General features: G+C 49.6%; 5 protein-coding genes and 2 long non-coding RNA genes across 10 annotated transcripts; 3 read left to right on the top strand and 4 right to left on the bottom strand.

Annotated features, from left to right (window-relative positions):
* Positions 1 to 67,721: 67,721 nt before the first annotated feature.
* On the bottom strand, positions 67,722 to 77,317 carry BIRC5 (baculoviral IAP repeat containing 5). The gene is made up of 4 exons (XM_077166113.1): positions 77,129 to 77,317; positions 76,835 to 76,944; positions 75,602 to 75,719; positions 67,722 to 69,274 (listed from the first exon to the last, which is right to left on the bottom strand). Exons 1-4 carry the CDS (start codon positions 77,237 to 77,239, stop codon positions 69,185 to 69,187), a joined length of 429 nt encoding a protein of 142 aa, XP_077022228.1. The 5' UTR covers positions 77,240 to 77,317; the 3' UTR covers positions 67,722 to 69,184.
* Positions 77,318 to 77,356: 39 nt separating this feature from the next.
* LOC143688308 (uncharacterized) lies at positions 77,357 to 112,209 on the top strand. Of its 3 annotated transcripts, none has more exons than XR_013177945.1 (3): positions 77,357 to 77,468; positions 87,906 to 88,019; positions 111,893 to 112,209. It is a non-coding gene; the product is annotated as an uncharacterized LOC143688308 (long non-coding RNA). The 3 variants fall into 3 exon arrangements; XR_013177943.1 differs by lacking the exon at positions 111,893 to 112,209 and adding an exon at positions 101,119 to 101,478; XR_013177944.1 differs by lacking the exon at positions 111,893 to 112,209 and adding an exon at positions 88,660 to 89,437.
* Positions 88,868 to 112,796, bottom strand: AFMID (arylformamidase). The gene is made up of 11 exons (XM_077166112.1): positions 112,665 to 112,796; positions 111,570 to 111,660; positions 92,577 to 92,681; positions 92,446 to 92,494; positions 91,437 to 91,522; positions 91,275 to 91,347; positions 90,971 to 91,068; positions 90,640 to 90,718; positions 90,390 to 90,531; positions 90,085 to 90,189; positions 88,868 to 89,322 (listed from the first exon to the last, which is right to left on the bottom strand). The coding sequence occupies exons 1-11, from the start codon at positions 112,722 to 112,724 to the stop codon at positions 89,290 to 89,292; spliced, it is 921 nt and encodes a 306-aa protein (XP_077022227.1). The 5' UTR covers positions 112,725 to 112,796; the 3' UTR covers positions 88,868 to 89,289.
* A 191-nt stretch (positions 112,797 to 112,987) lies between these two features.
* On the top strand, positions 112,988 to 124,685 carry TK1 (thymidine kinase 1). The gene is made up of 7 exons (XM_077166109.1): positions 112,988 to 113,141; positions 113,264 to 113,295; positions 114,271 to 114,381; positions 116,672 to 116,765; positions 123,172 to 123,261; positions 123,652 to 123,771; positions 123,867 to 124,685. Exons 1-7 carry the CDS (start codon positions 113,076 to 113,078, stop codon positions 124,056 to 124,058), a joined length of 705 nt encoding a protein of 234 aa, XP_077022224.1. The 5' UTR covers positions 112,988 to 113,075; the 3' UTR covers positions 124,059 to 124,685.
* A 1,100-nt stretch (positions 124,686 to 125,785) lies between these two features.
* SYNGR2 (synaptogyrin 2) lies at positions 125,786 to 129,562 on the bottom strand. The gene is made up of 4 exons (XM_077166110.1): positions 129,423 to 129,562; positions 127,486 to 127,723; positions 127,002 to 127,141; positions 125,786 to 126,912 (listed from the first exon to the last, which is right to left on the bottom strand). Exons 1-4 carry the CDS (start codon positions 129,519 to 129,521, stop codon positions 126,715 to 126,717), a joined length of 675 nt encoding a protein of 224 aa, XP_077022225.1. The 5' UTR covers positions 129,522 to 129,562; the 3' UTR covers positions 125,786 to 126,714.
* LOC143688306 (uncharacterized) lies at positions 127,946 to 135,864 on the top strand. Of its 2 annotated transcripts, none has more exons than XR_013177941.1 (7): positions 127,946 to 128,091; positions 130,033 to 130,125; positions 130,216 to 130,349; positions 131,398 to 131,745; positions 132,451 to 132,521; positions 134,621 to 134,816; positions 135,368 to 135,864. It is a non-coding gene; the product is annotated as an uncharacterized LOC143688306 (long non-coding RNA). The 2 variants fall into 2 exon arrangements; XR_013177942.1 differs by lacking the exon at positions 127,946 to 128,091 and adding an exon at positions 129,639 to 129,746.
* Positions 131,667 to 139,662, bottom strand: C6H17orf99 (chromosome 6 C17orf99 homolog). The gene is made up of 5 exons (XM_077166108.1): positions 139,451 to 139,662; positions 139,040 to 139,072; positions 133,334 to 133,633; positions 131,952 to 132,221; positions 131,667 to 131,767 (listed from the first exon to the last, which is right to left on the bottom strand). The coding sequence occupies exons 1-5, from the start codon at positions 139,623 to 139,625 to the stop codon at positions 131,667 to 131,669; spliced, it is 879 nt and encodes a 292-aa protein (XP_077022223.1). The 5' UTR covers positions 139,626 to 139,662.
* Positions 139,663 to 140,808: the final 1,146 nt, after the last annotated feature.

The following is a 140,808-nucleotide window of genomic DNA, read 5'->3' as shown; positions in this document are numbered from 1 at the left end:
TTCCAGTAGCCATGTTTCTTGAAAATGATTGTATGATGATATAGCTTTCACAGTGTGACTGTGTGATTGTGAAAACCTTGCGTCTGATGCCCCTTTTATCTACCTTGTCAACAGGCGAGTAGAACATATGGAATAAAAATAAATAATAGGGGGAACAAATGTTAAACTAAATTTAGTTTGAAATGCTAGTGATCAATGAAAGTGAGGGGTAAGGGGTATGGTATGTATAATCTTTTTTTTTCTCTGTTATCATTTTATTTCTTTTTCTGTTGTCTTTTTATTTCTTTTTCTGAATTGATACAAATGTTCTAAGAAATGATGAATATGCAACTATGTGATGATATTGAGAATTACTGATTATATATGTAGAACGGAATGATACATTAATGTTTTGGGTTGTTTGTTCTTAATTTTTTAAATAAATAAATAAATAAAATTAAAAAAAGAGTCACCAAAACAAAACAAAACAAAACAAAAAAATAAACATATATATATAAAAGACGTGCCATATCCTAACCCCCAGTAGCTGTGAATGGGACATTATTTGGAAATAGGGTCTTCGAAGTTGCAGTTGGTTAAAATGAGGTCAAAGCGGCCCGGGGTGGGCCTGAATCCAATGAGACCCGTGTCCTTTAAGAACAGAGAGATTTGGACAGACAGACACAGGGTCGAAGGCAATGTGACGACAGAGGCAGAGGCGTGGGTGACCTGTCTATAGGCAAGGACCGCCGGGGACGGCCGGCCCACCAGGAGAAGCAGGAAGGGGCCAGGAAGGACCCTCCCTAGGGCCCTCGGTGGGAGCGTGCCCCTGCTGATTTCCGGCCTGCAGACCCGTGAGAGAATGCACTTCTGTTGCTTAAGCTTCCCAGCCTGAGCTCCTTTGTTAGGGCAGCTCCAGGAAGCCGAGACAGTTATCAGAGTGCGCCAGCCCGCTGCAGCCGTTGTCTTTTCAAGTCGGTCATCCCACCCCCCCACCCCACCCCCATTTTACAGGCCATCGAGGCTCTGAAATGCTGAGTAACTTGCTCCCAGGGTGGCCGTGGACGAAGTCCACGTGACTTCAACCTTTTGAAGTCCGCTAGCCGGGCTCCCAGGCCCCTGAATGCCGACTGCCAGGCAGGCACCCTGACCCGCGGGGTCCCATCAGGGTACGAGCGGAGAGTCCGCTTTTTCCGAGAAGGATGTTTATGTGTTTACAGGCATTCTGTTATTATATTCATTATTTACGATCGGTTTTAGGGACATAAAACTGCAGCCGTACTGTTGAGAGTAAATTTTATTTCCGTGGCTTCAAAACACCAACCAACAAAAATAATAATCCCATTAGTAGCTGAATCTTGTCATAATTCTGTGCAATGTAAATTTTCCAGCAATAATAACTGCAAAATACCAAGAACCCTTCACAGCGGAATTATTGGGGATAAATGTTACTGCTGTTCCCCAAACCCAAAGAGTCATTCCATTCCTGGCTGCGAAAGGGATCTCATCAAATGTGCTACAACGGGAATCATAAAACGCCAAGATAATAATTGAAAACTGCAGTAATAGTACTGGGAATCCATTGTATGTCTCTGACGAAAACACAAATAAAACCAGCAACACCCTTTGTAGTTAAACTTTCAATCATCCCGCTGACAAGAAGTTTTCACTGATGCAAATGTAAAATTATAAAATGCAAAAAGAAGAAGTTATGTCAACCCCAGGAAAGATGGAATGATAAAATGCAAGTTCAGTTCTTACAGACGGTAGAGGAACTCAGCAGAGGGATGGGGTGAAGGTCTGCTGATAAAATAGTGGACGCTCAGTTAAATTTGAATTTCAGACAAACAACGAATACATTTTTTTAGTGTATTTTAGCTTATACTAAAAAACGTATTCACGATTTATTTGAAATTCAAATTCAACTCGACGTCCTGGTTTGTTGTTTGTCTTTTAATATTTTATTGGGAAATCGCACATATACAGCCCATACGTGGTGTATAATCAATGGCTCACAATCATCATCGCATAGTTGTGTAGTTGTCACCATGATCATTTTTAGAACATTTGCATCACTCCAGAAAATTCTAGATGCTGCTGGAGAGCCAAGGATGAGCTGCACGCCCCACGGGTATGAAGAACTGCTGGAGTAGGTTGGGAAAAAGGAGAGAGAATTAGGGGGGAAGATGGGGGGAGCAGGGGAGGGTGCATTGGTAGGCTCCAAGTTGGCCAGGCAGGGGCAACTGAGGGGCACTGAGGACAGGTTGCTCCATTCCTGGCCTTGGAAACCGCGTCCCCAAGGCAGCAAGGAGAGGTGAGGCTTAGCTTTGGTGCTAATCATTTCGGCTCCAGAGTAAGTGAGGATGATAAGAGGTGGGACCCGGAAAGGTGATCCGCCCCACTTCATTTAAGCATCATGATTGCCGTGGGGGGTGGGGGGGTCACCAATCCCCAGTTTACCAAAAAGCAGCAAAGCCCCGTTCTTTCCCTGGGCTTGCAGAGTCGGGGGGTAAACAGGTTACTCAGTGCTCCAGAGCCAGTCAACGCGGAGGCTATTACCTTCGGCCCCGCAGGCTTGCTAGGACTGAAAAGCTTTGTGGGGCGCCTGGCTTCTGAAGCAGCCTCTGAGTCCCTTCAAGATCAAGGGCTTGTTGCGCAGCCAAAGTTGCAGAATCTAGCGCAATTTACCAAGTCTGGTAGCAAAAGACTTTCAGCTGCTGTGAAAGTCCACCTCCAGAGGGCTCAGTTGTGCGCTGCCCCCACCTCCCGAAAACAGGTAAGAAAGGGAGGAAGTCAGGAGAGGTGACCTCCAGGGCTGCCCTCGATTGGGGAGTTCCCTGGAGCAGTCTCCAGTGGGGCTGGGCGTAGTCTGGGTAGCGGCTGTCGGCTGTACCCAGCACTCCATGGAGCTCTGCTCTGAAGGGCTCTCCCAGCTTCCAGGTCTGTGGGCCACAGGAAAACAGCCCCCATTCCCTCTTCCTCTCCCAGCCTCCCAGGGCCGCTTTCAGATGCACCTGTGAGCTCCCCGCATCTCCTTGAGTATTTATAGGTACCTGTGTCCCTAGACACACACATCTTGGTTTTTGCTTTTTTGCTTCTTCTTAACACAAATAAGATGGGAATATAATAGTATTCCAGAAAATACATCCTGATTCCAGTCACTTCTCAGGACCTCCACTGCCCCCACCCCCACCCCCGCCAGAGCCCCCTGGCATTTCCCGCCCATGATGGATGGAGCTGCTTTGTGGGTCTCTGTCCCCACAGTGCTCCCTCTCCAGGGCCTTCCTGCAACACCACAGGTCCCTTCTGGTCTGGCCCCTTGCCCCTGACCTCCCAACCTGCCTCTGACCTCTCTGGCCCCGGCCCCAGCCTCTTGCCCCCCCCCTCCCCCACTGTTCCTGGAACACACGTGGGGCAAGCATGCTCTCCAGACTTCTGCACTGGCTGCGCCCCAGGTTTCCAGCTGAGCTCCTCCCTCCCATCCTTAAATCTTGGTTCAAACCTCACCTCCACCAGAGCCCACCCTGACTACCCTAGTCCCTCCTGTAATCCACCCCAGTCCTAAGAACCTGCCTGTCCTTTTCCCTCTCAGTGCTCAGCACCTTCCAATGTGCTCTAAGCAGTACCGACTTCCCAGGTGCATTCCTCTGTCTTCCTGCCATAGTGCAAGCCCTTTGGTCAGACCGCCCTGACCCAGAGAGAGGAAGGAAGGCGCAGCATCCGGGGGCGGGGCAGGGGGTCTCCATCCCTGCCCATTCTGTGTCCAGAAGCTCCACCGGGTGGGTACCCCGGCCACTGGGAGTCCGGCCAGTGCTGGGTGGAGATGTTCCCTAAGGAGCCCCCAGGGGGGCCCCCTCCTTCCGTGCTGCACGGGGCCAGTCCTGTGCGGACCCAGGGACCATTCCCCTCTGCAGCCCACCCCCAGCGGGGCCCACAGCACGCAGTTCATAATGGGTACTCCAACAGTAAATATTTGCTGAACAAGCGAACTAATGAATGAGGGGAGGCGCACCCTGGCTTTGGCTCCAGCCATCTCTCAGCAGCCTGGTGTCTGTACGCATGGGTGCCCCTCATTCTTTATTCTGGATTGGGGCCCAGTGCAAGGGGGAGGGAGCATTTAATTGATCCATCCACCACTGGATGCCTGTGCCCATTGGGGTGAAATTCTCAGGAAGTAGCAACTGCCTGTGAACACTGGCCTGAGGGTAGAGGGCCACCATGGGTTTGGGAGGAGCAGGAGACCCCGGATTCTCAGCAGCCCCACTGGGCTGGGAAAAGAGGGGTACAAAGGGGATTGGTCCCTGGGTCCGCACGGGACTGGTCCCCCACAGCATGGAAGGAGGGGGCCCCCGGGGACTCCTTGGGGACCGCCTCCACCCAGCACTGGCCGGGCCATCTGGTGGAGCTTCTGGACACAGAGTGGGCAGGGATGGAGGCCCCCTGCCCCGCCCCCAGATGCTGCGCCTTCCTTCCTCTCTCTGGGTCAGGTGGGGCTGCCCTGCAGACCCCAGGCACCTGCCCAAACGCCCTCCCTGAGTGGGCCTGGGCTCAGGCCGCTCCTCCACTGTGAGCGGGGGCAGGGACAGGAGAAGAACACCACCCCACCCTCACCCCGTGAGGCCCTGGATGTGAGGAGACAGAGTGAGAGAGGTGGGGAGGGGGGGATGTCAGCTCAGAGCCCAGTGGGCAGCCCTGTCCTGCCCTCTGTCCCAAGCCCCGCGGGATAGGGGAGGTGCTGAGAGGAGGTGAGGGCAGGGCCCTGGGAACTTCCTCTTGGCGGGAGGACTCCCAAGGGACGCCCCACCCCACCCCGTGGGCAAAGCAGGGCCAGCACTGGCCATGCCCACTGGCCCCTCGGGGCCTCTCAGGCTGCGTGCTGAGCAGGTGTTGGCGCAGGAGGATGCCTGGGCTGGGGGCCAGACTGGAGCGGGGCTTGTGCCCTGGTGGCCGCCGGCTTCTCTTCCCAGCTGTCACTAAGAATGGCCCTGCACCTGGTCTACTTACCTGCCAGGCAGAGGTTAATGGAGGGGAGGGCAGGCCCAGGAGGAGGAGGTAGGACACATGGGGAGGGTAGCAGGCGGGTGGGAGAAAGCAAGGGGCTGGGCCCAGGGGACCCGCCTGGCTGCAGGTGCCAGGCAAGAGGAGAAGCTGGCACCACGGGGCGGCCATCTGCTGGGGGTTCCGCCCCCTTCCCACCCACGTTCTGTACTTACTGGAAACAAGGAAAGCCTCCTGGGGTCTCAGTGCAGCTGCCTGCTGGTAAGTCCCTTCCCCAGCGGCCCCTCACTGCTCCTGCAGCCCTGCCTGGGCCCAAGGGTGTGCGGTCTGTCTAAGGGCAGGCTGCTCAGGCCAAAGAGGAGGGGGACAACCAAAATCTTGTAGAGCCACCAAGCCCACTGGGGCTGGGGTGGCCTTGGACTGGGGAGAGGGGCTGCTTCCTTCTCCACCCTAGCTTCCCAGAAGGGAAGAAGCTCATCTATTTTAGATGCCTCAGCAGCCCTTTTGGGCAATCAGCTGCCCTTTTCCAAGAAGTCATCAGCCTCCAAGCCTCCAAATGCCCCATCCTGGGGAGAGGGCATGGATCTGAGGGTCTTTTCCCACCTCCCCCCACTCCCAGCGTTGTGCAGATCTGGAGTCCTCCTCCCCACCCACCTCTACCCCAAGGGAGAGGGCGGGCACTCCAAGGCAGTGACCTGGAGACGCCCGCCCAACCCTGGCAGAGCCCAAGTCCCCGTGCCCAGACCCTGAGCTGCAGTAGGCACCGCTCAGGCCTTGACCTGCCCTTGAGCCTCAAGGGTTTTGGGCAAGTCACTTGGTCCTCACCCCCACGTCTTCACCTGATGGTGGGCAGCGTGAAAGGTACCGTCTCATGGCGTTCCTGGGAGTTGAAACAGGGCATCAGGCCCGCAGCCTGGCGTCTAGGAGGCTTTAAGACATGTCAGCCAGAACAAGAGGCCAAACTCACATAGGGAGCTGGTGAGCTCTGCCACCAAGGGGCTGGGTCTGCTTGTCCAGGGCACCAGATTGGGCGAGGGATGGGCACAGATGCCCAGACAGTGAGGAGGGCTCCAAGGCCCACCCGGGGAGGGGGTGAAGCCAAACCCCTAGGCCTAGGGCCCAGTGCAGTGTGGCCTGTGGCTGGACAAAGGCGGTAGTTATTTTGCCCGATGTGCTCACATGACCAATTCCTGAGACACCGGGGTTTCAAAGAGAGAAAGAGTTTATTACCAGGCATGTCGCAGGAGATCAGATAGCTTATTGGCTCCCAAACTTGTCTCCCTGTACTGTAGTCACTCTGATGGTTTTATACGATTAAATGATGGGCAGATATTAGGATAATGAGCACAGTGGCCCCAGGTGATGTCATTAGAGGTGAGTTAATTATTGAGCCCGGGCAGATGGATGACACGCTTAGTCACAGAATGTATGTAAGAAAATGGTGGCATTAATACGATGATGGGTGATTTTTAGTGTTATAATGAGGTATTGGTGAGTTTAGGTTAAAGTCTAAGCTATTGTACATGTCAGGTGGGCCCACTTTGGTTCCATCTCACTTCGGTTATCAAGATAACTTTGGACTCAGGGTAGGTTAGTTCTGGGTTGACCCAACATCCTTCATTAATCAACATTAGGGCCTGATCACAAGACTTTAATGTTGAAAACCTTGATAATTGGGTACAAATGAGGGTCAGTCACAAGGTTTTTACAATTGCGAGGGTATGAGATAAAGGTAACATGATGATCAAGGCAACTTACATTTGACAATTTTAGGTATTTCTTTCTGGCTATTTTTTCCCCCTATTATTTATTTTTATTCCATATGTTCTACTCATCTGTTGACAAGGTGGGTAAAAGGAGCATCAGACACAAGGTTTTCACAATCACATTGTGAAAACTATATCATTATACAATCATCTTCAAGAAACATGGCTACTGGAACACAGCTCTACAGTTTCAGGCAGTTCCCTCCAGCCTCTTCACTACATCTTTTTATTTTTTATTTTTTTTTACATGGGTAGGCACCGGGAATCGAACCCCAGTCCTCTGGCACGGCAGGCGAGCATTCTTGCCTGCAGAGCCACCATGGCCCACCTTCTATTACATCTTGACTAACAAGGTGATATCTACTTAATGCGTAAGAATAACCTCCAGGATAACCTCTCGACTCTGTTTGGAATCTCTCAGCCATTGACCCTTTCATTTCACTCTTCCCCCTTTTGGTCGAGAAGGTTTTCTCAATCCCTTGATGCTGGGTCTCAGCTCATTCTAGGGTTTTTCTCAATCCCTTGATGCTGAGTCTCAGCTAATTCTAGGTTTTTTCTCAATCCCTTGATGCTGAGTCTTAGCTCATTCTAGGATTTCTGTCCCACATTGCCAGGAAGGTCCACACCCCTGGGAGTCATGTCCCACGAAGACAGGGGAAGGGTGGTGAGTTTGCCTGTTGTGTTGGCTGGAGAGAGAGCCCACATCTGAGCAACAAAAGAGGTTCTCTTGGGGATGACTCTTAGACCTAATTTAAAGTTCTTTCTGGCTATTTTAATACACTTGGAAAGTGTGCTGTTCATACTGATTTAACAATTGTAGTCATTTGTTCATTCCTAACTTCTCGGTTACAGCTCCACTGTCGTCAACCACAGCCAGCCAGGAAGGAAAAGGACTTGCAGGAGACATGCTAGAATCCTTGTTCCTGGGGAGAAGAGGGTGGGGACGGCAACTGAGCATCTGCTCCCCCAACACGGCGTGAGGCCGAGCCTGGGGTGGCACGGGGCAGGTGCTCAAGGAGCCTTTGTAGGCGGAACAATGGAACCAGAACACGAGAGAAAGTGGTTTTAGGAGCCAGCCTAGTCCTAGGCCCTTGCTTAAGAGTGAGGAACCAGAGTGGGGAGGAGGCGAGAGCTAACCCACGGTCCTGACCCTAGCCCGTCCTGCCCAAGCCCCCAGGTGGAAGCTGACGTCGGGCAGTAAAACAGGTCCACAGTGGGTGGCCTTGGGCAGCAAAATGTAGGAAATAAAAATAGATAGCACAGGGTGGTGTGACGGTGGCTCAGTGGCAGAGTTCTCGCCTGCCATGCCAGAGACCTGGGTTTGATTCCCGGTGCCTGCCCATGCAAATATATATATATATATATATATAGCACAGCACATTTGGACACATTCATAGTTTAGCTAAATAGGGGGTACGGTTGGAGCCCAGCGCCCAGAGCCAAAACCCCTGGGGGTCTCTTGAGGATATCAACAGCCAGAGGGAGGCAGATGCCCATAGGGACCTTGGGCACGCACAGCTGGCACCCCCACAGGCCTGCATCACTGCACTCGCTCATTCACTCATTCATCCATTCATTCATTCATCAGCAGCACCCGCAGCATTCCTGGACCCGCAGGGCACTGGACACCCTGAGGTGAGCCGACCCTGAGGTCAGCAGGTGGGGGTGGGGGGTGGGCCTGGGCGCCAATAGAGGGAAGCTGAGGAACAAAGCTCCACTCAGGGCAAGGCTGGCAGGTGGGGCTGGGATTGATGTTTAGGGAGAAGTTGGCACCGTCGCCCAGAGGTGTGTCAGCTGCATCAAGGGCAATGAGATGCCAGAAACAGGAGAACCTTCTGCTAGAACCTGGGCCCTCCCGCTGCTGGTCACAGAGTCAGCATGGGAAACAACGCCTTTCCCCCTCCTGCTGACCATGGGGGGGTCCCCTGGAACCTTGCGGCTTGGGGGCTGGCCGCAGGGGCAGGACAGCCCACAGTGTGTCCGCGTGATGGCAAGCCACGACTCACTCTCTGAGTACCTGTGTACTCCACTGCAAAATGGAACAGGAGGGTTCGGGCAGGGATTCGGAGAACTACTTACCCAGCACAGGGAAAATTCTTAAAACAGCAATGGAAGAGCGGGCCACGGTGGCTCAGCAGGCAAGAATACTCGCCTGCCATGCCAGAGGACCTGGGTTCGATTCCCGGTGCCTGCCCATGTTAAAAAGAAAATAGCAATGGAAGAAGGAAAAGAAGAGAAAAGAAAATAGTAAACGGCCATTACTGGAGAGGGGCCCAGGCGTCTGATCTTAGCGCCCAGAAAGAAAAGAAAAGGGAGGCAGGAAGGAAGGGATGGAAGCATGGAGGGAAGAAACATCCCACGGTGCCCTGTAGCCTAAGCCTTGCTCAACAGCCCCTCTCTGCCTCTGCTCCCCTCTCCAGCAGAGGCCCCCCCAGTGGCCATGGGGGGAGCTGGCCCCAGGCAGGGCCTCAGCCCTCCTCCTGAGTGGCCCCTCCCCCGAGAGAGCGGCTCACTTCTGTGGTTCCTCAGTTCAGACCTTGCCTCCTCAAAGTGATCCCCCTTCTCAGCCCCGGGATTTCTCCTTCCTCATTGTGGCCACAGAGTAACGCTCCCCCGTGTCCTAATCCCAGACCTGACGTGGCAAAAGGCCCCTTGCAGATGGGAATAGCGTGAAGGGCCTGAGCTGCGGAGATTGTTCTGGATAAATCTGGTGTGTCTGGTGTAATCACAAAAGTCCTTACAAAAGGGAGGCAGCAGAGTCAGGGAAGGTGTCCTGGGGATGGGGGCCGGGGTCAGAGAGAGACTGTAGATGCGGCGCTGGAGGCACAGCACCCCAGGCACTGCGGGTGTCCTCTGGAAGCTGGAAAAGGCGAGGGAGCACCTCCTCTCCTGGAGGCTCCAGAAGGAACGCAGACCTGACAACGCCTCCCCTTTAGCCCTGTGGGAGCCAGTTTGGACACCTGTGCTCCAGGGCTATAAGCTGGTGCACTTGTGTTGTGTTAAGTCACTGAGTTTGTGGAATTTGTTATTGCGGCAAGAGGAAACTGATACGGTGGTTATCCTCCCTGACCCTGGGATCCGAGTCTGTTCGTTTCTTGCCATCCCCACTTCCTCCCCCGGAATGCAAACTCTTGGGTACCCAGCCTCTGATTTGCTCACCGCTGCATCCCTGCCACACAGAACAGGGCCTGGAACCAAAAGGCACTTAATGAAGATTTGTGGATGAAGGAAAGGAGGAGGGAGCAGCCTGTGGGCCAGCCGGGGGGGTGCTGCTGGGTCTGCCCAAGGATGCCCATGGCTCATTCCAGGACCCACTGGGGATGCCAGTTTCACCCGAGAAAGTGGACGTGCTGCCGTCTCAGGCTGAGGCAGCCCGGAGAGCTTGCCGAAGGTCAAGGTCCCAAGGGCAAAGTCAATGGACTGGTCACAGCTGGGGTTAGGTACCCAGACCTCAGGGAGTGTTTCCAGGTGGAAAATTGGGGTCCCTCCAAGCTCTGTGGCAAGTCTGGGGGCGGCATCACCCCAATCTCTACCTCCGACTTCATGGGAGCCCCCCATCACTCTCTGTGTCTCAAATGTCCCTCTGTCTTTATCTTCTAAGGAACTTGCTCTGGGATTTAGGACATACCAGGTAACCCAGGATGCTCATTTTGAGTTCTGTGATTTAATGACATCCACAGTGACCCTGTTTCCAAAACACACCAGTGCCAGGTGCTGGGGGTCAGGACCTAGACATATCTTTGGGGGAGCACTATTTGACCCACTGCTCCGAGTAACTCTAGCCATGCCTGGCGCTATGGCAGCCTCCCGGAGGCCTCCCTTCACACATGTGACCGCAGACCCCTTCATCAAGGCTGCCCCCCACCAAGTCACGCCCGCAAACCCCACCTGACCCTGGGATCTCCACCTCTCCCTGGGTTTCCTGAGTCCGTGCAACTCGAAGCAGTGGGAGGTCATGACGCGGCTGAGAGCCCACCACGAGAACGTCCTGCCCAGCCTGTCATGGCTGCCTTCGCCATGTGCTGTCTGACCCCGCTACGGCCCCTGCAGACAATTCCTAATTTACTCCTCACCTGGCATCTCATGCTTAAGAGTCAAAGTGCCAGGTGGACGCATCCGATTGGCCAGACTTTGGTCACATGCTCACATACTAGCCATCAGAGCCCGGGGGCCAGGAGGGACCCTGCTCCTGCCACCACCACCCCTCCTCCCCCAAGCTAGGGACTCCTTCAAAGTGGAAAGGGTGAGCGCATCCCCGGAGACCGAAAGGACAGATGTCCACCACAGGCAGGGAAGGAGGAGGTTCCGAAGGCAGCCTTGGGGTGCTCGGCTCTACCCCTGCCCCCCACCTGACACCCAGCGCCAGGCTCCCCTCTCCTTTCACGTGCACGTGCCTGGGTTCAATGCACTTGGATTCCGCCGCCTGGAAAGAAGCCAGTTTTTCTCTCTCAGCTCTGATTCCAAATTTCTGGGGATGGGCAGCACCCTCGGGTGGGGTGCCCAGAAATCCTCAGCAACTCTGGAGTCCAACAGATGTGGATTCAAGCCCTGGCTGGCCATGATGCTCAGAAGCTTTGTGAGTTGGGGGACTTAGAGCCACAGAAAGTTATTCTCTCACCCCCAAAGCTACTAGGGGAGGGCCTGAACCACGGCCCTCTCCTGGCTGGCGGGTGGCTGGCCACCTTGGTGGCCCTTGGCTTCTAGATGCTTCTAGATGCACCATCCCACCTCTGCCTCCATTGTCTCCTGGCCTCCTCCCTGTTGTCTGTCTGGGTCTCTGTGTCTAAAGTTCCCTCCTCTTATAAGGACACTGGTCATTGGATTTAGGGTGTGTCCTTAACTAATTACACCTGCAAAGACTTCATTTCTTAATGTGGTGGTTTGGGGCTGTATGAACCCCATAAAAACATGTCCTTAATCCATCCCCATGGGTGTGAACCCATTGTAAGTTGGGCTTTTTTGTTTTTTATTTTTATCGACACATCTTCACACACAAACATTCCATACATGGTGTACAATCAATGGCCCACAATCTCACCACAGAATTGTGCATTCATCACCATGATCATTTTTTAGAACATTTGCATCACTCCAGAAAAAGAAAGAAAAAGAAAAAACTCGTACATACCATACCCCTTACCTCTCCCTCTCATTGACCACTAGCATTTCCATAAACCTGATTTATTTTACCCCTTATCCTCATTATGATTTATTTATTTTTATCCTTTCTTTTTTTTTTACTCTTCTGTCCATATGCTGGATAAACGGAGCATCAGACAGCAAGTTTTCACAATCATACAGTCACACTGTAAACCTTATATCTTTATACAACTGTCTTCAAGAATCAAGGCTACTGGAACACAGCTCAACTCAACAGTTTCGGTACTTCCCTCCAGCCATTCCAATACACCATAAACTAAAAATGGGATATCTATATAATGCATATGAATAATCTCCAGGATAACCTCTCGACTCTGTTTGCCTCAGCTATTGAGACTTCATTTTGTCTCATTCTCTCTTCCCCCTTTTGGACGAAAGATTTTCTCAATCCCTTGATGCTGGGTCTCAGCTCATGCTGGGAGTTCTGCTCCACACCGCCAGGGAGATTTACACCCCTGGGAGTCATGTCCCATGTAGTGGGGAGGGCAGTGAGTTTACCTGGTGAGTTGGCTTAGAGAGAGATGCCACATCTGAGCCACAAAAGAGGTTCTCTGGGGGTGACCCTTAGGCATAATTTTAAGTAGGCTTAGCCTGTCCTTTGCTGGAATAAGTTTCATAGGGGTGAACCCCAAGATCAAGGGGTTGGCTTATTGATTTGGTTGTCCTCATTGCATGCAAGAATATCAGAAATTCTACAAATGGGGAACTTGAATCTTTTCTCCTTTCTCCCCAGTCCCCCAAGAGGACTTCGCAAATACTTCTTTATTCACTGGCCAAATCACTCTGGGATATATCAGGGCATCACACTAACCTGGACAGACCAACAAAATCTCACTGCCTATTCAAGATTCCACCAAGGTACTTATGGTGTTCAACTAAGTTAAATTAGGTAATAAGCACTACCCAAAATATAAATTTTGCACCAAATAAACATTTCTCTCTTCAGTCTCATACAGAAGTTGCAGTTTTAAAATATGGACTCTATCATCCTCTACCCTGTATTCTGCTCTACCTTAGTCCTGTTGAGATCAGTTTCATTCATAGCTCTAGTCGAAGTCTGATCCCTTTTTCAACTTTTGAAACAGTTCCTACATATGGCAGCACTGACTTTCATAGTTTCAGAGTGCTCTCAGTCTCAGGTGTCACATAAAAACCTAAAGTTTCTGGCAATGACCAGGTTATAAACAAGTAGCTCAGTATCTCAGAATTTAGAAATAACAGTTACCACCCCTGAGCACATGTGGTAAGTCGGACCTTTTGATGAGGTTACTGCTGTTAAGGTGTGGCCCACCTCAATCAGAATGGGTCTCAATCCTCTTACTGGGGTCCTTTATAAAAAAACAAAATTCAGACAGACAAAGACAGAGAAAGCCACAGAAGCAAGAAGCTGAAATCAACGAAACCCAGAAGAGAAGTGAGACCAGCGGACACTGCCATGTGCCTTGCCAGGTGGCAGAGGAGCCAAGGATCACCAGCAGCCAGTCCTTGGAGAGAAAGCATTGTCTTCTGATGATGCCTTGATTTGGGCATTTTCCTGACCTCAAAACTGAGAGCGAATAAATTCCCATTGTTCAATCCAATCCATTTCATAGTATTTGCTTTAAGAAGCCAAGGAAACAAAAACAGTCATACACTGAGGTTCAGGATGGACCAGAATCTGGGGGGACGCTTTTCAATCCGGTTCAGTCTGTCATCATTCACTTGGACCAAGAGCAACAGTGGTCACCAAACCAGCTCCCTGCCTCAGTTTCCCCTGCCCAACAGCTACCAGAGCAGAGTCTCTAAACCCCAGGCCTCAGCGGGAGGCAGGGCACCCCCATACATTTATCTTCACTGGTACCCCAGCAGCCAGGAGGCAGCAGGCAGGGCCCCCACCTCTTACCCCCTCACATGAGGGTTGAGTTCTCCATGTTCATCCGAGTCACCTCCACATCTCCCCTTGGGACTTCTCCCTAGCTGGAGGCACCGTGCCTGCACCCTGCACATCAGAGACTGGCCCCACAGCCACACTAAATGGGCGTGTGAGCCCAGCTTTGCCACAGCTTCCCCGTCCATTCATTCACCATTCATTCAAGGCATCTTTATCTGTGCCAGACTGCTGAACTGGGGCTCTGCAGACGGCCCAGCCGGGCACAGGCCCAGGCCACTGCCTGCAAGGGATGTGCCTGGGGTGGCTGGGAGGACTAGTTAACCCATTAAAGTGCTTAAAGCAGGGCAGGGAGTGGAATCAATACTATAGAAACACTGGCTCTTTTTAATTACCAGCACCCACCCAGCAGTCCAGCACTGTCGTGCCAAGCAAATCATCCCTGTCCACACGAGTCCCACGTCCCCAGCCCCCTATTTCCCTTAGCCCACAGCGGCCTCTGTTTCCATGTCCGACTCCCGGATGGCAGGGACGCCATCTGTTTTCATCACTCCCTAGTGCCTGGCACGAGGACTGCTGGGACCCAGGAGCTGCCCTTCTCACAAGTGCTGGGGGTGGTGAAGGCAGGGGCCACCAAACCCAGGGCCAGCTCAGCAGGTACTCCAAATACCAGCGGGTCATGGGCCCTGGCTTCCAGCGTGCAGGGGAAAGGGTTCCCTACAGTAGGAGACACCCAGCCCCCACTCAGCTTCCTAGGAGGGGTCCCCACACTGCCTCTTGGGAGTAGAGCTGGGGCTGAGGGGCGCTGCCTCCCCCTCATACCAGAATCATGGCAGTAGTGCAACGAAACTGGGAGACTGGGGCTTGGCCCCCAGTGCCCCCCCTTGGCGGAGGAGAGGTGGGTCTCCGGGCTAAGGCTGAGCCCCTATTCTTGCTGAGGGAGCCCTGGGTGCAAATTAGATGTCTCTTCCTCGGCCCTAACCGGCAGGCGGGCCCCACACGGGCGGAAGAGCCTCCCCTTTTATCATCTGCAGCAAAGCATTTACAGTCAATAAACGGGCTAATTAATTCTCTTCAAAGACCTCTCAATTATTCATTCTGGGCTACAGAGAGAACAATTAGAGCATCACAGTGCCCGCCCGCCACAGAGGCTGGGCCTGGGTTGGCTGAACTGAGTCCCCGGGGCCCAGGTTCCCCAGGGGTCCCAAGGGGCCCCGCCCCTAACAGAGGCTGCGGCAGACCTGCGCCCCAGCCCCGGCATCCTCCTCTTCCTCAAACTTGCAAGGCATGCATTTCATTATCCCCACTTGGAGGCGGGGGAGAGGAAACTTGACCCCAGCAGCTCATTGACTTCTGAGGTTCAGCAGCCCGTCAGAGCTGAACTGTGGATACAAATCCGGCTGCAAACAGCCCCCACCCCACCCTGAGCTGCCAGGTGCGGGTAGCAGGGCTGCCACGGTCCTCCAAGAAGGAGGTTTGTGCTTAGGAGGGAGCGGAGGAGGAAGAAAGAGAGGTGCCCCAGCCAGCGGCTGAGGACTCGGGCTGAGCAACCTCCCTCCCTGCCTCCGCACCGGGTGAGGGTGGGGGCCCAGGGGGCCTCCCTAACGTTCCAAACGGAGAGACCCCAGAGAGGCTTCCCCGAGGTGGGGCCCTCTGCCCTTAGCGGGTGGGCTAGTCCCTGCAACTTCCCAGAGCTGCCCAAGTTGAAGGCCTGGAGGCCTGGAGGGAGAGGGCAGCAGGCCTGGCCCCTGGGCCCGCCTTCTCCTTTCCTGCCCGGAGCCCCCCAGGCGCTCTCACTCCCGTGACTCCCCCAAACAGCAGCTGCCGGTATCCACAGGGTTAACTCCCAGCCGCTCCCAGGCCGCCAGAGTGGGGGGTGGGGGGCCGGGGGCGTGCCTGTCGGGAAGTATGGATTTCTGCAGTGGTTTTACTGGAAAAGCTGTAGCTGAAGGTGGGGGGGGGTCACCATGGCAACTTCTGGCTGTGGGAACCAATTCCTCCAGGGGCCCAAGGGGGCCCGGCAGGCGGTTGCCACCCCAGGGACCACACGGCTGCCTCCCCGAGGTGCTCGCCGTCTCAGGGAGGCACAGAAACCCTCTCCAGCCAGGAATTACCGACCTCCCCTCCTCCCTGCGGCAGCGTCTCCCCGGGGCTGGGCCCCTGCCTCGGCGCCCCGCCCCCATTGGAGGAGCCCCCCCCCCCCCACAGCAGAGCTGTTAATCGATGCACCAATTACCCAGCGGACGCCCCGAAGCCCGCGGAATCTCCCTCCTGGAAACCGTTTACTTCAGGAGCGAGCCTGGACTCCGTGGCCTGGGGTGAAATTCAAGGCTTGCCAACCGGGATCCCGGGGGTGGGGGGTGGGGGTGGGGGCAACAGCTTGCCCCCACTCAGGAGGCCAAAGCGGCGAGTTCAAGGAACCCTTCCCAACCCCCAACACGCACGGCCCTGCCAGGGGAACCAGGGCCCCCGGAAGCCCGAGACCAGGTGGGGATGGGGGCGGGACGTAGCCCCGGTCCCGCCGCCCCGGAGGCCCGCGCGGCTGCTAGCGCGCCTCGTGCTGTCCCGGCGCTCCCTGCCCGCCCTCTGCCCCCGCGGGGTCCCCGGGCCCGACCTCCAGTCGGGGACCCTCTGCGGCTCCGCGTCCTGACCGCCCGATTCTGCCACCCAGGCCTCGGAAGGGCTACAGGGTGCAGGGCGCGCCGGGGGTCGGGCCGGGGGCGCGCGGGGCACACCGGAGCGGACCCCACCGGGGGCGCTCAGGTTCCCGCCGGGCCGCGCGAAGGTGCGGGGCCTGGCCTCCGAGCCCCCAGCCAATGCCACAGGGCGGGCGGGAGCGTGCGTGCGCGCTCCGGGCGCCCGGCGGCGGGGTGCGAGCGGGGATGCCCAGGGGGCGCTCCCGGGGCTCTCCCGGCGCGTTGCTTAAAAGGCCCGCGCGTGAGAGTCTACGCCGCGCGTGGCGTGGCGGTCCCCGAGGCTGCAAGCAGGGGCCAGCGGGGAAGGGGGTGGGAAGATGGGGGCGCCGCGCCCACTGCCCTCCCCTTGCTTTTCCTTGGGGCACTGCCAGGAATGACCACTCTCCTTGGAACCCATGTGGGCGCTAGTCCCTGCTCAGCTGGGGGGTCCTCAGACCTCAGTGTCCTCATCCGTAAAATGGGCTGGATAAGCCCACCCATATTTCCAGGTGATGCGATCACTAAATGAGATGCGTAATGCCTCGAGGGATTCCAAGTCCACAGCCTCCCCCGACACACACACACACACACACACACACACACACACTCTGAGGTGGGGGCTGCCCACCCAGGGAGAACTGAGTCGCCCCTACCGGCGGGGTCGGCGCAGGCCGGAGCCCAGAGGGTTAAGTAAACCTGCCCCAGGTGTTGGATGCCTCCGGCCTGCCCCTAGCTACCCTTTCCCAACACCCGTCGGTGTCTAAAGTGGTTAATCCCACCGTCGATAGGGGTCTTCTCTTGGCCACCGAACCCCGGCCCCTGTATGGATTTGGGGGACACTGCAGCTTTCTCGGCCTCCCCATTGCTGCCTCTGCGGACCTCCACCCACCCACCCCGCGCCCGCCCCCGGCTTTGCTGCTGCGCTCTGGATCTGCCGAATCCCGATGAAACATTTGGGGGAGATAAGTGCTGCGTATAAATAATTAAGACCACATGCATATTCGCCAACAAAAAAAAAAGTTTAAAACCCCCATTCCGGGAACAGCTGCCTGTGTGGGGCCAGGAGGGGCTGACGAGGCCCACCTCCACCCCGCCCCGCTCCTGGGGGAGGGGGCTCAGTGAGGGACTCCTCCCCCCCAGCAAGCCCGGCTCCCATCCCCCGGAGGGCTGTCTCCTTCCTTGGCCCTGGGTGGTTGCAGAGGCTGGGCTGATGAGAGTGGTCCTCACGCACGCCCAGAAACCAAGCAGAGATCTCCACCCCAATACCCAGCAGGGTTTGGGCACCCAGTATATTGTTCTGGACCCAATGTACCTTTACTGGATAAATTGATGAATGAATTAATCTATGAACTGTTGACCCATCCAGGTTCCAGGGAAGGAGCTGTCCTGAGTCCTGAGCTCTGCTTGAGGCCACACAGTCCTTGTCTCCCAACAGCCACAGGCAGAGACAACTTTTTGCCCCATGCAGCATGAGGGCCACGGGTGAGAAGGCTGAAAGGACTTCCCAAGGCAGCAGGGCCAGGGGTGGCAGAGTGGAACTGCCCTCTGCTCCCTCCTCCTCCACAGGGGGCAGCCCAGGATTGCTCTGGGCTAAGGGGAGGCTGCCCCCAATCCCTGTTTTAGGACCTGCTTGGGCTTCCCCTTATTATATCCCATAGCCTGGCTTTCCAGCTTCTTGTATTGGGCCATCCTATACACACAGGACTTGGCCCCCTCCAGGCCCTGGATGGAGCTGCCCCCCGGAGCCCACCCTTTCCCCCCCAATCATGGAAATCGCAGTCTTCTCCAGATTGTTCCTGTCTTCTGAAGGAAGCCCCCCACCTGCTCTCAGTTTTCCCTCCTCATTTTCTTGGGTCTTTCCTAAAGCCCTGTGCCAGGGGTCCCGAGAATGAAAGATGCAGGTCTTGCCCTCCAAGAGCCCACAGCCTCATGAGGGTCCCCAATGAGTGACCATGACAACACGGTGCTGCTCAGAGATGAGTTAACGGGGGTGGGGGGTGGAAAGGAGGGGAGCTTCCTAGTACAGGTTTGGGGAGGATCCAGGAAGGCTTCCTGGAGGAAGAGACAGAGTGAGCCCAGTCTCAAAGGCAGAGGGGATTTGCCCAGCTCAGGAGGAGGAAGGTTGCACGGGGCCTCCAGACGCCCCCAGCACTGCCTCTGCGGGCTCTCTACCCTGTGTGGGGCTCAGCCGGGGCGGGTCCTTCCCACATGTATCAGAAAGCTGCATGGGTCAGGACCTTTGAGGCACGGGTCCAGTCCTGGCCCTATTACTTTCCAGTAAGTTCCTCCACCTCCCTGAGCCTCTGTTTCCTCATCTGTAAAACGGGTGTCACGGTACTGCCCGTGGAGATTCTGGCAAGGAGCAGTCACAGGCTCACAGAGCTCCTGCCCTCTGGAGCCCTCCGGCAGGGGCAGGAGACGTAGCCACCACCCCAGCATCCAGCCCAGGCTGGCAAACCAACAGGTGTCAGGAGATGGTGGGTGGGTTGAAGACCTCAGCAGTTTCTTCCAGTATCTCCCAGCCTCGTGGCCTCTGCTCACCCAGGACTCTGTGAACGCATCTCACACCAGGGCCATCAGGGCTCGTCGTGTCACCAGGCCAGGGACTCGGGACAGCACAAGGTGCGTCCTGCCCTACCCTGGGGATGACAAATACTGTTTGTGGAATTACGCTCTCCAACGATGAGGCCAGGGTCCCCAAGCCCCTCCGAGCAGCTGCCAGTTCTGCACATTGTCCTCCCACTCCCAGGACCCAGTCATGGGCCGCCGCTCCCCTATGCCCCACAGCCAGGGCAGGCTCAGTCTTGTCACAGCCCCAGTGCGCCCAAGAGCCCAGCACGGAGAGGCCGAAGCTCCAGCTGCACCCACATCACCTCCGGTCCTCACACCCACCTGTGGGCCTCATCAAACCAGCTGGAGACTTCTGTGGGCAGCCAGCCCTCCTGCCCCTTGAACCTTGGACTTCCCTGCATCCGCCTCCTTGCCTGGGAACTCGGCAGGCAAGTGCAGCGGGTACGGAAATTACAGCCATGGCCCCTGGCAGCTGGCCGCGCCAGCACCTGGATTGTCATTTCTAGGTGATGAGCTCTGTGGCTGTGTGAATATGTTACTTGCATTATAAAATACTCAGAAAGGATAGACATTTTTAAAGATGCAATTTAAATTCTATGTCTAAAATTCTCCTCCCCATCCTGTGTAGCTTGCTTTGGAGACCAAAGTCGAGGGAGATCCCTTGAGTCCCCTACCCAGCTATGACAGCGACCATCTCCCAGCTTCAACTTCTGAGGGACGCCCCTGCCTTCACCCTTCCCCCCTGGCCCGGCCCCTCTGCTGAAGAGCGCTTTTCCTGTTCCCAGCCGTCCCTTTAGAGCCTGGGGGGCAGGCCAGGGGTTCCCAGCATGCTCCCTCACAGTGGGTCAACCCTCCGCAGTGCTACAGGGCTGGCGGGGGGCGGAAATTAGACCCACGTGCAGCACAGGGGACAGAAACAGGTCCCCTGGGGACAAAATAACAGAAGGATTGGGGGGTCTTATAAAATGAAACTTCCTCCAGGCTTAGGGACAAGGTGGCTGGAGCATGCAGTGTGGGCGAGGAGACGGACAGATGTTTTGGCGCCAGAGAAGCCTGGGCTCAAATCCCACATCTGAGGCAGTGGCTGACCTGGGAGTCTGCACCCAGAGCACACAGTAGGTGTGCAGTGCACATGCACAGAGACAAGGCAGGGCCCATCCCAGAGCACCAGCTGTCTGTCCCACCAGCTGTCTGTCCCTGACCCGGCCAGGCCAGGGCTCTTCTGGGGTGGTCTCCCACGGCCCTCTCAGGACGGACAAGGTAGGCAAGCCCTGGAATTCCAAGACAGAGCCCCTCCCCATCCTTGCCTCCCAGGGCTTGGGGCCAGGGGAGCCTCCAGGGCAAACAGACCTCAAAGCCCCCAACTCCTGTCCACTTGGGTCCTGCCCTATCCTCGCCCTCCAGAACCTTCCTTTTTGCCCTCCTCACAAAGGTTCTGGCCTGGTGGCTGCAGGAGGAGACATGGGGGAGGGTCTTGGGGGAGAGGAAGGGAGGGGCAAAGGGAGAAGCAGTGGTCGCCCGTGCTGGACCCTGAACCCCAGGGGGACAGAGCATGGGGTCTGCCAACCCTTGGGGCCTCCACACCTAGCACTTGATCAGCACCCATGGGGCTAGATCCGTCATCCCCAGAGGAGACCCCCATGCCCACTCTCTGACCCCTCTGTCCTCACTGCCCGGAGGGCCAAGGGGCCAGAGCAGAGGCCCCGGGAACAGGCGAGGGCCCAGCCGGCATGAAGCTGACCCTGCATCTCGGTCCCGGCCCAGTAACAGGAAGCGAGAGGCCGGTGCCGGTAAGCGAGATCCGGAAGATTAGAAGGCTCCTGCCTAATCAGAAGCCGCCTGAAGTTGGAGGACAAGTTACTGGAAGGAGGAGGAAGCTGCGGCAGTAAATAAAGCCAAACCCTGAACTCATGCCCCGTGCAAGCTGCCGGGGCCCCTTGGAGGGGGCAGGGGTGTGGTCTGCTGTCAGCAGGAGCTTGCAGGGCCCAAGGAAGGTGAGGGGTCCCTGGGGGTCTGTAGACGGCCCTTTGGACCCAGCTGGTGGGGCCCGTGCAAGGTGGGAGTTCTCCAGGCTTGGTAGAGGGTCCCTTGGGACCGGTCCCCACCCCCCATCCGGCACTGCTCATGCATACCACACCCTCATGCGGGCCCTGGGAGTGGGGACCCAGTCCTGGGCCCGCTCTGCTCCCCCACAGTTCTCCCTGCCCCCATCCCCAAAGCCTCTATTCCTGGAAGGCTGGCTGCTTCCCAGCAGAGTGGAGCAAGCCCTAAGGTTACCATCCCAGCAGATTTCCCAGGACAACCACCACTCCGGCTGCCCCACTGCCAGGCTTCCAGGGGCCCCGAGAGGCCGTTCAGGTCCTCAGCAACCTGAGCCCCCGCCCCCCAGACCCCCATGGCTGCTGCCTCTCTGGAAAGGGTCAGACCTTGGCCCGAGCACCTCCAGTCCCAGGAGGCTGAGCGCTCAGGCTTGCCCAGTCTGGAAGGGCCCTGAAGGGGCAGCGGGGGTTTATGGCCTGCCCCTCCCTAGGGTGGCCCTTTAGAGAGAGGAGGGCACTGCTGGGAAGAAGCAGCTGGTCCCAGCCCTGTGGGAGCGGGGCAGTGGGGTGGGGGTGGGGAGGAGCACTGTTTCTGCACCCCCAGGACTCAATCTTCACAAGCCTGCCAGGGGTCTGAGGCTCAGCGGGGTTCAAACTCTGGCCCGAGGGCACGCAGCTGGTGAGCGGCCCCAGCTCGGCCACTGAACGCCCCTGCTCACCCACGAGGAGCCACCTTTTACTCCCCCAGTCGCGATGGTGGCTCGGCTCCCCGCCCTCTCTCCTGCCTCTGAGACCCTCCCAGACGCACCTCACCTCCACTGCTCTTCCTCGGGGCAGGACATGCTTGTGCCCAGCTGGCCTGAGTCAGGGCACGGTGGCTGCCTCTGCAGGAACCCGGCCCGTGCAGCCCCCCAGCCCCTCGCTGAGCTAGGGGAGACACAGGGCGGGTGGCACACAGCTTTGGTGGCAGGGCTGTGACTTCTCTCTGAGATTCGGTTCCCACACCTCTCACAGGGGTATGACTGGGCTGTGGGGAAATGGTTATTCAACAAGTATCAACTTCAACATGAAAAGCAAAGCTTCAGAACATCAGGAGATAATGGAGGAGAATGTCTTCATGACCCTGAAGGAAGGAGCTCACAAGAAAGGGAGAAACAAAACCCAATAACTTGGAACTTTTAAGCTGTCAAAAATGCCATGAAAGCGAAAAGATAAGCCAAAGAAAGGGAAAGAAAATTTGCAACACATTTAACCAGTAAAGATTAGTATACAGCCTATATAAAGAATTCCAACAAATCAATGAGTAGAAGACAATCCAATAGAAAAAAAGGACAGAAAGACAAACAGGCTCTTCACAGAAAAGGAATTCAAGTGGCCAAAACATGAGAAGAGGTGCTCAACTTCATTAATTGGCCAAAAAAGTAGACTAAAATCATATTGAGATACCACCGCACACCCACCAGAATGGCTAAAATTTAGAAGTCTGATAATGCCAAGTGTTGGCAGGAGTGACAAGTGAGGGGAAGGCAAGAGTACACATCATTTCCCCCCCAGGGGGAAGCAGGTTGACATGATCTAATAAAGCCGGAGATAAGCACAGCCTGTGACTCACAGTGGCGCCCCCAGGTAGATGGTCTACAAAAACATGCACAGATGTTCCCCACGCTACATGAATAAATGACATTTGTACACATTAAATCTGAAAACAATCTAAATGTCTCTGAACGGGTAGAAAGAATAAAGAAACTATTCTCTAGGCATAGAGTGGAATACTACGTAGCTGTGCTAAAAAAAAAAATGATGAATCGTGCCGACGTTATGTCAACCCAAAGAAGCCAGACCTGAAAGAGTACCTACTGCTTGAGCCATGTTATCTAAAGTCCTTAAGGAAAGCAACACTAACGATTATTCAGGGATGCACATGTAGTGGCAAAACCACAAAGTAAAGCAAGTAATTACCATACAAGTCAGAGCAGCAGTAACTTCTGCCAGAGGGAGGGACTGTGGGTGGTAAAGAAGCCTCTGGAAGCCTCCTGATGTATTTCTTGATCTGAGTGGCAGTGACATGGGAGCTTGATATATATTCATTTGTAAAACTGTGCGACTATGTCTCATGCTCTTTTCTGTACATGGGTGACATCTCACAATTAAAAGAGGGGTGCAGCCAAGCATCCACAGCTGTGCCAGCCGTGAACAAATGTCACCCAGTCCTAGGCCCCTGGTGCTCACGGTTCACAAGCTAATGGAGCAAACGAAAGTTCCTGTCCTTCTCCAGAGCCTGAGCAGGCAGGGTCTCCCCAGCAACCATAACTCAAGCCCACCTGTAGAGCTGTCTGTGGAGCCCTCCAGGTGAGTTGTGGGGTACAGCCTGATCCTCTCTCCCTCTGCTCCCCGTTCTCTCCAGGCTTCCTACCCTCCCCACGGAAGGGTCCTGTTTGGATTTCCTGAGACACTGTTGAAGGCAAGCTCTCCAACCTAGTGTCAGACACATGGCCAGGTGGGATTCCCGAGTGGGGGGCTCCCTGCGGTGGAAGTCTAGGGACCTGGAAGACCCCCCTGTTTTCCCCTTTCCTCACCAACAGCCCACGTGGCCGGACATGGAGCAGCCCCCGCGGGGGAGGTGCAGGCCCACCGCTACGGGCCAGCCGGACCCTCTGTCTCAGCATTCTGTCCTCCCCGCCCCCCACCCCAGGCTGGGAACGGTGGTGCAAACAGCCTTCCCCTCGACTCCGGTTCTTGGGCCTGCGCCCAGGCCAGCGACCTATAGATCCTGCGGGCTCAGGGCCAAGGGGATGGGATGGAAAGGACATTTCCCCCTGTTTACTGGGACCCAGCGGGCTGCTATCTCTAGCTCCAATCTGCTGCCTCCCTTTATCTCAGCAGGGCCAGCCCCGGGTTCCCAGCAGTGAACCTCCCCACTGCTCACTTCCTGCCAGCAGCTCAGCGTTACAGGAATACGCACGCTGCACTCCTGCGTGTGAGTGTATGTGAGTGCATGTGGGTGTGTGCCCGAGCCCCGGAGCCTACCTCTGGAGTGGAGCCAGGGAGCCCGGGGGCGTCCCAGGAGGCAGCTGGCCCCAGAGACCATGCGTCTGCCCTCTCTCTCTCACTCACCTGGCAGCAGCTAATGTCCATCTCACTCAGGGTCCCATGGGCACTGAAGGAGATACACCACCTTCAGTGTCTGCAACCCCAACCCCTGCCCAGGGCTCCCAGTACCCCCCTCCACCCTTGTCCCCTTATTCTACGGTTCCGATGCCACTTCCTGCCACACATGACAGCGTCAGTGCCACCCAGGGCTCCCAGGGTCAGGGAAGGTCCCAGGTGACCCTTGCTCGTTCAGTCATTCGGCATATTGACTGAGCACTGAGTTTCGTGAAGCAGGCACCGGCCAGGCACGCCAGATGCCCCCAAGAAGGACAGTGCCTGCCTGGAGCAGCGGAAGGCAGGGAGGTCCGAGGGGCAAGCACAGGGACATGCCTGGGCAGCCGGAGACAACAGGGGCGATGGGTGCTCTAGGAGGACCCTCTCCTCTCGCCCTGGGGCTTGGGTAAGGAAGACTTCCTGGAGGAAGAGGCGTTTCAGCTGAGCCCCAGAGACTGAGAAGGTGGCAACCAGGAGAATGTGGCAATGGTCCTGGGGGCTCCAGGCAGAGCAGTTGGCCTGTGGCCTGTGCAAAGATCTGGGGGTGAGAGAGAGGTTGGCATATTGGGAATCTGAAACGATTTCACTTGGACTGGAGTGGGGTGCGGAGGTGACTGAGGGGTGGGGCCGGGGAGGCTATATCCCGTGCAGCCCTGGAAGCCCCACCTCAGAGGCTGGACTTGACCTTGTGGGGCGCAGGGCCAGGTGGGGGTGGGCTGTGTGGCTGCGGTGAGCAGGGGCCCATCATGGAAGCCGATCCCCTAGGAGGAGGGGGTGTCCAGGCAAGAGTGCAGGGCAGCCTGGCCAAGGGCAGAGAAGGGAGCAGGGCGTGTGGACGGGGCAAGCCTATGGCGAGGCAGGGGACTGGCCCCAAAGCCTCCAGTGATGGCAACAGGTGAGGGGGCTAGAATCTCCTTTTGAGAAGAATTACAGACAGGCCAGGGAGAGGAGGGAAGGGGGCGAGGGGGACAAGTACAGATTTCAGGCTTCTCACCCCAGCTTGGATGCTATGGCCTGTCCTCAATTAACCAACAGGGCCACTCCATCTCAGACGCAACCAGGGAAACACACACACACACACAGATATATACACATATGAGTGTGCACACGTACACACATGCACACACCACCAGACAACCTGGAGGCCAAGCCATGGTCTGCGTCCTCCCCCCGTGACAAGGCCCCAGAAACTTGCCTCACTGCCCCCAGGGGGTCCCATCTTTGCACCATGCCTGCCCACCCTTTCTGCTCCCTCTACTACACTCTGCCATCACTGCCGGTGCAGGAGGAAACAAGCAGCCACCTGGCAGAAGGAAGCTCTGCTCTGTCCCATCTTGCCCCAGGACAAGGCACCTCACTGGGGACACAGGCCTGCTCTGGGAGAGGACAGCCTGGCCTGGTGACAAGGCCGTGTTATTGCCCTCAAGTTCTCAGCCTCGGGTTATCCTAACCTCCCCACCTCCCCCCAAGGCTCTGGGAAGGTGATAGGGAGGCTGGGGGTGGGAGGGCTTTGCAAACTGACATGCCTGCAGGCAGATGCCACCCTGGGGCTCGCAGAGGGCTGGGAGGTGCCTGGGGTCCCACCCGTTTGACCCCTTTCTCCTGTAGCCTGGTCAGCTATGACTGCTACCCCCAACCCCTCGGCCTGTCAGCCCATCCCTCCCTTCCTTCCCAGAGGCCTCTGCTCCCCGCCCTCCACTTCCCAGCAGAAGGGCTGGAGCCAGGCACAAGATAAGGGTTGTTGTCCAAGGGCCCGGAATTCGGAGGAGACTGCGAGTCAGGGTCAGAAGGCCCCTGGGTGGGGGGACGGTCCAGTGAGTCCTTCCTTTAGGCGGGGGGCTTTGGGGCTGCGTAGACCTCTTACTTCCATGCTTTCAGGGTGCCCCCGCCAGGGGAAAGGGGGAGGGATGGGGTTCTCCAGGGAGGTCCTCCCACACGGGATGTAGCTGCGGTGTGATATCTCTGCCCCTGCGTACCTTTCCAGCCAGGCACCCCCTTCCTTGAACTCCCGCAATCCAAGAGCGCCCTCCCAGGTCGGCCACTCTGCCTGACACGTACCCCTCCAACCTTAGCCTGACGCTCGTCCCCTGGACCTTGGAACCTCTAACCTGGCTCATCTCAGAGCAGCCTGTATAGACTGCACTCATTGGCGACCCTCACGAGGCTGCGGCTCCTGAGGGCGAGACCTGTCTCTTTCATTCTTGGGATCCCTGGCACAGGCTTCAGGAAAGACCTGAAAAAATGAGGAGGGAAAACTGAGAGCAGAGGGGTGGAGGGGCTTCCTTCAGAGAGAAGACCGGGATTCCATGACTGGGGGAGAGCAGGTGGGCCAAGAAGGGCAGCTCCAGCCAACACCTGGGACGGGGAGGGGGCGGGGAGCACTGCGCCCCCCTGGTGTGTGCAGGACAGCCCAATAGGACAGAGGAGCTGGAGAGCCAGTCAGTGGGATGCAGCCAGGAGGTCCTGGAGGAGGGGGGCCGCCTTCTCTTAGCCCAGGAAAATCCTGGACCACCCCATGGGGGAGGAGGGAGCAGAGGGCAGTTCCACTCTGCCGCCCCTGGCCTTGCTGCCTTGGGAAGTCCTTCTAGCTACCTCACCCAAGGCCCTCATGCTGCATGGTGGAACAAGTATCTCTGCCTGTGACTGGTGGGGGATGAGAACTGTGTGGCCTCAGCCAGAGCTCAGAACTCAGGACAGCTTCTTCCCTGGGACCTGGATGGGTCATCAGTTCATAGGTTCATTCATTCATTCATTCATTAAATGACCTGGCCTGGCAGAGGGTGGGGAACCCTGCTCCGAGGGCAAGGTTGCATTTGCTCTTGCTTCCTTTCCATCCCTAGACCCAGCCTGGAGCTTGGCACGTGGCAGGGGCTTGGTGAGAGGTGGTAGAAGGGAGGCAGGTCCTCCTGGGCATGCCGTCCGGACCCTGAGGCCTCAGGTGAACCAAGACCCCTTTGGTGGGGCACCCCCCCCAAAGGAGAAAGACGGCATCAGCGGCCCCGCAGCAGCCACGTCCAAGTCAGGGTGCAGCTGATGTCAGCAGCACCAAGCCTGGGGGCCTCAGGGCTCCAGGCAGTGGCCAGTGACCGACGGTAACAGCAGGAATGAGAGAGGAAGCATTGTTCGCACTTACCAAGAGCTGGGCACTCATGTCAGCACGGTAACACCGTGTCACTGCCTTCTCACTAGAGCCCACTTTGCAGTGGAGGAAACTGAGGTACAGGTATGTTGGGTGCCTTGTTCAAGGCCACGCAGCTGTTAATTGGGGGACCCGAGCTTCCAGGCAGCTAGGCAGTGCACTTCACTACTGCCTTGCGCTGCAGCCGCCTGGGTGACCTCAAGGCTTGCAAACAGTAGGCACCCAACAAAGGTAAGGGATGGGAAGCCACTTTAAGGGGAAGTGCAGCCCAGAGGTCCAGGGCCCCACCATTTCTTCGCCCAGTGACCTTAGCAGGTCCATTGGCTTCTGCGCGCCTCGGTTTCCGCCTCCGAACAACGGGGTTGATGGTCCTTACGGGGTTTTTAGGAGCTTTAACTGAGTTTACATTTGTAACGTGCCTGGTACCCGGTGAGAGCCATATAAGCGTTTTCTCTAGAAAACTGGCCCGAGAGGGAAGCTCCAGGAGCCCGCCCCCGCTGGGCCTCGGTCTCCCCTCCTGTAGGAAGCGGGGATCCTCCCGCTCCGGTGTGCCCTCGCGATGAAGCCGAACTACAACTCCCAGCATGCCGCAGGGTCCTCTCTCGAAGGCTCGCGCGCGGGCAGAACTACAGCTCCCAGCATGCCGCGGGGTCCCCCGCCAGTCCGAGCTCCGCAGCCACCCAGGTCTGGGAAATCCCGCGGCTCCGACCCTAGCCCGGAAGGGGTCCGCAGCCCCGGCTGGCGTGCGGGGTCGGGAGTTGCCCCCGCCATGCTCCGCGGACTGGCACGAGCTGTGACCCAGAGGCACGGCGCTCCCGGGACGCGGGGGTTGGGGAACCCAAGTGGTGGACCTGCGCGGGGACACAGTGACCAGACCCGGGCCGGCCATGAGGCGCGCCACGGCCGAGGCGGCCGACTACGGCGAAGATCGCAGCATCCGTGGTGAGCCCGGCGCGCAGGCCCGGGCCGGGGTCGTCGATGCGACCCCAGAACGCTGTCCGTGGTGCTGGCGGGGAGGGGTGGCCCGGGAGGTGGGGCTGTGGCTAGGTTGGCATTTACTGGGCACCTGCTGCAGGCTGGGCATTGCACTCCGAACCTCACTCCTGTACACGTGGGACGACACCTGGGGCGGGGGCGCTGTCGGAAATGCAGATTCTCGGGCCCCACACCGGACCTGCTGAACCAGAATCCACATTTTAAAGGGATCACCTGGTGATTTGTGTGCACATTAAAGCGCCGATGAGATGGCTATTGTCATCCTATCTGACAGAGGAGGCCTGAGGTCCCAACCCCAGTAAATGGCAAAATCGAGATTTGAACCCAGGTCTCTTTCTAAAACCCACTACCATTCTCCTTCGCCCACTGCCTTCCCCGTGAAAACAAATGGAAAACGGATCTAGAAATGGGGTCTGGACAGGATGCATCATCCCAAGAATGGGTTCCAGGAACCTAGGGAGTATTTTCAAGATACAGCGAACCCCACTCTGGGTCGATGGCTGTCGTCATAGTGAATGTCTGGTATGTCTGGAGCATGTACAACAGCAGCTGGGCCAGGGACAAGCCATGGGGGTCTCCATCTGAGCCCGAGGGCCTGGGCCAGGGAGTGGCTGGGGCTGAGCATGCATCCCGAAGACGGGGGCCTGATGCATCAACAAGTCACCACCTGGGGATGCAGGGGTGGAAGCACTGGCCTTGACGTGAGAGGGGAGCGCTGTGAGAACTGAGAGGAGGGGCGCTATACGGGGGGCCCTCCTGAAGGTTGAGTGGATGTCTCCAGCCCAGGCAGGGAAGCTTTCAGGGAACCATGCAGGCTGTGGCTGGAATGTCAGGGCAGAGCGGGCCCCGAGTCACTGGGGGGGTGGGGATGGGGGCGGGGGACAGGAACCACTATGCTGACCTTGAATGCTAGGCTTAGGGCTTCAGACCTGATGCCACAGGCTGAGGGGAGCCACAGTGGGCTTTAAAGAGGAACTAGGATCCCCATTCCACTCTCCCTCGCCCCTCCTCCCCCTGTGCCCTCCTCCAGCCCACCAGTCTCCTCTGCAGTGTGGGAGAGGAAGCCAGCAGAGAAACCGCAGGGCCCCACCTGCAGGTGGCTGATGGGAAAGGAAGTGAGACAGGTGTGAGGCCTGGGTGGGACAGGGAGGGGTTCAAACCACAAGATCGCTCCACTACCCAGGAGGAGAGGGCACACAGAGGGCAGAAGGTGACCGAGGTGCCTCTTGTGCCCCCGCACAGCGAGCACTTGTGACTGTCAGTGCTACGCCGCTGGAGCCCCCACCCCCAACCCACCCCCCAACCCTGGCCCCTCCTCAGAGCTGCAGCAAAAGGCTGCAGAGCTGCTAGGGGCTGGGCGGACCCTGTGCCCGCCAACACCACGGCCAGCCTCATCTCTCGTGGGCTGGGGGCTGCGCGGGGCATGCCTTTCGGCCCCCCATCCTCTCTCCACACCTCTTCCTCTGTGCACGGGGTGCTGGGAGATTCGTGTTTAGCATCGACAGGATCCCAAAGTCCCTGGATTTTTGCTGGGTTCAGTCAGTGGGGAGCCCTGGCAAGAGATGGGGGACAAGGGTGAAGAGTGGGGTCAGTGTATCTACGTCCCCATGCCAGTTCCTTCTTTGAAGGGTCTCCCGAAGCCAGTGCAACCTTCTCCATATAGTGCTGTCACCCAGCTCCTCTCACCTTCCCAGTCTGGCAATTTCCTGCCCATCCCCTTGTAAAATGGTCTCTTTATTAGATTCCCCTTCCAGTCTCCCAGTTGGCATGTATCATCTGCTTCCTACAAGGGCTTGACCCACGCAGATGTCCTTGGCTACGTACTGACCAAGGGGCAGCATCTCGGTTGGCTTCTCTGTGCAGGAGAAGCTCTCCAGGCAGGGCCGCCAGGCACAGTTGTGCAGGATGTGACTGGTCCAACAATTCAAGGGCTGTCATTGTAGGTTGGTATACTTAGGGAGATGGTTTTCAGCAGATGGCAGTAAGATATCTTGAAGAGGTATTGTCTCCTAGGTAGCATGAAGGTACTTGTGACCCTGGGGCTCGGTCTGGCTGAGCCTGAGCAGGGCAGAGGGGACCCATTAGACCCAGTGCCAATTACTGTTCTACCCCCCCAATCTGTCTCAGTGATGTGTCACTGCCAGCATGGGGCTCCCAGCTCCTCCTTGGACAGGAGAGCCACCTCGATATCTATGAGCTCAGGTAAGGACAGAGCACCCCTGTCCTGGACCCTTGGCATCCTCTAGTAGCACAGCATGCTTGGCTCTTCTGCTGAGGACCTGCTTCCCAGGGCAATGGATTGGCCTGTGCAGAAGGAAGAAAAGGAAAGCCCCAGAGAAGCGGGAGGTGGGAAGGAGAGCGGGTTCCTAGACTTACCACCGGGGGGCAGCAGCAGCTTAGGCCAACCCGACCGACCCTGGGCAACCGCCTGGGCTGGTGCTCGGCGCCCTGCTGCCTTCTTGTGGGCACAGAGAGTACTTGACGCTGGAGAGAAAACCTGGGCAAAGTGGCCGGTGCCTTCCCAACTCTTGGTGTCCTTAGCCAGGATGTCTGTGTCCAGATTCAGAGAGCAAGGGAAAGACCAAAGCTGGGGAGGGCCAGGTGCAGGGCTGCCTGGAGGCCTCTCCTTATACCTGCAGATGGCTGGGGTATATGCCCACTCCCTCCCAGACCTGCACCAGGTGCGGCACCCTGCACCTGGCTGAGCTGGAGAGGACGGTCAGGTGGGGCCTCGGGAACCTGCCCCAGCCACTCTGTGAGCTCATTTGTCTGGAGAAGACCCACAGCAGCTCGGGGGGGCTGGGTCCTCCCCATCGACTACCTTTGCCAGGTGGTTTTGGCCCCACCACTGAGCCCCTGTCCTGGGTTTAGTGCCCCCTGGTACACACCATGGGACCCTGGCAGCAGCTGAACTGTTAGAGGAACAACATTCTGTGGCTTTGGGTTAAGGATGCAAAGCAAGCTATTGCCCCTCGTTAGGGTCCCTCGTCCTTGCACCTCGGAAGCAGCAGACGGGGAGGCCCCTTTCCCGGAAATGTGTGGCCAGGACTAGGCTATCCGGAACAAGCCCGGGTTGCCTTCACCCCAGTCTCCCCATCTAGTCCTCACCACTGAGAGCTGGGTGGGCCGTGAGGCATCTGGCTGGGCCGCTCGCCCACGTCCTCATGTTCCCGCCCCTAAGATGGGAGTAACGGCGTCTCCCGTGGGGCCCCTGTGAAGCTGCGTGCAATAAACATCTGTGCCCTCGGACCAGGCAGCAGTAAGCCCGCTGTGAGTGCTCGACACATGGGAGCTAAAGACTCATCACCGACCCCGTTTACAGAAGAGGACAGCGAGGCTCAGGCAGCCCCCGACGGCTCAAGCTCACAGCTGGCCAGAGCTGGTCACCATAACTGGTCTCTGGGCTCCAGGCACTGATGATTCCTCCCGGAACCTAAGCTCAGGGCTCTTCTGGAGACGCCATCCTGCCTCCCGCTCACCCTCCAGGCCGGCCCCTCAGACTTCACCCTGCGTCTGGCCCCCAGGTGCACCCCCTGACCTGGAACCACGGGGTCTGGGTCCACCAGGACGGGGCCGGCTGGTGAGCGTGGCTGTGGCTCTGCACGTGCCCCCCACCCACATCGTGGAGCCCTGTGACTCGTGTCTCTGTTTCTCCAGAGCGAGGGGGTCACCGGGCTGGCTTCCCAGAACTAGGCAGGCGGGACTGCCGCAGCAGGGCGGCACTGGCAGCCTGGGCCCCTGTACAGCAGCCATGGCCCGGGGCCTCCTTGCCCTCCTCTCCAGATGGGGCCATGTGGTCTGCCTTCCCTGTTCCCCATACCCCCCTATATACCTGACCCCAAGGTCAAGACTGTGCTCCCAAGTGGACAGGCAAGCAGAGCTCCTCCTTTTCTCCCAGGGCCTTGGGGAACCAGGGGAGTTCCTGGTTAGGAGGGGCCAGGAGAGGAGAAGCCAGGAACCGTTATTCTTTGCCGAATCCCGTGGAGAGGCCTCTAGCTGGGAAGTCTTCAGTTTACAGATGAGGTAACTGGAGCCCAGAGAGGCTAAGGGACCTGTCCATGGTCACTCAGCTAAAATGTAGCAGAGCCAAGTTGGGGAGACTCCACAAGCTGTGGCAGGATGACGGGCCTCTGCTCGCCCACTGCAGTGGGGCTGCCCCTCTGCCTTTTCCGGGTGGGCCTCCACTCCCCGGGGAACCTGTTGTCCCCTCTGCTCGGCTGACCGCAGCCCCGTGGAGACCAACATTGGTGCTCATGAGCGCATGCGGCTCTGCCCGAGGAGCTGTGCCCACACCTGTGCGCCGGGTGCGTGGACTAGGCGGCCCATTCCCACCAGCCGTGCGTGCTGCTGTTCCCCTGGACAGAGCGGGCAGTGGTGCTGGGTGGCACTGCAAGGTCTGCACACGGGACACCGAGCTGGCACTGAGGGAGTGGGGCCTCGTGCTGAGGCTGGGGGAGCCCCTGAGGACGGGAACCCAGGTCCCTGCGCCCTAGCCGGGATCCAGGCAGAATGGAGTTGCAACCACAGGACAGCCCCCTGCACCCCTCACCGCTGGTCTCCCCTTGGGCCTTTGCACCCTCATCTGTGCCGGGTCAGTAAATCCTCTGCCTCCTGAGTGCAGGGCAGGATGTCCCAGGACACAGAGGGAGTGGGACGCTGTCCCACCCCCCTGGCAGCAACCCAGGAGTGACCAGGGCAAGGCCTCTCTCCCCCACCGTGAGGACAAGGAAACTGCACTGCCGGCCATTTGCACAGGGCCATGCAGCCCAGGGCTTGGGGAGACAAGAGAACAGATAGGGAGAGGATATTAGGAAGGGACGTGGGGAATGGAGAGCACAGGGCTTTACTGTGTGGCAAACGGTTTAGACTTTGGCTTGCAGTCATCTAATACACATTTTCCCTTTTTTAAAAAAAAATGTTTCTGCTTATAAAATAATTTGTATTATTGTAGATAATTTCGGTTCACTTTTAGCATCTCTTGGGGGAAATTGGGCAGACCCAGTGGTTCAGAGCAACCTTCTTGCTGAGATCAACTAGAAAACTGGATGACGTGTGTTTTTTAAGAACTTGTATAAAGGTATTGGAGAGCCTTTGAGGCAGGAGTGAACTGTGAGGCCAAGATCTGGAATAAGAGAGAATTCCAGAGAGGTGAGCCTGGCATTTGGGGTCGCTTCTCCTCCAGGCATCTGCGGGATTCTCGAAGGCACTGCCAAGAGGCTGGGAAGCTGAGCTTCTGACAGACATGCAGGGATGAGGGGGCAGGAACTGAAGTTAGGGGTTTACCAGAGGGCCCTGGGCACCCCACCCAGCTTGGGTTGGGACCCTAAGAGCTACCCAATAGGAGTAAGAGAAACTGGGAATGTACCACATCTCATGAGAAGCAAAGCCCAGTTCTGAACCACCACGATGCCTGATTAAGGGGACTAGGGGCTGCGAGTGCCCTTGACTAGCTGCCCATCAGGAGCAAAAGTCAGTCCATTCTGGAGCAAGATGACACCATCCAGTGCCTCCAATTTCCTCTACAGTTTTGTGTTTTTTTTCAAATGTGATGTGTCCCTCCCACCCCCGCACACACACTGAATAAGAAACTACCAGGCATAGGATGGGATAAGATGTGACAAAAAAACAAGAGAAAAGGTAGACCCAAGAAATAGCCTCACCACCACCACCACACACCAGGTGTAATTAGAAACAGACCTTAAAATAAAATTTTCTGGGAATTACAAAATAAAATCAAGAAGTTTGACCAAGAACAGGAAACCATAAGAAGACCATATAGAAATTCTTGGACCGAAAATGTAATAACTGAAATTCAGAACCCAGTAGGTTTCCTAGCAGATGAGACACAGCCAAAGAGAGAATCTGTGAACCAGAAGATAAACCAGAAGAAAATATCCAGATTAAAAACCAAGTCACTTCATGTACTATGTGAGACCATAGGAAGAGATGTTTATTTTGTTCAAAAGTTAAATTTTCTGTAGCACATAATCTAACTTAACATGTCTGGCCAGTTCATTAAAACAACTGGCCTAGAATTGAGAATGAGATCTAATTCTGTATAGCCCTGATATCTTCCAGAGTATGCTGGGCAGACAATTAAAAGGTATTAGTAACGTCCCTTGAGGGACTGGAGAAAATATATAGAACTACTAAATTTCCCCAGCTGGGAAATTCCTGATACTGTCTCAAACATTAGGAACTCCCAAGTTAACAGGCTAAGCCCTCGATCTTGAGGCTCGTTCTTTTTTTTTTTTTTGTATGTTGTACAGCAAAGGTCACGTTTCATTTTTTTTTCCACGTGAGTATCCCATTATTGCAGCACCATTTGTTGAATTTTTGTTTCGTTGGTTTGTTTTTGTTTGGTTGTTTCTTGGGAAGAGCATGGGCTGGGAATTGAGCCTGGGTCTCCCGCATGGCAGGCGAGAATTCTACCACTGAACTACCCTTGCAACCCCAGGCTTCTTCTTATAAAACATTTCTGTAATAGGGAAAATAAGCCTACCTATAATTATGCTTAATAGTTACCTCCAGAGAACCTCTTTTGTAACTCGGGTGTGGTCTCTCTCTCTCTCTTTGAGCTCAAAATTGCAAGTAAACTCATTACCCTCCTCCCATCCCATGTGGGACATGACTTCCAGGGGTATAAGTCTCCCTGGCAATGTGGGACATGACTCCCAGGGATGAGCCTGGCCCTGGCATTGTGGGATCAACAATGCTTACCTGACCAAAAGGGGGGAAAGAAATGTTACAAAATAAAGTATCAGTGGCTAAAAGATTTCAAATAGAGTTGAGAGGCTATCCTGGAGGTTACCTTTATGCAAACTTCAGCTAGATATTGCAAATTGCCATGATGTGCCAAGCTCCAACAGACAGTATTCCCCCAAACCTAAAGAATATGCAGGGCTCTATCTGAGGCTCTATGAAAGGTTCATTCAATAAGTTTATTTTTCAGAAACTTAAAACTTCCAGATTGTTCTATGCCAGATAAATCCTGAAACCCAGAGGCACCAATCTCCCCGAGAACAACTGGTAATCCCTCCCCACCCCATAATGTCAACACCCTTTTTCAGCATGAAGAACTTAGAATGGTCATTGCCCAAATATCCCTGAAGAGTGGGAAAAGGATCAAATGAGAGGGAGGCGTTATAACAGAGAAAACAGGATTTAACCAATGATTGTGACTACTGAATCACCATAACTATATATCTTGTTAGTCTTAGTGTATTAGAACAGCTAGAAGGAAATTGTGGAACTGTAACCCATACCCCACTTTGAAATTTTCTCTATATCTACTTCTTAAACTGTACTTTGAAATTTATCATTTTATGCATATATATTTCACAATAAAAAATGTTAAAACATTTTTTAAACCAAGTCAAATGATCAATAAAATTTACAAGCCCCTGGTGAGACTGACTGAGAATGAAAGAGAGGAAGCACGGATAATTTGAGACAATTAAAAAAGAATAAAGAAGGGGGTGGGTGGGAACTGAGCGCGCACGGCAGGAGGGCGCGGGGCCTGGCGGGGGGGCGCGGGGGGCGGCTTCTGCAGCTTCCCGCAGAACGTCAGCGCCTCCAGCATCCCCAGCCTCATCAGCCCCCTGAGACTCTCGGTCGCCAATGCCACCGGGCGCATCGGGTCATCGCCGTGTCCCTGCTCACGCCGCGCAACCCCGTCACCGCCGCCAACGTCCTGGGCATACTGACCGCCATCCTGGGGTCTTCGCGTGCCCCAAGGCCAAGTAGGACGCCAGCCAGCAGGCCAAGAGGGGCAAGTGCGCCCCCGGAGCCGGCCCCGGTGGCCCCGCAACGGCGTCCCCTTCCCCCGCCAGGGAGCCGCCTGGCTGACCACTTCCAGCACAGCCGCCCAAGCGACCCCAGCCCCTACTCGCTGCACGGGGACGACGCGGAGAGCCAAGCCCCCGGCGGGACTCCCTGCCCCCCCGGCCAAACGCTGACAAACAGTGAGCGCCAAGCCTGGCCAGAGGCCCCGGCCTCGCGCGCGCCCTGGGGCGGCAGGAGGACTTGCCTGCGGTGGGGACAGCCGCGGGCTCCCGGCAGAGACCCGGGCTTTATGTAAAGCTCCTTCTTCCCCAAGCCTTGGTCTCATCTGAGGCTCTGGGGGAGGCTCAGCCAAGATTTGCCTTTCTGTGTGGAACGATCCCCCTCCCCCACCCCCGGGAGCTCCCAAGGAACATTCTAGACTTCCTGCAAAGACAGACCCCACAGATCCAGACCTTGGGGCTGCAGCAGAGGGGGCCTCGTGGGTGCCCAGGAGGGACAATCATTCCTAATCTTCCCTGCCCACCTAGCTGTGGGACCCACACTGGGCGGGGTGGGGGGTGGGGGTGGGGGGTGGCAGGGGCACTACAGGGTTTAGTGAAAGCACCTGTGGCCACAAACAGGGCCCCCGGTGATGGCATGGCCACCATGCAAACGTGAAAGACTGTCGGGTTCAGCAGCCTTCTGGAAGTCTGATTCTTTGAGATGCGGCTTGGAGGCAGCCTTGGCCCAGGCCCGGGGGCAGGGAAGTGGGCTCTGCCCTCCGCCCTGGCTTCCCACAGGAGGAGGTGGGACGGTCCTTCGGGGTGAGAGGAGGTGACTGCTGGGCCCTGGGGGGACACATCCCCAGGGCTGAGGCGGGGGGAGGGGGGGGTCCTGGTCCGGGCTTCAAGCCCAGTTTCTCCAGGCCTCCGGGTCTTCTCTGCACTCCTGCCATGATGCGCTGGGAGGTTTAGGGGGACGTACGGACTTCACGAGGATCGGGCATGTTTCTAGGGAATATTTTGGAGTCTGGGGAGCTTTCGTGTGTTGGTCCGGCTCACGGACGGAAAACCCTTTTGTTTTTCTACGTCAGCCAACCCGCCGGGCTCCTCCTGGAGATGCTGCATTTGGCTCTGCGGTAGGAGGCCGGGAACCGCTCCCAGGTCCTCTCCGGGGACCAGAGTCGTTGGAAATGGAAATAAATCCAGAAGATTATCTCGACATTTGTGTGTTAGGCCAGGCCACGGGGTTCTGATGGCAGCTCTGCCTTGAGGACCCAGGAGTTTTGTCCCGGCCGGCCGGGGCGGAAACCGGGTGGCCCCACGCTGCCGCTGGGTTGGTGGGTTTTGGCAGGATCCTGTGGCCTGGAAGCGACCACGCGGTGGATGACTCCTGTGCGCCGGGGCCCCGGCCGTGAAACGAGCGCCTTCGCTGCGGGGACTGCGGCCCGGCTTGTGGGGTCCTGGCGAGCATGAATTCTTTCTTTCATGCCTGCGAACGCTGGCGCTCGTGCGTGTGACTGTGATTTGCTCCGTCCCTGGCGACTGAGAAGTTGTCCCGTTCAGAGAGGAGGGAACACCGCTCCCGTGGGACTCCTCTTTCCAGTCTTGGGAATTTCATATTTGAACCGTTAGGTTTTCTTGGCCTCTGGATGGACTGCTCCGGTGGGTGCTAAGTAGCCCACTGCCGGCCTCAAGAGAGTCCCTCGGTCTGTCCACTCGCTGTCAACAGCCAGCGCCAAGTTTGGAGGCGATGCGCAGGGGAAATGGGGAGCGGCGCCGTGGAGGCTGTTATTCGCAGGGAGCCCTCGCCTGGAGCCGTCCCCCGAGGCAGCGGGGTCTGGGGCGTCTGCGGCTCAGGGTTTCTCCCGGTGGGTCACAGCCACGAGGACCATCAGGCCCTGCAGAGATTGAGTGGTTGCCTTAAACTTGTAGAAACTGACCCCTTGAGTGTGGAATTGAGTTCTGAGACGAATGCTGCCTCTCTGTCCAGGTGTAATGAAATTTGTCTATTCCTCTCTTTCCATTTCTAATGCTGGTTGTGCTGGTGAGAGGGAAATGACTGGGTTTATTATGATTTGCAAATTAATAAATGAATTCTACAACAAATTGTCGCGCTTTGCCTTGACATGTATCGCTGTTTTGTATATATGCTATTTTTCACAAGAAAAGAAAAAAAGTTGATTGTGATGATAAAAAATATATATTTCTTCTAGCTGCCAATGTTCTGGAGCAGCTAGAAGGGAAAATGCAATGGTCTGGTAGCCCATGACAACTCTGGGATCTGTCCTGTAACTACTTGTTGAAGAGTGCTTTGAAAATTATTGCTTTTTTTCTTTGCTTTGTGTATGTGTCACATTATACAATTAAAAAAATTTTTAAAGCAAATTAATAAATGAGATATTTAATTCCGTACATTAAAAGAAAGAAGAAAATTAAAATTGCCCACATTTTTGTCACCTAAGGATAACCACTATTAATATTTTTATATTAATGTTTCATTCTGAAGATGGATATCTATAACCAGAATTAGATCAATATTTTGTTTTGTTTTGTTTTTGCATGGGCAGGCACCAGGAATCGAACCCGGGTCTCCAACATGGCAAGTGAGAACTCTGCCTGCTGAGCGACTGTGGCCCATCCTATTTGTTTTTAAGAAGAGAGAGATGCAATCACAGTAGTACTTTAGAAAACCATTAGTGGGAATCCCAGGGAGGACTGTCTTTAGAAGTGTGCATTAGGTTCTTCAGGGAAACAGGGCTAATGGGACATGTGCATGTAAATATGAAATTTATTGCAGGAACTGGCTCACAGGACAGTGGGGACTGGTAAGTCTGAATTCCATAGGGCAGGTCACGAGGTGGGAACTCTGATGAAGGTTTTGATGAATTCCCCAGGAGAAGCTGGTTGACTGACGTAGAGGTAGAAATTCTTCCTTCTAACTGCTGAAATCATCAGTTCTCCCTTTAAGTCCTTCAACTGATTTGATGAAACTTCTCTCATTGCTTAAGGCCATCTCCTTTGTTGACTGTAGATGTCATCAGCCATGGATGCAATCAACTCACTAAAGATATAAATCCATGAAATATGGATTTATATATTTACAACTGCACACCATACCCTGGCCAAGTTGGCACATGGACTTAGCCGTTGGGAAAGGTAGAGGAGGGATTTCAGTTTGAGTGTCGGGTTTGAGACCTCAGGTGGAGCAGGCAGGAAGCTGGCAGAAATGCAACCTCAGGAGAAGGCCTGAGGAGGAGGCATGGCTATAGGAGACATCTGCCTGGCAGAAATCTTGGATGCAGTGGACTTGTGTGAAGGGAAAAGAAGAGGGGGCTATGGCAGGGACCCCCTCATCTCTTAGGAGTGTCTAGATCTGCACTCTAGGCAATGTAGCATTTGGGACTCCTTAGCATTCCAGAACATTCTCCTCTATTTGAGGACGTGATGACATTTCAGAAAATCAAAACAAATCCAGATGCTCCTTTTATCTACTTTATCAACAGATGAGGAGAACATATGGATTAAAAATAAAGAAATAATAGGGGGAACAAATGTTAAAACAAATTTAATAGATTTAAATGCTAATGATCAATGAAAGGGAGGGGTAAGGGGTAAGGTACATATGAATTTTTTCTGTTTCCTTTTTATTTCTTTTTCTGAATTGATGCATGCGCTGGTTTAAAATGATGTATGTATCCTAGAAAAGCCACGTTTTAATACTACTCTCATTTTGTAAAGGCAGCTGTTTCTTCTAATCCCTATTCAGTATTCTACACTTGAAACTATAATTAGATCATCTCCCTGGAGATGTGATTTAATTAAGAGTGGTTGTTAATCTGGATTAGGTAGACACGTGTCTCCACCCATTATGGTGGATCTTGATTAGTTTACTGGAATCCTATAAAAGAGGAAACATTTTGGAGAATGAAGGAGATTCAAAGAGAGCAGAGAATGCTGCAGCACCACCAAGCAGAGTCCTCCAGCCAGTGGCCTTTAGAGATGAGGAAGGAAAATGCCTCCTGGGGAGCTTCGTGAAACAGGAAGCCGGAGAGAAAGCTAGCAGATGATGCCGTGTTCACCGTGTGCCCTTCCAGCTGAGAGAGAAGCCCTGACTGTGTTCGCCATGTGCCTTCTCACTTGAGAGAGAGACCCTGAACTCCATCGGCCTTCTTGAACCAAGGTATCTTTCCCTGGATGCCTTAAATTGGACATTTCTATAGACTTGTTTTAATTGGGATATTTTCTTAGCCTTAGAACTGTAAACTTGTAACTTATTAAATTCCCCTTTTTAAAAGCCATTCCATTTCTTGTATAGTGCATTCTGGCAGCTAGCAAACTAGCACAATGCAAATGTTCTAAGAAATGATCATGATGATGAATTTACAACTATGTGATGATATTGTGAGTTATTGATTATATATCAAGAATGGAATGATCATATGGTAAGAATGTTTGTGTTTGTTTATTATGTTGAATAAAAAAAAAATCCAGCACAGAATCTTCAGACCAGGGCTTTATGTCAACCTTGTAACTCTGAGATTTCTGCACTCCTGTCTCAAGCAAGTTCCAGCAAATATGTATTATTGTATTATATTATATTAGCTATATATTATTATGTAAAAAATTATACCAAAATGTAGTGATTTAAAACAACACTAATCCTTTTTATTTCTCATCGTTTCTGTGGGTTAAGAATTAGGAAGTGGCAGAGCTGGCCAGGTGTGGCTTCCTGTCCCACATGAGTTTGCAGTTGAGATGCCAGCTAGGGCTATGGTTATCTGAATCGCCCACTTCTAAGTGGCTCAGTCACGTGGCTGGCAAGATGGTGCTGGCTGTTAGCAGAAGGGTTCCTGTCTACTGGGCCTCTTCACAGGGCTCCTTGGGGAGCCTTGCAACATGGCGGCCAACTCTCCCTAGAGCGAGCCCTCCAAGAGGCCGAGGCAGAAGCTGCTGTGCCTTTCATGACCTCGGCACACACATTCACTCCTCAGTTTTCTGTTGGACCCACAGGTCATCTTGTACACTGTGGATGACACAGGTCTAAATAAGAAGAGGTGAGGACCATTGGGCCATCTTGGAGGCTGGCCCCTACACCTAGAGCCATGAGAGGTCCCTGTCCTCAGAGCTCAGACCCCCTGGATGGGGCACTGATGGCATCAGAGGATAGGTAGCCAGGGCCCACCCACAGGATGGTGTAGATCAATGTGCCAGAGGGAGGAGGGAGAAGGGACCAGAGAGGGTGGGGAGGAGGATGGGGTGGGACTAGACCAACCCCGGGGGTAGAGCTTTGATGGGGCAAGAGGTAGAAGAAGAGCGTTCTCTGCTGAAGGAATCCACTCAGGGCTCACCATCTGGCTGCCGGGAATGGGGGCTTGCTCAAGCTGCTGCAGGTCAAGGACAGCGATTGTAAGGGTACAATGGGCAGCTCTAGGGAAGGCCAAGGACAGGAAGTTAGTACAGCAGGAGATCCAGGGATGGCAATTGAGAGTTAGAGATTGAGGCTTTGAGGTTTCCCCAGCCTTCTTCCTTTGGCTCCAGCCTCTCTTTCTCCTGATTGGCTTCTCTGCCTCTCTCCTGCCTCAGAGCATCTTCTGTGGCCCTGACAATCCATGGCCTGTCAGCTCAAGTACCTCACCTCACCTGACAGCTTCTCCCTGGGGCAGTTTGTCAATGTCCTGAATGAGCCCCTGGGCTGGCTAGTCAAGGGATGGTGTCTTTGGGACAGGTCTGCTCCACAGAAAGATAAGAGCCACATGCTCCCTGCCCCCTCCCTCAGGGAACCTGGCAATCTCAGCAGCCAGCCAGGGTGTCTCTTCCAGCATCCGATGCCCAGAGCCCAACCCACCTGCAGCCGGAGAGGCTAAATCTGCACCCCGCCAGGCCCCTAGCAAACGTGAAGGCAGCTGGGGAAACCTCAGCAAATGCTGTGGGGCCAAGAGGAGGGAGAAGTTACAGTCACACAAGGGCCTTGAAAGCTTCCCTCACAACCTGAAGCCCTGACTACCCACCTGGCCCCCCAGTGCCAATGCAGGGACCCCAGCTTCTTCCCACGACACTGCCTATATGGAAATAAAAAGTAGGCTTGTCCTCTGCGGTGTCTGGATGAATGCACACACACACTCACACGTGTGCACCTCCCACGCGTGTGCACACTCACACGCATGTACGCAGCCACACACTCACCTGGGTGCACACACACACGCACTCACACACACACGCATATGCACACATTCACACATGCAGATGCACAGAGCTGGTAACAGTGTTTGTCCTTGCACTGTTTGTAAGACCGGGACATTTATTACCTATCTTGACCAATATTAATAAGAACAAAAGGCTTACGTCCCACACAGCACAAACTGATTTAAGGACAAATCAGCACAATGTTTCCTATGTGGAATGAGTGCTGGATGTTCATTCATTCATTCATTCGCTCAACTAACTCCCTAGGAACCCCACAGAGGAGGGTGAGAGGCAGGGAGGAGGGCAGGAGGGAAGGATGGAGGAGGGAAGGAAGGAGGAGGGAGGTGGGCAGGAGGGAAGGATGGAGGAGGGAAGGAAGGAGGAGGGAGGAGGGCAGGAGGGAAGGAGGGAGGAGGGAAGGAAGGAGGAGGGAAGGAGGGAAGGAGGGAGGACTCACACAGCAGCCAGTTTAGGGCTAATCAGGATGGCAGCAAGAGCTGTGGTTTAATCTGGAGTCAATTTGATGAGAAGGCAAATCAATGAAACTGGGCTCGAATCGGGCAGGGAGTGGGGCACCGGCACCCCTGAGCTGGTGGCCCCTCTCTCCCACCTCCTCTGCCTCAGGAGCACTCAAGGAGCTGGTGCTCCAGACGCAGGAGGCTGGGGGTCCTGGGGATGCTGGCCACTTCCTGCTCCCCGCTCCATTGTCCCCGGCTCTCTCCAACTACCAGCCTGGGAACCCCACCCAGGGCTCACAGCCCCCCTCGTCCAGCCCCATGCCCCATCACACCCCACCTGTGTGGGCCCCCCACCCCTCCTGAAAGAGGCCTCAGAGGGTCCAGGAGAGCGCCCAGGGGAGAAGTAGGGGCAGCAGCCAGAGAGGGCTTGGGCCCAGGCTTGGGGGCTGTGGGAACTGACCCTGAGCATGGCTGGCCCTCTGTGGGTACCAGCAAACCTTGGATAGTTGAGGGTGCTGGGTGGAGACTGGGGGGAGCCTTGGCGAAAGGACAATGAAGGGGACCTAAAGATATGTTTCCCCCTGTCCTTGGGGGGCCTCGAAGTACCTGTCCTTGGGGTCAAGGGGGCTCCCCAGGCCTGCCTGTGGAGAGCGACATGCCACTCCACCTTGGCAGGAGGCCTGGCCCATGTTCGCCGAAGCAGGCTGGGATGCCCACCCCCCAACTCCCTCTGATGCTCCTGTTTCCATGGGAGCCCCTGGACCCTCCCAGGGGCCCCCTTTTCTCCCAGCACAGGCTTCTTGAAGCCCAGGGTGAGGGAAGCTTCTCTAGCTCCTCCCCACCCCACCCCCAGGCCACTCTGGGCAGCTGAGACGCACTCACCCACCACCCTGGTACTGGGGGCCTGTGGGAAATCATTTGGTGGCCCTCAGGAAGTTACACACAGAATTACCACATGAGCAGCCAATTCCGCTCTTAGATAAACGCCCCAAAGAAATGCAAGCAGGGACTTGGACAGATACTGCAGACCAACCCCCACAGCAGCATTTCCCACAACAGACAATAGATGAAAACCACACGCATGTCCATCAACAGATGAATTAAAACAAAACCTGCTCCATCCAGACAGTGGGACATTATTTTTATTTTCTTTATCTTTTTTTAAATTAATTTTTTAATTCTTTAAAAATATAACAACAAATACAAATATTCTTACCATATGATCATTCTGTTCTACATTTATAATCAGTAATTCACGATATCATCACATAATTGCATATTCATCATGATTATTTCTTAGAATATTTGCGTCAATTCAGAAAAGAAATAAAATGACAACAGAAAAAATTCATACATACCATACTCCTTACCCCTCCCTTTCATTGATCACTAGCATTTCAATTTACTAAATTTATTTTAACATTTGTTCCCCTTATTATTCATCTTTATTCCATATGTTTTACTCGTCTGTCCATAACGTAGATAAAAGGAGCATCAGACACAAGGTTTTCACAATCACACAGTCACATTGTGAAAGCTATATCATTGTTCAATCATCATCAAGAAACATGGAACACAGCTACTGGAACACAGCTCTACATTTTCAGACACTTCCCTCCAGCCTCTCTGTTACACCTTAAATAAAAAGGTGATATATATTTAATGCATAAGAATAACCTCCAGGATAACCTCCCAACTCTACTTGAAATCTCTCAGCCATTGACACTTTATATTGTCTCATTTCTCTCTTCCCCCTTTCGGTTGAGAGGTTTTTCTCAATCCCTTGATGCTGAGTCTTAGCTTATTCTAGGATTTCTGTCCCACATTGCAGGAAGGTCCACGCCCCTGGGTGTCATGAGTGGGACATCATTTAACCATAAAAAGAACGAGGCTCTGACACACGCTGCAACACGGATGACGCTGACAACGTCACAGTGAGTGAAATCAGCCAGGCACGAAAAGATAAACATTGTATGATTCCACTTATCTGAAATATCTAGAATAGGCAAATGCACAGAGACAGGAAGCAGATTAAAGGTGACCAGGGGCTGGGGGAGTGGGAGTGGGGAATGACTGCTTCACGGACCTGGAATGTCCGTCTGGAGTGGTGGAAAAGTCCCAGAAATAGCAGTGATGGCTGCACAGCCTTGCCTCTGAATGGTGCAGTCCACTTAAAAATCGTGAAAATGGTCATTTTTAAGTCAGGCATATTTTACCACAATAAAAAAAAAGGAAAAGAGCTATACATGTTGATGGTTTATTTGTTTCGCTTTTTTTGATGGATATAAATTGCAATATGGGACATTTTTGTGCTTTTAAAACAGTATCATAGGGTGGGTCATGGTGGCTCAGCAGGCAGAGTTCTCGCCTGCCAGGCCGGAGACCTGTGTTTGATACCTGGTGCTTGCCCATGCAAAAAAAAACAGTATTATAAGCTCTACCAAATACATTCTTATCATGTAAAATGATGTAAATATAAATGTAAAAAAAAAAGGCATATAAAAAATGACATCCTGACCAAAAAGAGGGAAAAGAAGTGTAACAGATAAGGTATCAGTGGCTGAGAGAGTTCAAATAGCGTTGAGAGGCTGCTCTGGAGGTCACTCTTATGCAAGCTTCAGTTAGACATTGCTACCTATAAAAATTTGTCAAACCCCAACCAAAACCACTCCTGTCAAACCTGAAGAACACCTCGGGCAATATATAAGATTCTACAAAGTTTCCGTGCACTAGGGTATCTTCCCAGAAACCTACAACCTCCAGTTAGGTCCCTAGACCAGATAAGTCCTGAAACCTAGAAGGCCCAGCCTCTCCAGAACATTAACTAGTTCCATCTCCCTACCCCATATTATCAACAGCCCCTTCCAACATGAATATGCTAGAATGGGCATAGCCCAAATACCCCTAAAGAGTGGGTGAAAGATGAAAGGTGATGGTGGAGGTATACAGAGAAGGTCGGGTTTAGCAAATGAGTATCATTGCTGAATTATTTTATTGATATTTCTTTTAGTCTCCAGTACCTTAGAGCAGCTAGAAGTAAAAACCTAAAACTGTGGAATTGTAACCCACACCAAACTCTGAAATCTGTTCTACAACTGATTGTTGTGATGTGCTTTGAAATGTATTACTTTTTTGCAAAAAAATATTTTTCACACAAAAAAAGTCTACTGTGATGATGAATGCACAGCTATATGATGGTACTGTGAAGCACTGATTGTACACTTTGGATGATTGCACGGTATGTGAATATATAATATATACCAATAAAAAAATGAAAAATTAAAAAGCCTAGCAGGCTGGACACCTGGGGCTGCCCTCCAGTCCCCTGTTCGGCACATAGTGCCCCCACGCCCCCCACGCAGTCGTCTGGGACCCCCACCCACAGGGCGGCCGGTGATGCAATCATAGGACCCCAAGCCTCCCCTCCCACCTTGAACCCTAAAGTACGCCTGGGACAGGCGGTGATACTGTCACAGATGGACCAGAGCCCTGAGTGTGGGGACAGCTGTGTTGAAAAGAAATTTCAATCAAATTGACTGTGAGCAAATGAGGTTTATTGCGGAGGAACTGTTTGTGAACAGGGAGTCTTGTCGCCAAAGAGATGAGCTCGCCATTTGGATTTTCAGTCCGTTTATATACACAGTTCACACAGGGGAGTCCCAAAAGAGAAATTGCCGTGATTGGTTGACATTTCTTAATCAGCAGAGGGTGGGCCTTCCAAACGTGGGGCTTTGCGTCAGATTGGTTTTAGGTTAGTGGGTTTTGGTTTATAGGTTAGTTTTAGGCTTAGTTAACCTTTTGTGGTTAGACATGATTCCACCAAAGTCAGCCCTTTCAGTAGTCAGCTGACCTGTCCTAAAATTGCCCTGCTCAGAAATTCCTCGTTTCTCGGAAAAGTTTCTGCATTGGGAGGGGGGCAATTTTCTTTAACAGTATCTGCTGCCTTCTGGTCACCTCCCCAGTGACATGAGGATATGGCCGGTTTAGAAGATCAGCGCTTATTGCCAGATATGCATCAGTCTGGTTTGCAGATTCCTTGGTTGCGCTGAGTTCGATGTTTTCTGACTTCTTTAGTTGAAGCTTTTTAGCTTTAAATTTTCCAGGAGAAGGATTGATGTTATCTAGGGAATTAGAATCTTTTCCAAGCGAAAATAGGCCCCCATCTAAGGAGCAGTTAGAGTTGCATTCTCATGGTCTTGAATTCTGGTTACATAGGCAGATTCTACTCGCTCCCGCATTTCCATTAAGATTAGCTGATGCTGTATAGCATATGAAGGTTTAATTAATTGGGCTACTGCATTAGAATGACAAAAAAAATGCAAGTAGAACATATATATATATATAATGTGGCTAATAAAATGAGTCCCCTATTATCTGGGTCCATGAAACCAGTCTCTCATTCTTGGAAATAGATCAGTCTAAGGAAATATGAGTTTCTCCCAAGGAGTGGAATGCCTTTAGCTGATTTTTACTTTGATCAATTTTTGCTTCTGTTACTCAGAGGAGTTTATGTAAAAGGAGTTTATTTTCATACGTTCAGGCACAGGTACCAATCACCTTGGGCTGCTGTCCATAGAGTCAAGCCTTCTCTGTCTAAAATTTAGACAGACTGTTCACTTCCGTCTGAAATCCTTGCATAGCGCCTAAGTGAGAACTGAAAGACCGTTCTACAGATCTGGGTATGTTTCTAATGGCTCTTTTGAGTCCAGACGAACCTAGACTAGAAAAACTGCCGCAATGAAGGAGTGGAAATTAGAAACTTGATCAATTAAAGGGTTAGAATTTCTTTTAACTCCATGAACAAAAGACCTTAGATTTAAAACTTGGCTAGTATTTAGGGTCTTTAAGAACTGGAGATTTAGAACCAATATCCGAATCTATAAGGTCCTTGCCAGTTGAGGGATGAAGTCTGGTAAAGTCTGTGTCCACTCTGAAAATATAATCCAGTATCTCTCAAGGATAAAGAGAAGTTTTTGTTGGAGTGAAAGTTAGGACAGATGAAAGAGTGGTTGTTTAAATTTGGTCAGGTCAAAGCATATTTTGCTGCATAAATGGTGGTACCTAAATTAAAGTTTGGGGTGAGGGGCTGTTAGAGGGATGCAGAGTTTTCCGTAATGTGGGATAGGAGCCAACAGATTGCAAAACCGGATATGGTGTGGTTTCTTGTAGCCATGTTTCCTAAGAAATTTCATTGTAGCCAAGCAGCCAGTTCACAACGACTGGTTTGGTTGGCTGTCCTAAAAATGTTCCATTAGTTTGTGTTTAATATTAGGTTCTTGGAAAGGAAAAGGGAAAAATGATTTATTGTTGCAAAAACCAAAGGAGTTCTCTAAATCTGAGATCCATGCATCAAAAGAAATCATTACCAAAAGGAATAATTTTCTGGTAGGAGTGAAAACAATTCTAATGTTTTTGTTTCAGTGGCATGATGAGAAATCTAACAATTGGAAAGATTGGCTGCTAAACTCAAGGAGTGCATAGGATGAATGGCCAAACTTGTGTGGAAGCAAAGGTAAGGGACAAAAGAATGATTTGGGGACCCTAAGAATGTGTAACACATATGTTTAAACCCAAAGGGAAGAAATCATATAATACACACAATAATAATGAGCTTGGGAGAGCTGCCTACTTTGTGAGGTCTTCAGTTTCCGGGACCAATTGGCCCTGATTCCTAGTTAAGTGTTTTTTTTTTTGTTTGTTTTTTTTTTATAATTACCATTTATGGTGATAAACACTAAGTTTTACTTACATCCCATGGAGATGTAAGTAAAAAAAAATGGGATTGTAAACAATTAATCAAAGCAGTACTTAATTTTTTTTTGGCTTTTAAAAGGGGGAATTTAATAAGTTGCTAGTTTACAGTTCTAAGACCAAGAAAATGTCCCAATTAAAACAAGTCTATACGGGCCGCGGTGGCTCAGCGGGCAAAGTGCTTGCCTGCTATGCCGAAGGACCTCGGTTCGATTCCCGGCCCCAGCCCATGTAACAAAAACAAAAAAACAAAATACAATAAAACAAGAAAATGTTTAAAGATGTTTCCCTTTAAAAAAAAAAAAAAAAAAAAAAAAAAACAAGTCTATAGAAATGTCTAATCAAAGGCATCCATGGAAAGACACCTTGGTTCAAGAAGGCCGACGAAGTTCAGGGTTTCTCTCTCAAGTGAGAAGGCACACAGTGAACATGATCAGGGTTTCTCTCTCATCTGGAACGGCATGTGATGAACTCGGCGTCATCTGCTAGCTTTCTCTCCTGGCTTCCTGTTTCATGAAGCTCCCTGGGAGGTGTTTTCCTTCTTCATCTCCAAAGGTTGCTGGCTGGTGGACTCTGCTTCTCGTGGCTATGTCATTCTGCTCTGCTCTCTCTGAATCTCTCATTCTCCAAAATGTTTCCTCTTTTATAGGACTCCAGAAACTTATCAAGACCCACCCAAACGGGTGGAGACATGTCATCACCTAATCCAGTTTAACAACCACTCTTGATTGAATCACATCTCCAGGGAGATGATCTGATTACAGTTTCAGACATACAATATTGAACAGGGATTAGAAGAAGCGGCTGCCTTTACAAAATAGGACTAGGATTAAAACATGGCTTTTCTAGGGTACATACATCATTTCAAACCAGCACAACTAGTGTGTTAGTTTGGGTTCTCCAAGAAGCAATGGTATTTATTTGGAGAAAATGCCTGTAGGGGGAAATGGGGAGGGAGCCAGAAGAGGCTGGGAGAACTATCTAACATTCATATAAGTCTGCCCTTGTGGAAGAGAGAAAAAGGAGCAAAGAAGGTTGAGGCAGAAAACCTTTAGACTGCTATACTGTGCTAAGGAAGTTTTAGTAAAGCTGATAGGGTGTTCTCAAGCCAGAGTTGCTGTCAGAAGAGTCTCCACTCCCAGTAAGGGTCTTGCCTTAGTATCCCTGTGCACAGTCATCGTCCTGTGGGAAGCAGGGCTTTGGCACAGAGGTGGTGATGGATTTAGAATACTGCAGTTGGACTCAATTATTTGCCCTGCACTTAAGGATGTGATAGGTGCATTTTCATGGCCACAGCTGGGCTGTCAGTTTTGTTCACTGATATACCCCAGTGCCTCAAAATTGCACTTGGTACGTCATGAGTACACACAAAAAAATTTTTGGAACGGGTTCCAAATGATTGTAGGAAAAGATTTTCTTAGGTTGTTTTGATTGCTTACACCTTAAGCCTGAGGGAAAACATTTTTAATACAGCAGAATTAGGTAGCAGTTATCTAAAGGACCTACCATTTTTCAAGGGCTGACTCTGTGCCAGGCTTTCCACATGCAGCTTCTCTATTAAATCTTCTCCACAGGTTATGAGGTTGTTTATTGTTTGAGTTTTATAAATGAGGAAAGAAACTAAGACTCACAGAGGTGAAAGATGCCAGCCCCAAAATATAGAGCTAGCAAGTGGCACAGCTGGGATCTGTTGACCTGATTTCAAAGGCATGCCATACCTCCCAGTGTATCCTTTCCTTGGTGATATTTTTCTGGACACTCTTCTGTGTTTTCTGGATTTGCTGCTAGTGGCCAAAACAAAGTTAAAGAAAAAACAAAAATGCATAAAAAGGGTTTAAGGGCTCAAAACTCATGTAACAGTAGAAGTGAATGGAGACAAAAATGTGACCCAGGGTGGGTGCCTGGATCCCTCTGGAATAATGCTTCATATTTAAAATAAGACTTATGATGTTAATTTATTTACTGCTCATACAGAAGCCTGTTTTTTCCCTTACCCTTGTATACTAAAGCAGTACTTAATCTGCAAGGCTGCTGTGCTTTTCATCTGGTACATATGCAGACCCCTACTGCACGCTGGTTAGTTTTAACCTAGTTTTAACCCATCTGTAGGGGTGGATGTCAAAATTCAGTCTCTTAAAGCCCTTTACCCCTTCCCCACTCTCCCCTACCCTCTTCTCCCCGCCTGGAATGTAAGTATGAGAGGTGCCAGAAGTCGTCTGGAGACCATGAGGAGACATTCACGGGATGAAGCCCTTCACGCTGAGAGTGGTGTAGAGGGAAGAAATCACCCGGGTCCCCGCAGCAGGACCGAGCTCTAGCCCAGTCCTGGGCTGCAGTTCCCAGACCATTTGTGAGGAGACAGACAGTGTAGGTAGAGCTCTGTTCAATGGGCTTCTATAATTGCAGCTGCATGGGACCCTAGCTAAAATGATGCATCCTTTTATAACCATCATAGAGAACACGTGAACTACCAAAATGATAGCCATAGACCCCTCTTGGGGAAACAGTCCTTCCTAGTGCTAAGATTTTAAGGTCACGTGACCTATGCATAGAGGGGAGTGGGAAAAGAATGCCCCCCATGGAAGCAGTGAGCGGCAATGGGAGATGTTTGTGATTACAAATATTAGAGCAAGATATTGCAGGAAAAGAGAATGATGGAGAAGAGTCTCGCAGTTAACACATAGTCCAGGAAATTTTCCCTTTGTCACCATAAAATCCTTCCCCTATAGTTCAGTCTGGGGTTTGGGACTGGACACCAAAGGATACTGCAAGGGGAAGGAATTCCATAGTCTGCCTGAGCCTTCAAGGACGCAGTACATTTGCAGTCTCAGCACAGGCTTGGTCTGTGCAATAGCAATAGGAATCACCAGATCCAGAAATTCTAGCTGGGGGAGTCTGTGTGTTGAATTTTTGGCATTCAAGGACAACTTTGAGCAATTTCAGAGTTCATGAACTTTCTGTAAATAGAATAGCTTGTGACTCTCCATCTAGAAACACAAACATACAAGAAATATTAAAAATTTTTCCCCTTTTAATCAAATTAATTTCTACCACTGTTGGATTACAGGGAAATTCGCTAACAGTCTGTGGTAGTTAGATTCAGTTGTCAACTTGGCCAGGTGAAGGCACCTAGTTCTATTGCTGTGGACATGAGCCAATGGTATGTGAACCTCATCTGTTGCTGATTACATCTGCAGTCGGCTAGGAGGCGTGCCTGCTGCAATGAATGATGTTTGATTTAATTGGCTGGTGCTAGCTCAATGTAGCACAGCCCAAGCAGCTCAACATATCTAATCTCAGCACTCCCAGCTCAGCCCAGGCCTTTGAAGATGCAGAAAGAAATCACCCCGGGGAAAGTTGTTGGAACCCAGAGGCCTGGAGAGAAGGCCAGCAGAGATCACCCTGTGCCTTTCCAAGTAAGAAAGAACCTCAGATGAAAGTTAGCTTCCTTTCCTCTGAAGAACTAACAAAATAAGTCCCCTTTTATTAAAAGCCAATCCGTCTCTGGTGTGTTGCATTCCAGCAGCTAGCAAACTAGAACACAGTCCTTTTTGCTTCTCCCCAGGACTGTTACAAAGGTCACAGAGGCATTAGGGTCACTCATATAGTCAATAGAAAATGGCCTGCAATGTGTCCCTTAGAATCAGAGGCTCTGCTAAAGGCACAGGGGTCTTTGCAGAATCAGCTTCTCTCCACTCATCATGGAGCCTTCTCCAGAAGGCATTAAGGGATTGAGAAAGCCTTCTTGGCCAAAAGGGGAAAGAGAGAAATGAGACCAAATAAAGTTTCAGCGGGCTGAGAGGATTTCAAGCAGAGTCAAGAGGTTATCCTGGAAGTTATTCTTATGCATTATATAAATATCCCTTTTTAGCTTATGGCATATGGGAGTGTCTGGAGGGAAATACCTGAAACTATTGAGTTGTGTTCCAGTAGTCTTGATTCTTGAAGACAATTGTATAATGATATAGCTTTTACAATGTGACTGTGTGATTGTGAAAACCTTGTGTCTGAGGTTCCTTTGATCCAGGGTATGGAGAGATGGGTAAAAAAATTGGATAAAAATAAATAATTAGGGGGAGAAGGGGTAAAATATATTGGGTAGATGGAGAACTAGTGGTCGATGAGAGGGAGGGGTAAGGGGGATGGGATGTATGATTTATTTCTTTTTTTCTGGAGTGATGCAAATGTTCTAAAAATGGTCATGGTAATGATTACACAACTATGTGATGATTTTGTGAACCACTGATTGTACACCATGTATGGAATGTTTGTGTGTGAAGATGTCAATAAAAATATATTTTTTTAAAAATTCACTCTTTTAGAAGGGTTCACTAAAGTTGGAAGATGTGAACCCAAGGATCAATGCCCTTTAATTTGGTTGGTGTATGAGGAGGACCCAGCACGGCCCCTTCCAACACTGTTCAAGGGCAGATTTCCTCTGGTGTCTTTTCCAACAAACCCAGTTTCCTGCCTTCAGAGTGTGAAGACATCTGTCATCAGGAGAACGGTCTCAAAATGTCTCTTGTGCCAGTTGGTACAAGAATATTTCATTAATCCTTTGCGATACTGAATTAAGGTAGACTGACTTAAAGCAGGTTGGTACAAGTGGCAGTGCTGAGTCACAGGTCATCCAGGAACAATTTCATAACAGCTCAAGGGGTGTGGGTATCTTGAGGGGGGTACCCGATAGCTAACAAGGGCAGGGGACGCACTCTTGGCCAAGGCAAATTTAGTGATTTGACCACTTTGGCTAATTTGAATTCCATTTGTTCTTTTGAACTTCCCTGATGATTGTGGGTGATAGAGGCAAGATAAATGTTGTTTATTTGATAACTTCAAAAGAGTTTTTTGCTCTTGTTTACAATTTTTTCAGTGAAATGTGCACTGCTATCACTGGAAATGTTTATAATTACTCCCCAACTGGGAATTATTTATTCAAACAGGTTTTTGGCTTGAATAAATAATTATTCAATTATTATTTATTTGGCTTCAGTCTTTCAACAGGAGAAAGGTTTTACCCAATCAGAAAGTAAACATACCATGACTAGTACAAAGGACACCCCATGTATGAAGGTGACTGGATAAAATCCATCTGCCAATGTTCAAAGGGGCTTTGAACACTGGAGAGGCACAACCAGGGAAGACCTTAAGAAGTTTTCCTGTCTTGTGACTTTGACAAGTATGGCACAATTTCCTTACCAGTGTCTAGACATGACCCAAATGAGTTTTTCCGCCCCATGGTGGGTAATAGCATATAAAGTTCAGAGAAGAGGAATTTTGAGGGATTCAGAAAGAACCAGGGAGCCATCTGAGCTCATCCAGAATCCATTTCCAGGGTTTATTTCACATCCCCCAAATCTCCAATCTTGTTTTCCAAATCTGAGGCCTCTAATTGGCCTTTAGGAAGTTCAAGAGGGGCTTTATTCAGTGTACATAAATATCCAAGGGAAAATTGATTTCTTAGCTGCAGTTTTAGCATTATGAGCAGCCAAAATATTTACTTGGCATTCAGGATCAATCTTAAAGGTATGAGCTTCAATTTTAATTCTAGCCAATTTTTTTTGTAGCATTAAAGCATTTAAAAGTTTAGCTACTTGTTAGGCAAGTAGGAAACTAAATATGGAGTTGCCTTATGACCCAGCAATACCACTACTCTGTATATACCCAGAAGAGCGGAAAGCAGGGACATGGACATCTGCACACCAATGTTCAAAGCAGGATTATTCACAGTGGCCAAAAGATGGAAACAGACCAAGTGCCCATCAACAGACAAGTGGATTAACAAAATGTGCTATATACATATGATAGAATATTATGCAGCAGTAAGATGAAATGACGTCCTGAAGCACATGACAAGATGGATGAGCCTTGAGGACATAATGCTGAGTGAAATAAGCCAGACACAAAAGGATAGTGTGTGACTCCATTTTTATGGCCATGGTAAAGGTAAAATCAGAGGCTTATAATATAGAATATGGGGATATATGGAACATATAGAAGAATAGAGATATATGGAAGCTAGAGATGGGTGAATGGTTAGCTAGTGAGGTTGAACTTAAATGTAAAGGAATAGATGGAAGTGAAGGTGGTTCGCTAAAGGATCTATAAGTAATATTACCGTCTGGAAGGTGAATGCGATCGAAAGGGGTTGTATAGACCTATGTGCCCCACTGAGTAACACTACAAAGATAAATAAGTTCTTGCATGAACCTACTTCATACTTACTTCAAAGGTATGAATCTTGTATAAAGAGTGCATAAGTTCGGCATACAGGGGAAAAACTGCTATTCATGCTAGGGGCTATGTTTAACAAGAAAACATCAACAGTACCACAGTAACACAGGAGTAAATAATGGGGGGAGGGACAAGAGTTAAGGGGAGGTTTAGAGTTTCTATTTGGTGAGGGTGTGTTTATTGGTTATCTGTCTCTTGGGAACAATGAAATTATCTAGAATTGAGCATATTGATGGACTGTTGACTTTGGACATTATATGTGACGCCTGATGAATGGAGGTGGCTGAAGGATGCACTGACTGAGAAGTAGATTGACAAATGATGATTTTTTTATACATATGATCAAATATTGTGCTGCTCCAAAAAGGAATGCAGTTGTGAGGCATGCAACATTGTGAATGAAACTGTGGGACATTTGGTGAGGCAAAATAAGCCAGAAACAAAAGAGCAATTATTGTGTGGTTTTATTTAGAAAATACTTATAAGAAACAGGGGCCTAGATTGTAAGCTCTTATAGCAATCACATTTAGTCTGGAGTGGTAATTGTTATTTCCGCATTTAGAGAGGCTGTTTTATATATGTATAACCTGGTATTTAGAGATAAGAATGAAGCCAACCAGGTCAGGATTAAGGTAATTCAGAATACAGGGGTAAGGAAGACATTGTCTGTATTTTAGAACCTCACCTACTCTTTCAGACAAAGGAAGAATGGCTTATTTTGTCCAGAACCTAAATTTTCGGTAGCACATAATCTCACTCAATCTGTCTGGACAGATCATTTAAACAATCCAAACACAGGGAACCCAGAATAAGAATGAGAGCCTTTAATCCTGTACAGCTTAATGTAACGCCTGGATACATCCCAGAGTATGTTAAGCAGATAATCAAAAAGTATTGGCAAAGTCCCTTGAGGGACGGAAGAAAAAATATGAAACTATAAATCTTTACCCCCGGAGAAACCCCTGATACTGCGTCAAACATTAGGGACACCCAAATCAATAGGCCAAGTCCTTGATCTAGAGGTTGCTCTCATGAAGCTTATGTATGCAGCAGAGAAACTTAGCCTACGGATAGGCATGCCTAAGAGTCACGTCTGGAGGACCTTTGTTGTTGCTCAGATGTGGACGCTCTCTCTCTCTAAGCCCAACTCTGCAAGTGAAACCATTACCCTCCCCGCTACGTGCGACATGACATCCAGGGGTGAAAATCTCCCTGGTGGGGTGGGAGATGACTCCCAGGAATGACCCTGGCCCTGGTACCATGGGATCAACAATGCCATCCTGACCAAAAGGGGGAAAAGAAGTATAACAAATAAGGTATCAGTGGTTGAGAGAGTTCAAATAGAGTCGAGAGGCTATTCTGGAGGTCACTCTTATGCAAGCTTTAGTTAGACATTGCTACCTACCACAACTTGCCAAACCCTAATCAAAATCATTCCTGCTGATCCCAAATAATACCTAGGGCATTATATAAGATTCGACAAAGTTTCCATGCACTACGGTTGCTTTCCAGAAACCTACAATCTCCAGATGGGTCCGTGGACAAGATAAGTCCTGAAATGCAGAGACGCCAGCCTCTCCAGAACATCAACTAGTTCCATCCCCCTATCCCACATTATTTACACAGAGCCCCTTCCAACATGAAAAAGCTAGAATGGGCATAAACCAAACACCCCTAAAGAGTGGGAGAAAGATGAAAGGTGATGGTGGAATATACAGAGACAGTAGGGTTTAGGAAAGGAGTATGATTGCTGAATCATTATACGGATATTTCTTTTAATCTCCAGTATCTTAGAGCTGCTAGAAGTAAAAACCCAAAATTGCGGAATTGTAACCTATATCAAACTCTGAAATCTATTCTACAACCAATTATTGTGATGTACTTTGAAATTTATTGCTTTTTTGTATACATGTTATTTTTCACAAAAAAGTCAATTGTGATGATAAATGCACAGCTATAAGATGATACTGTGAACCACTGACGGTACACTTTGGATGATTACATGGTGTGTGAATGTATAATATATACCAATAAAAAATAATTTTAAAAGTTTAGCTACTTGATATTTTTTATTTATTTTAATCTGCAGATTTTATTAAGATATATTCACATACCACATATTCCATCCGATTATACAATCGTCTCACAGTATCCGAACTTAGTTGTGCAATCATTAACACTCTCAATTTTAGAATTTTCATTGCTCCAAAGAGAAAAATAACAGATACACACACAAAAAAGAGAAAAACCAAAGCATCCCATATCCCTTAACTCCCTCCCCCCAGTTATTTACCCCTAGTATGGGTATGGTACTAGTAAAATATTATGTTAAATATAGACTATAGCATGCAATGGATTGTTTGAGTACTCTGAGGGAGAGGTGACTGAATCTGGGTGGGATTTAAAGTAGATAAAATTGCTCCTGTGTCAATCAAAAAGGAGCAAGGTTTCACCTTTATAGAAATTTGAACCTCATCTTTTAGGAGAGGAACTGAAAATGGGTTTTTCCTCAAAGCCCCATCAAATTTGTAAGCATAACAGTTTTGGGGGCCACTCAAGCTCCTTTGTTTCAGAAATGGGCAATCCTTTTCCCAATGCCTCTTCTGTTGCAACAGTGGCAAGTATTTTTATCAATTTGTGGAACCTTTTGGGATCAGCCCTGAGGTCTCCATGTCATAAGTTATTGCAATTGCTGAATTTTCAGGGCCATAAATTTTGAGTTAGCTTGGGAATTTCTCTGTTCTAGAGCTCTCTCTAAATGTTCAGCTAGATGCTGTAATTTTAACAAGGGGGCAACTTCCTGTTCTACCTTATGTTTACTTACTACATCTTCAATTTGTATTTTTAAGCCATTGACAAAATAGGCAGACACTGTCATTACCAGTGGTTTTGATTCTTAGAAGTTATCTGAAGGCTTCTGCAGTTTCACACCTTTTTGTTGTCTACAGGACTGGATAATAGTACAGTCAGTTTTTTATTGGGAAGGTTTCAAGAAAAGTGTCAACCAATGACTGCCTATTTTCCTAGCTCCTTAATGTCATTCTAAATTGCTGCCATACAGGCAGGATCTTTTCTTTTTTTTTTTTGTATGGGCAGGCTCCGGGAATTGAACCCAGGTCTCCAGATCTCCAGCTCAGCAGGCGAGAATTCTTGCCATTGAGCCACCGTTATACCACGTGAAGGCAGGATCTTTTAAGTCCCTTTCGGAATTTCATTCTTTTTCTTTTTTTTTTTTTTCAAGCCATCTCTTGGCATCTTCTGCTCCTACTAACATGTGTATTAACTGGTATAGATCAGGGAGACCTGGATCTTATGCTCCCAACAAGATTCCGAATTTTCCAGTGAACTTAACTTGGTCCTTTTTCTTGCTCAGAGTTTAGCATGGCTTCAAGGTCTAAATTCAGCTGTAGCGGGGACTCCAGGCTTAGCAGGTTTTTAAGGGGCATTGGGAAACTAGAAGATCAGGTAGAAAGGGTAACGGGGAAAAAAGGGTCTGAAGGTTCCACTGATGTAGCCACAGAGGGGAGCAGGAGGGGCCAAAGGAGAGGAGCTATTGTCAGTTAGTCCTTTGAAATTTTCATTTGCTTTATCCAATAAGTTTTTTTAAGGAAGCCAATTTGGAACTTTCATTTTAAAAGTTGGATGCTGCCTTAGGCCATGTCCTTTTGAGGAGTGAGGGAACCATTGTTTTCATATGCACCTCTTAAATGTGTTAGTTTATTCATATTAAAGGGACCTACAAGGGCCATTGCAATTCTAAATTGCCCTTAGTAAGTCCGTTCCATTTATGCAGAAAGTCACAGGTAGATTGACAGTGAGAAAACACAGAAGCTTAGCAAGAGTTTTTGCTGGGTGGTAAGGAAGTTTAGAGCAAGAAGAGTCCATTTCAAGTTAAACTGAATCTGGAATTGGGCCTCATAGGTTACACTGGGGCTCAGAAAAAAACGAAGGGTGACCTACCGGAAATGGCCAGGATCGTAATCTCAAAATCAAACACAAGTCAAGTTCAATGCCAAAACTAAAGTTAATCAATAAACCCAGACAGAGCTTCCCAACCAGAAAAAGGGTCCCTATGGTACCTCACTTCAATAAGACATGAAATGGGAAGGGTCCAAATTCGCTTTGGACCCCGGAAAACTGTAGAAAAGAAATTTCAATCAAATTCATTGTCGGCAAACGAAGTTTACTGAGAAGCAACAGTCTCCTCTCCAAAGAGATGAGCTCCTGGAATTAGATTTCTAGTTTACACACCCAGTTCACTTAGGGGATTCCCCAAACCTATCCTAGTGATCAGTTAATCAGCAAAAGGCCAGCCCCAAAAGAGGGGCTGTATGCCAGGTGGGTTGTCAAGCTGGTGGGTTTTGATTTACAGGTTAGCTTTAGGTTTACTTAATCTCTTGTGGTTATTCCAGCAAAAGCAGTCCTTTGAGGACCCAGCGGACTTTTTTTTAAAAAGGGCTTTCTCAGAAATTCCTAGTTTCTCCAGGAAGTTCTGGTTAAGTTTAAACCTGGGGGGCTAATTTTCTTTAATAGCTGACCAGCAGTCACAGCTGTAGCAGAGTAGGGGAACAGAGGAGGAAGCAGTGGGGGAGCCTCAGGCGGGGAAGCGAAGGAGTAGAGGAGTGAGAGGAACGGAAGGAACCTGGAAGCAGTGAATGGGGCGGTCTAGGGAGTCGGGAGGACAAGGGGGGCGGCGGGAGCCCTGGGGAGGCGGGGAGTGGAGGGAGCAGAGTCCTCAGGGAGCGCGGTGGGGATGGGGGACCAAGAGGAGCCGGGAGGTGATAAAGCGGGAGAAGAGCGGAGTGGAGAGTAGGATCCGGGAGAGGGCGGGACGGGAAAGTGGGGGGTAGGGAGAACCCGGGAATGGAGCGAGCTAGGGAGACGCGGGATCTGAGAATTGGGAAAGCAGAGGTGTTGGGAGCTGGGGGCGCCGGAGTGGAGCGGTCGAGCGGCCGGGATCTGGGGAATCGGCGGGGGATCTGGGGAATCGGCGGGGCGAGTGCGTGTGGCGCTTCGCCTGCTCCGGGAGAGTTTCTCCTTCTGCCCCCGGGGAGGCGCTCCGGTCCCGCACGGAAGTGAGACGAGCTCTCCGCGAACCTGTGCGGGCTCCGCGACATCAGCCCCGCCGGGCAGAAAGGGCGGCGCTAGCGCGCAGAGGAGCTTCCGGCGCCCTGCCTGCCTGCCTGTCCCCTCTCCGGAGTGTCGGCCCCTACCCGCGCCCCACAACTTCCCCGGCCCCCCCTACGCCCCCACCGGTGCTCTCACGCTTCCCAGGGCTCCCCGGTCCCGCCCCCGACCCAGCACCCGGTCCCCCTTTCCACCGCATCCAGATTGGTTCCAGCAAGAGGCAGCACCGCTAGCGGGGTAAGAGTGGGCACGTTATTCCCCAAAGTGGCGGCCCCTGGAGAGCCGGGTATCTTAGGGTCCACGTTAGCGATCGGCAGACCCCCTTGGGGAAGCCTGGGCTGGCGGTTCCGCCATTAGCTTTTCTCCTCCTTTTCCGTTCTCTTCTCCTTCTGGGAGGGGCAAAGGGAGAAGCAGTGGTCGCTGGTGCTGGACCCTGAACCCCAGGGAGACAGAGCATGGGGTCTGAAGAAATTATCACTGAAAATTTCCCAACTCTTATGAAAGACCTAAAATTACAGATCCAAGAAATGCAGCGCACCCCAAAGAGATTAGACCCAAATAGGCGTTCTCCAAGACACTTACTAGTTAGAATGTCAGAGGACAGAGAGAAAGAGAGGATCTTGAAAGCAGCAAGAGAAAAACAATCCATCACATACAAGGGAAACCCAATAAGACTATGTGTAGATTTCTCAGCAGAAACCATGGAAGCTAGAAGACAGTGGGATGATATATTTAAATTACTAAAAGAGAAAAACTGCCAACCAAGACTCCTATATCCAGCAAAATTGTCCTTCAAAAATGAGGGAGAAATTAAAACATTCTCAGACAAAAAGTCGCTGAGAGAATTTGTGACCAGGAGACCAGCTCTGCAAGAAATACTAAAGGGAGCACTAGAGTCAGATACGAAAAGACAGAAGAGAGAGGTATGGAGAAGAGTGTAGAAAGAAGGAAAGTCAGATATGATATATATAATACAAAAGGCAAAATGGTAGAGGAAAATATTATCCAAACAGTAATAACATTAAATGTTAATGGACTGAATTCCCCAATCAAAAGACATAGACTGGCAGAATGAATTAAAAAACAGGATCCTTCTATATGCTGTCTATAGGAAACACATCTTAGACCCAAAGATAAACATAGGTTGAAAGTGAAAGGTTGGGAAAAGATATTTCATGCAAATAACAACCAGAAAAGAGCAGGAGTGGCTATACTAATATCCAACAAATTAGACTTCAAATGTAAAACAGTTAAAAGAGACAAAGAAGGACACTATATACTAATAAAAGGAACAATTAAACAAGAACACATAACAATCATAAATATTTACACACCGAACCAGAATGCCCCAAAATACGTGAGGAATACACTGCAAACACTAAAATGGGAAATAGACACATATACCATAATAGTTGGAGACTTCAATTCACCACTCTCATCAATGGACAGAATATCTAGACAGAGGATCAATAAAGAAATAGAGAATCTGAATATTACTATAAATGAGCTAGACTTAACAGACATTTATAGGACATTACATCCCACAACAGCAGGATACACCTTTTTCTCAAGTGCTCATGGATCATTCTCAAAGATAGACCATATGCTGGGTCACAAAGCAAGTCTTAACAAATTTAAAAAGATTGAAATCATACACAACACTTTCTCGGATCATAAAGGAATGAAGTTGGAAATCAATAATAGGCGGAGTGCCAGAAAATTCACAAATACGTGGAGGCTCAACAACACACTCTTAAACAACGAGTGGGTCAAAGAAGAAATTGCAAGAGAAATTAGTAAATACCTCGAGGTGAATGAAAATGAAAACACAACATATCAGAACTTATGGGATGCAGCAAAGGCAGTGCTAAGAGGGAAATTTATTGCCCTAAATGCCTATATCAGAAAAGAAGAAAAGGCAAAAATGCAGGAATTAACTGTCCACTTGGAAGAACTGGAGAAAGAACAGCAAACTAATCCCAAAGCAAGCAAAAGGAAAGAAATAACAAAGATTAGAGCAGAAATAAATGAAATTGAAAACATGAGCACAATAGAGAAAATCAATAAGACCAGAAGTTGGTTCTATGAGAAAATCAATAAGATTGATGGGCCCTTAGCAAGATTGACAAAAAGAGAAGAGAGAGGATGCAAATAAATAAGATCAGAAATGGAAGAGGAGACATAACTACTGACCTCACAGAAATAAAGGAGGTAATAACAGGATACTATGAACAACTTTACGCTAATAAATACAACAATTTAGATGAAATGGACGGGTTCCTGGAAAGACATGAACAACCAACTTTGACTCAAGAAGAAATAGATGACCTCAACAAACCAATCACAAGTAAAGAAATTGAATCAGTCATTCAAAAGCTTCCTAAAAAGAAAAGTCCAGGACGAGACGGCTTCACATGTGAATTCTATCAAACATTCCAGAAAGAATTAGTACCAACTCTCCTCAAACTCTTCAAAAAAATCGAAGTGGAGGGAAAACTACCTAATTCATTCTATGAAGCCAACATCACCCTCAAACCAAAACCAGGCAAAGATATTACAAAAAAAGAAAACTACAGACCAATCTCTCTAATGAATATAGATGCAAAAATCCTCAATAAAATTCTAGCAAATCATATCCAACAACACATTAAAAGAATTATACATCATGACCAAGTAGGATTCATCCCAGGTATGCAAGGATGGTTCAACATAAGAAAATCAATTAATGTAATACACCATATCAACAAATCAAAGCAGAAAAATCACATGATCATCTCAATTGATGCAGAGAAGGCATTTGACAAGATTCAACATCCTTTCCTGTTGAAAACACTTCAAAAGATAGGAATACAAGGGAACTTCCTTAAAATGATAGAGGGAATATATGAAAAACCCACAGCTAATATCATCCTCAATGGGGAAAAATTGAAAACCTTCCCCCTAAGATCAGGAACAAGACAAGGATGTCCACTATCACCACTATTATTCAACATTGCGTTGGAGGTTCTAGCCAGAGCAATTAGACAAGAAAAAGAAATACAAGGCATCAAAATTGGAAAGGAAGAGGTAAAACTATCACTGTTTGCAGATAATATGATACTATACGTTGAAAACCTGGAAAAACTACTAGAGCTAATAAATGAGTACAGCAAAGTAGCAGGTTACAAGATCAACATTCAAAAATCTGTAGTGTTTCTATACACTAGCAATGAACAAGCGGAGGGGGAAATCAAGAAACGAATCCCATTTACAATTGCAACTAAAAGAATAAAATACCTAGGAATAAATTTAACTAAAGAGACAAAAAACCTATATAAAGAAAACTACAAAAAACTGCTAAAAGAAATCACAGAAGACCTAAATAGATGGAAGGGCATACCGTGTTCATGGATTGGAAGACTAAATATAGTTAAGATGTCAATCCTACCTAAATTGATTTACAGATTCAATGCAATACCAATCAAAATCCCAACAACTTATTTTTCAGAAAAGAAAAACCAATAAGCAAATTTATCTGGAAGGGCAGGGTGCCCCGAATTGCTAAAAACATCTTGAGGAAAAAAAATGAAGCTGGAGGTCTTGCGCTGCCTGACTTTAAGGCATATTATGAAGCCACAGTGGTCAAAACAGCATGGTATTGGCATAAAGATAGATATATCGACCAATGGAATCGAATAGAGTGCTCAGATATAGACCCTCTCATCTATGGACATTTGATCTTTGATAAGGCAGTCAAGCCAACTCACCTGGGACAGAACAGTCTCTTCAATAAATGGTACCTAGAGAACTGGATATCCATACGCAAAAGAATGAAAGAAGACCCATATCTCACACCCTATACAAAAGTTAACTCAAAATGGATCAAAGATCTAAACATTAGGTCTAAGACCATAAAACAGTTAGGGGAAAATGTAGGGAGATATCTTATGAAACTTACAATTGGAGGCAGTTTTATGCTTTCCAACTTACAACTGGAAGCTCTTGCTTAAACCTAAAGCAAGAGCACTGAAGAAGGAAATAAATAAATGGGAGCTCCTCAAAATTAAACACTTTTGTGCATCAAAGAACTTCATCAAGAAAGTAGAAAGACAGCCTACATAATGGGAGACAATATTTGGAAATGACATATCAGATAAAGGTCTAGTATCCAGAATTTATAAAGAGATTGTCCAACTCAACAACAGAAAGACAGCCAACCCAATTACAAAATGGGAAAAAGACTTGAACAGACACCTACCAGAAGAGGAAATACAAATGGCCAAAAGGCACATGAAGAGATGCTCAATGTCCGTGGCCATTAGAGAAATGCAAATCAAAACCACAATGAGATATCATCTCACACCCACCAGAATGGCCATTATCAACAAAACAGAAAATGACAAGTGCTGGAGAGGATGCAGAGAAAGAGGCACACTTATCCACTGTTGGTGGGAATGTCAAATGGTGCAACCACTGTGGGAGGCAGTTTGGCGGTTCCTCAAAAAGCTGAATATAGAATTGCCATACGACCCAGCAATACCATTGCTGGGTATCTACTCAAAGGACTTAAGGGCAAAGACACAAACGGACATTTGCACACCAATGTTTATAGCAGCTTTATTTACAATTGCAACGAGATGGAAACAGCCAAAATGTCCATCAACAGAAAAGTGGCTAAACAAACTGTGGTATATACATACGATGGAATATTATGCAGCTTTAAGACAGGATAAACTTATGAAGCATGTAATAACATGGATGGACCTAGAGAACATTATGCTGAGTGAGTCTAGCCAAAAACTAAAGGACAAATACTGTATGGTCCCACTGATGTGAACGGACATTCGAGAATAAACTTGGAATATGTCATTGGTAACAGAGTCCAGCAGGAGTTAGAAACAGGGTAAGATAATGGGTAACTGGAGCTGAAGGGATACAGACTGTGCCACAGGACTAGATACAAAAACTCAAAAATGGACAGCACAATAATAACTAATTGTAAAGTAATCATGTTAAAACACTGAATGAAGCTGCATCTGAGCTATAGGTTTTTTTTTTTTACTATTATTACTTTTATTTCTTTTCTCTATATTAACATTCTATATCTTTTTCTGTTGTGTTGCTAGTTCTTCTAAACTGATGCAAATGTACTAAGAAATGATGATCATGCATCTATGTGATGATGTTAAGAATTACTGATTACATATGTAGAATGGTATGATTTCTAAATGTTGGGTTAATTTCTTTTTTTCCGTTAATTAATAATAATAAAAAAAAAACCAACTCTGTAAAGGTGTCAAAAACATTATCCCCCAGAGTCTGGCTTCGTACAAGCGAAGCATTAGGAGAATCGAATGATGATATTTTGACTATCTCCTTTGCCGACTCACTCCATGGATTGGGAGTGTCATTCTGATTACGGGAATCAGAGTCCTTAGTGTCTCTGAGTCCAGTCAGTGTAGAAAACCATTCATAAAAACCCATTTTTAAGATTCTGTTTCTTAAGAACTACTCCTGGGACCAAGATGTATTAGTTAGGGTTCTCTAGAGAAACAGAATCAACAGGGAACACTTGCAAATATAAAATTTATAAAAGTGTCTCACGTGACCGTAGGAACGCAGAGTCCAAAATCCACAGGGCAGGCTGCGAAGCTGATGACTCCGATGGATGGCCTGGATGAACTCCACAGGAGAGGCTCATCAGCCAAAGCAGGAATGGGACCTGTCTCCTCTGAGTCTTCCTTAAAAGGCTTCCAGTGACTTGATTAAACATCACTCATTGTAGAAGACACTCCCCTTTGGCTGATTACAAATGGAATCAGCTGTGGATGCAGCTGACGTGATCATGACCTAATCCTATGAAATGTCCTCATTGCAACAGACAGGCCAGCGCTTGCCCAATCAGATAAACAGGTACCACAACTTGACCAAGTTGACACCTGTCCCTAACCATGACAGGTGGTATATGGGAATACTGTGTTTTGTGCATGTTTTTTTTTCCCATAAAGCTACAACTTTGCTATTAAAAGAAAACTATTGTATTGTGAAGATCAGTGGAAGGCATTGGGGAGGTAGCATTCAGCTGTATATAATGAAGGTCACAATTAAAGCTGTTCGGCAAATGGAATGGGACTGCTTTAAAGGTAGCACTTTCTACCTGGGCTGGGTAGTACTACCAAGCCATGAGCACTGCTTCTGGAACCAGACTGCCTGGACTCAAATCCCAGCGCTAATATCTACCAGTTGTATAATCTTGGGAATTGTTTTGCTTCTTTAAGTCTCATTTCTGCATTGAAATGCAAATAACACGTTAGGCTTTATTACAATTGTGAGTTATTTTTTAAGAGAACAACTTGCAAAGATGGCCAGCACCCTAAGGGGGAGCCAACTTGCAAGTCAATGACTACTGGGTGGCTCCATTGGCACCTTGCCTTCAGTTGGGGTGGTGCTCCGTATTTCACATCCTGCTCTCTCTACCCTCAGGAGTCAGAAGGAGGGTCTGGCTCACAGGGCTTTACCTGTTGACTCAAACCTAACCAGTCAGCCTGGGATCCACCTTATCCAACTAACAGCCCATAACCATCCAGGTAAAACCCTTTCCAGATTCCAACAACCTCTGAGAAGTGGGCACACTTCCCCCCAACTCACACCAAAGGACTAGCTTTATGGATAGATGTTAAAGCTTTCAGTCTTCACCACGGCACCCACAAAAGCTGAGAACTGAATCCTTATGGCCCGCTGTGCAGAAGAACTGAGGCCAAGAACACGTGTTTTCTTATATTTTCTGTAAAGTCAATTTATAACAACCAGTCATTAAAGTGAAGTATCCATTTATGGACTGGCACAAACATAAAAAATAAACAACTCAGGGTATGGAGGTTGGAGCGTTTCCGTTCTTTACTAACAAAACCCACAGGTTTAGAGGAAAAAATACATCTTGCTCTCTGGATGGGATGTAGCAGGCGAAAAAAAAGTCTGAGGTACATCCTTCATCACTAGTTTAGTATGTGGGACAAGTCCAGATGACACAAACAAAATGGTCCGGGCTCAAGTAGTTTTTGCAGAGAAGTTCAAAGCCACTTTTGTTTCTCTACCCTTCTTTAGCCTTATAGAGGTGAGAAAGATCAGTTGACAGATCAAGAAGGGACCACCACAAAAACAGTATTTTTAAAACCAGGAGGGTCTGCAGCAATGCTCAAAATGAAATATTATCTCATTTCTCAAAAATGACCAAGATGACCTTCAGAGGTTTCCAACAGGACTGCGACAATCTACCGTGCAACTTAAACTTCATGAAAGGTGCAATCAAAGCTATCACCTCAACATCAGCTTCAGCCTGTGTGAGCTGGTAATGCCATTGCTGCCTTCCTGAAGAGCTGGGGCGGCATGGCCGAACTTCCTGTCTGCTCCATGGACTCCACTGACACAGATGTGGGGAAGGTAGAGCAGCAAATGGAGATGGCCTGACAAGACCAGCCGACAGACCAGCTGGCAAGTACCTCGGGCACTAAGCTGAGGGATACAGAGAGGACTTGGGCTATTGCATTTTGGGAAGGGGACAAGCTGTGCAATGTGCCCCTGCAGCTCCCATGGCCAGTAATCCCATAGCTCCTGTATGGAGAGATGGTAATTTCTGCTACATGTTAGTTCCTGCTACCTTGCTTTGTCTCCACACCCATCTAGAGAAGCACCCACTGGTTTCTCCAATTTGAATGGCTTTGTACTTACTTTAATTGTAATTGCTGTTCTCTGAAGCAATAATTCAAATGAAAAATCCAGATTGCAAACCTGAGGAGGAGCTGGGGGCTCTGTCTCAATGCCCCTCCTCATTGCACAAAAGCCACGTCTATAATTCAGTTATTTATTAAAAAAGAAAACAAAACACCCGCTGAGGCAGCAGTGCAGGGTTTATTGCACGCAGGCTAGCCCTGCCCTGGCAGGCCCAGACTGCGGGATTAGTCCAGCGTAGGTTGAAATGCAAATACCGCTCAATTTCTGTAAGACTGGAAAAACAACATAAACAAGATACCTATAATTAAAAAATCAGTTGTCCAAAAAGAGAAAAGCTTTCCTGTCCACTTTTTAATAAATTTATTCCATTGCCTTCCTTTAGGAAGAGTCACGTGTAGAAAGGCAAGTGAGTTATCAGCTTTCTAATCCACATCAATGGTTAACATCTACTTGTAGAGTGTTGGAAATATTAAGACTGGGAAATCCTCATACGGGTATTTCATGTGACCCGCCTCCCCTGCCATGGAGGAATAACAGCTTTGCCCAGAACCCAGCTCCAAGGAGGGCTGCTGCACCTCGGGACTGTGGGGTGCTGGGACTTGCATCTTTGAAGTGGCCGAGGATGAGGTAGTGGGCAAGTCGGGCTGCTGGAAAACGCCTTAGCTTGCACACAGGAGAGGTCCCTCATCTGGTTTAGGGAAATACTGCAGCCTTTATCATGTCCATTGGAGGTAAATTATACTAAAATAATTATGTTCAAGTGGCCTCAAAGCAAGAGACTGGCTCAACTGGTCTCGAGCCATCAGTCCTTCTCCATCTCTCCCCCACCCCACCCCCATTGTTTCATGCTTTAGTCCTTTGAAAGGGCCTCTAATTACATCAACTCCTGAGGAGAACCTCCACCTGTGGAACCATTAAGTTGTAAAATACATGCACTCCTAAATGATGAAAAAGGCAGACACTGACAGACAGAGGCAGGGAGTCCCCTCCACAGGTGGCACACTCAGAGGTTCAGGAAGGGAGGTGACTTTCTAGACCACTTTGGGCAGAGGGAGGCTGCTGTGATACCACAGATCTCACAAGGTAAGAGGAAGCACGGCCCCGTGCTCGCCAAAGATGAGACAGGGCACAAAGTAGGTGAAGTCAAGGTGAGAAATGCATGCTACAAATTTAAACTGTTATGCAATTGAACTTAAAAATCGCATCCTTCATTCTCCAATGGGTCACACTAGAACTGTGACCTCACGGACATCTCAGGATGGAGAGCGATCCCAGGTCACAACCTATGGGTGGCAGCAACACAACAAAGCTGTCAGTTCTAGAGGAATGCACACTCTGCCATCTTCCTCACCCTATTAACTCCAGGAATCAATAAAGCAAAAAGTACTAAAACAAGAGAGAATCAGTCACTATAATCAGCAGCACCAGCTGCACAAACAAGCAGACTTTGGCACCACCTTCCAGAAAAAACAAAAATATAGTTTCAATGTTCTAATTTTGTTTTTCAAGTCCTCCTTTCCTAAGGCATTAAGGAGTCCCGCAGAAAGGCTGGTACTACCGAGGAAAACGCCTCAGGAACCATGGGTCTGGCTCTGGGACCAGCTGGGTAAGGCAGGAGGCGTCATTCCTGGGCAGCCAGCTGCTCAATGGCATAGCGCACTTTCTTCGCAGTTTCTTCAAATTCTTTCTGCTTGTTGTTGGTTTCCTTTGCCTGGAAATAAAAGAATAGATAAGTGAAACTGAAAACAAAAGTGTCCACATCACACCCTGTAGATAAGACCAAGAGAAAAACAAAAAAAAACAAAAAAAAAAAGAAGAGGAAGGAACACTTGAGCAGACACTCTGCTAGGCAGGCCTCTGGGGAGCAGTGTGAGGCAGCGGGCTCCTGGCCCCATAGGTGTAAACATCCTGGTTCCACCCAACTGCTTCTCCTCCAAGCTGCCTCCTGACATCGATTGTGACAATAGCCAAGAGCCACCCAACATGGCTCAAGTATGTCACTGTGTTCCTGCCCACATACCTTCCACCAGGTGGTGCCACCGCCGCTCCCACTGTGCCCAAGTGTAACCAGCTCAAGATCACCCAGCTGCTGCTGGTGCAGCCCTGCCCAGAAACACCAGCCAGCATCGCCTCTGAACCTCCCACAGGACAAGTCCAGAGCTCCATGATACTTGTCCAGTTCAAGACACACTGGCAAGCAACAGCTTTTTCCTAAAACAGGAAAATTCTTTTCAACTCCAACCCCTCCCTGACTCTGGCTCCCAACATTCTCATTCTGTTAAAAGTTGGCAAATCCAGGCAACTCCTTCCCTATCCTAATTTTTACACTCTTTGCCTTGCTGCCACATTACAAAACCAACTAAAGTGAGTAAAGAATATGGATTAAAAATAAATAAATAATAGGGGGAACAAACATTAAAATAAATTGAGTAGAGGGAAATACTAGTGGTCAATGAGAGGGAGGGGTAAGGGGTATGGTATGTATGAGTTTTTTCTTATTTCTTTTTCTGGAGTGATGTAAATGTTCTGAGAAATGATCATGGTGATGAATATACAACTATGTGATGATATTGTGAGCCACTGACTGCACACCAAGTATGGAATGTTCATTATGTAAAGAATGTTCATGTTGTATGTTGTTTGGTTTTATTAATAAAAATTAAAAAAAACACAAAACATCAAAAGAACTTCATTAGTTTAATTTGTTTTCCAGTAAGAAAAGCAATAGATGCTAACTTTAAAAAAATTAATTTTCAATGTATAGTACTCTTTTTGGGCAACTTAAATTTTGCCATGTATAAGACTCACTTTCTTTAAAATTATTAATTAAAAGAAAGTTTAATACAAAAAATAATAAACGGCTCAAGAGGCTACTCTGGAGGTCACTCTTACACAAGCTTCAGTTAGATACTGCTACCTATTATAGCTTGCCAAACCTCAACCAAAACCATTCCTGCCAATCCTAAAGAACACCTAGGGCATCACACAAGATTCTACAAAAGTACCATGCTCTAGGGTAACTTTCCAGAAACCTACAACCTCCAGATGGGTCCCTGGACCAGATAAGTCCTGAAATGCAGAGGGACCAGACTCTCCAGAACTTCAACCAGTTTCATCCCCCATCCCACATTATCAATAGCCCCTTCCAACATGAAAAAGTTAGAATGGGCATAGTTCAAATATCCCTAAAGTATGGGAGAAAGATCAAAGGTGATGGTAGAGGTATACAGAGAAGGTCGGGTTTAACAAATGTGCATCATTGCTGAATCATTATACTGATATTTCTTTTAGTCTCCATTATCTTAGAGCAGCTAGAAGTAAAAACCTAAAATTGTGGAACTGTAACCCATACCAAAGTCTGAAATCTGTTCTAATTGTCACGATGTGCTTTGAAATTTATTGTTTTGTATTTTCACACAAAGAAAGAAAAAAACAAGTCGATTGTGATGATAAATGCATAGCTATATGACATTGTGAACCACTGACTGTACACTTTGATTACATGGTAGGTGAATATATATCAATAAAAATAATGAATGGTCAAGAAAAAAGAGGGCACCCGATTGGTAACAGGTCGCCTTATGACAGGCTGCTCTGCAGCCCCCTGGGCCTTGGCTTCATCCATGTAGAATGGCCAGCATGGCCCTTTCTGAAAACTGTTTTTTATATTTTTCTTCTTTTTCAAAACAGTACAGAATAAGTGCCCCTTTACACACATGCTGTTACTTATCCAGTACAATACAGAAGCTGTGTTCATTTTATACATCTACTGATAAAAGGAAGGATAAAGCAAAACCAAAACACTTACTGTTGAAAAACAAATCTGAAATCCCTGAGCAAAACTTTTGCCACCGAGCTTCTTGTTCAGCTCTGCTTCTTCTAGTACTTCATTTTTCTGTACCACAGACGTTTACAAATGTGTTTCTGTCTTACACGTGTGTTTACTTCTTATGCAGAAGTTGAGTTTCTCTTGTTTTTTTTCCCCACATTAAGTTTATCACCTGAACTGACTTATTTTCAGGCATTGGCAGCCAGCCAAGAAGAGTCCCACTCTGCACAGTGTACGGACTTCGCAGGCAGTACAGCTGACATCTGGCTCCTGCCCCTGTGGCCACCTTCCCAGCTCCAAGACCCACAGGGCTGCATGGTCAGCGACCCGTCATGCAAACTAGCAGCAGCATTTCACGTTTGAATCTGGGATCGCAGGAGTTAGCAGCCTCAGAACAAACCTTTTTTCTTCATCTTCAGTATCTGCATATCTTAACACCTACTTTATCTGGTTCTTGAGAATGCCTAATAAATTGTTGTTTTTAACTATGTACTGAAATCACTTAAGGGACACAATAGTTTAAAATACAGCTCCCAATCAACAAGCCATACCCTTGATCTTGAGGCTTACTCCTGTGGAGCTTATACAGATAGCAGAGAAGCTTACCCTACCTATAGGTATGCCTAAGAGTTACTTCTAGAAGGACCTCTTTTGTTGCTCAGATGTGGGCTCACTTTCTCTAAGCCCAACTCTGCAAGTGAAATCACTGTCCTCCCCTCTACGTGGGAAATGACATCCAAGGGTGAAAAAGTCTCCCTGGCGACATGGAAGACGACTCGGACTCTGGCACTGCGGGATCAACAATTCCACCCTGACCAAAATGGGGAAAGGAAGTGTAACTAATAAAGTATCAGTGGCAGAGAGAGTTCAACCAGAGTTACTCTTATGCAAGCTTCAGTTAGACATTGCTACCTATCATAACCCGCCAACCCCCAACCAGGACCATTCCAGCCAATCCTAAAGAACACCTAGGGCAATATATAAGATTCCACAAGGGTTCCATGCACTACAGTAACTTTCCAGAAACCTCCAGATGGGCCCCTGGACCAGATAAGTCCTGAAACCTAGAGGGCCCAGCCCCTCCAGAACATCAGATAGTTCCATCTCCCTACCACATATTAGTGACAGACCCTTCCAACATGAAAAACCTGGAATGTCCATAGCTCAAATACCCCTAAAGAGAGGGATGGAAAGATCAAAGGTAATGGTGGAGTTATACAGAGAAGACAGGATTCAACAAATGAATATGATTCCTGAATCATTAAATTGATGTCTTTTAGTCCCCAGTATCTTAGAGCAGCTAGAAGTAAAAATCTAAAATCGTGGAATTGTAACCCATGCCAAACTCTGAAATCTGTTCTATAACTAATTGTGGTGCTGTGCTTTGAAATTTATAGTTTTGTATATATGTTATTTTTTACAAAAAAAGAAGGAAAAAATTCGATTATGATGATAAAAAAATATTTAAGCCCTCTAGCCTCCTATATTCTGGAGCAGGTAGAAGGAAAAATCTAAAAGGATTGTATGATAGCCCATGACAAACTCTGGGATCTGTCCTGTAACTACGTGTAGAAGAGTGCTTTGAAAACTATTGCTTTTTCTCTTTCTTTGCTTTGTATATATGTTATACTATACAATAAAAAACTTAAAAAAACAACAGCTCCTAACCTTATTTACCTGTACAAAGCAGGTACCTTATCTACCTTGGCAGAGATGAAGTTCACATACCAGCACACCACCATGCGTGGCATAGCCCTGGAGAGTCCCCGCCCTAGATGCTTTGTGGAAAGTGCACAGGCTTCTGGTTATGTCTATTCCCTGCATCCTGGCTGGGACCCCAGCCTTTCCCATTCCTACACCTGGGAAAGCCTGGGTGTGTGAGGAGTGCTCAGCTTGTAAAGCAAATCATTTGCAAATTTCATTATTGAGTTTTTATATTCATTATAAATTATTTGCAAGAAACCTCACAACTGTTTATGATACCCTAGAGCAGCCCTGTCCAACAGAGCTTTCTGCTATGAGGCCAAAAATGTCCCACAATCTGTACTGCCTGATAAGGTAGCCGCTGGCCACATGTGGCTATCAAGCACTTGTGATGTGGCTTGTGCAACTTAAGAACTGAGTTTTAAATTTTGCTGAATTTTAATTTAAACAGTCACTCATAGCTAGAATATCACAACAATACAGCTGAGTGCCACTGGCTGGAAAATGACTTTCTGTTGTACAAATTTCATAAACCAATTAAGGAAAATATGAGCTTAAGCATTTTATTCTTCTTTAAAATATATAAATTTAAAATAATATAAAATACATAAATTTAAAAACAATCTGGAAGGAAATACACCAAACTGTTAACAGTGGTTAGCATTGGGATAGAAGTTGAGCTTTTGATTTTTTCTTTATAGACACTAGTATTATTTGAATTTCTTATACCAAACATGTATTTGCTTAGTAATTAAACAAAGTCATAAAAACAAGCGATTTTAAAGTATTTTGTATTATGATTTGAGAAGAACAAAAAACAGTTGCAAAACGAAAGCCAAGCATTTCCTTCCAATTGCCCTCCTTTTCTCACAGCGGTGTTCATACCTCACTAGGGTCTGGCTCCGGCCCCTCGCTGCTGGACACCCAGATGATGGAGAAGGTGGTTCCTGCTCCCACTTTTCCCCCTTCAGCTCCCACATCCTTTAGATGGTTGGTCTTCCTAAATTTAGGAAGTTGGTCTTCCTAAATCACTTCTTCCATCAGGCTACTCTCCTTCACACTGTCTTCACCTTTGTGACCTGAGAGTTCAGCTTGATTCCTGGCACTCTGGAATGTATGAGGCCCGCATGTTCCTTTACGAGCCAATAGAAACAACCTTAGTGCCTTTGTCTTTCTCAGTGTCCATAACCTGGCTTCCACCTTATTCTGCCACATGCTAATCATTCTCCCCTTTGCTTCAAGCACACCAAGAACAGGCTGCAAAGGACAGCCAACAGGCCAAATACAGAGCATGGCCTGTTTTTTTTGTACAGTTTGCGAGCTAGGTATGGTATATACTTTTCAAATGGTTATTAAAAAAAACAGAGACCATGTGTGGCCCACAGAGGCTAGAATACAGAGAGGTGCTCACCCAACCTAGTAGTGCTCCCTGCCCTGTTTTCCGATCCAAACATTGCAGTTTCCAAGATGTGAATCAAATAAATAGCTCCTCTACAATACTCTTTACTATTGATTTCTTCCCCCTCCTGGATAAAAACAATTTCAAACCTTAGCATTTAAAACTACTATATTAAACAGAATTACTTTACAGTGATCTCTAAAAGGTAGCAGGATCTTCTAGCCAAAAAGAGACCTCAGAAATTATGGGGTCTAATTTCCATTTTGTAGAAGGAAAGTGAGACCAAGACTAGCTTAAACCCACAAAGTCTGCTAATAGCAGAGAAAAACTAGAACTTATCTTCTGACTTCCAGCCTAGTGCTTTTTTTTGCTACAAGGGTATTAAATGTCTTGGTGTTTATTCTGCCAGATTTAGCAGAATACCCAGCTAAATTTGAATTTCAGATAAACAAATAATTTTTCAGTATAATACATACGTAAAACTTAGGACATACTTATACAAAAAAATTATTTGTTGTTTATCTGATATTCAGATTTAACTGGAAGTGCTGGTTTTCTCTGTTAACCCTAGTTCTCTACAGCTTGGGCTGCTTTGTAGCCCTCTCTCTGGGCTCTATGGCACCACTTCTCTGCCCCTCCGGTAATCCAGCAGGACTAGTCAGGAGTCACACCTCACCTGCAGAAAACCCTTCACGGTCCAATGTGACCGTTGCCTCTTCCCCTATGACACTCTCTACTATGCGTCCAAAATCTCTTTGTTCACACCACTAAAAACATGCTGACATACCGCAGTATAAATGACTTTCTGTCTCAACTGGTTACTATCGCCACGTGACCACCACCTAACGTAACGTGACACACAACTCACACTGAACACATTTCCTGAGTGAACGTGCTTTGTGCCGACTGTACAACCCCCAAGACCACACTCCAGGACAAATGCTTGTCTGTCCACCTGTGTTCTCACATAAGCATTGTAGAAGCTTAAACAAATGCTGACTGAAGTAAGCACAGACACCAGCAGGTGTTTTGAGGGACTGGAGTAGTTCAGTACTAAAGACGTGGAACAGGGCTTGCTCCTGGTTCTTATTCCCAGTAATACATACAATTTTGTTCTTGGCTCTTTCTTTGTCCAGTTTCAAAAATTCACTGAGTGTTAATTCTTCAAATTGCTTCTTGACAGAAAGGAAAGCACAACCAGATGAATGCTTTTTATGTTCCTCTCTAGAAAAACCAATACAAGAACATGTCAACAAAGAGGTCAGGTAAAAGGAGAAAAGTCAACAGGTCACTGTTCACAGCCCATTTCCCTTCACCCACCTCCTAGTCTCATGCAGGCACTACTTATTCTGCATCAGGAGTAAAATGTGAAGCCTGAAGTAGATGCAATCAGAATTATGTTCCAAACCACATCCCCACACAGCTCATCCTGGCACTTTCTCTCTGTGGACCTCCTCCCCTCTTACCTTTGTAGCTAACATTATCAGGTGTTGCGTTCCCTACTGATTGCTAAAGAAAAGTGTTATGAGGTATAAATCCAGAGGCATTACACAGCACATTCCTTTACGTCCAAATTCCTAATTCTTCGAGGAACTATTTAATTTCATCCCAGTGGAATTGCTTCATAATCTACTGGTTCAGAATAAGAGCATCTTGGCTTGGTTTTTCCAGCAAACTCCTCTATATCTTAACATTCTTCTTTGCAATGGGAATTATTTCTGAATAGCTGACATCACATTAACCAAAAAGTTTTAGAATGAAAACATAGCCACACAACATCTAAAAATATGGCCAACAGCAACTGTTATCTGAAAATTATCACACTTAGAAATTCAATCCCAAGAATAATATAATTGATATTTTTCCAGTGATCATGGGTATAACCCCGCAATCCCACCCAACACTTGTTCATAATAGCAAATACATTAGGAAAAAAAACAAAAAAAAAAAACAAAAACAGGGTCCCAGCCAAGAAGAGAAGCAGCTAGGCTGATTCTCTAGGGGAAACAAACTCAAGTGAAAGCAATCGATTCTGGCAGGTAAAAAAAAAAAAAAGGTGAGAAAAGAACAATGCATTAATGCATTATATCACATTAGGACAGCAATTTACACAAGGAGTTTAGCATTAAAAAAAAAAAAAAAAAGGATGCCTTAAAGCCCAACCCACACTGAATTGTACACTTTAAAAGAGCAAATTTTACAGCATGTGAATTATATCTCAATAAAGCTGTTTTTCTCAGCAAATTCAAAACGTGAGAAGCACTTGGACACTTCTAGAAGTTCACAACCAACAGGACCTGCTCCTGTATTCTAAGGAATAAATGAAAGGAGGGACTAACATGGGGTCGTCTTCGGGCTCCCAGCCTTCCAGCTCTTTGAAGCAAAAAAAACACTGGGCTAAGTCGGGCTCCTTCTCAGTGGGACAGTGGATGAAGCCGGCCTCGGCCATCTGCAAGAGAGAGCGCAGTTCGTAAGCGGAGAGGGAGGCCCAGGTCGGGAACCCCTGCGGACGGGTATCCCAGATTCCCAGGAGCCCGGGACGCGGAAGACAAGGAGGTTGCGCGAAGGCCTCGTTCGGAACCGGGCGGGCCTGTGGGATGCGCGGATAGGCCTGAGAGTCAGGGCGGTCTTACCCGCTCCGGGGTGCAGGCGCAGCCCTCCAAGAAGGGCCAGTTCTTGAAGGTGGAGACACGGTAGTCCTTGAGATAGAGTTGCCAGGAGGGGGGCAACGACGGGGAGCCCATGCCACCGCCACCGCCCGTCCTGCGATTCAAATCCGGCGGTTAGCCGTGCACCGCGGGGCATGTCGGGAACGTCCCGCCCGCGGGCTTCTGGGAATGCGAAGTGGGGCTGCGCAGGGCCTGCTGGGAGTTGAAGTACTTACACTCAATTAAGTACTTAACTGGCGCTAATTGCCGCTGGTAGGAAAGCATTTCTGCATGGTGGCGCTAATGCATTTAAACAGGACGTAAGGTGGGTAAATGCGATGAATATGAGCAGCTCCCAGGCCCTGAGTCCTTGAGCTGCTCTCTGGATGGTGTCCGTTTGCGGTGGTCGCTTTCCTCTAAAAAGGGGTGAATTGGATTCTCACAGTACAAAGCAACAAACATAGCAATTGCAAAACAAGACAAAAAAAAAACCACACAAAAGTTTGATACAAGCTGTAAGAGTGGTATCATTGGTGTGAAACCCACAAAACATATGGAACCAATGCTACTGATAAAGAACTGGGAGGAAGGAGTCACAATAAAAGCGTTTTTAAAAGAAAGGCAGATTCTGTAGCTGCTTGTTGAAGAGTGCTTTGAAAATTAGTGCTCTTTTTCTTTCTCTTCTTTGTGTATATATATGTTATATTTTACAACTAAAAATGGCTTAAAAAAACTATAGGCAGTTATAGTAGTATTAGATAAACTCCTGAAATCAAAAACTTGAAAATATTGAGTAATATAGCTCACTACTATAGCAAAGTTGATATTTGTGATGACTTTTATTTGATATTTTGAGAACACACACAGTTTTGATAGTTAATTAAATAGTATTTAAGATACTGTTTAATATTTGGAATTGAAGTAACTCTGATATCTGTATTTATAGATTTTTTCCTTCCTTGCTTTAATTTTAAATTGGTTTGTGAAACATATTGTTCAAACAGGCATTACAATGATTACCTAGATTTTTTTTTTAATATGCCTATGGATAAGCTAAGATATCCATTTTAGGTGGTTAAGATTTCCATATGTTAATTGTTAAAATATTTGTATCTTAATATTTTCCTGAAATAGGGAAAATATGTAGTAACATAGGTCATTACTATAGCAATGCAGATATTTGTAGGAATGTTCTACTTGATATTGTGAAAATATTCACAGTTTTGACAGCTGATCAAATGGTATCAAAGTTAGTTTTTAGTACTTAGAATGTAAGAACTTTGTTATCTGAATATGTAGATTTTTTCCCTTGTTGCCTTAATTTTAAATTGGTTTATGAAACTTACTGTGCAAACACAGGCTTTACAATGATTATATGGATACTTTATTTAAATATGGCTATGGTTAAGCTAGCTAAGATAGCCATTGTTGGTGGTTCTAAGTATATTGTTTGTTTTCTTAAATTAAAAATACGTGAAAAAAATAAATAAAAATTAAAAAATAAAGACAGGAATTAATTTTCAAATACCTGGAGCTATTATTTAGTAAGCAGAATTGAAGCAATGATGGATGCCTTTGATGCTTGAAGGAAAGGTTTAAGCTACTGGAGGTTGCTTCACAAGCTGATAGAAAGTTATACTGTGACAGGCAGCCTTATCTTGGAAGCCTGTTGTACATGGGTCCCAGTTTGAAAAGGGCGACTCATAACTTTCAATGGAGAGGAAGGTGTGAACTGTAAGACTGGCCCTAAATCAGTTAGATTTGGGAGCCTTTTTATAAGCACCCAAATTAAAGCCAAGAATTCAGTTTAAGTGTGATGGTTAACTTCATGTGTTAACTTGATTAGGTTATGGTGTCCAGTTACTTGGTTAAGCACAAACACCCTGAGAATATTTCGTAGATGGAATTTGCATCTACAATCTGTTGATTTCATCTACATTTGACAGAGGAGATCGCCTTCAGCAATTTGGATAATATTTTTGTCCAATCAGCAGGAAGTCTTAAAAGCCAGAACTGAGAGTTTCAGAGGCCAGAAGAATTTCTGCCTCAACTTCAGCACTAGCTTTTGCTGGAATTTCCAGCCCGCCTGCTTCTCCTGGGGAATTCAAACGTTTCCAGTTTGTGACCTGCCCTCTGGAGTTAGGATTTGTAGCCTCCATGGTCACATGAGCCAATTCCTTATGTTAAATCTATGTGTATACTACACTCACCCACACAAACTTTATTGCTGAAATAATTATAGACTCTGGGCCCTTTAATAATGCTACTTATTGTGGCACAAAGATAACAATGAGGTTTGGGCTTAGATATTCAGGGCTGGTGAAATGAAGAGAAGGTGATATTAACGCTGCCCTATCCCATGTCACAGGCAAAAGATGTTTGAGGAAGAAAATGTAGATTAAGGAGAAGCTCTGACAAGTTACTCTCAGTCTCAAAAAATATATATAAAAAGAAATGATGCGGAAGGAAAAAAAAGACAATAATTTAAGATCACACCTTGACTTGCACTTAAACTATTTTCTTTTCTAGATTGACTTTTTTTTTTTTTTTTTTTACTGTTTTTCCCTTAGCAGATTTATTTATGCATCACAAAAATATTTCTTGGAATAAGAACTACATAACATGTCTTTGGAATGAATTGCTAAACATCTTATTTTAATTTGAATGGTAAAGTTTCTAAAGTACTTTGAAAAAGAGAAATTAAAAGTTTAACTTTTGAATTAAAGTTAATATTTGTTTTACAAAAATGACGATCAGAGAAGCACTCTGATTATACAATGATTTTTTATTCATATAATGATCACTTAACTTGGATTTAATCTCTTTAAGCAGAATATTTTAATTATTTTATTTTTTGCAGTGTGTTTACACTCCCATTTCATGTTTTATAATTGGATTACATATTTCTACTTCAATGAATAGTATGCCTTGAGTGTGTTAAAAATAAGTTCATAAAGTAGGATACTTGTTATGCTAATGTTTATCATTGTACTTACATTGCTTCGAAAGAGTAAAATAAAAATCCTCAGAAACATTCCTTTTTACAAAATAAAGTAAAACTTTTCCATAAAAAATGGCCAAAATAAAACCATCCCCAACTACAAGTTTGGCACCCTGCTTTTTCATGTAAAAGCCCATCTTGGTTTTTTATTAGCATACAGAGATGCCAGCAGTTTTTGTAAAGCCTGCAGGGGATCCCTACATCTTGTATCCTAATTTTAATGACATAATCTCCCATTGGAGACGGAAACAGGGGTCTCGGCATTTGACCCTGAGTGCTCAGCAACCAATGGACAGCGGAGGTCTCACCCTCCCTCCAACCCCGGTCTGGGACACCCATTGGGTGTCTCCAGTTTTTTTTGCTATTATGAATGTACTGCAGTAAACAGGCACATACATGCGTGGAACAATGTAGGATAAATGTCTAAAAAAGGAATTGCTGGGAAAGTGTGTGCCCCTTTTCAAAATTGTTATTTATTTCCAACCTGCCCTCCGAAGATGTGTGAATATCTCCAGCAGCAGCAGCAAGCTAAAATGGTTTACCCTGCCATCTTGTCCCAGCGGATGTCTGACCCTGCCTTTTTCATCCCTAGGATATTTTAACCAGTTATACCACTATTGATGACATTTACTGAAAAAAAAAAATTTTTTTTTCAACTGCAAACTCCACCAAGCCAATATGTTTCTGTGATTCATTTCTAGTCAGCAAAACCAAGCTCCAGTTTTCTTCGACTTTAATTTTTATTTTACTGAACATTTCAGCTGCTTAGATCTTTTCCATAAAATTATTGTAAGAAATGTTTAATTCATATATCAGCTTTTGGCCATATCGAATTTTACCGATAATAGCTTCTATTGTTTTGAGCCCCCTGCATTATTTCTTCCAAGTTCCAATTTTCTGGGGTCACTTTTTTTTGTATGCTCTGTGCTGGGGGGTCACATTTCATTCTTATTCCATGTGACCATCCCGTTATTGCAGCACCATTTGTTGAAGTTTAAAAACTTTTTTTGGGGGGGGGGGCGCGAGGATAGTTCAGGGATAGAATTCTCATGTGCCATGCAGGAGACCCGGTTCGATTCCTGGTCCATGCACTTCCCCAAAAGCAAACAAACAAAAACCAAATAAACAAACAAACAAATCAACAAACGGTGCTGCAATAATGGGATATTCACATGGAAAAATAATGACATGTGATCCTTCCATACAGTATACAAAAAAAAAAAGTTTTTATGAAGTGCACAAAAAATCAAACCCGGGTCCCCTGCACAGCAGGTGAAAATCCTACCACTGAACTATCCTTGCATCCCTGGGGTCACATTTTTAACATCTAAATTTAGTAGCTAAAATAATAATAATGATAAAAAGCAAAAACCAAATAATCTTTCAGTCTTATATATTAGTTTTAGTAAAAACATTTACCAAGGGAAGTTTTAACCTTTGTCAAATTAATTTTTGCTTTGTTCGTTTCTACCAATAATGTTCTTAATGAATTGGATAAGAAGCAGGTAGCTTGGATTTATTTCTCAGTTTAATTCATGAGGAAATTAGGAGCAGTTTTGTGACACAGCGTGGGGAAAGGAAATGAGGGAGAGGAAGACCCACAGCAGAGATTCAGAAAACAAATCCCAGACCGGGGTGGGAGGGAGGGTGAGGCCTCGGCTGTCCATTGGTTGCTGAGCTCTCAGGGTCAAATGCCGAGACCCCTTTCTCTGATGCCTGAGGGGGTTTCTTTTCCACACCCTCACCAATGCTGGGAATACTGTTTTGATCTCTGAGCATCTGAGAATGGAAAACCGCATGCACTAGCTGAATTTGTATGCCACTTTTCTATTAATTGACATTCATATCCTCTGCCACTTTTCTGTTGGATTACTGATATTTTTCCTACTGCTGCTGTTCTAGTTTGCTAGCTGCCAGAATGCAATATACCAGGAATGGAATGGCTTTTAAAAGGGGGAGTTTAATAAGTTGCTTGTTTACAGTTCTAAGGCCGAGAAAATGTCCCAGTTAAAACAAGTCTATAGAAATGTCCAATCTAAGGCATCCAGGTAAAGATACCTTGGTTCAAGAAGGCGGATGAAGTTCAGGGTCTCTGTCTCAAGTGAAAAGGCACATGGTGAACACAGGGTTCCTCTCTCATCTGGAAGGGCACATGGCAAACACGGCGTCGTCTGCTAGCTTCTTCTCATGGCTTCCTGTTTCATGAAACTCCCTGGGAGGCATTTTCCTTCCTCATCTCCAAAGGTTGCTGGCTGGTGGACTCTGCTTCTCGTGGCTACATTGTTCTGCTCTTCTCTCTTTGAATCTCTTCATTCTCCAAAATATTTCCTCTGTTATAGGACTCCAGAAACTTCTCAAGACCCACCCAAATGGGTGGAGACATGTCACCTAATCCAGTTTAACAACCACTCTTGATTAAATCACATCTCCAGGGAGATGATCTGATTACAGTTTCAAACATACAGTATTGAATAGGGATTATTCTGCCTTCACGAAATGGGATTTAGATTAAAACATGGCTTTTCTAGGGGACACACATCCTTTCAAACTGGCGCAGCTGCTTCGGGGTGTTTTATAGACAGGGGACTTAGCTTCACCTGTTCTGTTTTCCCCCTTCCCTGCCCCAACTTTGTTGTTTGTATTTTGACTTTATGATACAGTTGTCCTTCCAAAATCTTCTCCCAAAAATGGTCCTCTTGATTCTCCTTGAAAAGAACATATGGGCCTAGATTTTTAAAAATTATTTAATTTTAGAATAGATTTTTTTTAATTAATCCTTTTTTTTTGGTAGTGAGGGGGAAAAATTCGAAACAGCTTTATTTCATTGGCATACAGCGCCTTTTTGATAAACCCTGGTTTAGAAACTTTTCACATCTCTGACTCGTTCACATGTTGCTTTAGCCACTCAAATTTACATAAACCTAGAAACTTGGAGCTTGCTTATCTGTCACAGCCTATTGGCAGGAGAAGGATTGTTTAATTTGAAGTAGTTTTTGAAGCTATTGAACAATGCTGATGGGCATTACACTATCAACTACGGAAGCAAAATGGACTTCTGCATTAAAAAAATAAAGAATGCTTCTTATATATAATGTGCAAATGGAAAACCACACGGTTAGTTGAAAGAAGCAGTGGATGCTCATCAAAGATAGCCAATGTCTGCACTCTAAGGCAGAGCTTAAAAGCTGGGACCAAGAAAGAAGTGTCTAGGGTTAACCTGTGTTTTGATAAGCAGCACTAACTAGTTAGTTTTGAGTAAAAGGTACATGTAAACCAATTTTGGCTTAAATGACCAGATTGATTCTTTGAAAAGCCTTTTATTCGAGTGTTTTGTTTTTTTTAAACAGCCAAAAAGTTACCCAAAGCTTTGTGCCACATTATTCAAAGAATACTGATTCTAGAATTAGTATCCAAACATCTACAATTATCTTAAAACATCTTCTATGGAAAAGAATTTGCTTCCTATTCCAAAATAAATGCAGCAAGTTCCTGATCTCTTTTGAGTGCTCCTCTTAAAAAAAAAGATGATCAAACTGATCTCTAACGAGAAAAGTCCACTCTCCCTATTGCTGGGGTGCTTATGAAATTTGTAAACACTGAAGCCAGCCTGCCCCAGGAGACCACCGAGCTCCAGGTTATTACTAGTAACCTCAGGGAAAGGTCCTAAGTTACAAGGGCTTTTGAAATATGAACCAGGCTTGTAACGTCTCCTCCAGCGAAATGGGCCTCTTGGTTCTCCCTGGAAATAATATATTGGTCCAGATTTAAAAAATTTTATTTAACTTTGTATTTTGGAATAATGTTAGAATCACAGGAAGGTGCAAAGAAACACACAAAGAGATCCCTTGCACCCTTTATCCAGCCTCCCCCCAATGTTGACTTCTTGTATAACTGCAATACGATAGCACAACCAGAAAAATGACCTTGGGTCAATCCACAGAGCTTATTTGGATTTCATCATTTACATGTGAACTTGTGTCTGTGGTGTGTGTGTGTGTGTGTAGCTCCATGCAGTTCTGTCACGTGTAGCTTTGTGTAGCCACTGTCACAATCAAGATATGTACGTGTACCCTTACCAGACCCTTTACTGCCACATCCATCCATCCTCCCATCCCTAGCCCTGTGTAACCATTCATCTATTCTCCATCTCTGTAATTATGTTATTTCACAAGTGCTACATTAATAGAATCATGTTATATGGCATTCCTTGGAGATTAGCTTCTTTTTCTTGAGGTTCATCCATATTGTTATGTTAATAAATAGTTCATTCCATTTCATTTTTTTGGGTTTTTGTTTTCTTTTGCTTTGTTTTTTTTTTACATGGGCAGGCACCAGGCGACAAACCCAGGTCTCCGGCATGGCAGGCGAGAACTCTGCCTGCTGAGCCACCGTGGCCTGCCCAGTTCCTTCCTTTTTATAGCTGAATGGTATTCCATGGTACAGATGGGCTGCAGTTTGTTTAACCAGTCACTAACTGAAAGACATCTGGATGGTTTCCAGCATGGGGGCTATTACAACGAGAGTTGTTCTGAATATTTGTGTATAAGTTGCTGCATGAACATACATTTTCATTTCTCTGGAATAAATGTTTGATGTGGGTTGAATTGCATGCTCCAGTCTAGACATATTCTTGGTCCTGGTGTGCAATCTGCTGGGTGTGCACCCATTGTAAATTAGATTTCTTCAAGATGTCACTTCGGTTACGGTGTGGCCCGACTGAAGCAATATAAGCAGAATGAAAATCAGATGGAAAAAGCTACAGGGAGCAGCCGGAAGCTGGAAGTCAAGGAAGAGAAGAGAGAGGACGCCGTTGTGGGCATTGCTATGTGATGGAAAAGCCAAGGAATCCCCGAGATTGCAGGCCAGCCAGCCAGTGCCGACCAGGAAGAAGCAAACCATCTAGCTCCTGAAACCATGAGCCAATGAATTCCTTTTGTGAAGATGACTGGTTGTTACGATATTTGTTTTAGAAACCAAGAAACTAAAGTGATATGCAAGAGTGCAATTGTTGGGTCAGTTGTAGGGTATGTCTGGCTTTAGTTTTGAAAGTAATCACCCCACTCTTTTCCAGAATGGCTGCACCATTTTACATTTCCACCCGCAACATATGAGCACTCCAGTTTCTCTACATCCTTGTTAGCATTTGATGCTGCTATCACTGTTTTATTTTTGTCATTCCAATAGGCATAGTGTTAATTTGCATTCCCTAATGGCTAATGATGTTGAACATATTTTTCACTTGCTTATTAACCAACTGTATATCTGCTAAGGTGAAATGTCTGTGCTTGTTTTTTTGCCCAGGGATGAAGTGAGCTGTGGCGGCTCTGTTGGGTACGGAGCTCTTGGGGCCAAAGCCAACATGAAAGAAGCAAGGCTCCTTCGATGACCCAAGCCCTGTTTCCCCCCACACTCACAACACTGCCTGACACTAAACCTTTTTATCTTTGCCCACCTGAGAGTGCAAAACAGCATGGTCTTGTTTTAATTTGTATCTCTTTATGTAAAAGGGAGATTATTTATCTCCTTGTAAGTACATTGATCGCTTAAATTTCTTTCTGTAAAAATGACTGTACATATCTTTTGCCTGCTTTCCTACTGAATTACTGGCATTTTCCCCATTGTTTGGGATTTTTTTTTTGGGCATGGGCAGGCTCTGGGAATCAAACCCAGGTCTCCGGCATGGCAGGCAAAAACTCTGCCACTGAGCCACCATTGCCTGCCCAGGATGAGTTTTATATACAGAAGGGATTTGGCTTCCCTTGTCATGCTTTTCCCCCACTTTGTGGCATGTTTTCTTTCCTTGTAGATGTTTTAAATTGTTAGGTGGTGATCTTTATCACTGTTTTCCCTTCTGTGCTGGTTTGAAGCTGTGAGGTACCCCAGAAAAGGCCATGTTCTTTCAATCCACTGCAGACCTGTCGTGGCGGGGAGCTTTTGGTTAGGTTGTTTCAATTGAGATGTGACCCTCCCCATTCAGGGTGGGTCTTCATCCTTTTACTGGGGTCCTTTATGCGACATAAAAGAAAAAGCCCAGAGACAGTATGGAGAGAAAAAAGCCCCAGAGAAGCCAAGAGAGGACCTGGAGGACAGAGAGAGGAAGCCACTGGAACCAGAAGCTGAAAGTAGCGAAACCCAAGAGCAAAGGACTGGCAGACGTGGCCATGTGCCTTCCATGTGACAGAGGTGCCCCAGATGCTGGCAGCCTGTCTTCAGAGTCCAGGTGTCATTCTGTTGGTGCCTTCATTTGGACATTTTCATGGCCTAAGAGCTGTGAAGTGTCAAGTTAATAAATCCCCATTGTAAAAGCCAACCCATTTCTGGTATATTGCATTCTGGCAGCTGTAGCAAACCGAAACACTTTTCTGACTTCTGTTTCTGTTTCTGGCTTGTTTTGTTTGTTTGTTTGTTTTTGTCGTGCTTAGAAAGGCTTTTTTTTCACACCAGTGATTTATAAAAAATGTTCATTGTGTTTTCTTCTGGAATGTTTATGGTTCCGGTTTTTATGTCGAAGTCGTGAACCCTCTGGGACATAGGTCAACAGAAGGAATGTACAAAGGGTTCAGATTGCTCTTTTCCAAAGTCTGGCTGGTTACCCTCATACTGTTTATTCAATAACCAGCTTCGAACAACTGGTTTGAAATACCGTCTTGATCACACGATACATTCTCTTATGTGTTAGGATTTTTCCACAGTCCGTTGGTTCTGTCCATTGATCTGTCTATTCCTGCACCAATGAGCTTATGTTATGGGTGAATGAATGGAGACTCAGAGCCGCTGGCAGAAGTCTAGATAAAATGGGGAGTCGGCGTGAAATCAGACCTGAGGAACAACCCCATGGGCAGCTCCTATGGTGCTGGGCAATGCAGGAGAACCATGGCAGGTCCCAGTGCTCGAGCGGTCAGAAAGGAGGGTTTTGCAGGCCCTGCAAATCGGCACCAAAAACCCCAGTGGATCTGAGGGGTTAACAGAGAGAGAAGGGTAGAAGGGCAAAGTCCCAGGGACTTCACTGATGCCAAGACCTTGTTTCCTGGGGCCAGGATTGAGCAGGAAAGGCCAGGCGAGGGGAGGGGACTCACCCACAGGGTCCGAGCCCGGTGTCCCAGCTACGATCCTGCAGCCTACTAAAAATCTCGGCCAGCATGTCCTGAGTCATTTCCCAGGTTCCAGGCATACAAGGCGCAGCCTTTCACATCCTCCAGCCAGAAATAAGGGGCCCGCATTAGCCCTCCAGCTCAAGGGTCTGCTGGATGACTTTTTTTCCTTTTCCTCTAATAACTTTTTTGTAACTTCTAATTTTCATATCCTTTTAAACTAAAGAAAAGTTGCAAGAATAGTACAAGAAGTACCCATATACCCTTTCCCCAGATTTTCCAGTTGTTTATGTTCTCTCTTTCCTGTCTCTGACTCAGTGTGTGTGTGTGTGTGTGTGTGTGTGTGTGTGTGCACGCGCGCGTTTTCCTGGAGCACTTGAAGTGGAAGGCATCACGCCCTTTACCCCTAAGTACAGACTTCTCTTACATAATCACGGTACAATGTGATTCACAGTACAAATCAGGAAATTGAACAGCGACACGTTATCTCATCCTGTCTCATTAATATCACTTGTATTGCCTTTTTGTCACATTAGAGAAAAGAAAGAAAATTTTCACCGCCCACAATCCTTCCACCCTTCCCACCCAGTTGTTTGAAGCTGATTATTGAATAAACGGAGGCTTCCCAGCCTCCACGTCAGCTTTATGTTCTTTCTTTGTTCACCTGCAGGCAGAAGGAAAGGAGGCAGTTCTCAAGCCAGGTGTGGTGACCTGGCTTTCCTGCCAGCAGCCGTGAGGCGTCTCCAGGTGCATGTGACAAATATTGAATGAAGCCACACAGCTGGTGAGTCATTTCTTTTAACCATCTAGAGCGAATTAAAGCTGTACGCATAGAATCAATCTAGTTGACCTGAATTCTGCTAGCCTGCTCTTATTTTTAATTATGTAGTACCCTTTCCTACTCATTACATCCCTACTGGAAGAGAGTCAACTAATTCGCATAAAGCCATCCCCGTTCGCGGGTTCCCACCTCACCTTCCCTCTGCAGACTCACAGGATCTGCTGAAACCCTTTTCTATGCACCCACACACGTGTGTACATGGCAGGAGCTTGTCTGTTTGGGGAGTGGCCTCTGTATAACATAAATGGGAGGGCACTATACCATATTGTGGAACATTTGCTTTCCGTTACATAACAATACTTCTTGGGGAGTTCCCAGGGGTAAACAGAGAGCTCTTTCTAATGACGACACTGTCTCTGTTGCATGGACATACAGTTCACTACCAATGACCACCTAGGTCATTTCGTATTTTTTGCTATTATCAATAATGCCACAGTGGAAACTCTCAAACTGCCAGCTACTTAGATTGAGAGAAAAGGGCAGTGGGTTGTGGATTCGCACAGCCGGTTCTTTGAGAATCACGCACGCCCCTGGGGAAGCCAGTGGAAGCAAATTCTACCTGTGAATGTCACTATCCCCCCAGGGCATGGCTAAGACCCAGGACCTTCAGGGACAGACCCAAACGTCTAGCGGACAGGGGACTGGAGCACAGGACAGGACAAGACCCCACTGGAAATCCTTATGCAAACGTTTTCTGTAAAATGCATATTTTAGGCTTTGCAGGCCACAGAGTGTCTCTTGTGACTCCACAACTCTGCCAGTGTCAGGTGAAAGCAGCCACTGACAGCGTGTAATGTGCAAGCTTTATTTATGGGCACTGAAATGCAAATCTCCTGCAATTTTTTCGTGTCATGAAATACTATTCTTTTCTGAGTTTTTTTTTTTGCAACCATTTAAAACATAAAAACCGTTCCTAGCTCTGGCTCATTCAGAGTTGGGCAGCGGCCTGAAGTCTGTATGTCACCGTGAACTCTCGTTTTCATCATATGGTCTTGCCTGGCAGCGGGGCCAGATTCGGCCGGAGGCCACCCCAGAGCCCGCGTGACCCAGGACAGGACAGGGAGAACGTGGGAACGTTATCGGTGTTGAAAGCAGCAGGAGGAATGGCCTCCTGCAGGGACGGGCAGACCCACAAAGCCTCTATTGGGCGCTGGGGGTCGCGGTCCTGCTTCTTTGGAGAAGCTTCGCAGGTGCTGGTGCGGCGCATGTGCCGTCAGATCTCAGGGAAGATTGTTTTCAAAATGATCTGGAGTGGGAAGAAAGGAAACAGAAGCCCCAGAGCTGGGGAGGCCCTTATGCAAATCACTCAGGGAAAGCTCTTGCCAAGAATCTGATTAAAGATATTGGCTGGTTTTTCTCTTTTTTTTCAAGAGATGTCATTTATGGGAATTTACTTTTCCCGGGTTAAAAAAAGGAATACAAGGTTCTGGTAACAGAAGGTGTGAGAGTAGCAGGACACTGAATGTGATTAATGCCACTGGATGGCATGCTTGGGACTAGCTGGGATGGGAACAGTGCTGTGGCATATGTGCTCCCACAGTTAAAAAAGAAGGAGAAATGATGAGCGCAATACATGATACTAGACTGGAGCTAAGAATGGAGGAGAAAAGGCGCAAAAGGACATTACTGGGACCTATGAAAAAGTGGAATATAGACTGTAGGCATTATTTCACTGTTAGAGTTCTTGAACCTGATAACTGCACTTAAAGTGGTTACCTAAGTGAATATCTTTGTTCTTAGGAAAAGGACGTGGAAATATTTTGTGTTCAAGGAGCATCATGTATGCCACTACTCTCATATGTTTAGAACATAGACAGATGGATTGAAAGCTAGAGAGACAGAATAAGGAAAATGTGGTGGCAAAATGTTAAAATTGGAGCATCTGGTACCTGGGGTGGGGGGTGGGGGATAGGCTGAAATTCTCTGTATGGGTTTTATATTATTTTTGCAACTATCCTGCAAGCTTCAAATGATTTCAAAATAAAAAGTTTAAAGGACGTAGCCCCACCTGGGTGAGCGCAAAATCCACCTGGGTTAGATGCTCAATGATTTCAAAGTGGTCCACATCACGGATTTCTTCAAATGAGGCATCCCACCCTCGGAGGCAGAGGGTCTGGGTGGGAGAAATGAACAAAGAGCAGGAGAGGGGCGGCTGGCACCGCACCTGGCACCCATCAGCTGCTCATTATTTATTGGAGAAATGACCGAGGATCTTGGGGTCCGTGGGGGTAAAATCCAGAGGAAGGTGCTAGGGAGAGAACTAGCCGATCCAGTGACCCCTGACCTCCGCCCAAAGCGGGAGGCTGGAAATACCTGAAAAAGCTCCCTGGACTGTCGGTGGAATTCGGGGGAGTCGTGCTGGCCCACAATCACCAGCGTGCGGCAGGCGGGGGCCGCGGGCTGCTTCTGGGTGGCCTCCAGCTGCCGCTGTGGGCTGTTCCTCCGCGCGTCCTCCCTGGTGAAGGGGGTGGGAGTGGGTGAGCACACAGGGAAGCTTCCGGGCAGCCCTCCTGACCTGGCTCGTGGCTCCCACAGGCCCGGGCGTGGGGAGCAAGGGACTCACAGGGTCAGGAGCAGAGGGGCGTTCTGGGAGGTGTAGAGAATGGGCTCCAGGTCGTAGATCCCACTCACCAGAAAGAAACCTGTGACGGTGGAGAAAAGTAACGGGCCAGGCCCACGGCCAGGCTAACACTCCACCCCAGGCCAGGCCCTAACCCGGGTGCCAGGTCATTGTACCACCAGGTGGGCCAAGACAAGACCTGGGGAAGGGGCCAGAGAGGAGGCAAAGGAACTCTCACAGCCCTTCGAGATTTCCAGCAGCTGGGCCCAAACCCTCAGGCGCACCAGGGGAGGGAGAAGCCTGCCTGGGACCTGGGCTACTGTCCCCATGGAACCTTTGAGGTTGGGCATGACTCCATGCTTGGTCCAGTCGGCCAGGAGCATCATGGTGGCCAGGTGGGCTCCAGCCGAGTGTCCGCACAGGTAAATCCCCCTGGGGTGGGTCAGAGCAGAGAGAAGGGGATGGAGACCTCATAGCTCTTGGCCTCAGAGCCAGATTTGCATCCGGTTGCCCCAAAGCCTCAGGCCGGTATCGAGGACGCTAGATTTGCCTTGTGGTCCAGAGGCCAAGCGGCCAACTCCACCATCCTCCCGCCCAGCACGGGTCCAACAAGGAGGAAGAGCTGCAGCGATACCCACTCGTTGCATGGGTACTGCTTCTGCACGAACGCGACGCTCCGTGTCACCTGCTCCACCATCAGGTCCAGGGTGCCTGGCCAGGGAGCACAGGCTGCGTCAGGATCCATGTGGGCCCTCGCCGCGAAGCCCATGGGACTTCAAACCTGCAGTGGCCACCCCTACCTTTGGGAGCGACGTCATAAGCCACCACGACCACGGCCACTCCCCGGGCGGTCAGCGGGTTGACCATGAAGGCCGACGTGTTTTTACTGGGGAAAGAGACAGACATGTGCCAACTGGAGGCAACTCAGCCCCTGGATGGCTGCCACCGTGTCCTGTCCACCCAGAGGGTTGGCCCTCTCTGGTCCTGTTGGGGACGGGGACCAGGGCAGGCCTTGGAGTCCATTTGTCTGGTTTGAACTCTTGCCACACTCCACACCACCTAGGGGAGCTTGAAGACATTATTTAACCTCGAAGCCCCATCTGTAAAATGGGGATAACTGCTTCCTCTCTGAGGGTGCTATTTTTGAGGAGTGAAGGGGACCAGACACAGAGTATTTTGAGTGGCAGAGGGTAAGGACACAACAAGTGTAGCTCGAGAGGGTTCTTTTCAAAGGGCAGCAGCTCCTTCAGGAGGTGCAAAGGGACAGCAGGGTCTCCAAGAGCCCAATAGCCTTCTCCTTAGTTTAGGGACACCAACAGCCCCAGATGCCCAGAACCATCCCGAAAGTTCCACATGCTGGGAAAACCGTCAGTCCTGGAAAACTGGGATGGCTGGTCACCTTGGCCTTACCCTCAGTGAGAGGGTAGGCTGGACATGCTTCTTACTGGGTGCAGGGGTTGAATTGTCCCCAAAAAAGATAGGTCCAACTTCTGACCTCGGGACCTGTGAACGCGACCTTATTTGAAAATAAGGCCCCAGAACGCTGGGGCCACCAGAAAAAACTGGAATTGGCAAGCAAGGGCCCTCCCTAGAGCCTCAGGGAGAGCAGCCCTGCCGATGCCTCAATTTCAGATCTCTGGCGCCCCAGAACAGAGAGAGAGAATACATTTTTGCTGTTTCGAGCCTCCCAGCCTGTATGCTTTGCTGCAGCTGCCACAAGAAACTGACATTCCAGGGAAAGACGAATCCCTTTTTCTTTTTTCTCCACTCATCCACATCCCCCCGCTCCCGGCCCCTGCCCCGGTTCACCTTCCACTCTGCCAGTATCCTCCATGGAAAAACATGCAGAAAGGCTGAGCTGGAAAAGAAAGGAGGACACACAGACATCCAACAGGGTGCTGGGCGGAGCTCCACGGGGACGCGCGGGTCCCCCCACTTACCTCCAGGGGCTCCGTCGGGAAAGTAGATGTCCAGGCTCTCCCCGGGGCCCTCTCCGTAAGGGACATGGAGCAGGGTCCTTCTGGCGGCCCGCGCGCTCCTGGTGGCTGCCTCGGGACACAAACAGGTCGCCGTCAGCACACCATCTAGGGCAGCGACTTCTATTTCATCTCAGGATGGAAATGTTTCTGGTGGAAGCCCCTTGGCCTCTCAAGAGAGGCGCGTCCCCGAGCCCCAGCGCGAGCCTGTGCCGGGTGTGAAGGGCGCAGTGTGTGGCTACAATGAAACCAAACTGGCTCGCCCCAGGGGGGGCCCAATCCCAGGCTGGCATCTGTCTGCAAGCCTGCCTGCCAATCCGACAAGCACCCTTTTCATTCTTTCTTTCTTTACTTTTTTTTTTTTTTTAACTTTTTTTATTATATAATACATATACAAAGCAAAGAAAAAGAAAAACAATAGTTTTAAAGCACTCTTCCACAAATAGTTACAGGATGGATCCCACAGTTTGTCATGGGTTACCATACGATCCTCTCAGATTTTTCCTTCTAGCTGCTCCAGAATATAGGAGGCTAGAAGGCTTAAATGTTTTTTTATCATTACAATCGACTTTTTTTCCTTTATTTTTTTTTTTTGTGGAAAAGAACATATACAAAAAAGCAATAAATTTCAAAGCACAGTACAACAATTAGTTGTAGAACAGATTTCAGAGTTTGGTATGGGTTACAATTTTACAATTTTAAGTTTTTACTTCTAGCTGCTCTAAGATACTAGAGACGAAAAGAAATATCGGTTTAATGATTCAGCAGTCATTATCATTTGTTAAACTTACCTTCTCTGTATAACTCCACCAGCACCTTTGATCTTTCTATCCCACTCTTTAGGGGCATTTTGGGTTATGGCTGTTCTAGCTTTCTCATGTTGGAAGGGGCTGTTTAAATAATATGGGATAGGGGGATGGAACTAGCTGATGTTCTGGAGAGGCTGGGCCCTCTAAGTTTCAGGACTCATCTGGTCCAGGGACATATCTGGAGGTTGTAGATTTCTGGAAAGTTACGTTACTGCATGGAAATGTTGTATAATCTTATATATTGCCCTAGGTGTTCTTTACGATTGGCTGGAATGGTTTTGGTTGGGGTTTGGCAATTATGATAGGTAGTAATATCTAACTGAAGCTTGCCTAAGAGTGACTTCCAGAGTAACCTCTCTACTCTGTGTGAACTCTCTCAGCCACTGATATCTTATTTGTTACAATTCTTTTGTAACAAACAAACCCTTTTGGTCAGGATGGCATTGTTGATCCCAGTGCCAGGGCCAGACTCAGCCCTGGGAGTCCTCTCCCACACCGCCAAGAGACTTTCACCCCTGGATGTCATGTCCCACATAGGGGTGAGGGCATTTCACTTGCAGAGTTAGGCTTGGAGAGAGTGAGCAGGCGCCTTTTTCTTTTCTTTGTGCTGCTCAGCTCATTTTTTTGTTAACTTTTATTTTGAAATAACCCTGTCAGCTACTGATTCTCAAAAGACAGAGACTTCCCCTTCCTGTTCAAAATGCCCCAGGTGAAGCATCAGAGGAGGAATCCTCGAGGCCCCCTGTCCGACAGGAGCTGGTCAAACACAGGCCTCCACAGAGGTGGGAAATCCCAACTGTTGCAAGTTTTCAGCGTGGATCAAGCTCACGAACCACCCCATTATGCCCAGCACCCCAGTGGCGGCTGTCCCCAGTAATGCCAACGTCCAGAGCATCATCACAGAACTGACTGGCCAAAGGGAAAGAGAGTGGCAGCAGCAGGCCCAGCAAATTCATCCTCATCAGCTGTGGGCGAACTCCTACTTACCCGCCAGGTGTGAGTAGCCTCCCAGCCCCCCAGCCTTCCAGCCCCCCACCCAAACCAGCAACGATGCCAAGAGGAAAGAAGTGATACCTGAGACCCCAGGACCAAAGCCTGCAGCGAGGGACATGAATCAGTGGGACCGTGAATTACCGGGCACCGTGAATAGCAGCTCCCCGGCCCCCACCCCCACCCCCATCTTGCTGAGCCACGGCAGGTGGGGAGAAGCCGGGCTGAGGGGAAAAGGTGGCTCGAGAGCACCATCTGTTGAGAAGCCTCAATGAGAACTGCAGCACCTCCAAGAGATCTGGGCTTTGGCTTGGCAAGCATTACCTGCAAACCAAGTGCAAAAGGGGCCTTCAACATATACCCAAGCAAATCAAGAAAATCAACTTACAGAATAACCTCAGTAAGATAAATACATGCCCTGAACACAACAGAAAATCACTAAACACAAAGATTCAGGCAAATACAGCCCAGCCAAATGATCAAATGAAAACACCGGAGGAGACCAGGAATTGGAACAATTAATCAAGGATGCTTATATTGACATAAAGGAGATCAAAGTATGAGTGCTGAATCATTATACTGATATATCTCTTTTAGCCTCCATTACCTTAGAACAGCTAGAAATAAAAACCTAAAATTGCGGAACTGTAAACCGTACCAAACTCCGGAATCTGTTCTACAACTAATTGCAATGATTGATATAGTTTGAAATTCATTGCTTTTATGTATATATGTTATTAAAAGAGAAGGAGTATAACAGAGAAAATTGGATTTTTTTTTAAAAAAAAAAGGAGATCAAGAAGACACTGGAGGAGCATAAAGAAGAATTTGAAAGAACAAATAGTAAAATAGCGGATCCCACAGAGATGAAAGATACTGTAGACCAAATTAAAAATATAATGGAGGCAAACAAAAGCAGACTTGAAGAGGTAGAAGAATAAGCAAGCTAGAATAAAGGATGGTTGAACTTGAACACCCGAAAGAACAAATGGCAAGAAAGATGGAAAAAAATGGAATGGGATTTCAGAGAAATGATGGACAACATGAAAGCACGAAGATGAAAATCATCAGTGTCCCAGACAGAGAAGAGTAGAGGTTAGGAAGGGTAGTAGACGAGATACTGGGGGAAAACTTCCCAACTCTTATAAAAGACATAAATATGCAAATCAAATATAATCAACGAACCCCCAAAAGAATAAACCCAAATAGACCTACTCCAAGACACATAATCTAACTGTCAAATGTTGAAGAGAAGCGGAAAGTTCTGAAAGCAGCAAGAGAAAAGTAATTCACCACATACAAGGGAAACCACGTAAGACTGGGCTTGGACCACGCAGCAGGCACCCTGGAAGTGAGAAGGCAGTACTGTGATATATCTAAGATCCTGAACGAGAAAGACTTCAAGCCAAGAATCCCTTTATCCAGTCAAGTTGTCCTTCAAAGTTGAGGGAGAGAGTAACACTTTTCAGACAAACAAAGGCTGAGAGAATTTGCCAAGAGAAATTCCAAATTCTAAAGGGAGTTCCATTGGCTGAAAAATACAAAAAAAAAAAAAATCAGGAGAGAGAGGTCTGGAGAGGGCACAGGATTGAAGAGTACCAGAAAGGGTAACTTAAAATATAAAAAGAGAGAGGGAGGGAAAATAATATTTAGATCTGACAAATAAAAACTAAAAGGATAAGATGGTACATGTAAGAACTGCCTTTACTGAATATTAATGGACTAAATTCACCAATTAAAAGATACCAATTGGCAGAATGAATTAAAAAAATATGACCCATCTATGTGCTGCTTAAATGACTCATCTTAGACCCAAGGATACAAAATAGATCGAAACCGAAAGGATGAAGAAAGATCTTCTATTCAAGCTGTAGCCAAAAGAAAACAGGAGTAGCTATACTAATATCAGATAAAATAGACTTTAAATGAAAGATGTCATGAGAGACAAAGAAGGACACTACAGAGTAATAAAAGGGACAATTCACCAAAAAGAAATAATAATCATAAATGTTTATGCCTCCAATCAAGGAGCTCCGAAGTACATAAGGCAAAAATATTCGCAAAACTGACGGGAGTTATAGATGTTTCAACAATAATAGTGGGAGACTTCAATATACCACTTTCCACTATAGACAGAACAACCAGACAGAGGATCAACAAGGAAACAGAGAATCTAAACAATGTGACAAATGAATTAGACCTAATAGACATATATAGATCATTGCATCCCAAAATAGCAGGATATACATTCTTCTCTAGTGCTTATGGAACGTTCTCCAGGATAGACCATATCCTGGGACACAAAACAGGTCTTTATATGTGCATAATCTGGTATTTCCCTGGAATTCTGGGTACCTGTGTGACACCTCAGACAAAGATTTGGAATCCTGCAGCTCCGAAAATCAGCAATGCTACATACAGCTGTTAAAGAAACCAAAAAAAAGAGAACTGGCTTCAAACAGAGATAAGAATGATGATGATCTGACTGGGACTAAGGTAAATCAGAAAACAGGGTAAAGGATGATATTGTATACATTTTGGAACTTCATTACTATATGAGACCAAAGGAAGAGAGGTTTATTTTGTCCAAAACCTAAATTTTCTATAGCATACAATCTAACTCAATCTGCTTGGATGCTCATTTTAGCAACCCCAAAACAAGGAGCCCAGGGTGGGAATGAGGGCATGTCATTCTGTATAGCTTAATATAATACCTCAATGCATCCCAGAGTCTGTTGGGCAGATAATTAAAAAGTGTAGGCAAAATGCCTAGAGGGACTGGAGAAAAAAATTAAAGAACTATTAAATTTTCCCATCTGGGAAACCCCTGATTCTGTCGCAAACATTAGGAACTCACTAGCTAATAGGCCAAGCCCTTGATCTTGAGGCTTGCTCAATAAAATTTACTTCTATAGTGGAGAAGCTAAGCCTATCTATAATTATGCCGAAGAGTTGCTTCTGGAAAACCTCTTTTGTTGCTCAGATGTGGCCCCTTCTCTCTAAGCCCAACTCAGCAAGGAAAATCATAGCCCTCCCCACTACGTGGGACATGACATCCAGGAGTGAAAGTCTCCCTGGCAACATAGGACAAGACCCCAGGGATGAGCCTGGCCCTGCCATCACGGTATCGACAATGCCTTCCTAATCAAAAAGGGGAAAATAAACGTAACAAAATGAGGTATCAGTGCCTAAGAGAGTTCAAATAGAGTTGAGAAGTTCTTCTGGAGGCTGCACTTACGCTAGCTTCAGCTAGATATTGCTAATTGCCATGGTTTGCCAAACCCCAACCAATACCATTCCTGTTAACCCTAAAGAACACCCAGGGCTCTATCTGGGATTCCACAAAAGTTTCAGGCACTAAGTTTACTCTCCAGAACCCTAGAACCTCCAGATGAGTTCCTAAGCCAGGTAAACCCTGAAACCCAGTGGGGCCAGCCTCTCCAAGAACATCAACTAGTTCCATCCCCCTATGACACTCCTTTCCAACATGGAAAAATTAGGATGTACATAGCCCAAATACTCCTAAAGACTAGGAGATCAAAGTAGAAGGGGGAGTTATAACAGAGAAGACAGGATTTAACAAATGAGTGTGATTGCTGAATCATTATACTGATATTTCTCTTAGTCTCAGTATCTTGGAGCAGCTAGAAAGTAAAAACGGAACTGTAACTTATACCAAAAGTTGAAATCTGTTCTATGACTACTTGTTAAAATATACTTTGATGCATTGCCCTTTGCACTTCTGCCCCTTTGTGGAGTAAAACCCCTCTGTACTGTTGCCACTAGAGACCTTTCTGTTCATAAGTCCTAACAAATCTATGTCGGCTTCAAAAAAAAAAAATGTACTTTGAAATTTAGTGCTTTTTTGAATATGTTACATTTCACAATACAAAATGTTTTAGAAAAGCAAATGTGGCATTAAAACATATACACTTATTGCAAACTCGGGCTATAGTTAAGAGTAATATTTTAATATTCTTTCATCAATAGTAACAAATGTACTGTACCAATACTATGGGGAGGAGGGCAGGGATAAGGAGTATGGGAGGATTTTGGTTTTCTTTTTAATTTTTATTTCTTTTCTGGATCAATGACAATGTACTAAAATTGATCATGGGGATTTATGACAACTATGTGATAATACTGTGAGCCAGTAATTATGTACTTCAGATAGTTTGTATGGTGTGTGAATATAGTATCTCAATAAAATTGCATTAAAGAAAAAAGTAGGAGGAGACACAGACAGACAGACATGGGGCAGATGGCCCTGTGAGGACAGAGGCAGAGATGGGAGGGATGCGGCTACAAGCCAAGGAATGCCAGGATGGCTGGTACCAGCAGCAACTGGGAGGAGGTGAGGAAGGGTCCCCCGGGCAGGAGCCAAGGGAGCATGCCCCACCCACACCTGATTTCAGATGTCTGGTCTCCAAACTGTGGGAGAACATAATGCTGCTGATTGAAGCCACCCAGCTCATGGTGTTTGCTCTGGTGGCTACAGGAAGCTGATATGAGAACTTGGAAAGCAATAATCAAAAAGGAAACACTGAAGATTATTTGACGATGTTAAGAGCATAAACAAGTCACACAATCCCATGTACAGCAGGGTGAGGCCAAACTGGGCAGTGGGGAGAAGTGACAGAAACCAGGGGCAGGAGCTGGCGAGTCAAGGCTCAGTGTGTGCAGAGTTTCTATGTTGGGGTGATGGAAAAGTTTTGATAATTGCACACTTGAAAGTGGTGAAAATGGGAAATGTTACGTTGTTTATATGTAACCACAAAAATTTAAAAATGGGCAAAGGACGGGAAGTGACACTTTTCCAAAGAGGATATACAAATGGCCAATAAGCACATGAAAAGATGCTCAGTATCATAGCCATTAGTCAAATGCAAATCAAAACAACAATGTGATAGCATTTTACATCTACTAGGATGGCTATTATTTTAAAAATAAAACAGAAAAGAACAAGTATAAGTGAGGAATGGAGAAATAGGAATCCTTATACACTGTTGGTTGGAATATAAGATGGTTCAGCCACCGTGGAACCAGTTTGGCGGGTCCCCAGCAAATTAAACATAGGTTACCTTCTGACTCAGCAATTCCGCTCTTAGGTATATGCCCCAAAGAACTGAAAGCAGGGATTCGGACAGGTATTTGTATCAATGCTCATTGCAGCACTGTTCATGACAGCCAAAAGATGGAGGCAACCCCAGGGCCCATCAACAGGTGAACGGACAAACAAAAGGTGGACTCTCTGAACAATGGAACATTATTCAGCAATTAAAAACAATTAAGCGTCAGTACATTCTACACGGTGGATGAACCTTGAAAACATGCTGAGGGAAATAAGCCAGACACAAAAGGACACATACTGTATGATTCTACCTATATGAAATACCTTAAAATAAGCTAGTTCATTGAGACAGAAAGTAGGTTACAGGTGACCAGGAGCCGGGGGGAGGGGAGGATGAGGGGTTATTGCTTCACAGCTACAGTTTCTGCTGGAGTGATGAAAAATGTTAGTTTTCGATGGTGGTGATGGGGGCACGATATGGCGAATGTACTGGATATCACTGAGCCATACACACATAAGCGGTAAAATGGGAACATTTGCATTGTATGTATATAAATATTATCATAATAGAAGTTTAAGACAAATAAAAAGGAGTGAGGGGACAAAGTGGGGAGAGGGCTTCTTTGGAGAGAGCTGTTCGGCTATGTTCTGTGGGCCCCCTCCCGCTCCCATGCTGGCAGTGGTGGGTTTCCATCTCCTAAAACCTCAGATGGATCAGCTGCTGGGAGGACTTGAGGTGCCACCCTCCAGTGAGGGTCTAATGACCAGAACAAAAAGCTCAAAGGTCCCCACATGCCGATGCCAGTTGCAGGACACATTTTGCAGGATGTGACTTTTAGCCACTTAACAGAATCAATTAGCTAATTAGATTTGTCTTCATTTATTAGAACCACCAAATTCTATTAGCTTTCAATGTAAACCTGCGTATTTGGTGGGCTTAAGTGCATCTTAATCGCATTTTGTAAATTGTGTTTAAATGTTTAGGGGAACTTAATCTGTGACAATTATGAGTGAATTGAGCATTAATCCAAAAATAACTGAATGCCATTAATTTTGCCTTTGAAGAAATTATGTTTATATGGTTTAAAAATACACAAAAGGATTTTTGGCAAAATGCTCCTGTCCCTCCGCCTTGTCTGCCCAGTTCCACTGTCCCCTGAGAGGAAACCAGTTATTAATTTCTCTTAGGTGTTTGCAAAGACTCTTGTGGCACATGCCGGACAAGGTGGGGTGGGTAGAGAATTCCCTTCCCTTAATCTAAATGGCAGTGGAGAAAGCACGTTTCTGCCCGTTTGTTTGCCTTGCTAGAGCTTGGAGATCTTCCATTATCAGTACACGGGGAGCTTCCCCATTCTTTTCTCTCCTTTCTTAAACAGTTCCTTAGCATTCCCCATGGGCTGCAGTTAACTCATTTAACTAGTTGCGCCAGGGGCTCCGGCCAGACTCTGGGACTTACTCCTTCTCGTCCCGCCTCTGAGGATCTGGAAATCCTCCTGCCTCCACTGCCACCGTGTAGCCTGGACTCCATCTCCCCCACTCCTCCACCTCTGCCCTGGTGACAGCTCTCCCTGCTTGCCTCAGGCACCCCGACAGCCCCCTGAGCCCACTGTGACACACCCCATCCCTTTATTTCTAGCCTCCGCCACTGCACCCCATCAAAATCACAATGCTACCCGCAGGCAGTGGGTTGACGGGTCTGTTCACTGATACATCCCAAGTACCTAGATGAGTGGCCAGCATGTACCAGACACTCGGTATCTGTGGACCCAATCCATATACAAATGGGCCAATCCCCTCCGAGAGACATCAGGGCTGTCCCAGGCCATCCAGGACACTTTATTCCCAGAAGTGGAATTTCTGGATCAAAAGGTTTGTGTGAATAAATGAAAAAAAAGGTATGTGCGTTTCTCTGAAATCTTTTTACAACTAATTGTTGCGATGTGCATTGAAATTTATTGCTTTTTTGTATATATTTTGTATACTATTTAACACCAAAAAAGTGATGATAAAAAAATATAGAGTGGGCCACGGTGGCTCAGCAGGCAGAGTTCTCATCTGCCATGCCAGAGACCCGGGTTCGATTCCTGGTGCCTGCCCATATGAAAAAAAAAAAAGAAAAAAATATATATATTTGAAAATTATTGCTTTTTTCTTTCTTTGCTTTGTGTATGCCATATTATACAATAAAAAAAAGGTATGTGCGTTTGTCATTTGGAAGCTGTGGTGGTTTGGAGCTACATGCACCCCAGAAAAACATGTTTTTAAACTTAACCCATTCATGTGCTGTGAAGCCATTCATTGTAAGTAGGACATTTGATGAGGTGACTTCAGTTAACGTGGGGTCCAACCAACCAGAAAGGATCTTAATCCTATAACTGGCATCCTTTCTAAGCAGAATGAAATTCAGACACAGACTGAGATAGCCGCCCGGAGCAGCTAGAAGCTAGAAGTAACCGGGACCTGGAAGAGAAGGGAGAGGCCAGGAGAGGCTGCCCCATGGCCATGTTACGGCCATGTGACCGCTAAGCCCAGGAGCCAGTCCTGGGACCCCTCAGTGTTTGGGAACACAGCATCACCTTGATGAGACCTTGATTTGGCCTCAAAATCCATTCCCACTGTTTACACCGACCCACTGCGTGGTGTTTGCTTTAGCAAGGAGGAAGCTCCAAGCAGAGCCACTGCCAACTCCCCTCCAGGGCTTTGTCAACCACACTCCCACCAGCAGGCGGGGAGAGCGATTGTTGCCTCCCGGGCCCAGCAAGACAGCGGGTTTGCCAAAAGGTAGCAATTTCACTAACACCAAAGCTCTTGAATTGTATGGGAACACACGAGATTCAGGTTGTGTTAAAACTAAGAAAAAGATCATGAAATTTATGTTCTGAACTGGATAGCCATCTAAAGCAAGCAGCTATAGGCACTCATTAAAATGTACTAAAGTATCACTCAGATATCAAAAAACTCAACTGTCCTCATGAAAGAGAAATCACCCGTCTCCAGGAGGTGGCCCAGTGGGCGGCAGGTGCTGGGGTGCAGGGACAGAATACCTCCAGCTCTCCAGGCTCTGAACCCAAGGGCAGGAACCCAGGGAGCTTTCATGAGACACCCCAGAACCCCCACCTCATTCCAACCTTTGATGTTGGTTAAAGTAGACACCGGGTTTCCACCAGTCACAACCCAAAGCGTCAAAACTCTTACAGGCAAAACCTTCAGACCCACCAGCTGGTTTCATGGACCCGACCAGGGCCTCGTATTAGGGGATTAGGAGAAGCATGTCACCTAGAGACTAATTAATCCAAGGTATGCGGCGGAGGGGCCAGGTATATGCCAGGGCTGGTCTAGGTGTGTAGGGGACAGCAGCAAGCAAACTAGGCATAAAGCCCTACGCAGGTGCAGCTCACAGCTGAGTGATGGAGCCAGGCAACCATAAATAAGATGCCAGGTGGCAACAGGTACTGTAAAAGGAAAGGGGTGGGGGGAGCAGTAAGGAAAGTGACGGAGAGCTGAGATGGGGACATACAGCAGAGACGTGAGTCCATCCTTGAGCAAAGGGGCTTTTGCTTTGCCAGCCATCCTCTTCTTTGCCTCAAGTCCTCCTTTCTCTCCCCCCACCCCAAAGCGAGGGCCACCACACCAAATCGGAGACACGCAGGATGTGAGTGTCCACCAAGAAGCACAAGGGCCAGTGGACAAGCTGGAGAGGCTGGGGCTGTGGTCAGGGTGGGGTGGAGACTGGGGCTCAGCCACAGCAAGTTCTTAGCTAAATCGGGGAGATCCAAAGTCAGAGGAAAACCAGCTGTAGCAGAAAGAGGGAGAGGAAGGGAGCAGAGGACTAGGGGGTGGGGGGGTGGGGGATGGAGAAGGAGGCAGGGGCAAGGGCCAAAGGGGCAGGAGGGGACAGGTCAGGGGACAGGACCAGGGACTAGGTACAGTGTACCCACTGTTCAGTGTACCCCAGGACAGTGTAACGAAGAAGTCAGGATTTATGTTAAAATAAATTTAGACTGAAATGCTGGTGATCGGTGAGGGGGAGAGGTGGGGGGTATGGTATGTATGAATTTTTTCTATTTTCTTTTTATTTCTTTTTCTGAATAGATGCAAATGTTCCAAGAAATGATCATGATGGTGAATATGCAACTGTGTGATGATATTGTGAATTACTGATTACATATGTAGAACGGAATAGTCAAAAATTACAAAAAAAAAGTCAGGATTTAAGAAATGATTATGATTACTGAATCATTATATAGATACTTTTTACTTTTTAGTATATTAGACTAGACAGAAGGAAATACCTGAAATTTCTGAACTGTAATCCAGCAGCCCGGATCTTTGATAACGACTGTACAACTATACAGCCTTTATCTTGTGATTGTAAAACCTTGTGACTGGCCCCCACTTATACCCGCTTATCCTGTTTTTCAACATTACAGTCTTATGATCACCAAAGACAGCTCCTCATGTTTATTAATGAAGGGCCGAGAGTCAGCCCAGAACTAACCCACCCCAATTCCTAAACTATCTTATTAGAGGAAGCTGGAACTAACCAAAATAGGCCTGCTTAGATTTAACCTGTAAGAAACCTATACCTCATTACAATACTACAAATCACGCGCCTATTATCATATAAAGTCCACCACTGTCTTACATATGTTCTGTGACTAAGCATGCAATCAGTCTGTTCATGCTCCATTATTAGATCACCTCTAATTATATCATCTGGGGACACTGTACTCATTATCCTAAACCTGCCCATCTTTTGATACTTTAAAATTATCAGAGGGCAGGCAACAGTGGCTCAGTGGCAGAGTTCTCACCTTCCATGCTGGAGACCCGAGTTCGATTCCTGGTGCCAGTCCATGCCAAAAAACAAACAAACAAAAAAACCTATCAGAGTTACTGCAGTTCTGGAGACAGAATTTTAGGCTGATAAGCCATCTGATCTTCTGCTTTGTGCCTAGCAATAAACTCTTTCTCTCTTTGAAACCCTGGTGTCTCAGGAATTGGTCATTTGAGCACCTTGGGCAGAGAAGCCACCACTTTTGATCGATTTCAACAGCCCCTTTTGTCTGAGCCACAGTGAGGACTTGCTGAAGAAGTTTAGGAAATGAGGCAAAAGGTTGAGGAATATTTACGAAGAATTTTTTTTTTTTTAACAAAGAATTTTTAATGCTGCTATGCTATTAAAGACAGGACCCCAGGTAAATGCAGAATGCTTTCTCACAGGAGAAAAAAAAGAGAAGAGATGAGAAGAAAACATATCAAAATGAGAACAATGCATGGCGGACCTTTTGAGGATTTCATCTTGGTCAATCCTTCCCAGTAAGCATATGCTCTTTTCTGTAATCAGAAAAAAAGACGTCACCTAATAAGAGCCAGCTACAGGAGCAGGGTTCCCCGAGGTGTGACATGGCTGATGAGAGCCACACTGGCCTGCTACTGGGCCATGAGTAGATATGCACAAAAGATAAAAGAAAGCATTCAGAACACCTACAGCTTGACAGAATGAGTCTGTTGGTTGAATTTAAATTTTTTTTAAGTGCGGCTTACAAATAAAAATGTTTACAACATTCACAGCAGCATTATTCACAGTGGCCCAAAGATGGAGCAACCCAAGCGTCCAGAGATGGAGCAACCCAAGAGTCCACTGCAGACGAACGGGTGAAGAAAATGGGGTGTCAGAGTGATTTGAACAGTGAATAAAGAAGTATTTGCAAAGTCCCCTTGGGGGAATGATGAGAAAGGGGGAAAATTCAACTTCTCCATTTGGAGAATTCCTGATATTTTCGCAAGCAGTGGGGACAATGAAATCAATAGGCCAAGCCCTCAATCTTGGTTTTTTTTTAATATGAAACTCAACCCCACAAAGGATAGGCTAAGCCTACTTAAAATTAGGCCTAAGGGTCACCCCCAGAGAACCTCTTCTGTTGCTCAGATGTGGCCTCTCTCTCTCAGCCAACACAGCAAGCAAACTCACCGCCCTCCCCCTCTCTATGTGGGACATGACTCCCAGGGGTGTGGACCTTCCTGGCAAAGTGGGACAGAAATCCTAGAATGAGCTGGAATTCAGCATGAAGGGATTGAGAAAATCTTCTCGACCAAAAGAGGGAAGAGGGAAATGAAACGAAATAAAATGTCAGTGGATGAGAGATTTCAGAGTCGAGAGGTTATCCTGGAAGTTATACTTATGCATGAAATGGATATCACCTTTTTAGTTTAAGGTGTATTAGGTTAGAGGAAGTGCCTGAAACGGTAGAGCTGTGTTCCAATAGCCATGTTTCTTGAAGATGATTGTAGAATGATATAGCTTTTGTAATGTGACTATGTGATTGTGTAAACCCTGTGTCTGATGTTCCTTTTATATACGGTATGGACAGATGAGTGAAACATATGGATTAAAAATAAATAATGGGGGCACAAATGTTAAAATTAGAAAATATATATATTGGGTAGATGGAAATACTAGTGGTCAGTGAGAGGGAGGGGTAAAGGGTATGGTATGTGTGAGTTTTTTCTTTTTATTTCTTTTTCTGGAGTGATGCAAATGGTCTAAGAAATAATCATGGTGATAAATATACAAATATGCGATGATCCTGTAAGCCATTGATTGTACACCATGTATGGAATGTTTGTATGTTAAGAATGTGCTTGTATGTTGTTTAATCAATAAAAAAAGAAAAAAAAGAAAAGGGGTCTACCCTTGCAATCATTCGGCCTAAAAAGGAATGAGGTTCTCATCAATACGACAAGGGAGAATCCTGAAGACATCATGCTGAGTGAAAGAAGCCGGCCACAAAAGACGACACGCTGTAGGCTTCCATTTATGCAACATATTCAGAATAAATCAAACCACAGAGATAGCAAACAGAATAGTGGATGCTCAGGGCTGGGGGAGGGGGAGAATGTGTAGTGGCGGCTAGGGGTGTGGGGTTTCGTTTTGGGGTGATGAACGTGTTTTGGAACTAGAAAGAGGCCGTGACTGCACAACACTGTGACTATACTAAATGCCATTCAAGTGTTCACTCTAAAATGCCTATAATGGTAAATTTTAAGTTATGTGCATTTTACCGCAGTAGTAAAATAATCGGGGCCTGTACTTTGAGGGGCTTTTCTTCATTTCACTCTCTGGTGGAAAGGAGGAAGCCCAACTGCAGCAACAGGTGACAGTGGTGGAGGCTGTCGCACGGAGCCCACCCACCCACAGGGGGACGGGTCATCCCTGGGAGTGTGTTTGGGGATGACGTCTGGGGAGTTTGGGACTGCCCGCAAACCCCGACTCTGGTGGCTTGTTGAACCTTCACGGAGGTAGGACCCCCCTGCAAATGTCGACCTGAGGCTCAAGTGGGAAGCCCAAGGCACCAGGAATTGGGGTCCTACTTTATCCAATGTTCTACAGAGGAGAATGACACAAAATCCCCCCACTTCCCACCGCTGGATAAGTGGACACAGCCATAGGGCACGACAGAGACACCCAGTGTCACCTCGGCCTCAACTTGCAGAGCTTCTCAAACTGGGACTGGGTAAATAAACTACTTATTAGTATAAATAAAAGTATTATTCCTTTGGATAAAGGCATTTATCCGAATAGAACACATATTGCCAAATGACACGAGATAAAACATATTTTGACTAAGGGTCACAGTGAAATGCATTTCTGGTAGAGGAAACAGTTCTTAAAATCGCTGCTCTGTCTACACTCACCCAGCATTGCGACCTGTGCCCAGCCCGAGGGAAGCCACGCCTTGGGGGGCTGAGAAGGGGGCGGGGAAGGCCATCTACTCATCAAAAGAGTCTGTCCCCACTGCAAGTTCATCGTCTCGGAATCGGAACCCACTTAATGTCAACAGAAGTTAAGATGATGGTTACGTGACCTGGGATCCGAGTTGTTACCGTGAAAACAGATCAAAAACAAGGAAAAAAATGAATTCTTCCTGGTGTAAAAATGGGGAAGAGATTTTGCATCACTATCCCCTTTGCTTAGAGCACTTATTTTAAGAAAACCGTAATTATTCATTCTGTCTCTGTCCCTTTGGGAAGCAGGTAAATCTTTTAATGCACCTCTGGCCAGTTGTACAACCCAGGACTATTTTTCTCAGGGACCTAGAAGCCCTCTCTTTAAATGTGATTGTCGAGGAAGACAGCAGTCCCTAATCTCGCCTCTATGTTGCAAAACTACTTATTATTATAAATAAAAGTATCATTCCTTTGGATAACGGCAGTTAGCTGACACATATTGCCAGGTGGATCGGGGTGCTTTATATTTGAAAAATGGTGCTGTCAAGCCTCTTGCTTGAGGACTATTGTTCTTTGTGAGAACATGCAAGTGACAGGTCATGTCTGCCTAGTGGGATTTCTTTCTGGCTTTGCAGCCGCTTCAGCAGCTCACCTCTGATGGGCACTGCCGTCCGGTTTAATGCTTATTCAGTAACAAAGCAGCTTTGTCTCTTGCCCATCTGTGTGGCCAGGCTTCCTGGCTGGCAGGTGTGGCAGACTGAATCCTGCACCCCTGCCTGGGCACGTCCTTGGTCTTGGTCCACATTCTGGTGGTTGTGGACCCGTTGTCAATCAAGTTCTCCTGAAGGTGTCATTTCAGTTAAGGTGAAATAACTGAGCTGAGTTTTTCTGGGCTACTCTGGATTACTGGAGTCCTTTATAACCAGAATGCAATTCAGACAGAGAGAGGAAACCACGGAAAGAGCAAGAAGCTGGAAGTCAATGGAACCTAGAGGAAAAAGGAGGAGACACCACCAAGTGCATTAACATGACGGAAAAGTCAAGGACAAAGAATCACCGGCAGCCAGCCCCAGAACACCAGTCTCCTGGGAGAAAGCTCACCTCACCAATGCAGCCTTGGACTTCTTCCAGCCTCAAAACCGTGAGCCAATAAATTGCCATTGTTTAAGTGAACCCACTGAAAGGTTTGTTTTGGCAGCCAGGAAACTAAGACAGCAGGAGTCTTTGTTTTTCGTTATTTCCCCAATATCTGCTTTCCATCCCTCTCCAGTCTTCTGTGAGTTTTATCCCAATGAGGTAACCTCTGAGAACCACATGCAACCCTGAAGGGCTCTAAGGGGCTCTGCCAGCCCAGGCCACTGGTGGAACACTTGTCCTGATGCTGACCTTTCCAACCTGCTCTTCTCTTATCTGGGAGGTCAGCTCCGGGAAGCAGCTCTGACACCAGGTGTGTGAGCTTGGGAAAACTGCTTAACCTCACCAGGCAGGGCTGGGATCAGAGTGAGGCAAGCGAGGCACTCACCTGGGTGCAAAATTTAAGGGGGCACCAAAAACCTCTGCAGCCAAGATAAATACTATTTTAATGCACTACTTAAAAAAAAAATCTAAATTACTACTCCCAAAATCCATAATGAATAAATATCCAAATTTTAAATCTATAAAAAAACAATAAAATAAAAATAAATTAAAAAAAATTTTAAATATAGACAGGATGCAATCCTGCACATGCTTGGTGGTGCCTCACTCTCCTCACCCTAATCCTGGCCCTGTCATCATCTCACATCCTTGCAACTCTGTATTTGCTCTTTACGTTTGATTCCCTTTTGCAATGGTGGTCAGCTTTTATCTTTCAAAACAATTAAAATAGACAGACAGGTTTTCTACAAGCTCATGTATATGTTTCACCATATGCCCAAATCTTTATTGAGAGAAGAGAAATGCATTTGGCACAGTGCAGGGCCCAGCTCCTGCCACATGGATTGGCAGGGGGAGGGTGGTGGGATGTGTCAATGTAAACCCAATGGCCTGTTCCTCCTCCTGGGGCATTTCCATTCAGAGAGCCACTGACCCTGGGAACCCAGACACCTCCAAAAGGCAGAGAATCTTCCAGGCTCCATTCAGTTTGCTGAAACAATCCCAATATGCAACATTCTATTTTCCCAACTGCAGGGAGAGCTGGCTGCTTCCCAACCCACACTTCCTCCTCAGCTCCTGCTTTCTCCACTCAACACACATGCCTTACAGGGATGGGCTCCTTGGATTTTAGAGAAGTTCAGTAACAACTCTTGAAAATGTCAACCCAAACATTCCTTCCGAGAACAGGACAAAAGGGAAGGGGGCGGGCCGATGGAATGGGGAGGGTCAGGGAGTGGGTGTGGGTATGTGTGTGTCGAGGGTGGGGGGATCAAAAAATCCTTGGCAGTGCCTGTGTAAATAAACTGGACAAGGCAAATTCTGGTTTTGAGAAGTTTTAAAGTCACAAATGTTAAAAGTGAAAAGTTAAAATCAATGTATAGCAATCTGGATACAGGGGCAGGGATGAAAAATAATCATTAGTGTGAAGTTCCCTAGCCCTGATTTATCCAAAGGAAATAAAAAGGGCTTTTTAAAAATGGCCAAAAAACTAAAGGACAAATACTGTATGGTCCCACTGATATGAACCGACATTAGTGAATAAACTTGGAATATGTCATTGGTAACAGAGACCATCAGGAGATAGAAATAGGGTAAGATAATGGGTAATTGGAGCTGAAGGGATACAGACTGTGCAACAGGACTGGATACAAAAACTCAGAAATGGACAGCACAATACTACCTAATTGTAATGTAATTATGTTAAAACAGTGAATGAAGCTGCATGTGAGGTATAGTGTTTTTTTTTTCTTTTTCTATTATCGTTTTATTTCTTTTTCTGTTGTCTTTTTATTTCTTTTTCTAAATCGATGCAAATGTACTAAGAAATGATGAATATGCAACTATGTGATGATATTAAGAATTACTGACTGTATATGTAGACTGGAATGATTTCTAAATGTTTTGTTAGTTAATTTTTTTTAATTAACAAAAAAAAAAAAAGAAAAAAAAAAGAATGGTCATCTCTCTCTCTCTCAGCTTAACTCTGCAAATGAAATTATTGCCCTCCTGGCTACTGGACATGACATCCAGGGGTGAAAGTCCCCCTGGCAGCATGGGGGATGACTCCTAGAGATAAGCCTAACCCTGGTGCCTGGGATCAACAATTCCATCCTCACCAAAGGGGGAAAAGAAGTGTAACAAATAAGGTATCAGTAGCTGAGAGAGTTCAAATAGAGTTGAGAGGCTACTCTGGAGGTCACTCTTACGCAAGCTTCAGTTAAACATTGCTACCTATCACAACGTGCCAAACCCTAACCAAAACCACTCCTGCCAATTCTAAAGAATAGCTAGGGCATTATATAAGATTCTACAAAGGTTCCATGCACTAGCATAACTTTTCAGAAACCTACAATCTCCAGATGGGTCACTGGACCAGATAAGTCCTAAAACCTAGAGGGCCCAGCCTCTCCAGAACATCAACTAGTTCCACCCCACTATCCCATATTATTGACAACCCTTTGCAACATGAAAAAGTTAGAATGGGCATAGCCCAAATACCCACTAAAGAGTGGGAGAAAGATCAAAGGTGATGGTGGAGGTACACAGAGAAGGTAGGATTTCACAAATGAGTATGAGTGCTGAATCATTACACTGATATTTCTTTTAGCCTCCAGTACCTTAGAGCAGCTAGAAATAGAAACCAAATTGTGGAATTGTAACCCATACCAAACTCTGAAATCTGTTCTACAACTCATTGTTGTGCTGTGCTTTGAAATCTATTGCTTTTTTGTATGTATTTTATTGATCACAAAAAAGAAAAAAACGAGAAAAGGAGGAGTAAACAGAGAAGAAAGGATTTAACAAATGACTGCTGAGTCATTATATTGCTATTTCTTTTGGTCTCCAGTGTCTTGGAGCAACTAGAAGAAAAAATGAAAAACTGTGGAACTGTAACCCATACCAAACTTTAAAATCTGTTCTATAACTACTTGCTAAAATGTACTTGGAAATTTATTGCTTTTTTGTATATATGTTGTATTTTACAATAAAAAAAGTTAAATAAATAAATGGCCAAAACACCCCGCGTCCAGCAGCTGAGTGCCGGCCTTCCTGTTGCCATGTTTCCTGTCCCAAACCATCCTGTTTGCCTTGAAGGGCTGGCATGGCTGACCTTTCCCGGGTCTCTGGGGGGGCGCTCCAGGATGCCTCCTCCCACCTCTGAACAGTTGCCCCATGCTAAAGTCCACCCCAAGTGGCCGGGGGAGGGGCATCACGTGGTACCCTCAATTCCCAACCGAGCGTAGGTCTGCAAGGCCTCCTCCGGTCCCAGTCGAACCACCCATCTGCTGGGGCAGTACTGGGTCTCCAGCTCCTGTGGGATGCAGACAGACAGACACAAGCCTCCATAAGCCCTCGTACTCAACACAGGGCGTGCCCCACCCCACCCCACCCCCATGTCCGGATGGTTCTCCCTACCTTGAGTAACACCCGCCCCAAATCCCGGACCCTCCCAGAGGCCCTGAGCTTCCTTCAAGTCCCTGTAACCCCCAGCCTGGAACTCCCGTCCCCACTCTCCCTCCAGTGATGAGGTGCTTTCCGTGCAGCATCTCAGACGCTCTCGGATCCAGCCGTGGCGCTGCCAGGTCCAGAGGGAAACCAGAGTTCTCCCTGCGCGCCCCCCGCCACCCCCAACACGCCTTTAACCAGCGTGGTGGCGACTGCAACCGACAGCAGGTTGCTGGGCAGCTCCCTGCGGAGGAGGGAGCACGACGCTGGGCTCCGGGGAGGTATGATTCCGACGGCAGAACTGAGAGGAGAGGCGCCCGGGCAGCAGAAGTCAGCAAGGCAAGACGAGAGGGGGAAGGAATCAGAGTGTGTCTGGAAATGCTGACCCAGCCCGGAGGCGAGGCGAGGCAGCGGGGTGGGGGTGGGGTGGGGGCGGGGCAGGAGGCTGGAGGGCCTGGCAGGTGAGGCTGAGATGCTCAGACTTACTGCAGAAGTAACACAGGGGACAAGATTTTGGAGAACGGGCTCCAAGGCACCTCAGTGCAGGCTGGACCAGGAATATGATGACAGGAGGGCATCACCCAAAGACCTCGGGGTCTGGGACAGGGCTCTTGGCGCGTGTCGTCGCTCATCCTCCCAACAACCCTGTGAGTATCCCCCTAATTCGCCCCTAATTTCCGTGGGGCTCCGGATGCCTTCACACCCCCGGGCTTCCATTCTCTCTATTCCTAAACTCAGGCGAACCAGACTCTGGCAGATAAAGGACCCCGCGGCGCTCTGGGTACCTGGCCCAGCAGGACTTTGGAGCTTCCTTCCGAGACCTCCACCCTAAGCCCCGAGCTGGACCCCGCCCGCCCGGAGGCCGCCTACCTCCGCGGACATCTTCTTCCAGGGGGCGTCGCCCCCACGGCCCGCGCCAGGGGTATCCATCCCGCACTCTCCACGCCGAGCGGCGCAGCGCGGCCCGCCCTTTTATACTCGGCGGAGCCACGCCCACCCCGAGTCCCGGGCTCACGGCGACCCCGTGTGGTCAGCCCCGCCCAGACCCCACCCCCGGGACGGAGCCACGCCCATCGCCCTGCGTTCCCCTGATAGGGCGGGGCTTCGGTCAAATCTCCCGCCAAACCCCCACCCGGGCGGTGATTGGCCCCGGGGCGGCGGTGCTGGCTACGGATTGGCCCGCGTGCCGGCTCTAAAGGCGAGCAGCGCGGGAGCCCGCGCGATCCTGCGTGGCCGCGGCGGTGGAGAGTTCCTGGTACTGCGAGCTTCCCGGAGGACGCCATGAGCTGCATCACCCTGCCCACCGTGCTGCCCGGCTCCCCCAGCAAGACCCGGGGCCAGATCCAGGTGCGCACGCCGGGTGGGGGCCTGGCTGCGGGGCTCAGGCAGGGCGGGGAATGCGGGTGGCCGCGGGTGCCCCCACATCCGCGCGGGCGGACCCTCAAGTGACCTCTTCCTCGTTCTCCTAGGTGATCCTTGGGCCCATGTTCTCAGGAAAAAGGTAAGGGCCTCGCGGGGCGCGTGGGCCGCCCTTCCCCCTGGGGGACTCCGGTCTCCCCCATGGGCCATTCCCTGCAATCCCCCTCCCCAGAATCCTGTCTGGGAGGGAGCACACCTCCTCCGTCCGTCCGCCAGGCCAAACTCCTCCTCCATTAGAGCCACCCGAGGCACCTTCCTGGAGTTGGGTGATGTGACAGTTTACCCCATCCCCCACAGGGTCCCCTCAGAGAAGGGGGGCCTCCGGTCTTTTTAAAATTGGGTCCACTGTGGACCGGGCCCCATGCTCTGGTCAGGATGTGCGCACCTTCCTTCCAAGTGTCCTTCGCTTCCATATGTGGCCGAGGAAACTCAGTGATTTCCGGCACTGAGGAAGTTTAGAGCTGCCTGAGCTCCCGATGTGACAGAGACATTCCTGGGCCATGCACACATGGCCCTGGGGGATGGCTCCAGCAACCCAGACTTCTTGGACTCAGAAGCAAAGTGGTTTCTTTGTGGCACAAAAAACTTGTGGGAGGTTAATTCAGACCCACTGCCCTGTGTGGCACTGAGAACTCTGGGATGAGATGACTCTGGCAGGCATTTGACCAGGAAGCTGCCTTCTGCCCGTGGCACTGGCCCCTACCTGGAGTGCCAGCTCTACCTCTGCCTTCTCCGCCATGTCCCTGAAAAACTTACTGATTCCTCAGAGCCATCTGGGAGTCATTCCTTGCTGCCCTTCAATGCCCACAATTGTACCTGCTTCCAGAAAGCCCAGGAATTCGCAGTCTCGTGTCTGTTCCTCCCATCCGGGGACTGTGAACATCAAAGCACCGGCGCTTACTTTCTCCACTGTCTTCCCTACTGTGCCCCACTATCTTTGTCCTTTGGTGGGTCTTGGGCTATAAACCAATGGAGGGGTGAAAGGAGCATGGGGGTGCAGGTGGGGTCTTTGCTGCTCACCACTGTGGTGTGGCTTCATGGACGCTTGCTCTTGTAGCACTGAGCTGATGAGACGGGTCCGCCGCTTCCAGATCGCGCAGTACAAGTGCCTGGTGATCAAGTACGCCAAAGACACCCGCTACAGCAACAACTTCTCCACACACGACCGGTCAGTCCCTTCCCCCTGCCTCTCCTGTCCAGGGAAAGTTCGCAAAGCACAGAACAGATTGCCAGAACCCCCTGTATGGGAATGGTTAAAATGCTGGTGCTCGGCCTCAGACGGTTCAAGTCAGACTTTGCAGGTGACCTGGGGACTTTTGCGTTTCCATTGGACTGCACAGCAGAGGTTCTCAACAGGAAGAATTTGTGCCTAGGGGACGTTAGGCAATACCTGGAGACACTTTTGGTTGTCACAACTCAGGCCTGGGAAAAGGGGGTGTTACTGGCATCCATTGGGTAGAGACCAGCGATGCTGCTAAATGTCCTCCGATGTCCAGGAGAGGCCCCACTAACAAAGAATAATCCAGCCCCATGTGTCAGTCATGCTGCTGTTGAGAGTCCCTGTCCCCCGAGCTTACCTCTCTATAGGGGCCTCTGACTGGTTTTGTTTGGCCAGCACATGGATTTTTGTTCTTTTTTTTTCCACCTGCTTGTTCTTTGCTGGCTATTGTTATCTGGTGACCCTCAGACATTTCAGTCTCTATCCCCAGAGATGGGGTTAAATTTAGCTCAGTTTCTGTCCATTCCTTGGAGCAGGTGCTCTGAGCCTGAGACACAGATGTGTCTGCTGAGTCCCCAGTAGCAGAGATGCACTGATCACACGCAGGGCTGGTGACATCAGCCCTAGCCTAGAACTGCATCCAAGAGTCGCTCCTTGCTGTCAGAGCTGCCCGGGGTGTGGCTTCGGGTATACTCAGGCAGCTTCTGAAACAAGGCAGGGTGGTAGGGCGGAGAGTGCCAGGGACTTGGAGTTGGAAACTGAGCAGTGACTCCCTGGCAGTGCTGGCTGAGGCAGGATGTTTGTGTCTCTGAGCTGGCTTTATCCCTGAAGCCACGTGATGGTGCCTGAGCCTAGTATGGGCACCCAGGAAGGACGATGAAAGCAGAGGAGACAGCGCTGTGCAGTGATTGGAAGGGCCATTTCTGGAGTCTCTCAGATCTGGGATTTGAGCCAGTGCCTTGTGAGTCACAGATCATTTCGGACGTGGGCTCGCAGGGACCCAGGGATGGACCCTGGGCAGTGTGACCAAGCACTTGGCTCCTTGCACTGAAGCCAGAACCACTTTGCGGCCTGCTCTCCTTCTGGTTCTTCTCTATGTGGGGAGGGAAGATGGGATTTAAAGTACATAAAATACTGTTTAATGTCCTCCTCTGATCTTGAAGTAGGAGCACAGCAAGGTAATAACTATAAACTAAGCAGTAGTTATACAATATTTCATTATCTTTTATAAATACAGCTGCAAACTGCTGAGCCTTCAGGAAACTGCCAGCTCCTCCCTAGGGCCAGTTCTGAGGAGCAGGCAATGGGAACCAAAGAAAACAACATTGTCGAGAAACCCAGAGCCTGTATAGATAGGCAGAGGACATGGAGCAGCGTTCATCCTCAGGACTGGCCCAGTGGTGGGGGTTGGGTAGGCTCCACAGTGTCCTTTAGTGGCCCTGGGACCTCCCGCTGGGAGTGCCCGATGACTGCAGGACAGAAGGCAGCAGCATACGGTGGCTCTGCGCCCAAGCCCTGGAATCTGCCGTTTAAAGCCATATGGTCCCAGAGAAGCCCTTTAGCCTGTCCGGAGGAGCTGAGTGGAGGGAATTCTTCTAGGTCTTGGCACTGCCAGTCGGGGTCCCTGGCTCACCTCTGCTGGGACATGCAGGGCTTAGATAAGGAGCTAACGGCCACCTCCCAGACCACTTTCTGACTTTCTTGGGCCTCTTCGGCTTTCATGAGCCCCTTCCTCCATAACAAAATAGTGATAATAATAAAAAATGTATTTTATGACTGCATTGGCATAGACATATATAGTCCAAGCTAGGTTATATTTATTTTTTTGTTCTGATTTTAAAAAATGAAACAAAAGTGTTTTCATTGGCCCCTAAAAGTATCCTGAGGCTTGGGTGGTACACCTCCTTTGCCTGGTGGAGGAGGTAGCCTTGTCTACCCCCAGCTCCCCAAGCAGATATGTAGCAGAGCTTTTGAGTCTCAGTTGAGATTTATATGAGGCATTGCTAATTTCCGGTCCAAACCGTCAAATGCAATATCTTGTGTTAAATATCTAGTTGTAGAGCATAGGCCTTTTTCTCTCCAAGTCCCTTCACACAAGTACTCGCTTCTCGAAGTTCTGCTAGGCTGACTTGGCAGCTGGTTTTGCAGGTGGCACAGCGGTCAGGGCAGCGGCAGCTCCCTGGCCTCTGGTCCCCTTGGCCTCTGTTGCGTCGCTCAGGCTCTGGCTTTCCCTCCCCAGGAACACCATGGAAGCGGTACCCGCTTGCCTGCTCTGGGACGTGGCCCAGGAGGCTCTGAACGTGTCTGTCATTGGCATCGATGAAGGACAGTTTGTAAGTTGGTTTGTCCTCCTGTGAGCACCCTCTCTGTCCCTCATTTCCCTCTGCTGGTTTGGAAGTTGCCATTTCATTTCTATTCTTTTCATACTTGCGATTACACTTTAAAACTTAGAATAAACAAGGTAAGTCAGTTTGCTTTGAACTAATGTCTGACAACCTTTGAACTCGCCTTCGTAATTTTCATATTGTTGTATGGAAATTTTTTTACCTTTAAAATGTACATGTGTGATGTTTGTTTTTTACCCGTGGACAAAATAATTCAGCTTCTCGACCCTGGTGTATAAGGAATATTTTGTTTTGTGTTTGGCTCATTATTGCTTCTTGCTCATTCCTTATGGGTACATTTTTCTTGCTAAAGTACATCCTTTAGTCATTATTGCATCCAGGATGTATAGATCCATTTTGCTCTCCAGTTTAAGCTGAGTAGCAAATGACAGATATTCTGTTTAGTATTTGCTGTGCCTTTTAAATGTGAAAACACTCATGTTTTCATTTTGTGGGGAAGGAAACGGCTAGAGAGGGGGTAGACTGATTAGTCCTTTTTTCCTACCTGCTACTCGTTAATTCATAAATACTCATTTTTGCTTAACAATTTGCTGTTTTGTTTTTAAATTGAGGACATCCCTTTCATTACCTTTTTGGAAATTTGGCTTTAAAGTTTTCCAGCTTACTGTGTCTCCACTTCTTCAGGAGTGCCTGTTGTGGTTGCGTTTGTAGGTTGTTTTTTGTGGTCTTTGTTTTCTTCTTGTGCTTTCGAATTGTTTTTGCAGCTTCATCCTGGCTGAATTAAAGCAAAACTCACTCTGAAAGGGACTTACTGACTTCTAGGCAGTTTTATGGTTGCCTTCACCCAGCACATTACTGAGGGTAATGCAAGCCGCTGTAACAAATAGGCCCCAAACTTCAGTAGCTTAACACAGTAGAGACTGATTTCCTACATGGTTCTAGGTCAGTGGTGGGGAAGCCCACCAGCAAGGCCTGCCATATTCAACATGTTGGCTTCTAAGACCACCCTGGAGGTGGGGTCCATGGTGGCAGGTGTTCTCGGACCAGGCTGAAGGTCACATACATCCCCTCTGCTGACTTAGTGACGACTGGACCTTGGGCCCCATTAGCTGCAGATTTAGTCTAGCCCTACACTCTGGAAGAGTTGATTTGTCTTTAACTTTTATTGCTGCTCACCCTGCCTCCCAGGTTCCCAGGACCGAATGAGGAGGCTTGGACGCTGCCCATCAGCTCCTGCCCTTCTGGCCCTGTCATTCATGCCCACGTCCTACTGAAGTCACGGCCTCAAGCTGCACTTCCAGGGCGAAGCTGGCACCTTCGTTGCCCTGTGTGGGCCGTTTGCTGTGGCCTCTCCCTTGTAGAGACACGTTCCTGGCTGCTGGTGCTGATTCTGGCTCTGGGACACGCCGCCGCTTGCATCTACCGGGTCTCTTCGCCCGTCTGGGTCTGTCCATTCCATTTCCCACCCCCTGCGATGATGCTCTTGCTTTCGAGCTCAGCCATGTCGGAACTTAAATCGCACGCATACGAACACAGATGTTTTCTTTCATTGCTTTGTGAGGGACGTCCAAGCAGGAAGGTAAACTCGGAGTGGGAACAAGAGGTGTGGCACTTTTCTTTCTCTTCCAAACTATGGATATGGCTTTTGGGGTACGGCCCTCTCAGAACGAGGAATCTTGATCTTTGGGGAGGATCTCCCTGCCTCGCAGCCCATTACTGTGAGGAGCTTCACAGCTCTGTTTTCTCTTGTGTTGTGTAAAGCATGTTTAGAGAGGCCAGCCAGAGCCTTTCTCTTCTCGTCTTTCTCCTTGGTTGATAGCCAGTGCCCTGGGCTAGGAGCTGGTGTACCAAGCACTCCAAAGTCCTGCTTCCTGCTCTAACCTGTGGGAGAGACCTGTCAACTTCCCACTGGCAAGCAAGTAAAACTTGCGTTCATTCAACAAGTATTTATTAAACTTGTAATTTAAAAAATCGCTCTTTTTCAATTCGGACCTTGCTTCTGGGGGCTCTTGTTCTCAGCAGAAAGTTGGGGGGGTCTACCCTTTGCGACACGTTCTGGGATTGAGAGGGTTTACTCTTAACTGTGAACCCAACCGAGGATTTCCCCTCCCCTCCCTGTATCCTTAGTTGGGGGGGATGAAGGAACGGCCATCTTCCATCTCTCTTATCTCTGTTTCTGGGCCAGTGTGGCTGCCATGCCTTCCTGATGAAATCAGAACTTCCTGAAACCAGAGCTCATATGCTTATTTGTGACTCTGGGAGAGGCATGGAGACACTCAAGTTGCTTTTGTAATTTGGCTACCTGAAAGTTGTCAGCGTTGGAGAGAGATGCATCTGAAGAGCCTGGAACCACAAACTGAGAATGCTGTGCTTGAGAAGCCAGGGGTGGTGGGTGCACCGAGCTCACAGAAGGCCCCAGTCCTCATGTCCTGTGACTGCTGAAACAGGTCACCACACACTGGGTGGCTTATAACGGCAGAAATGTACGCTCCCGCAGTTCTGGAGGCCAAAGCCTGAAATCAGGGTGTCAGCAGGACTGTACCCCCCTGTCATCCGTTGGGAAGGATCCAGTCCGTGCCTCTCTCCTGGCCTCTGGCTGTGGCCGGGCATCTCTGGCATTCCCTGACTTCTGGCATCATAACGCTGATCTCTGTCTCCACCTGCACATGGCCATCTTCTCGTGGTCGGCGTTTGTCTCCTCTCCCCTTCTTGTAAAGACATCAGCCGTAGTGGACCAGGGCCTAGCCTAATCCACTTTGGCCTCATCTTAACCTGATGACGTCTTCAAAGTCCCTCTTTTCAGATAAGGTCGCGTCAGCAGGATGGAAGGTTAGGGCTTGAACACGTCTTTTTGGAGGACCCCCCTGCAACCATAGTCACCCTTTATAATGTACACGTGCCAGCCGTGAGCCTGTAGGGTGGCTTGGCAATAACTGGAAGAATTTTTAAAAACTTCTTTTTGTGTTTTGTTCCTGATATACGATACCAGTTTCATCTAGAAAAGGTTAGAAGCATACATAAGAAAAAAGAAAACCCGTCATTTGTCACAGTCGCTGCTTTCCAGCCAAACACTGCCAGGCACGAGCTCCTGTAGTTGAAAAAGTTGGGTTTGTAATGCCCAGTGAAGGAGAACACCTACAAGGGGAAGCGGGGGGGCCTGTCGGCGAGGGTGTCGGAAGAGATTTAGAGGATTTGGGCTTGTGATAAGTGATTTCCGGGAGGGCTTAGGGAAGCGAGGCTTTGCTCTTGGTGGGGAGCTGGTGGGGGCAAGGGGCGATTCTCTGGGCGTCTCAGGCCTTCCCTGTGGGAGGGCAGGCGCAGGCAGTGTCACAGCAGTCGTGTGTTGGCAGGAGGGGGGCTTTGGTGTTATGCAGCTCTGACCCTGCCCACATTTGCCTGTGTTCCCATGTGGTTATAGGGGGCTCCTGTTTTGTCTTGACACATCACTGGTCGTAGCATGGCCTTCCCTCTTCTCTCAGTAAGTTCTGCTCAGGGGAGATGCTAGACCCACCTGAGGCCAGGCTAGTTCCCATCTGCCAGAGGTAGCTTTCAACAGATTTTTTTTTTCTTCAACAGATAATTTTTTAAGGTTGTACTCCTTGGCAGCACAAACCAGAGCCCCTGCCCTCCAGCTTTCAAGCTAGGTAGGAGAAAAAATATGTGCCTGGTGGTGGCATCACCATGCCTTAGAGGGAAAAGACAGCATGAGGGGGACAGAGAGGGGAGATGGTGGGTTGCTGTGTGTGAGGTGGTCAGAAGGGGCCTGCAGGAATCCCAGGGAGAGTGGAGGGCGTGCGGTGGATGGGCTTGTGTGGCTGAACTGGTCAAGACCTTGGGATTGAGGCTGGGAGAGATGGAAGCTGTTGAAGGGTGGCCCCAGCTGATGGAAGAGAACGTGTGGAGAAGGGACTGCATGAACCCGGGGACAGAGGCAGGGCAGTGAGGGCTTCCCGGAAATCCCAGGGGGAGAGGAGGAAGCTTGGCTGGGGATGGGAGATGGTGCATATGTGCTCTCACACACGTGTCCTGTTTTGACCGCATTTTTCTTCCATGTTTCTCTGCCACTTATATTTATTTCTCCTTTGATAAAATGCCTTTTTAGGACTTACATGTTTTTTTTGTTTTTTTAGTTTTCATGGGTTTGAAATAACTGGTGCCCCTTGTCTTGTGCTGTAAATGGCTCTTTCTCTTTTATTTGCCTTTGAACTTTGCAGAGTTTCGTTTAGCCCTTGGCCATTCGGAATCTCATCTTTGATTTGTCACATCCTTCACTCCAGTCCTTTATGGGTTCTGCCCTGGAAGCCACAGAGGCCATGCTCTGGACACGTGTGCATCCATGCTGGTGGGCAGAGCCGGAGTTCATTCTGGAGATGTGCCGTTGGCCAGCCAGCCCTCGGCATGGGGATGCGGGAGGTGACAGCCACTCAGCTTCATCTCCTATGGGCTTTTTCCCTCATCTTGCTGAGGGTCGCTGGGGCTGCAGATGGGGGAGACAAGCCCGGTTCTGTGCTTGGCAAACTCGTCACCTCTTGTTTTATTTCTCTAAGGACTCCCTGTGGCTGTTACTTTTGTCTCCCTAAGAAAATCCTTCATTTACTAAGTACTTTGAAGTTCTATTTTGAATATGACCTAGATAACCACGACAAAGCAAATAAATGACCCTCATGCGGTCACCAATGAGTACTTCCAATGGCTGGAGAACACTTGGGCGCCTCTTTTCTGTTGTGGTCCCTGAATACGCAGGAACCCAGGGCTCAGCAGGAACCCAGGGCTCAGCGGTTCTCCCGGGGTGGGGGGGGTGGGGGGGCTGAGCTTTAGGACTTTGATCAGGGACAGAGCCTTGAGGCAGAGGATCGGGCTGGAAAAGGGTGGGTGTGAGTGGGGAGTTGAGGACCTTCTTAGATTTCTAAAATCCGTATGGATTTAGAGAGTCCTGGCTTCTGCCTTAGCACGGAGGGTTGAGGAGCTGGGGTTCTCAACTGGGCTGATTCCACCCCCCAGGGGACAGGGGACAGCATCTGGTGACATTCTTAGTTGTCACACGTGGGCCGTGGCGGGGGGGTGCTGCCCCCTGTGGTGGGCAGAGGCCGGGATGCGGTACATGCTGGGAGCTGCGTTTCCGTAACAGATGACTCATCTTTTAGAGGAAAGAGGGAAAGCTGTGTGGTTGGGAGGCGTACGTCATATTGGAATGGCCGGGGGTTCACTTCCCCGTAAGGGCCCCTGTTTGTGGGGGAAGGGTTGGGGCAGGTGAGTAGTTTGGTAGCTCAGGCCTGGTTAGCTGTGCTGGGGGTCGCAGCATCCAAACCGTCCCACTTGGGTTACTCTCTGCTTTCAAACCACTTTCCTGGTCCTCATCTTGCTAAGGGAAAGTCTCAGCAACCTTGAACCTCAAAGAATGCGACCAAGGTTTGATCAGCTTGGGGAGAGAGGCCCTTCACCCAAAGGCAGGTTCACCCCACCTTCTAACAGCCCAGTGGACCCAACTAAATATATAAAAAGGCAACAGGCGGGTGCAAGCGTAGTTCAGTGGTAGAATTCTCACTTGCCATGAGGGAGGCCCAGGTTCGATTCCCGGCCTACACACTTCCCCAAAAAGAAACAAAAATTCAACAAACAGTACTGTAATAATGGGATACTCACATGGAAGAAGAATGAAATGTGACCCCTGCCATACAGCATTAAAAAAAAAGGCAACGGATCGACCAGTGAAAATGCACAAAGGAATTGTTTAAGTAGCAGCCTCTCCCTAGGCCATTTAAAATGAAATTGGAATTACGAAGTAAATGACCTTTTCTGCAGACTCTGCGTTTGAGGCATTGCTGTGTCATCCTGTGTAAAAAGCCAGTGGACCCTACCTCTACTCCCCTTCTTGTTGCATGACCTGGTACATTATCTGTTTTGTTTTGTTTTTAAAAAGGCAAGAACAAAAAAGGTCCACCACATGCCAAATAGCATATGTAATGAATTATTTGAGGGCCTTTAGTCCCTCACCAAAACCGAGGGCTGTCCTTGCCAACTGTTAGGTGAGGAAATGGATTTGGGAAGATTAAATCATTGCACAGGAGCCTCTTGCCCAAGCTTTTGGCCACGGTGGGGGTGTGGGGCTACTCCAGCCGGCCTGCATCAGACCGATCGAGTCCCGGATTTTGGGCCTGGAACAGAGGTGGTTGTACCATGGGAAACTGACTGCACAGCACAGGAGGGAAAGGACTTGGGCAGCTGGGAATGCTGGCAGGCAAATGCCCATCTCCCAGACTGGGGCACTCGTTAGTGGGCTCCAGGCTGATCGGAGGCCGGGGTTGTTGGATCTGGCAGGGTCTTCTCGGTGGCTTCAGAAGCCACCGCTCAGGGTAGACACAAACTCTTCTCTTCCTCTGCTGCCCCTGTCCAGTTCCCTGACATTGTGGAGTTCAGCGAGGGCATGGCCAATGCTGGGAAGACCGTGATCGTGGCTGCACTGGACGGAACTTTCCAGAGGAAGGTGAAGCATCTGACCCAGGTCTTGGTGGCTTCCTGGGAGGGGAGAGAGCCTCCCGGTAGTCACGGGGCAAAACATAGACGATCAGCCGAGTGCACCTTTTCTCTGACCTGGTGGTCCCTGGATGAACAGAGGCTCAGCAATAAGTGGCAGGGCCGGGCTGCTCAGATAAGCCCCCCACCAGCTCGCTGATTTGCCCAGGAGTGAGGGTACCAGACCAGGCGCCCTCACTGCAGGTGGGTGCTTTGAGCTGGCAAAAGGATAGAGCCGGGGATGGTGCGTTTTTAGATGAGAGCAAGCGGTCTAGGCAGGTGTTCCTGGTGCTCATGAGAGGGTTTGAGAGCTCACCTGCGATAAACGTCCTTACCTGCTGCCTTTCCCTGGGAACTGCAGGCTTTCGGGACCATCCTGAACCTGGTGCCCCTGGCAGAGAGCGTGGTGAAGCTGACGGCTGTGTGCATGGGGTGCTTCCGTGAGGCCGCCTACACCAAAAGGCTGGGCGCCGAGACAGAGGTAACCCCTGCCTGCTTCTCCCACTGGGGCCCGGGGCGGGAGCATGCAGAGTTCTGGGCCCTTCCCCACTGACTCCTCGCTGTCCCTGCGGCCAGGTCGAGGTCATCGGTGGAGCAGACAAGTACCAGTCTGTGTGCCGTCTCTGCTACTTTAAGAAATCCACGGTGCCGCTGACTGGGCTGGACAACAAGGAGAACTGCCCTGTGCTGGGAAAGCCAGGGGAGGCCGCGGGGGTCCGTAAGCTCTTTGCCCCTCACCAGATCCTGCAGTGCAGCCAGGCCAACTGAGGGCTGTGGAGGCAGGCCTGCCATGCCGCCAGCCTGCACCTGCTCCTTTCCTGCTGCTGTTCCCTGGCGTGGGCCTGCCCACTGCAGACTCTGCGGCCTTCTCGGAGAAGGAAGTCTGGGCAGGGATGAGGTTTTGCTGCATTTGTGGAACTCTCTGCCTTATGAGAGAGGTGTCCTTTCCCTTCCCCCGTGCTGCTGCACACATCCCTCCTCTGGTCTAGGGCCAGAGCCACAGCCTATTGTGACATCAGTGCCGCTGGCCTCTTCCCCCTTTGTGGCAGGTGCTGTTGGGTTTCTGTTCTTGCTGGGAAGTCTGTGCCCAGCACTGAGTGCCTTGGCCCACGCAGGCTCCCCTCCCCCCACACCCCATCCCGCCTGGGATGGCCCCGCCCTTCCTAGGAAGCCCCTCAGCTTCCCTTTGGGCTGACCTCTGGGATTAGCTTCTTCTGTATGGACAGCACTTCCCTGCCAGGGCTCAGAGCTCAGGGGCTTTTTAAAGTGTGTATGAGTGTGTGTGCGTGGGGAAGGGCAGGGGACAGGGGCCAAGATTCTGTGGGAGTGTGTGCAATGAAGAACTAAAATTAAAATTAACTGGTCCATGAAAGCACATTTCCCGTTTTCCTCTCCTTTCCTGGGTGTCCCCACTGGACTTTGGATTTCCTCAGGCCTAGGTGATTGTGGACACCACTGCTATGGCTTGGGTGGCAGTTTTTTCCCCTGGTCCTCTTCCAGTACCACGGATTCTTTTGGCCACAGCCCTCTTTTAACAGAAATAAGCATGAAGCGCATCCTAGAGGATTCTGTCTAGGCTGGTTTATGGGCGGATAGAGGATACTGGGGCCCAGGTCGGCAAGACCAGGACTGTTGTAGGTCCCTCCAACAGGGGCTGCGAGGTCAGGTTTTGTTTGTGAAATGGACACTTGATACTTCGGGAGCCAAGAAGACAGCTCAGCTGTGCCTCGGAGAGTGGGCAAGGCTGTGTGTGGCAGGCAAGGATCTGCTGGGGTGGGGGTGGGGGTTGAAGAGGTGCCTCCCCCTCTCCCCTCTGCAGCCACATGTCTCCAGCATACTGAGACCTCAGGCTGGTGACAGGATGCTCTGATCTGCACAGGGAGTGCCATAACGTAAGGCAGGCGCTGACCAGTGGTGGGGGTGGCACCAAGACCCTGCCGGGTGGGTTCCTGTTAGGGTCACCTTAATACATATCTGTCTTTCACCCTGTTAGTTTTACTGAGGATTCTGAATCTATGGGACCCACTGTTGACAGCTCCCTGAACGTAGGGGCCAAGATATGCTTCAGGGCCTTGATACCTCTCCTGCCACAGGTGGCCTTGCTCCCCAGGGAGGGCCCAGGCAGGGAAGTAGAGGGAGGCTGCCTGCCCCCCACTCCTGCAGGTGCCCCTCATTCTGCTGTGAGAGGGGCAAGAAGGAAAGGTCCATTAGGGAAGGGGCATGCACAGGGCCACTCCCGGGTTGCCCGTCTCCACCACAGGCAGGGAGCGGCAGGACCCTGGCAGGGCCTTGTTTACAGCTGAGCACAGGTGCTATTTTAAGACACTGATGGCGGGTGGGGTGAGGGATGAGACCCCAGACGGGAGTGCAGGCGGGGGGGCAGACTGTGGCTGCTTTGTAAAGCCACACCCCACCCACAGCGGATCACGGGGTAATCCTCGTCCTCCCCCCACTTGGGCTCAGGCCTGAGGCCCGACTACTGATCATGGAAAGTATGAATGAGAAAAACATTTATTCCACCTTCAAACCAATCTAACAGAACCTGAGGGTGTCCCATGGTACCCCCATGGCTTTTCAATATGTGGCGGGTGGGGAGGTGAACCTGGGAACATCCTTGCCCTCCGCACTCCTCCTGACCCATAGTGGAGGAATATTTACATAAAGCTGGGTGTCGCTGGTCAGGCGAGGCCTCTCCCTGCTGTCAGGGAGGGAAGCAAGAAGGCAGTGCTGCCCCCACCCCGTGGGGCATGCTGCTGGCTATCAGGAAGAGAGCCCAGAGGCAAGTGGCACAGAGGTGACCCCAGACCCAAGAGGGAGCAGACAGTACAGTGGTGCCTGTGGGGGCCGGGCCCGAGGTGGCTCCCTCCCAGAACAGCCAGTGTGTGGGGGTAGCGGGGAGCACTGGAAGCCCAGCACCACACCAAGTGGGTGTTAGCAAACCTGAGTGATGAGGTGGGGGAGGAGCCTGGAGCCCGGCACTGGCAGCAGAAGCAACGGGTCAAGGGCCCCCCACCCTCCATCTTGGGCAGAGGCCCCTAGATGACTGCCACGCCGGCTGGGCTCCTCTGCGTGGGGAGAGAAGCTAAGGCACTTGGCAAGCAGCATGGCTGTCCTACTTCTAGAGACTCCAGACGGGACTGGGGTCGTTGAAAACAAAGAGAAAGGCCTAATACTAACAACCCTTTTCTAGAAAAGGCCCTTGAGGAGTGAGTGGGCGGCTGGCAAGCCCCTTCCCACACAAGGCACTTGGGGCATGTGGCTGCATGGGCAGCAGGGGCGAGGGAAGGCAGGGGCTCTCCAGGCTGTGCGCGGCTCCGCCAGGCACCAGGGACAGGATGGGGCCAGCAGCTCCGAAAGGTGCCCAGCAAGTCCAGGCTGGGGGGCGGGGCCCCCGGGCGCCCCCCTTACCATCCCCGGCTGCAACTCAGTACACGGGGGGCGGCTGGTAGCCCTCAGTGGTCTCCGCGTTCTGGGTGAAGGGCGGCTGTTGGTAGTTGTCCACCGATGCCCCAGGGTAGGAGGCGTAGGCCGAGCCGGGGTCGGGGGTGGGGTCGGCGTAGTTCTGGAGGAAGTCATCCACCCCGGCCTTGTAGCGCTGGTAGGCCAGGGAGGCCAGCACACCCTGCGGGAGGCCAGCGGCAAGTGACGGGAGGGATGGAGTGGGAGGGGGGCCCCCCAGCCCTATGCGCCCCCCTGCCCGGGCCCACCTACCCAGGAAAAGATGGAAAAGAAGCTGAAGGTGATGGCGGCCCGGGCCGAGTCGGCCCCTTGCAACACATCTTCGGGTTTGGTGGCCGCCCACTGGTTGGTGAGGAAGCAGAAACCAACGAACCACAGGAAGGTCCAGAGAGCTGAGGGGGGAGGGGGCAGGTCAGCACCGAGAGGGGATCCTCAGAAGCCCCCAGGACAGGTGAAGGGTGGCAGTGCAGAGCCTCCGGGCTGGAGGGGGGATGCTGAAGCTGGCCTGGCTGGGGCCACCTTGGTTAGGTGGGGTGTGGGGGAGGGGGGCCCTGCACTGGGGCCTTGCAGCGTCCAGCAGGGGGACAGAAATCCTGAGGGATGAATAGCAAAGGCCCCCACCGGAGTGGGTGGGGGGGTGGAGGTAAGAGCAGCACGGAGCACTGGGTCTGAGATCACCTGCCCCTCTCCCCCCTCCCCACCCCTCCCCACGGCGAGGAGGTGCCCTGTGCCACACCTGAGAAGAGCAGGTCGCCAATGACCAGGTACTTGCGGTCGGTGGCATTGCTGATCTGGGGGAAGTAGACGTCAATCACAAAGAAAAAGGCACAGGCCAGGAAGGCCAGCACCCCCACGGCCCCGCCGTAGCGGCAGGCATCCTCGTTGCGGTTGAAGACGCAGTATAGCTCCCCAGGCTCATGGTTGTTGCTGTGACCCTCCCCGAAGATGCAACAGAACTCGATCAGGGCAAAGACCTGCGGGAAGAGGGGTGTCTGGTAGGCCTGTGGGGTCAAGGGCAGCTCCCCTGGTCCTCCGAGCTGAGGAGCCCACGCCTGCCTCTCCCTCTGCTGCTGTTCCCCTTTTGGAGGAGGCACAGCAGCCCCCCTGAACTTCCTGAGTGCTTCCGGGTGTGGGTCCCCTCCTCCCAGCAGGGGTTATGGTGTCACCAGGTCATTGTCACACGGAGGCCTGGACCAGGGAGGGGCGGGGTGGAGGGCGCTCTCCAGGGATCTTTAGCTGTAGTATGTGGATTAGGGTCTCCCCCAGCCCACCTCAGTAGAACCCCTGGGCTGAGGGAGGACGCCCTGCCTCCAGGAAGCTCTACCAGTGCCCACACCCTCTGGTGAGCACTCAGCTGAGACCGGGGCCCCCCCGGACTCCTGCCTCCTGGAGCCCCCTCCTCCAGGCAGGAAGAAGGATGGCTCTTGGCCCCTGCAGCTCCTCCCCTGCTCCAGACCAGAACTCCCCGCTCCCCAGCTGTCTTCCTACAAGGACTGTGGACTCAGCATCCTGGTGGCTCTGGTTGAGGGAGCCCCAGTGTGTCCCACATTGGTGCTGCACTAAGACCCCCTGAGCATCTGGGGAGTGGGAGCTCCTGGAGGGTCGGCATCTGCAGACTGGCCCCCTGGGTACCCCATGCTACCTCAACCGCACCCCTGCAACTTCTAGGCCACTGCCCATCTCCCTCAGCAGATGCAGGGCTGAGAAGGCAGCTGACGGGCACCTGGCTCCTGGGGAGGGGTCCAGGCCTCTCCCCTCATTGCCCTCTCAGGCCCTTCTCAATGGGACCAAGCTAGCAGCCACAGGCCCCATCCCCTGCTGGTGAAGAAGCCGGAACTCGGGGATGCTGGGAGCAGTGTGCCCGCCTGACTCCTGGCACTGCCATCCCACCCCACTGGGCATCTCCTCCCGCACAGCCTACAACAGAGAAGGCAGACCCCGCAGTCAGGCAGAAAGGGGGCCGCACTCCATGGGGCCCCAAAAGCTCCAGTCCTGGCAATAGCTGTCTTTGGCCCCTGGCTTGTCGCCCCAGCAACCCAGTTTACCCGGAAGGGGTACCCCAGGACCTTGGGTGGGAAAGCAGGGTGGTGGTTTACTCCTGAGGGGAGGGAGACCATGTGTCAGGGCGCCAGGCCGCCTCACTTACCCTGCCCCGCCCCCACCCCACCCCATCCCTCGGCTTCGGAAAGCCCTTCGCGGTGAATTCCCCGAGCAGGGAGCCGCGACGCGCGGCCACCTGTCCTGGAGCTGCTCCAAAGCGCCTCCCACTGCCAGCAAGGCGACGGGCCTGCTCCCCCCGCGTCTCCCCGCACCCCTGCGCTGGGGCGACGGAGGGGCTCGGGACTGGGGGGCCTTGGGTGGGGAGCGCGATGGGCCTCGGGGCTCAGGATGGGAGGGGGCAGCCGCGGGGCGGCCCGGGATTGGGGGCCGGCGGGGAGTCGAAAGGGTGCCCTGGAGGCGGCGGGCATGGACTGGGGCGCAAGGGCTGGGCGGCGGGGCCCCGGCCCGGGGCACGGGGGGTTTAGTGCGAGACTGGGGAGCCCGGGCTCCCGGACGCCGGCCCCTCGCGCCGCCTCCCGGGATCGGGACACCTGTCGCGCCGGGAGGGCCCACGCGGGGCCTGGGCGGGTGGGGTTCCCGCGGCCCCGAGGTCCGCTCCGGCCCGGGGCTCACCATGCACAGGGCGCGCGCCACGACTTGCGGCTGCGTCAGGAAGCGCTGCAGGTCGAAGGTGCCGCCCGCCTTGGCCGCGCCGTAGGCCCCGCTCTCCATGTCGCCGCCGTCGCCGTCGCGGTCGCCGAACGCCTGGGAACCAGCCGGGCGGTTCAGGGCACGCCTCGCCCCGCCCCCAGGGGCGTGGCCAGCGCCGCCCCAGGGACGGAGGGCAAAGTGCGGCCCTCGGCGAGCGGCGAACTTGCCGGGGCTGGTTCCCGTGCTGACAGGGTTGCGGGGGAACCAGGCTCGGGGTCCCGCTGTTCAGGCTCCAGAGCTAACCCAGTAAGGGGTCTGAAAGCCCCCCAGAAACAGATTGACTGCAGGGTCCCTGTCCCCTGTTCCAATCCCACCCTCTTTGTCCTGCCGGCGTCTCCTCCTCCAGGAAGTCCACCTGACATCCTGTCTGGGCCTCACGTGCCCGGACCCCAGGCTTATCAGCACTCCCACTCCAACTGTTCCTCCCCACCCTCTTCCCAATCCAGGATCAAAACCCCAGGATCTCCAGGACACAGACTGGAGTCCCCATCCCTGCCAGGCCAGTTATTCTTTCCATTCCCTCTTTCTGAAGCTAAGCCTGAGGGATCCAGTACTCCCCTGCCCCCATGCCCAATTCTTTCTGGAGTGGACTCTTCCAAGGCTGCGATGGGCTGCAGACTTCCAGGTACCAAGCTGGTGTGCAAACAGAAACAACGTTCCGGGGAACAGTAAGGGGGAAGAGTTTAATACAGTTTATTCTCCCCTCCCCAAACAGAATAAAACAAAACAACAAAGATGGTACAGAACAGTAGAACAGGGAAGGCTGGCGCGGGGCTGCAAGCAGCCCTGTCCTCCAGGAGCAGCCATGGAGGGAGGAGTTCCTGACACCTCTTGCAAGTGGAGTTGCTGGTAAGGGCTAATGAGGGGGCGTGGGCCACGGCAGGTAAGAGCCTGCCCAGGTGAGCTCCACAGTGGGAGAGGTGAGCAGGAGAAGCCAGAGGATCCCACCAGGAGATGGGGTGCCACTCCAGAGGAGAAGGGAGCAGATGTGGGGAAGAAAAAGGTGACCATGTCAGACTCCTACCTTCCAGTGGGTTCTAGCAGCTGGGCCTTTTCACAGTCAACCCCATCACCCTCCCCAGGCCTGGATGGATGGCGACAAAGCTGAGAGGTGAGGACAGGGGCCCCACAGAGACTCCCAGTTTCCACTGATCTAGCCTTCCCTCTTCAGCCCCACCCCCATCCTAAAATCCTCCAACCAGCACTGGGTGTTCGCTGAGGGCAGCTGGGATGTCAAGAATCCGGGCTGGTGGACTTTACTGTAGGGGCTCAGTCTACTGGAAGGGCACAAGGCTGGGTCTTCCCTGGAGGGATCTGCCAAGCCTGCGTCTCCGGTCACAACCTTGAGGGCAAGGGGAGTGGAGACAGGGTCAGGCAGGCCTCTCAGCCACCCCACCGAGGCCCTCCAGGAGTTTCACGCAGCTCCGGCAAGAGGAGGGGTGTGTGGCTTACTCACCCCATTAAATGCAGGGGTAGCTGAATCACTCAGTGGGCACGCACTGGCCCGGTCATGTGGTGACTGGAGCCAGGCCTCCGCACCCCATTTTACAGAGGGGAAAACAAGAGGTATAGAGAGATGCCCCGCCTCGCCCCAGAGTCTGGCCTCGGGAAAAGACAGAGGCTTGGGAGGATGGGATCCAGAGGCGGGAGCAGAGAGTTCCAAGGACAGGCTGCTGGGCAGTGCCCATCGAAGAGGCCGGCTGAGGAGGGAGGAGGGAAGCCAGGGGGTGGACCACCACTGGCAGGTCACAGGCAGGTGGAGCACACCTGGGCCAGCACAGCCCAGCTGCCCTGGCCACCTTTATAAGTCAGCAATATGATGGCCTGAGAGAGGGGGCGCCCAGGAAGCCTGGCTCTGGCCTCCTGCCACCACTTGGCCAATGCCATTTCCATACAGGACAGAAGCCGCCTGACCCTCGAGTGGCATCATCCTGCCCCACCCCCCCGAAGACCCCATAACGCAGGTAGGAGAGGGCCCTGCTCAGAGATCAGCTGCCTCTAGCAGGGTGGACGCCACAGATGGGAAAGCACTAGGCACCTGGCCCACGGAAGTTCTCGGCAAACGGCTCCAGAGCAGCCCGGCCCTACAGCCTGCCCCCACCACCCAGGGGCACCCGCACGGGCCACCACGGGCCACCAGCACCTCCAGTCCTCACCCCTCCCCGCCTACCTGGGCCACATGGTCCAGCCCAGCATTCCAGAGGTGATGGCTGCAACGGAGGCGAGGCTGCCGGCCAGCACCAAGGTGGGTGCCCAGGGCAGCTTTCCTGTGAGCGAGGCGGTTGGGTCAGGGTGAGCATGGCTGGCCGGGGCCCACTCCCTGGACAGCCTTGGCAGAATGGCCGGGTAGAGGTCTCCTGACTCCCACAGTCCTGCCCCCTGAATACTCCAGCACGGCCCCTCGCCCCACCCCAGAGGGCTGCCCCTCTGGGAGTCGAGGGGCCCTCGCACCTGGGGGCACCAGCCTGAAGGGGCTGGACTCGACGCTGATGCTGTTCTTGGCCTGGCACTGGAACCAGCCCGACTTCTGGGTCAGCGGGAAGGAGAAGCTGACGGGCTGCCCGTGGCGCGGTGTCTGCTGCATGTGGACATGCCCGTCCTTCCCGACCAGGCTGTAGGTGATCGGGGGGCTGCCTGAGGGCACCCAGCAGAACATCTCCAGCCTGGGGTCGGACCCTCCGTCCAGCAGGGTGAAGTTGGCCTGTGGCTGGGACACTGGCTCTGGAGGGTGGGAGAGGGCAGCACAGGCGTGGATGGCAGCACCCCCCACCAGATCGCAGATAAGTTTCCCGAAATGCAAAATGCCGAATGAGCCTGGAGGCTTAGCTTTGCTGCCGCCGCCTCCAGGCAGCGTTCAGGATTACTCCCTCTGCCTCGTGCCTGGGCTTCTGCTCTCCAGATTGCACCAAATGAATCACGTTTGGTTTTATTCCTCTGTATTATATCTCAGGTTGCCAGATTCAGCAAATAAAAATCCAAGACATCCAGTTAAACTTAAATTTCAGATAAAGCACGAATAAGGTAAGTGTAAGTATGTCCAAGGCAAAATTTAACTGGCAAGCCTAATTACATTCTTCTAGCCCTGTCTCTTCTACTGAAATACACACTTGCTTCTAAGAGAAAAAGAACTGTCTCTTAGGAGATTCTAGATTCTGGAAACCCTCTCGGCCTTCAGCCTAAAAATTCTGAATCGCTGCAGCCACTACCCTTGATTGCTTATTTACCACCCACTCAAAGCTTTCAATTAATCTCGTCAATACCATCACAGAATTATCCTTGTTTTGCTACTATTACTAGGGTCTTTATCCCTTCATTATCTTTGTTTTCCAGAGGAGACCCAAAGGAAGGGGCCCAGAGAGGCGGAGGGACACAATTCGAACCTCTGCCTGTTGGGCTCCAGAGCCAGAATCTTCTCTGCTAGGCTGGGCCCCTCCCCGACCCCGTGTTCTTAGGGGGGAAGGGGTACAAGGAATGGATGGAGGTCAGAGGTCACAGGCCCACCCTATCTGTCCCCACGTCCGCCCTCCTCCGGCTTCCACCAGGAAGGACCTGGGGCTACGAGTTGGACAGAAGTGGGGAGAGCGCAGGGTTTGGAGCTGGCCAGCTTCTGCCTTTTTGCTTGCTGAGAGGCTGGGGAAGTATCCTGACTTCTTCCAGCTTTAAAAGCTGCTACGGGTACAGCTGAACCCCTCCGCGGCCAGGAGCTTCTGCCCAGGGTGTCTCCAGCCAGAGTCCCTGGGCGGCTGTGGATGTCCCTGGACGCAGACCACCTGCCCGGCCCCCCTGCCCGGAGCCCGCGGTGCCTCCCCTTCCTTCCCTGACCCCGCACTCACTGGCCCACAGTTCCCAGTACAGCTGCAGCGGGGCGCTGAGGGCACTCTCCCCGGAGAGGGGGGCCGCCTGGCAGGAATAAGTGAGCAGATCGGGCCTGGACTTGAGCGTGACATTGACCGTGAAGGAGGCTGCGTCCCGGGTCCTCACCAACTTCTTGGTGGCCTCGACATTCTGGCTGCCCCAGAGGGTGTAGGTGACGGGTGGGGGCATCTGGGGTGAGTGGCACGTTATGCGGACGCGGCGGCCTTTGGGGAAAACCTCCAGGATTTTGTAGGTGATGAAGGTCTTGGGGGTGATTTCTGGGGATGGAACAGTCGGAGGAGGAAGAAACCCCCATTTCTTAGATACCCCAAGAAGACGCCGGTTTGGTGCTTCCTCCGAAAGTTAAACATAAGAATTGCTCTGTGACCCAGCAATCCTACTCCTAACAGGGATGCACACAAATACACATGCACATGCTCACAGCAACATATTCACAATAGCCAAAAGGCAGAAACAACCCATGATGAATGGATAAATTCATGCACTCTGTCCCTTCGATGGGATATTGCTCTGTCATAAAAAGGAATCAAGTTCTGGGTGCGTGGGTGGTGCAGTGGTAGAATGCTCACCTTCCATGTGGGAGACCCGGGTTCGATTCCCGGACCATGCACTGCCCCCACCCCAAAAAAGGAATAGAGTTCTGATCCAGGCCCCAGCATGGGCGAGCCTTGAAAACATTACGCTACGTGAAATAAGCCACACACCGAAAGGTCACATCTCGTATGATCTCATTTACATGAAATGTGCAGAACAGGTTAAACTATGGAGACAGAGAGCAGGTGGGTGGTTGTGGGGGGCTGGGAGAGGGGGAGTAAAGAGGAACTGGTTGATGGGTTCAGGTTTCCTTTTGGGGTGATGAAAATGTTCTCCAGCTAGATAGTGATGATGATGACGCAACACCGTAAATACACTAAACACCGCTGAATTGTACACTTTAAAATGGTTAATTTTATGTTACAGGAATTTAACCTCAATTTACAAAAAAAAAAAAAAAAAGGAAAAGGAAAGAAAACAAGAAAATGTTGGGAAATAGTGTCCAGGGCTTAGGATCTTTCTGCCCCAGAATATTTTGCCATAAAAATGAAGTAAAGCTCGGGCACGGGGAGGAAATGTGGAGCCCAGGTTAGGAGGGGGAGACATGTCAGCATCTGGAGACAGGAGTGTGTGGCTTTCTGTGGGTGCAGGGGGAAGGAACGTGCCACTCCCCACCCAGCACAGGAGACCATAACGCTTTTGTCGCCTAGATCCTCTCCTCCCAGACCTGCTCTCCTGACACGTGCAGCCGGCATGCAACCTTCTCAACTGCTATTGCTTGGAAGAGACGTCCCCATTTTGGAGGCAGGTTCAGGAACCAGTTTCAATGCAGAAAACAGCTCTAAGTTTGGGCTGCCCCTCGATTACCGGCTGGCGCCTTTGGAAGGGGCGTGTGTGTAATTGATGGTGCGTTTTCAAGAATAATGAGCTTGGGGAGCAAAGGGAAAGAGAGGGCTAGAAAACCTGAGTGGACACTGCAAGGGGCCATCATCTCGGAAGGAGCTCGCACCTCACTTTTGCCCTGGCCTGATCTGCCGCCAAAGCTGCTCACTAAGTGGAAAATTGGAACAAACCAGTATTCGATGTTCTTGAGAGACATTTCCTGGGAATCCTGGAGTTTCTGGTTACCAAGCATATTTCTTTCTAGACTGGTGGCTCTCAAATGGGTGGGGGGAGCATTTGGGGAGGCCACTGGCATCCAGTGGTTGAAGACCAGGGCCGCAGCCACACACCCTAAATTCTCACGACAGCCCCCATGATGGAGTGACCCGCCCCAAATGTCAGGGGTGTCCACATTTGAGGAATCCTAATTTAGAGAGCCAGCACCAGCCTTCTAGAATCAGGATTTCTTCCATTGCCAAGGGCTGCACAAACACCAACAAATATTTTCTCATTCGTGCCTCCTTCTTAACTCCCTGAAAACTGGTTTCTTCTGAACGCATTTTTTTTTCAAACAGGGTTGCATGCAAAATCTCTAAAGAAAATGAAAGTATATTGGAGGTAGAAGCTACTCTCTGGAGCCTCATTTTGCAGACTTGCTACCACCTCTCTAGCAGATGCTAGGCTGAGGCCAAAAGTCCTTTTCCTGACAGCCCAAGGGAAGCTGAGGGCAGCACCCACCTCCACGTGGAGCCAGGGGGCCAGGCCCGAAGTGTGAGTACACTTTTATTTTTTGCTCCCTTGGTGAAGGGAAGTGACCTTGACTTATAAAAATGGCCCCTTCATTTTCATCCTGTGCTCCTTAATAGAAGCCAGTTTGCATAAGTCCTCGCACAGGAGGGCGGTTTTCTGCACCCTGAGCCGCAGAGCATCCGCTTTTTATTGTTTGTTTCTTTTGATTATTCAGTGCAAGGGTCCCGCCCACCAATTAAGGGTGGCTGACCATCCCATTTACATTCATCAGCTGTGTCTGAACACTGGCAGGAGGGGATGGCACCTTCAACATGGGAGAAGTGAGGACAAGGCCACCCTGGGGATGGGATCCTGTGGGTGGAGCCCCATGAGGGGGTAGGTGGGGGTGAGGGGCTGGGGGGGCCTCCTTTCACAGGACAGAAGGAGGACGAACTGCTGCAGGTGCAGCCCACAGGGGCCTCGGCCTCGCCCCTGCCTCTGTCTCCAGACCTGTTCCTGGGGTAACCGGAAACTCGGGGACCCCAGCGCCCCAAACCTAGAGACGCCCATTTATCACAACCCAAGGAGCGGCCTGAGGATCTGATTTTGTATAAGCAACCCACCCCTCCAAGAGAGTCTTAGGGAATGATCTAGAACCTCAGCGAGCTGGCTTTAGGAGGGCGTGAGGCCGACCCTGCAGAGTTGATTCACCGTCTCCGTGAGAACACTCTAGTTTGAAGCTGTCTTCCAACCCCGCATCCCCGACCCCCGTCTGAGCGACAACATTGGCATCGGGCTCACGGCAGTCCACAATAACCCCTCAACTCCCAGGCCGCTCTTCACCGCCACGCTCCAAACTTTAGGGGGCTCTGCACGTCCCCCTTTTGTGGGCCACCTCCCAACCTCCCCTGACATCTCCTACCGTGCCCTCTGCGTGCAGATCAGGGAGCGACCAAATCCCCTGTCCCCTCGACCTTCCCTCCGACAGTCTGCTCCCCTGGAAATCAGCCCAGGACGGGGCCCACATCAGGAGGTGGCTTGGGGGTGAGGGTCTCCCTTCCCTGCCTTGATGGCGCTGGATGCTTCCAGCCCATTCTCCCTTCCTCCTCCTAAAACACCAGCCTTGGATCTCGCAGCACCAGGCTTGTTCCATCTGCCCTTCTGGGTTACAATCATCTAGAAAGATCCAGGCATCCCATCTTTCCTTGAAAATTCTTGCCTGCGATTCCTACCACTCAACACTGCCCTTGCCGGAAAATACAGAGTTAACTGTACATTTGAAAGTGATTAAAATGGGAAATTCTCTGTCATATATATGCTACCACAATAAAAATTTAAAACGAACGTAGACCCATACAACACAAAGAGTGAATCCTAATGTAAACTGTAGACTTCAGTTGATAGTATCATTCTAATAGTGCTGGTCCCTCAATTATAACACATGTACACTACCACACTAATGCAAAATATTAATAACATGCAAAATGCACTAAATGGGAACTGTTAACAATAGGGAAAACTGTGGTGGGGGTGTTGGGAGCTCTGTAGTTTTTGTGTCATTTTTTGGTTAACCTTCATTCAACTGCTCTAAAAAAAATTACACACACGCACAGGCACTCAGGCCATTGGCCCACTCTGCTGCCCTTGAGTTCTTTGACGTGCAGCTATTCCGTGTCCAATCTCCCACTTCCACCCAGGCTGTTTTAGCCGCACAGCATCCCGCTGGAAGGCTGCGCTCTCATTCATTTAACCAGCCCCTGCGGCATCGTCTTTGCCTCTCTCTTTCCTATCCCGTCCCATCCATCAGTAGTTGCATGCCCCGGGGATGCACTCCCCCCACCCCCGGTTTCTCCTGTTACCTGTGGTTATCACCCCCGCTTCTCTCCTGGATCCACATAACAAACTAAGGGGTCTCCAAGCCCCCACCTTTGATGGCCATCTTGTCTCTTCTCAACATCGGGGACAAAATGGCCCCATCAGGGGATAGGTCAGATCATGTCGTCTAGCCCAAACCCTCCGGGGTCACACACAACCCCCACCCACGTGCCCACCCCTCTGGCCACCCCCACCCCGTTCCCCCTGCACCCATCCACATAGGGCCCCTTGCCCTTCTCATCCAGTGCCTCACCCCCTTTGAGTCCTGGCTCCCAGGCCCCTTCTCAGCAGTGACTCCCCAACGTCCCCCCGCCCCCCGCAGATGTTCTTCCCTCCTTCCACCAAGCCCTGGCCACCTCTCCCTCTTCCCCGCCTGCTTCTCTCTAAGACGGCTCCCACCTAGCACAGGGCAGAATGGACCTATTTTGCTATCATCCGCGCCCCGCAGCCCCAGCAGAATGGAAGCCCGGCGCGGGCGGGGATCGCGGTTTCTAGCTGCACCTCGTGCGTCCTCAACGCCCAGGACAGCGCCTGGCGCAGAGCAGGCGCCCGGCAACCAAGGCTGATTTATCCATCCGCCTCTTAGGAGTCTGGGGAGCGGAGCTCGGTCGTCGGGCAGCCGGGAGGGGAAGCCGCGCCCCCGCCCCCACCCCATCCCCCCACCCCCGCCCCCACCCGACCCAGGTCGGTTCCCCGCACCGCGGCCCGCGCCGGGCACCGCTCCCCGGCGAGCCGCCGCGCCCAGGGCGCGTTTATTTTTAAAGCGAATGAGGAAATGATGGCCCAGCGTGCGCCCCGGGCAAGGGAGACCCGCGTCACGTTACCCGGTCCCCGCCCTTCCGCGGAATAGCGAGAGGATGCGCGGCTCAGTCACGCGGCGCAGGGCCAAGGCGAGGCGGAGGAGCGTCCCCCGGGCGCGGGGGCGCAGAGAGGAGACGAGGGGCGCCCTGCACCTTCGCCCACCCCAGGGCAGCGAGGGCGCGGGGGTGGGACGCGGTGCAGGGGGGCGAGAGGGCGGTAGGAACGGGGCGCGGGGCCGCCCTGGACTTTCCCCAGCGCCCCCTCCTCCCTGGCCCCGCAGCCCCGGGCGCCGTGCGTGGGGGCGCGTGTTGCGACGCCCGCTGGCAGCCCCTGGAGATTAGGTAGCCTCCCTTTTGAGGCAGGAGCCTCAACTTCCCTTTTTCTCCCCAGGCCCTCCTGCTTGCCTGGGGAGTCCCTAGCATTCTGGGCTAGGGCCCTGTTCCGTAGACCGGGGAACCCCATCAGAAAAAGCCCCCCAGGCCTCACTGGGGTCACAGCCACCTGGCAGGGCTGTGGGACTCCTGGAGAGGCGTCTGCTCCTAGATGGGGGCTGAACGGGCAAGCTGTCCCCCTCCCCATCTCTGTCTGTCCTCCCCTAGAAAAAGCCCTATCCTTTCCCTGGCCCCTGGCCTCTAGCCCCTGGAGGTCACCCTCCTCGTGGTCCCACCCCTGCCACTGGACAGCTCCACTTCCCCAAAATCTCTCCACTTTTCCCAGAATTGCCCAATTGTCTCCCCACCGGCAGGCTCCCCTCCCGGCGAGGCACACACCACAGGGGCTCTGACTCTTCAGGGTCCCCAGCTGGGGGTGGATCTTTTGTCCCCCCCTGCTGCGCCACTCACCTTCCTCCTGTGCTTTGGAGAAGCCCCTGGTGGCTGTAAAGGAGGGCGAGGAGGGGTAAAGAGAGGGCCTAGGCAGAGGGGAGGCCCACCCAGCCCAGACGGCCTCCCGCCGGGTCCAGGGAGGCTCAGATCCCCCGGCACCTGCATTTACAAAAGCTCTTTTGAGCCCCACAGCTCTGGAATGCTCATCCTGTGTTGCAGGCCCAGAGAAGGGAGGCTGTGCCTGGGACACACAGCAAGTGGCTGGTCTGAGACTGTAGCCCAAATCTTTCCCTTTCTGTCCTGTGGTCCAGGGGTGCCCTAGGCCTTCAGCTCCTGCCTCTCCTGTGCACCCCAGCACCCCGTACCCCCGAGCTGGCCTCCCCAAGGCTCTGACTGCAGCCCCCTCCCATAGGGCCCTGGGGGTCTCACCCAGCATGGCCAAGCAGAGCAGGGGAAGGAGGTCCATGCTCCTGACTGGGTGGGGCCCTCTGCCTGGGCTGGCAAGAGCCACCTCCAGCCAGGGTCCCTGAAAGCTCCCTGCAGAGCGGGTGCCTGCAGCAGAGAGATAACCCTGGGCCCAACATCCCTGTGGCCTCCTCCCCATCCTTCACACCCTCTTCCAAGGGCTCCCGCCTCTTGCAGGTGGATTCAAACCAGAGCTTCAGTTCAACTGTCCCTGCACCACAGGGACCTGTGAATATATCCGCTTACGTGGCCGGGGGAGCTGAGGTTGCCATGCAGCTGACCTGAGACAGGAAGGTCAGGCTGGCTTATCTGGTAAGCCTGGTATAGTGACGAGATGCTATGTGAAAGTTCCCGCGGGGAGCGACCTGCAGCCAGGGAGACCTGGGAGTTGGATCCCTGTTTGGGAAGCAAGAGGAGAGGCAACTTCTGTCCATCTCCTGAGTGTCTGCTAGGTGGCCCACCCAGGGCTCGACCCCAAAGTTAAGCCTTGGAATGGAGAGGCCACTGGCCCCCGTGCTCACGGTCTGGTCACCCTTGGGTGTCAGGGATGAGGTAGCTGCTGTGCTCACACATTGCCTCTGGAGGAGTTCAGGGTGGGTGTGGGGCGTCCTCATGCCCCATGGAGAGTGGGCCGTCCCGAGGGACCAGGCACAATGTCAGCCCCAGCGGAAAGGAGACCAAGCCCTGTCACGGGTAGTGGCACGGCCTTGTTAATGGACCTGCAGCAGAGCTAACGGGATCTAGGGAGAAGGGTAGGGAGTGAGCAGCCCGCCCCGCCCCGTGAACCAGGAAACCTCAGACTGCTTGGGGCAGTGTCTGTGGGGGGCCAGGCCAGGCCTGAGCCTTGGGGCAGGCCAGAGCAGAGAAAGCTGAAGGAGCAGATGAGGCGGGGACCCTCCGGTCAGAGAGGACGACCTTGCCAGCTAGGGGTGCCGCAGGAAGGGTGCCGCCTTAGCCATCACAGCAGTCTCCTTCTCCCACGTGGGCCTGAACTGGCCTCTGTCCCTTGCCACCTACAGCACTGACCCCTATCCCTGGGAGGGGACCCTGCACCCCGTAAGCCCATCAGGACAAAAAGAACATTTTCTCTCCCCAAAGGTCTGTACAATCCTCTGCTGAAGGGGTGAAGGAACTGGGGTCCTGGGAGTTTGGCGGGCTGCTAATTCCAGGCTGACAATCTTTTTTTTTTTTTTTTTAATATTTTTATTTTAAACCTTAACAAACAAACATGCCAACATTCTTGACATACAAACATTCTATACATGATGTACAATCAATGGCTCACAATATCATCACATCATTGTGTATTCATCACCATGATC

This window comes from Tamandua tetradactyla, chromosome 6 (genome assembly GCF_023851605.1).
Source record: "Tamandua tetradactyla isolate mTamTet1 chromosome 6, mTamTet1.pri, whole genome shotgun sequence".
Lineage (NCBI taxonomy): Eukaryota > Metazoa > Chordata > Mammalia > Pilosa > Myrmecophagidae > Tamandua > Tamandua tetradactyla.
The sequence above is the reverse complement of the archived record's forward strand: the minus strand, read 5'-3'. Positions and strand labels throughout refer to the sequence as shown.

Bases quoted from the DNA above. Each gene is read 5' to 3' on its own strand.
- BIRC5 (XM_077166113.1), bottom strand. From the start codon at position 77,239: ATGGGCTCCCCGTCGTTGCCCCCCTCCTGGCAACTCTATCTCAAGGAC. The intron at 76,945-77,128 runs GTAAGACCGCCC...TCTCTCTTGCAG, and splicing joins GCGCCTGCACCCCGGAGCGG to ATGGCCGAGGCCGGCTTCAT. The intron at 69,275-75,601 runs GTATGTATTACT...TTTTATTTCCAG, and splicing joins AAAGAGCCAAGAACAAAATT to GCAAAGGAAACCAACAACAA.
- AFMID (XM_077166112.1), bottom strand. From the start codon at position 112,724: ATGGATACCCCTGGCGCGGGCCGTGGGGGCGACGCCCCCTGGAAGAAG. The intron at 111,661-112,664 runs GTAGGCGGCCTC...TGCATCCCACAG, and splicing joins GGAAGAAGATGTCCGCGGAG to GAGCTGGAGACCCAGTACTG. The intron at 90,719-90,970 runs GTTCCATGGGGA...CCACCGTCACAG, and splicing joins AGTCATGCCCAACCTCAAAG to GTTTCTTTCTGGTGAGTGGG.
- TK1 (XM_077166109.1), top strand. From the start codon at position 113,076: ATGAGCTGCATCACCCTGCCCACCGTGCTGCCCGGCTCCCCCAGCAAG. The intron at 114,382-116,671 runs GTCAGTCCCTTC...TTCCCTCCCCAG, and splicing joins AACTTCTCCACACACGACCG to GAACACCATGGAAGCGGTAC. The intron at 123,262-123,651 runs GTGAAGCATCTG...TGGGAACTGCAG, and splicing joins ACGGAACTTTCCAGAGGAAG to GCTTTCGGGACCATCCTGAA.
- SYNGR2 (XM_077166110.1), bottom strand. From the start codon at position 129,521: ATGGAGAGCGGGGCCTACGGCGCGGCCAAGGCGGGCGGCACCTTCGAC. The intron at 127,142-127,485 runs GTGTGGCACAGG...CTCCCCCCTCAG, and splicing joins TGGCGACCTGCTCTTCTCAG to CTCTCTGGACCTTCCTGTGG. The intron at 126,913-127,001 runs GTAGGTGGGCCC...GGCCTCCCGCAG, and splicing joins TCTTTTCCATCTTTTCCTGG to GGTGTGCTGGCCTCCCTGGC.
- C6H17orf99 (XM_077166108.1), bottom strand. From the start codon at position 139,625: ATGGGGAGGAGGCCACAGGGATGTTGGGCCCAGGGTTATCTCTCTGCT. The intron at 133,634-139,039 runs GTGAGTGGCGCA...TTCCATCCCCAG, and splicing joins CTCCAAAGCACAGGAGGAAG to AAATCACCCCCAAGACCTTC. The intron at 132,222-133,333 runs GTGAGTGCGGGG...CCCACCCTCCAG, and splicing joins GTACTGGGAACTGTGGGCCA to AGCCAGTGTCCCAGCCACAG.